The sequence below is a fragment of the Ovis aries genome, chromosome 1 (genome assembly GCF_016772045.2).
Source record: "Ovis aries strain OAR_USU_Benz2616 breed Rambouillet chromosome 1, ARS-UI_Ramb_v3.0, whole genome shotgun sequence".
Lineage (NCBI taxonomy): Eukaryota > Metazoa > Chordata > Mammalia > Artiodactyla > Bovidae > Ovis > Ovis aries.
Genome location: NC_056054.1, coordinates 122,905,540 through 123,049,718, shown reverse-complemented (window position 1 = coordinate 123,049,718; position 144,179 = coordinate 122,905,540). Strand labels below are relative to the sequence as shown.

The 144,179-nt window shown below is 45.4% G+C and overlaps 2 protein-coding genes and 2 long non-coding RNA genes across 4 annotated transcripts; 2 read left to right on the top strand and 2 right to left on the bottom strand.

Annotated features, from left to right (window-relative positions):
- Positions 1–20,996: 20,996 nt before the first annotated feature.
- Positions 20,997–25,248, bottom strand: LOC121816116 (uncharacterized). Its single transcript, XR_006055574.2, has 2 exons — positions 25,012–25,248; positions 20,997–24,425 (listed from the first exon to the last, which is right to left on the bottom strand). It is a non-coding gene; the product is annotated as an uncharacterized LOC121816116 (long non-coding RNA).
- Positions 25,249–35,000: 9,752 nt separating this feature from the next.
- Positions 35,001–70,515, top strand: IFNAR2 (interferon alpha and beta receptor subunit 2; the record flags this gene model as incomplete). Its single annotated transcript, NM_001009342.1, is given in 9 exon segments — positions 35,001–35,031; positions 45,495–45,586; positions 49,035–49,076; positions 50,667–50,790; positions 52,361–52,533; positions 54,736–54,890; positions 56,294–56,462; positions 64,133–64,263; positions 69,132–70,515. Coding segments are annotated over 8 exon segments (1,611 nt in total). The 3' UTR covers positions 69,894–70,515.
- LOC132658299 (uncharacterized) lies at positions 57,463–71,940 on the bottom strand. Its single transcript, XR_009597716.1, has 2 exons — positions 71,846–71,940; positions 57,463–63,431 (listed from the first exon to the last, which is right to left on the bottom strand). It is a non-coding gene; the product is annotated as an uncharacterized LOC132658299 (long non-coding RNA).
- Positions 71,941–72,031: 91 nt separating this feature from the next.
- On the top strand, positions 72,032–102,746 carry IL10RB (interleukin 10 receptor subunit beta). Its single transcript, XM_015092371.4, has 7 exons — positions 72,032–72,167; positions 74,750–74,873; positions 79,372–79,529; positions 81,064–81,230; positions 86,233–86,380; positions 93,966–94,123; positions 101,770–102,746. Exons 1-7 carry the CDS (start codon positions 72,119–72,121, stop codon positions 101,917–101,919), a joined length of 954 nt encoding a protein of 317 aa, XP_014947857.2. The 5' UTR covers positions 72,032–72,118; the 3' UTR covers positions 101,920–102,746.
- The last annotated feature ends 41,433 nt before the right edge of the window (positions 102,747–144,179 follow it).

Sequence of the window (144,179 nt, the reverse complement as noted above, 5' to 3'; positions counted from 1 at the left end):
ATGGCCAGACAGTGATTTCCTGCATAGTAAAGAGTACTTGCTTGAGGACTATTTCTAGGAGCACTACCTAGGTTAAAGATTTGCAGTTTCATAAAGGAAGTACTAGAAAAAGATTTTATGTGATTACAAACTGATCTTCAATGGACAGCCCGAACGGCCACATCTTCCGTAAGGGGTTGGTGCATAGTCTTTCCCTCCAACTCCATCCGAGAGCCTGTCCAGGCCACCCAGCCCCTCCCCCAGGGCCTCCCCACCCCTTCCTCCACAGCCGACACGATAGGAAAACCCCCCACCCCCAGTTGCTGAATATTTTAATAGCACCCCTACTCATTTTTTGGGCTGCAAAATCACTGCAGATAGTGACTGCAGCCATAAAATTAAAAGACACTTACTCCTTGGAAGAAAAGTTATGACCAACATAGACAGCATATTAAAAAGCAGAGACATTACTTTGTCAACAAAGGTCCGTCTAGTCAAGGCTATGGTTTTTCCAGTAGTCATGTATGGATGTGAGAGTTGGACTATAAAGAAAGCTGAGCACAGAAGAATTGATGCTTTTGAACTGTGGTGTTGGAGAAGACTCTTGAGAGTCCCTTGGATGGCAAGGAGATCCAATCAGTCCATCCTAAAGGAAATCAGTCCTGGGTGTTCATTGGAAGTACTGATGTTGAAGCTAAAACTCCAATATTTTGGCCACCTCATGCAAAGAGCTGACTCATTGGAAAAGACCCTGATGCTGGGAAAGATTGAGGGCAGGAGGAGAAGGGGACGACAGATGAGATGGCAGGATGGCATCATCGACTCAATGGACGTGAGTTTGGGTGGACTCCGGGAGTTGGTGATGGACAGGGAGGCCTGGCGTGCTGCAATTCATGGAGTCACAAAGAGTCAGACACAACTGAGTGACTGAACTGAACTGAACTGAACTTCGAGGTGAAGGAATCTGTAAAGAATTCGATGCTGCTGCTGCTGCTGCTGCTAAGTTGCTTCAGTCACATCCGACTCTGTGCGACCCCATAGACGGCAGCCCACCAGGCTCCACCATCCCTGGGATTCTCCAGGCAAGAACACTGGACTAGGTTGCCATTTCCTTCTCCAATGCATGAAAGTGAAGTCACTCAGTCTGACCGACCCTCAGCGACCCCATGGACTGAAACCTACCAGGCTCCTCCATCCATGGGACTTTCCAGGCAAGAGCACTGGAGTGAGTTGCCATTGCTTTCTCCAAAGAATTGGATGAGGATTCTATATTCTTGATTCTATAAAGGATGCTGAAAAGAAGCATCTAAATACTTGCTTCTTAATTCTATGGTGTCCAAACATGAAATGCATTGTTTTCAGGGCATTTGGTGTTTAACACAGCAGAGGGAGCCCTTCCCTAGCTTAAAGGATGCTACAGACACCAACAAGATGGCCACTTAGCCGGCCAGACTGCACAGACGGCGCGCCACAGACTGGGCGGTCTCAACAACAGATATCTATTTGCTCCGTCCGAAGGCCAGAAGTCTGAAGTTAAGGTGTTGGCAGGGTTGGTTTCCCCTGAGGTCTGTCTCCGTGGCTTGTAGATGACTGTCTACTCCGTGAGTCCTCACGGGGGCTTCCCTGTGCGTGTCCTAACTTCCTCCTATCACGGCACCAGTTGTATTGGATTAGGGCCCTGTCTACTGACTTCATTTTCTCTTAATCACCTCTTCAGAGGCCCTGTTTCTAAACACAGTCACATTCTGACGTCCTAGGGGTTCAGACTTTGACATATGAATTTGGAGCGGGGTGGAGTGGGGTGGGGGGAGGGATACAGTTCAGCCCATAACAGCTAGCCACCCCACTTTCAGTTTTGTTATTGCCGGGAGAAATATCAATAACCTCAGATATACAGATGATACCACCCTTATGGCAGAAAGTGAAGAGGAACTAAAAAGCCTCTTGATGAAAGTGAAAGAAGAGAGTGAAAAAGTTGGCTTAAAGCTCAACATTCAGAAAATGAAGTTCATGGCATCTGGTCCCATCACTTCATGGGAAATAGATGGGGAAACAGTGGAAACAGTGTCAGACTTTGTTTTTTGGGGCTTCAAAATCACTGCAGATGGTGATTGCAGCCATGAAATTAAAAGACGCTTACTCCTTGGAAGAAAAGTTATGACCAACCTAGATAGCATATTAAAAACCAGAGACATTACTTTGCCGACTAAGGTCCATCTAGTCAAGGCTATGGTTTTTCCTGTGGTCATGTATGGATGTGAGAGTTGGACTGTGAAGAAGGCTGAGCGCCAAAGAATTGATGCTTTTGAATTGTGGTGTTGGAGAAGACTCTTGAGAGTCCCTTGGACTGCAAGGAGAGCCAACCAGTCCATTTTGAAGGAGATCAGCCCTGGGATTTATTTGGAAGGAATGATGCTAAAGCTGAAGCTCCAGTACTTTGGCCACCTCATTCGAAGAGTTGACTCCTTGGAAAAGACTCTGATGCTGGGAGGGATTGGGGGCAGGAGGAAAAGGGGACGACCGAGGATGAGATGGCTGGATGGCATCACTGACTCGATGGACATGAGTCTGAGTGAACTCTGGGAGATGGTGATGGATAGGGAGGCCCGGCGTCCTGTGATTCATGGGGTTGCAAAGAGTCGGACATGACTGAGTGACTGAACTGAACTGAAAAATACTTTTAATATTTTTATACACTATTAAACTATATCTCTTTATACATTACATGTGTATTACATATGGATGCACGCTAAGTCACTTTAGTTGTGTCTGACTCTGTGTGACCCCATGGACTGTAGCCCACCAGCCTCCTCTGTCCATGGGGTTTCCCAGGCAAGAATACTGCAGTGGGATGCCATGCCCTTCTCCAGAGGATCTTCCCAACACAGAGATCAAACCCGCATCCCCTGCACCTCCTCCATTACAGGCAGATTCTTCACTGCTGAGCCACCAGGGAAGACCATATCTTATATCTATTACATATTACATATTCATTTTGTTTGTATGACGTATGCATGCGTGCATGCTAAGTCGCTTCAGTTGACTCGGTGTGACTATCAACCGTAGCCTGCCAGGCTCCTCTGTCCATGGGATTCTTAAGCCAAGAATACAAGCAGGTTGCCGTGCCCTCCTCCAGGGGGTCTCCCCGACCCAGGGATTGAGCCTGCATCTATTCAGCCTACTTCATTTGCAGGTGGGTTTTCACCATTAAGGCCACCTGGGAAGCCCACATAATATATATTAAAAATAAATATGTGCATTAAAATTTTCATTGCTCTCTAAAAATTAAATCACCTATGTTGTTTTTACTCTCATAATGATGAACCTGTGGTTCAAAGGTCTTCACCCCACCGCCATATTGGCAAGCATCAATGGTGCGCTCAAATTAATAGAAAGCCCAGACCCAGTCACTCTTAGGAAAGCCACGCAAGTTCCCGTATCTAAAGACGTGGAAGAAAGTTAGTGAGTTCAGGACACAAGCAGGGCAGCTGGCAGTCATCTGCAGAGGCCCAGTCAGGTTCCTGACTCACCAAATGGGGAGTTGCAGATGGTAAGGCCAGGGTGGTAAGCGCCACTCTGGACATCCTCAAGCCCAGTCTCAGGGACTCTCTCCTCCCTCCCGATTCCCCCTTCCCTACCCCTGCTCCCCTCAAGGCTGGGAGAGTTCTGCTGCTTGGCTAGCCTGGGGTGACACAAGAAGCTTCACTGAGCCTGGGGTGGCCTCATTAATCCTGCAGTTAGACAATAGCAACCTGCCTACAATGGAGCACCCTTGCTCCCCAGGCAAATGGAGTCCTGTCCAATAACACACCCTTAATTCAGAGCCTCTGAGAGGGAACAAAGGCAGGGACAGGTGTCCTGGGCGGTCAGGCTAACTGGTCCCTAGACCCACCTTGGGTCCCACCCTGCCACCTTAAACTGTGGTCTACACAGTCTAAAGAGTTATCTTAAGGATGACAAATACCTCCAAAATCATCTTACTAAGCAATCAGTTCATTGCAAACAAATGTCATTAGAAAGATTCTGTATACATGGCTTTATGCCTCCGTGTATCAGAGACTTTATGCAAAATACACCATTACCAGGGGCTTTCCTGGTGGCTCAGATAGTGAAGCATCTGCCTTCAATGAGGGAGACCTGGGTTCGATCCCTGGGTTGAGAAGATTCCCTGCAGAAGGAAATGGCAACCCACTCCAGTATTCTTGCCTGGAAAATCCCATGGATGAAGGAACGTGGTAGGCTACAGTCCATGGGGTCGCAAAGAGTCAGATATGACTGAGCAACTTCACTTTCACTTTCACTACTAATATCCCAAATACGACCTGAAAAGAACAATCCTCTGCTAAAAGTAGGCATGGTGCTCAGCTTTGCCTCTTTGTGACCCCATGGACTATATATAGCCCACCAGGCTCCTCTGTCCACATGATTTTTCAGACAAGAATACTAGAGTGGGTTGCCATTTCCTTCTCCAGGGGATCTGAGGATTCTTTGCTAAAAGTGTACTTAGTTTACCATAAGGTTACTTGTAATTTACCTCAGATGACCATTGTATCTACTACTGTGGGCAGGAATCCCTCAGAAGAAATGCAGTAGCCATCATGGTCAACAAAAGAGTCTGAAACGCAGTACTTGGATGCAGTCTCAAAAACGACATAATGATCTCTGTTCGTCTCCAAGGCAAACCATTCAATATCACAGTTATCCAAGTGTACGCCCCAACCAGTAACGCTAAAGAAACTGAAGTTGAACGGTTTTATAGGCCTACAAGATCTTTTAGAAGTAACACCCAAAAAAGATGTCCTTTTCATTATAGGGGACTGGAATGCAAAAGTAGGAAGTCAAGAAACACCTGGAATAACAGGCAAATTTGGCCTTGGAATGTGGAATGAAGCAGGGCAAAGACTAATAGAGTTTTCCAAGAAAATGCACTGGTCATAGCAAACACCCTCTTCCAACAACACAAGAGAAGACTCTACACATGGACATCACCAGATGGTCAACACCGAAATCAGATTGATTATATTCTTTGCAGCCAAAGATGGAGAAGCTCTATACAGTCAACAAAAACAAGACAGGGAGCTGACTGTGGCTCAGATCATGAACTCCTTATTGCCAAATTCAGACTTAAATTGAAGAAAGTAGGGAAAACCACTAGACCACTCAGGTATGACCTAAATAAAATCCCTTATGATTATACAATGGAAGTGAGAAATAGATTTAAGGGTCTAGATCAGATAGATAGAGTGCCTGATGAACTATGGAATGAGGTTTGTGACATTGTACAGGAGACAGGGATCAAGACCATCCCCATGGAAAAGAAATGCAAAAAAGCAAAATGGCTGTCTGGGGAGGCCTTACAAATAGCTGTGAAAAGAAGAGAAGTGAAAAGCAAAGGAGAAAAGGAAAGATATAAGCATCTGAATGCAGAGTTCTAAAGAATAGCAAGAAGAGATAAGAAAGCCTTCCTCAGTGATCAATGCAAAGAAATAGAGGCAAACAACAGAATGGGAAAGACTAGAGATCTCTTCAAGAAAATTAGAGATACCAAGGGAACATTTCATGCAAAGATGGGCTCGATAAAGGACAGAAATCGTCTGCACCTAACAGAAGCAGAAGATATTAAGAAGAGGTGGCAAGAATACACTGAAGAACTGTACAAAAAAGATCTTCACGACCCAGATGATCACGATGGTGTGATCACTAATCTAGAGCCAGACATCCTGGAATGTGAAGTCAAGTGGGCCTTAGAAAGCATCACTATGAACAAAGCTAGTGGAGGTGATGGAATTCCAGTTGAGCTGTTTCAAATCCTCAAAGATGATGCTGTGAAAGTGCTGCACTCAATATGTCGGCAAATTTGGAAAACTCAGCAGTGGTCATATGACTGGAAAAGGTCAGTTTTCATTCCAATTCCAAAGAAAGGCAATGCCAAAGAATGCTCAAACTACCGCACAATTGCACTCATCTCACATGCTAGTAAAGTAATGCTCAAAATTCTCCAAGCCAGGCTTCAGCAATACGTGAACCGTGAACTTCCTGATGTTCAAGCTGGTTTTACAAAAGGCAGAGGAACCAGAGATCAAATTGCCAACATCCGCTGGATCATGGAAAAAGCAAGAGAGTTCCAGAAAAACATCTATTGCTGCTTTATTGACTATGCCAAAGCCTTTGACTGTATGGATCACAATAAACTGTGGAAAATTCTGAGAGAGATGGGAATACAGACCACCTGACCTGCCTCTTGAGAAATCTGTATGCAGGTCAGGAAGCAACAGTTAGAACTGGACATGGAACAACAGACTGGTTCCAAATAGGAAAAGGAGTGCGTCAAGGCTGTATATTGTCACCCTGCTTATTTAACTTATATGCAGAGTACATCATGAGAAATGCTGGGTTGGAAGAAACACAAGCTGGAATCAAGATTGGTGGGAGAAATATCAATAACCTCAGATATGCAGATGACACCACCCTTATGGCAGAAAGTGAAGAGGAGCTAAAAGCCTCTTGATGAAAGCGAAAGAAGAGAGTGAAAAAGGTAGCTTAAAGCTCAACATTCAGAAAACTAAGATCATGGCATCCGGTCCCATCACTTCATGGGAAATAGATGGGAAACAGTAGAAACAGTCTCAGACTTTATTTTTTGGGGCTCCAAAATCACTGCAGATGGTGACTGCAGCCATGAAATTAAAAGATGCTTACCTCTTGGAAGAAAAGTTATGACCAACCTAGATAGTATATTCAAAAACAGAGACATTACTTTGCCGACTAAGGTCCATCTAGTCAAGGCTATGGTTTTTCCTGTGGTCATGTATGGATGTGAGAGTTGGACTGTGGAGAAGGCTGAGTGCCAAAGAATTGATGCTTTTGAACTGTGGTGTTGAAGAAGACTCTTGAGAGTTCCTTGGACTGCAAGGAGATCCAACCAGTCCATTCTGAAGGAGATCAACCCTGAGATTTCTTTGGAAGGAATGGTGCTAAAGCTGAAGCTCCAGTACTTTGGCCACCTCATGTGAAGAGTTGACTCATTGGAAGACTCTGATGCTCGGAGGGATTGGGGGCAGGAGGAGAAGGGGACAACAGAGGATGAGACGGCTGGATGGCATCACAGACTGGATGGATGTGAGTCTGAGTGAACTCCGGGAGTTGGTGATAGACAGGAAGGCCTGGCGTGCTGCGATTCATGGGGTTTCAAAGAGTCGGACACGACTGAGTGACTGAACTGAACTGAACTACTTGTACTTACTGGGCACATCAGGACATTGGAGGTAGAGCTTAAATTTTATAAAAGATGAAAAGCTAGGGAACTTCCCTGATGGTTGAGTGGTTAAGAATCCACCTTCCAAGGCAGGGGACAAGGGTTCTATTCCTGGTCAGGGAACTGGATCCCGTAGGGCAGCTAAGCCTGCCTGCCACAACAAAGATCCCATGTGCTTCAACTAAGACCCAACACAGCCCACAATATAAATAACTTAATTAATATAAAAGATGAAAAACTAGAGCTTGGGTCCAGAGGCAGGCCTGCTGCTGCTGCTGCTAAGTTGCTTCAGTCGTGTCCGACTCTGTGCGACCCCATAGACAGCAGCCCACTAGGCTCCTCTGTCCCTGGGATTCTCCAGGCAAGAGTACTGGAGTGGGTTGCCATTTCCTTCTCCAGTGCATAAAAGTGAAAAGTGAAAGTGAGGTCGCTCAATCGTGCCTGACTCTTAGTGACCCCATGGACTGCAGCCTACCAGGCTCCTCCATCCATGGGATTTTCCAGGCAAGAGTATTGGAGTGGGTTGCCATTTTCTTTCCAAACCCTCAGGGCTGTGGTACGAGGGGCAGTTCCAATGAAATGAGAGGGGAGCGCTGAATCAAGGCTGATTCACTCAACCGTTCATTCTAGACCTCAGAAGTCGGCTAGGACCCCTGTGCTTTTGCAGGTCCATGTGTGATGGGCTCAGACCTGTCACTGTCGTGACCTTTGAGGTCAGCCTACTGGGCCTGCATCCTTAGATTTCTCTGAGCTCTGTCAGAGCAATCTGCTCACACCAAAAAAGCCCTGTGAGCATTTCAGAAAGAATCATGGCAGAAGATGAAGGGCTCAATGGTTCCATCACAAAATCCACAGCAAACAGCCTCACAACTTGTGCTTTGAGATATTGATTCGCCAGTGCCCTGCAGGGGGCGGGGGTGGGGGTTCCTCTCTGATGTCCAAGTGAGCCCTGTCTCCCCACTTCTCACACACTGTGCACATCCCATTGGAGCCCCATCTTCCATCCTGGAGCTCCCCCACCTCCAGGCTACCTCGAAGCCCATCCAGCTCCACAGTGGCACTCGCAGAGAAAGCCAGCTCTCCCCAGCCCCCAGGCCACCTACCATTCCCCACCCCATCTGGGGGCTCAGCCAAGTGAAGTGAAGTGAAAGTTGCTCAGTCGTGTCTGACTCTTTGCAACCCCACGGACTATACAGCCCACAGAATTCTCCAGGCCAGAATACTGGAGTGGGTAAGCCGTTCCCTTCTCCAGGGGATCTTCCTAACCCAGGGATTGAACCCAGGTCTCCCGCACTCCAGCTGTGCCACCAGGGAAGCCACCAGGGGGCTCACCCAAATCTTCTCTTTAAAGATCAGCTTAGGTTATATATATACAGCTTTTACATTTTCTGTTCTCTTAACAACCCATTTAACCATCAAATGTCTTCTACATTGTGGCCACAAAGGGGACTCTGGAGCCAAACCCTAGAGTTAGAATCCTGGCTTGACTATTTACTGTGTGACTTTAAGCCAATTACTTAACCTCTCTGGGCCTTTGTTTTCTCATCTGTAAAATGAGGAGGGTGATAACAGTATCTGACTCTTCTTTTAAATTACATTTTTTAGTTAATTTTTGAAAAGTTTTAGACCATTATCTAAGATTACTTTCCACTTACAGTTAGTACACAGTCTATTTCCTGTGTGGTATAAAAAATAACACATCTTTGAACCTATCTTACACCCCCTCCCCAGCAGTTCCTGACTCTTTGGGTTGAAGTGAGGGGAGGACTTAGCACGTGACAGGCTTGCGCAGCAAGGCCCACATGGAGCAAGAGTGTCTGGAGAGTGCTGCGTGGCAGGCACACAGCAGAGCGGCAAGTCAGTACTCAATGTGGTGTTAGCTATGTTCCTGAAAGTGCGGCATTCCCTGGGCTTTATGACTCAAAAGAAATGCACAACCTAAAAATTGAGAATCATGTTTCCTTTGGGGTTCCCCAGCGGCTCAGCAGTAAAGAATCTGCCTGCAATGCAGGAAATGCTGGTTCAATCCCTGGGTCAGGAAGGTCCCCTGGAGGAGGGCACGGCAACCCACTCCAGCATTCTTGCCTGGAGAATTCCATGGACAGAGGAGCCTAGCAGGCTACAGTCTGAGAGATCACAAAGAGTCGGACATGACTGAAGCAACTTAGCACTCACACATAGGAAGTAAAGCTTGCTACTGCCCAACTGGAAACAGGCCCAGCATTTGAGGAGAACAAAGATTTCCCCTCTTTAAAAAAATAATAGAACATTCCAAATACAAAATAGGGACTAGCCTTTCCAAGTGGCTAGGGCCCTGAAAATTCAAGTTCACTAGCCTTATTGGTGCAAATAATCAATAATCAGTCTCTAATAAGGAACAGAAGAAAGTTTTATTTGAGCCAAACTGAGGGTGGTAGCCCTGGAGGCAGCTTCTTGGAAGCTCTGAGAAATTGATGTGTAGAATAAGGAACATTCCTTTGAGGTTTCAAAAGAGACAACTTTTTACAGAATTGTGTAAATCTGGACAGATGTTTCATTTCTGCAACTAATCGGTAAACTAGAATGGATGCTAAATTTTTCATGTCAGAAGCTCTCATTGTCAGTATAACTTTAGTTCAACAAAAGGATTGTACTGTATGAAGAGCTGATGAAAAAAATCCCCCTATAACATTTTTTAAAGAAAATCCCTGTTTGCATAAAGAAAAAGTCTTGTGTAAACTATAAATTTTTTATTTAATTTTTTTTTTAAAGAGACTGCTTACTACATATACAGTGAGCTGGCTGGGCCCTAGTGTCTGGGAAGGGAATCTTGTCTTCAAGGGAGTGTTAACATGGACACATAGGAAGGGAGTCATTTATCCTCTCACCAAACTGGATATTCTTGACCTTAATGGTTAGAGATGTGCTGTGTATGTTTGACAGGCCTTGAGTCAGGCCGTTCTAGTTCATACAAAGTTCAGGCCAAACCACATATTAATATAAGACAGAATGACTTCCCATAATCCAATATTTGAACATTTTCACCATCAGCCTCGAGGTAAAGTCGCTTCTGATCACTTCCTAATACATTCACATCACATACACTGCGCACGCGCACGCACACGCACACGCACGCGCCCTACACCATTCACTGCACATACACACACACATACTGCTACACACCATATACCACACACACACCCCATTCACCACACATACACACACATACTGCTACACACCATATACCACACACACACACCCCGTTCACCAGACATACATACACACGTAAAATACACACACCACATACACCATTCACTACATGCACACGCATACTCCCCTACACCATACACCACATACACACACACACACACACACACACACCATTCACCCCACATACATACACACATATACTCCCACACACCATCTACCACACACACACCATACCACACATAAAATACACCACACACACCATTCACCACACACACATACCCACATATTTCCACATGCCACTTACCACACACACACACCATTCACCACACATACATACGCACACATACTCCCACACACCATTTACCACACACACCACAAAAACTTACACCACACACACCATTCACCACATATACATACACCATAGCACACATAAAATACACACACCACACACACCATTCACTACATGCACATGCATACTCCCCTACAACATACACCACAGACACACACACACCATTTACCCCACATACATACACACATATACTCCCACACACCATCTACCACACACACACCATACCACACATAAAATACACCACACACACCATTCACCACACACACATACGCACACATACCCCCACACACCATTTACCACACACACCACAAACACTCACACGCCACACACCATTCACCACATACACATACACCATAGCACACGTAAAATACACACACCACACACACCATTCACCACATATACATACCCACATATTCCCACATGCCATATACCACACACACACCACTCACTGCATGCCCGCCATACACTGCACACTTCAAACAGGTCAGTACTTATCCTTACTATGTACAATGTACTCTGCTATTTTCCACTCCATTTCTTCTTTTTTTTTTTCTGATGTTATCTGAGACTCACTAAATTGATTTCACAACCCACGAAAAGTCCTGAACCAGACTTTGGAAAAACAAACTTGGAAGGAAGCAGAGGAAACCCACAGGTTGCTGTGAGGTGAACGTCGATCTGCTGGCTGGCTGGGCTCCCAGGGTACCTGGGACACGGCTGTGGCACACGGGCACCCCCTCCCCACCGTGGCTGCCCCAGCCAAGAATGGGCAGGGGCAGAGCCCCGCAGCTGACCAGGACAGTTGGTGGCGGGGGCGGGGGGTGTCCGTCATCATGTTTGCCTAGCTAATTTTTTTTTTTTTAATTTTAAAATCTTTAATTCTTACATGCGTTTCCAAACATGACCCCACCTCCCACCTCCCTCCCCACAACATCTCTCTGGGTCATCCCCATGCACCAGCCCCAAGCATGCTGCACCCTACGTCAGACATGGACTGGCGATTCAATTCTTACATGATAGTATACATGTTAGAATTCCCATTCTCCCAAATCATCCCACCCTCTCCCTCTCCCTCTGAGTCCAAAAGTCCGTTATACACATCTGTGTCTTTTTTCCTGTCTTGCATACAGGGTCGTCATTGCCATCTTCCTAAATTCCATATCCTAAGCTGTATACCCCCTATTTTTGTTTTTAATCACCATCTCACACGAAGCAGCCTGTGGGTTTCCTCTGGGGGTTCCCCTATGGCTCAGCAATTAAAGAATCCGCCTGCAGTGCAGGGGACATAGGAGACATAGGTTCAGTCCTTGGGTGGGAAAGATCCCCTGGAGGAGGAAAATGGCAACCCATTCCAGTATTCTTGCCTGGAGAATTCCATGGACAGAGGAGCCTGGCGGGCTAGAGTCCATGGGGTCGCAAGGGTCGGACATGACTGAGGGACTAAGCATGCACGCCTGTGGGTTGCCTTTGCCTTCCTCCAAATCAGTGTTTTACAGATTACAGCCTGGAGTCAATTAGCAGATCATGAAATCACTTTAGTGAGTCTCAGGCAGTAGAAAAGAAGAAATGGAATAGAATAGCACATTTCCCATGTAGTAAGCATAAGTTCTGACTGGTTTGAGGTGTTTCTACTATTAATATAACTTTTCTTCAAACCAGCTATGAAATAAGTGAAACTATAAATGCAGGACAGAGAGAATCATTCACATCCAGTGATTCAGACATAGAAACACAGAGGGGAGCAACTCTGGAAACTACAGCCTGAAAAGTAAAGAGAATATCCAACTCCCACAGCTGTAGCTAAACCTGCCAGATGATGACTCAGCGAGAGCACAGTAGTTTGATCTTGGAATGATTTTTTTTCCTAGAAAATATTCAGTCCAACAGATGATTCTGAAACAGGAGGGAAGCGGGCAGGACACAACCTTTAAAAGACTGACACAGCCCTAGGATATAATATAAAGTAATTAGAACCAAACGGGCCCAAGACGGCGGATGAGTCAACTTCCGCTAGGCCGTGAGCCTCAGTATATGCTCACTGTAACACATCAGCAAGCTAGATGACAGACCCACAGGCATCACAACAGTTCCAAGGTCGGCCATCAAAGACCAAAAAGTGGGCAGTGACCCAATTCCTGGAAATCTCCACCCCTTCCCCAAAAGAGCTGGAATAATCCTCCCACTCATTAGCCTATGAAGTTGCAAGTAGTGCAAGCGTAAGTCAGTCGTTCAGAAGTGTCTGACTTTTTGCAACCCCATGGAGGCCAGGCTCCTCTGTCCATGGATTCCCCAGGCAAGAATACTGGAGTGGGTTGCCATTCCCTTCTCCAGGGGATCTTTCCATCCCAGGGGTCAAAAGCAGGTCTCCTGCATTGCAGGTGGATTCTCTACCACTGAGGCACCAGGGAAGCCCTGAGGGGGAAGCACGGAGTCTGTGAAGTTAGCCAGCCCAGAAAAGCTAACCAAACCATATTTCAAGGCCGCGCTCACCTTCTGAGATGTCCCCAACTCTGTCTATGCGGTGTGCTTCTCTCTAAACAAATCCACTTCTTGCCTCTTTGTCTCTCACTGGATTCTTTCTATGGTAAGACATCAAGCACCTGAGCTTCATTAAGCCCTGAAACTAGGTGTGTGATCTCAGTTGGAAGACTGTGAGTTTTGGCTGAGTTCAGGTCTTCGCCATGTGGGTTTGAGTCCTAAACTGAGTTCTGGCTGGGTTTGAGTCCCCGCACATGAGTTGCAGTCCCAATCTGAGGTGAACAGTTTCAATGCCTCCTGTTTCCAACTGACCTAAGTAGAACTGGGCTCACAGTAATGGGATGATTCATGCTTCACAGAGCCACTTCAAAAGCCCAGAGGCCAAGGTCATTCTTTGCTCCTCTTAGATACCTGTGCGGGCAGCCAGCCACTGCTCAAAACACATAGGAATTCCACCCCTGGAATTTCCCTCAACGCTTGGAGAACTCCTGATACTCTGACTGGGTTGACATGGTTTCTGGGACTGATCCTGTCTCTACCTATTGCCCCAGGGCAAGTGGACTAGAATCCAGCTTTCTTCTGTAGATAATGCCTAACGAAGATGGTCAAGCCCTCTCCCCCCAACCTCCACTCTCATGATGGAAAAAGGAGCTCACAGGTCAAAATAGCAAAAGACGTTTGATAAACGTAACAATTTCCAAAACAAACACTGGATTACAGATTCCGTCAGAAACAGAGATGTTGTTAAAATCCAAGAAGTTAGGTTTGGAAGGCATCACCAACTCAAACGGACATCAGTTTGAGCAAACTCAGGGAGATAGTGAAGGACAAGGAGGAGCCTGGAATGCTGGTGTCCATGGGGTCACAAAGAGTTGGACATGACTGAGCAACTGAACAACAACAAATAAATTATTGAGAAATAAGGGATGAGGGGCAGTTAAAGATGGAGGTGTGAGATAATACTAAACTTCCCACATTGCACAGACACAGGAAATTTGCAGATGAAGATGAATCAATTCCCTTCAGGAAAAAATGTGAAAACTGGCTGAACAACTCCTCCACAACAAAGGGTAAACAAGGCACATCCAGAAGTTGGGAGAGGCAAGGATGTGGTCTCACCAAAATCCCCACCCCTGGTGCGGAGACCCACCATCAGGAGGGAGTCTCACAAATAACAGAGCTTCTCCCTGAGGAGTGAAGCCTCTCTGCCCGCATCAGGCACCCCGACCTTGGGACCGCTCTCTGGTGGCCTTAGACCAAAATAACTTGCAGCTGGGCCTGGGTTTCCAGCCAGATTCTGAGGCCTAGTCTTGGTGGTTAGAGCACTGAATTCTAGCCATTAGACCTGTGGTCAATGACCAGAGCCTTGGCCCCTCAGCTCTGCAGGAAAAAAAGTCCGCAAAGACATAAAGTAGGGAAGCGAGTAATTATTAGGAGGAAAAAGAGTACAGTACGTGTGGATAGACATACAGGCAGACTCGGAGAGAGAGTCGCTGAATTGCACCCTCGTGGCTGTTTGAGTTACTTTTATGGGGCATTTCTTCCAGATTTCCTTTGGCAAATCAGTTTTGATTTGCCCTGGTCACAGTCCATATTTGGGATCTCTCAAGATTATCCCATGTGTGCAGTTCGCTCTTAGCCAAAGTGGATATTACTGCAAAGGCCTGTGGGTAGCTTAGCATCACTTGACATCCCTCCCTTTTTGACCTCCAAGGAGCCCTTCTGCGCATGTGTGGTCAGGGAGGTCTTCTGGCTTCTCAAGAATGAGAAATATGTGGTCTGGGCAGGGCCCAGCCTCCTCTCGCAATTGTCCTGCTATTTTCATCTTACCTTTTCATACTGTTCATGGGGTTCTCAAAGTCAGAATACTGGAGTGGTTGGCCGTTCCCTTCTGCAGTGGACCATGTTTTGTCAGGGAAAACCACTAGATCTTCAGGTATGACCTAAATCAAATCCCTTACGATTATCCAAGGGAAGTGACAAATAGATTCAAGGGATTAGATCTGATAGACAGCGTGCCTGAAGAACTATGGACGGAGGTTGGTCCAAGAGGCTGTGACCAAAACCAAAGAAAAAGAAAAGCAAGAAGGCAAAGTGGTTCTCTGAGGAGGCTTTACAAATAACTGAGAAAACAAGAGAAGTGAAAGGCAAGGGAGAAAGGGAAAGATACACCCAAGTGAATGCAGAGTTCCAGAGAACAGCAAGGAGAGATAAGACAGCCTGCTTAAGTGAACAATGCAAAGAAATAGAGGAAAACAACAGAAAGACTAGAGATCTCTTCAAGAAAATTGGAGAGACCATGGGAACATTTCATGCAAGGATGGGCACAATAAAGAACAGAACAGTGATGACCTAACAGGAGCAGAAGAGATTAAGAGGAAGTGGCAGGAACTAGACCACCTGACCTGCCTCTTGACAAATCTGTATGCAGGTCAGGAAGCAACAGTTAGAACTGGACATGGAACAACAGACTGGTTCCAAATAGGAAAAGGAGTATGTCAAGGCTGTATACTGTCACCCTGCTTATTTAACTTATATGCAGAGTACATCATGAGAAATGCTGGGCTGGAAGAAACACAAGCTGGAATCAAGATTGGTGGGAGAAATATCAATAACCTCAGATATGCAGATGACACCACCCTTATGGCAGAAAGTGAAGAGGAGCTTAAAAGCCTCTTGATGAAAGTGAAAGAGGAGAGTGGAAAGGTTGGCTTAAAGCTCAACATTCAGAAAACGAAGATCATGGCATCTGGTCCCAGCACTTCATGGGAAATAGATGGGGAAACAGTGGAAACAGTGTCAGACTTTATTTTTTTGGACTCCAAAATCACTGCAGATGGTGACTGCAGCCATGAAATTAAAAGACGCTTACTCCTTGGAAGAAAAGTTATGACCAATCTAGATAGCATATTCAAAAGCAGAGACATTACTTTGCCAACTAAGATCCATCTAGTAAAGGCTATGGTTTTTCCTGTGGTCATGTATGGATGTGAGAGTTGGACTGTGAAGAAGGCTGAGCGCCAAAGAATTGATGCTTTTGAACTGTGGTGTTGGAGAAGACTCTTGAGAGTCCCTTGGACTGCAAGGAGAGCCAACCAGTCCACTCTGAAGGAGATCAGCCCTGGGTTTTCTTTGGAAGGAATGATGCTAAAGCTGAAACTCCAGTACTTTGGCCACCTCATGCGAAGAGTTGACTCATTGGAAAAGACTCTGATGCTGGGAGAGACTGGGGGCAGGAGGCGAAGGGGACGACCGAGGATGAGATGGCTGGATGGCATCACGGACTTGATGGATGTGAGTCTGAGTGAACTCCGGGAGATGGTGATGGACAGGGAGGCCTGGCATGCTGCGATTCATGGGGTCACAAAGAGTCGGACACAACTGAGTGACTGAATGGAATGGAACAGCATGAATACACAGAAGAATAATACAAAAAAAGGTCTTAATGACCTGGATAACCACAACGGTGTTACCACTTACCTGAGCCAGACATCCTGGAGCTTGAAGTCAAGTGGGCCTTAGAAAGCATTACAACTAATGAAGCTAGTGGAAATAATGGAATTCCAGCCGAGCTGTTTCAAATCCTAAAATACAAAGGTGTGAAAGTGCTGCACTCAATATGTCAGCAAATTTGGAAAAGCCACCAGTGGCCACAGGACTGAAAAAGATCAGTTTTCATTCCAACCCCAAAGAAAGATAATGCCAAAGAATGTTCAAACTACCACACAATTACATGCATTTCACATATTAGCAAGGTTTTGCTCAAAATCCTTCAAGTTAGGCTTCAACAGTATGTGAACCAAGAACCTCCAGATGTACAACTTGAATTTAGAAAAGACAGAGGAATCAGAGATCAAATTGCCAACATTAGTTGGATCATAGAGAAAGCAAAGCAATTCCAGAAAAACATCAACCTTTGCTTTATTGACTGCACTAAAGCCTTTAACTGTGTGGATCGCAACAAACTGTGGAAAATTCTTCAAGGGATGGGAGTACCAGACCACTTTGCTGCCTCCTGAGAAACCTGTATGTCAGTCAAAAAGCACCAGTTAGAATCGTACATGGAACAGCTGATTGGTTCTAAAATGGAAAAGGAGTACATCAAGACTGAACATTGTCACCCTGCTTATTTAACTTATATGCAAAAGAACAGTATGCCAAATGCAGGGCTGGATGACTTACCAGCTGGAATTAAGATTGATGGTGATTGATAAGATTTCTCATATCAATAATCTCAGATATACAGATGACACCACCCTTAAGGCAGAAAGCAAAAGAAATTAAAGAGCCTCTAAATGTGCACCTCTAAAGGTGCAAGAGGAGAGAGAAAAAGCTGGCTTAAAATTCAACATTCAAAAAATTGAGATCATGACAGCTGATCTCATCACTTCTTGGCAAATAGAAAGGGTAAAGTGAAAACAGTGACAGATTTTATTTTCTTGGACTCTAAAATCACTGTGGATTGTGACTGCAGTCATGAAATTAAAAGATGCCTACTCCTTGGAAGATAAGCTATGACAAACCTAGACAGTGTATTAAAAAGCAGAGACATCATCTTGCCCACAAAGGTCCATCTAGTCAAAGCTATGGTTTTTCCAGTAGTCATATATGGATATCAGAGTTGTATCATAAAGAAGATTAAGCACTGAAGAATTGATGCTTTTGAATTGTGGTGCTGGAGAAGACTCTCGGGAGTCCCTTAGACTGCAAGGAGAGCAAGCCAGTCAATCCTAAAGGAAATCAACCCTGAATATTCATCAGAAGGACTGGACTGATACTGAAGCTGAAGCTCCAATATTTTGTCCACCTAATGCGAGGAGCCAACTCATTGGAAAATGCCCTGATGCTGGGAATAATTGAGGGCAGGAGGAGAAGGCGGATTGAATCTGCCTACAATGCAGGAGACCGTGGTTAGATTCCTGGGTTGGGAAGACCTGCTGGAGAAGAGAAAAAGCTACCCATTTCAGTATTTTGGCCTGGAGAAATAATCCATGGGATCGCAGAGTCCGACAGGACTGGTGACTTTCACTTTCATTTTGGAATGCCCCAGGCGGCACTAGTGGTAAAGAATCTGTCTGCCAACGCAGGAGACTTGGGTTCAATCCCTGGGCCAGGAAGATCCCCTGGAGAAGGAAATGGCAGCCCACTCCAGTATTCTTGCCTGGAGAATCCCATGGACAGAGGAGCCTGGCGGTCTACAGTCCATGGGGTCACAAAGAGTTGGACACAGATGAAGACAGTTAGCACAGGAGAAGGAGGTGCCAGAGGTTGTGATGATTAGACAGCATCACCAACTAAACGGACATGAATTTGAGCAGGATCCTGGTGACAGTGAAGGACAGGGAAGCCTGGAAAGCTGCGGTTCATGAGGTCACAAAGAGTTGAACAGGACTTACTAACTAAGCAACAACAAACATACATTGTACAGTAATTATATCTCAATGAAACTGGATAAATACTAAAAACAAAATAAAATAACTGATTGATTTGAAGCAGGACAAATATGGACCCGTGGTAAGAGAATGTCATGAACTGGAGTTGGTAATGGACAGGGAGACCTGGCGTGCTGCAGTTCATGGGGTCACAAAGAGTAGGACACGACCGAGCAACTGAAGTGAACTGAACTGAATGATTATGATTGTTTATTCCCACTCAGTGTACCTTGGATCTAATTTAAAATGAAGCAGAAAAGAAAGAATACTTCTTAAATGAAAGAACATGTGGAATAAAACAGCAGGCCAGGGGAAACCCTTGGTTTCCAGATCGCACCAAAGAGGTAGTGACTGATTTCTTCAAGACAAACTCATCACCGTGGAAAACTTCCAAAATGTAAGAGGAAATTAGCATTGATTCTTAGAAAAGGTCCTCTGTCCATGGCATTCTTCAGACTAAGAATACTGGAGTGGGTTGCCATGCTCTCCTCCAGGAGATCTTCCCAACCCAGGGACTGAACCTGAGTCTACTGCATTGGCAGGCGGTTCTTTACCACCCACATAGGAACCCCTAGTCTGAACGTATCTGGAGAGATTGGCTGTCACTTCCATGCACTCAGACCTCAGGCTCCCTGGTTTTGTATTGCCTCCGCCTCCCCAGTGCCTCTGGGTCCTTTCCATCAACCTTCAAATACACTTATGGCTCTCCCATTTGGGGGACAGAAAGGCTAAGAGTGAAGCCAGACCTCTCTCCTCCCTACAGCCAACACGTGCAGCAGTAGCTCTGTCCCACGCCTTCCCAGCAAAACTTCTCGCAAACCGGTCCCCTGCATTCTCGGTCTCGGCCCTAAGCCCACGCTTTCACCCTCCTCTGGGCAACACATGTGCTCCACCAGGTCACAGGCGACTGCTCAGTGCCTGACTCTTCTGACATTTTGGTGCCCTTTAACTCTGGGCCACTTCCTCTGTGCATCCTCTTCCCCTGGCAGCTGGGACGGCACCCTGACTTTTTTGTCATCTCCCTGACTCTCCTCTCCTGTCTCATCCACAGGCTCAACTTTCTCTGCTGTCCCCTACATGTTAAATGTTGCTTGTGGCTCTGTCTTCATGTCACCAGGTCCGACTCCCTCATCTCTCCGGAGTAGCTCATTTGCTCTCGGAGCATCAGTTGCCCTTTGTACACCATTGCTACTGTTCTTGCTCAGTCAGTAAGTCATGTTTGACTCTTTAAGACTCCGTGGACTATAGCACACCAGGCTCCTCTGTCCTCCACTATCTCCTAGAACTTGCTCAAGCTCCTGTCCATTGAATCAATGATGCCATCCAACCATGTCATCCTCTGTCACCCTCTTCTCCTCGTGCCCTCAGTCTTTCCCAGCATCAGAGTCTTTTCTAATGAGTAGGCTCTTCACATCAAGTGGCCAAAGTATTGGAGCTTCAGCTTTAGCATCAGTCCTTCCAATGAACATTCAGGGTTGGTTTCCTTTTGGATGGACTGGTTTGATCTAGTTCTAGCAATCGTGGCGGCTGGTGTCCTGGAGATCTAGGGAAGAGATGATGTTGCCACTTGAGTGTGAAAGCATTCTGAAGGCAGAATTCCTTCTTCCCCAAGGAACTTTTAGTCTTTTCTCTTAAGGCTTTCAAATGACCGGATTGGACCCATTCTCATGATGGGTCTCTGCTTTACTCAAAGTCTACTGATTAAAATATTAATCACATCTTTAAAAGTACCTTCACACTGTATCTGACTTCCCTGGTGGCTCAGACGGTAAAGCATCTGTCTACAATGCGGGAGATACGGGTTCGATCCCTGGGTCGGAAAGATCCACTGGAGAAGGAAGTGGCAATCCACTCCAGGACTATTGCGTGGAAAATCCCATGGACAGAGGAGCCTGGTAGGCTACAGTCCATGGGGTCGCAAAGAGTCGGACACGGCTGAGCGACGTTTCTGTTCCTGTTCCTGTTCACACTGTATCTAAACTGAGATTTGATGTAAAGCTAGGTACCATGGCCTATATTAATAATCAAAAAACAATCTATAATAAGAGTAGAAAAGAGTTTTCTGAGTCAAATCAAAGACTAGCCTGGAAACCATCTTCCTAGATTAATCTGAGAAGCTGCTCCAGAGAAGCCTGGTTTTTCAGCACAGTTTTATATCTTGTCTGAGCAAAGGAGATTAAACATATTAGGGATATATTTCTTCAAGGTAAAACACACACACACAGATCAGCACACATACAGCAAGTCAGCCTGGCCTTGGCACCTGGGAAGGTTGTCTTAGCATCAAAGGAGCACCAGCATTGGTGTCCCAGGATGAGATGCAGTTAATCTTTATTCTTAACATGGACGTTCTTTATTTTTTTTCTTTCTTACACCTTTTTCTCTAATAATTAAAGCATATGTACAATGTATGTTTGATATGCCACAAACATTGTTTTAGTCAGCATAAAATTCAAGTTAACTCATGAATAAGTCAGAATGACTTCTGTATATCTCACTATGTGAACACTTATTTATCACCTACCATAGCCTGGGTACCTTAACCATCACACATACCATCTTAAAGAAAATGGTACCACCGAATGTAAATTGGTGGAGTGGCTATGGAGAACACTATTGGAAGTTCCTTATGAGTTATCATGGAGTTATCATGTGATGCTGCAACCCCATTCCTGGGCACATATCCAGATAGAACCATAATTTGAAAAGATATATGCACTCCAATGTCCACTGAAGCACTAGTGACAGTAACCAGAACATGGAAACAACCTAAATGTCCACTGACAGAGGGACGGATGAAGAGGGTGTGGTACACACATACAGTGGAATACTGCTGCTGCTGCTGCTGCTAAGTCAGTTCAGTCGTGTCCTGCCGGGGTCCAGCCCTGGTGGATCCAGGGAATTCGAAGGGGAGATGGAGTCAGCGAGGAAAACTTATTCATTTAGAAATATAAAGAGAGATTAGGAAAGAATAATGTAGTAGGAAAATTAGTGGAGAAAATAGGCTGACTAACTTGGTTTACGTGGAAAACCAATAACGTTCCAAGACAAGGAACTTGCACCATCTACATTAGGCCACCAGTGCCTGCTTGAATAGCGGAGGGTGCCCCACCTTGGCTCCCTCTCGCATGGGTCTTAGAAGCCAGGGCAAATAAGTAGATTCGGTGAGCCTCCACATTCCAAGGGATCAGCCTGAAAAGGAGAGGGAGGGAGAGGGAGAAAGAGAGAGAGTTGACACGAGGAGGCCAAGCTTGTGCAAAAATCCCATAACATTATTTTTAAAAGGTGTTTATATACCCTAAGCTTTACATAATGGAAGATACAGAGTCATGCAGGGGCAGCAGTCCTGACCCTTTCTGTGTATCTTTTTATATACAAAAGGTCTCAGGTGATTTACATTATCTTCTGGCCAAGAGGCCTGTTAACACTTTATGGCTCTCTTCCTTAGTGAATGTTAATCTCATTTCCCCTGAAGTGTTTTTCTTTAATCTGCATCCTTAAAGCACTAAAGTTACATCCCTATAGAACAAAGGTGCAGTGGGTTATAACAAAGAAGATACTTAACCCAAAGATCTATGTTGTTACTTGTTTTTTATATACCAACTATATCAACAAATAAAAGATATGAAAATTCGACAGCAAGTATTGGCTCAACAAATTGAAACCCTTAATCAGTCCTATTCTAATAATTTTGACTCCTCGGAAGCCCCTACATTCCTAGGATGTTTTGAGCTTTCTGTGCCTCTGGCTGTCGGGAGGCCGCAGATAATCACATGGCCAGCTGTAAGAGTCCTATAGGCAGGCTAGAAAGCCATCAGAGGGGTTTTTGGATTGAAACACTCTTGTTAGGTCCAGGAGACTTATTATCTAAAAGCTCTAAATTAACTATTTCCAGAAAAAGGTTGGGGGCGGGGGGGACAGCCCCCTGTTAATGTCAGAAAAGTAGGCAAAAAGCACAATGCAGTAAGGCAGGCAGACTCTGGTTTTGGGGGTAGATGCTCGAGAAAATTCAGCGAGGCTCCCTTAAGGCCCAACTCGCCTTTGCCTGTCGGACCCCTTAACCTCATGACCTTTGCCATGGGCAGGACTCCTCATGCTGGCTGCCGGCAGTGTCCAGCTCTGTGCGACCCCAGAGACAGCAGCCCACCAGGCTCCCCTGTCCCTGAGATTCCCCAGGCAAGAACACTGGAGTGAGTTGCCATTTCCTTCTCCAATGCATGAAAGGAAAAGTGAAAGTGAAGCTGCTCAGTCATGTGGACTCTTAGCGACCTCATGGACTGCAGCCTACCAGGCTCCTCCGTCCATGGGATTTTCCAGGCAAGAGTACTGGAGTGGGGTGCCATCGCCTTCTCCCACAATGGAATACTACTCAACCACAAAAAAGAACAAAACAATGCCATTTGCACCAACATGGATGGATCTAGCGATTGTCATACAGAGTGAAGTGAGTCAGAGAAAGATGAATGTCATGTGATACTGCATACATGTAGAATCTGAAAAATGGCACCAATGAACTAACTTACAAAACAGAAACAATATCACAGGTGCAGAAAACAAACCTATGGTTACCAGGGGTGGTGAGGGAGGGGAGGGATGGATTGGGAGTTGGAGACTGACATATACACACTACTCTGTATAGAATAGATAGCTAATGAGAATACACTGTAGAGCCCAAGGGCTTCCCTGGGGACTCAGATGGTAAAGAGTCTGCCTGCAATGCGGGAGACATGGGTTCCATCCCTGGGTTGGGAAGGTTCCCTGGAGGAGGGGAAGGCTACCCACTCCAGTATTCTTTTCTGGAGAATCCCCACGGACAGAGGAGTCTGACAGGCTACAGCCCATGGGGTCACAAAGAGTCAGATATGACTTAACACACGGAATTCTACTCAATATTCCATAATGACCTATATGGGAAAATATGTAAAAAAGAGGGAATATATGTATATGTTTAACTGATTCCCTTTGCTCTATACCTGAAACTAATACAACACTATAAATCAACTATACTCCAATAAAACATGTTTAAAAAGGAAAAGAAAATGGTACCACCATCCAAGAGATGTCTAATCTAGGATGCTGGGGGTTTGCCTTGTCTTCTAATGCAACCCTTACTCCACACAGTCAATCTAGCACCCAATTCTATTTATTCTTCTTCCTAAATATTTCTAATCCATCCCTACTGCCAAAATCCTGGCCCAGCAAGAACCTCTGCACTGTACTCTGCATCCAATCTCTCCTTCTTCAGATCTGTCCTAGAGACAGCAAGGAGAGGATTTGTTAGTCTGTAAACTGGATTGTGCTAATTCCCTGCTCTGGACTCACCACAAAAGCCACGGCTGTCATACAAGTTGAAACAGGTGTGATCTCTCACTGACTCAGACATCACGAGTGGTGTTACTGATGTGTGTTTCCAGAGTGGAGAAGAACTCATGGTAAAGTTCTGAACAAAACAAAGCATAAGCTTCACTCAATTTACACAGCAGTTGCATTTCTGGGAAATTCAATTATGTTAAGACTGTAAGTCTGCTCAGGCTGGTATGACAGTATGCTGTAGATGGAGTGGTTTAAGCAGCACGTCTTCGTTTCTCATGGCTCTGGAAGCTGGCAGCCTGCAATCCAGGCTCTGATGAGTACAGTTGCTGGGCAAAGTCTCTTCCTCTTCTTGCTGTTGTTTAGTCGCTAGGTCAGGCCCAGTTTTTTTGCAACCCCATGTCTGCCTGCAGGCTCCTTTGTCCATGGGATCCTGCAGGCAAGAATACTGAAGTGGGTTGCCATTTCCTTCTCCAGGGGATCTTCCCGACCAGGGATCAAACCCACGTCTCCTGCATTGGCAGGCAAATCCTTTACCACTGAGACACCCAGGAAGCCCCTTCCTCTTCTTAAGAGGGCACTAAGCCCATCAAGAGGGTTGCAGCCCATGGGATCTAGCTCCTTGACTAGGGATCCAACTTGAGCCCCCTGCTTTGGGAGCAGAGTCTTAGCCACTGGACCACCAGGAAAGAAGTCCCTGTCTTGGAGTTTCTTATAGCTTCCCTCTGTGAACACTGACGGCATTCTCCCCCGGACCTAGGATTGAGTCCAGGCACCTTGGTGTGCCAGCCTCATATGAGCGCCCTGTCTTTCTGGGCTTCTCCCCTAGAAAGGCAGGGTCTCCTGGATATCCGTCAGCTTTCTGTGCACAGAGTTCTCCCAACACATGGTCAGGAGCCATTGGGAGAGTCAGGGTACATTAGGTTTAGGCTTTAAAAAAAAATCAATCTACATTTCATTTATGTAGTAATTCACTAAATGATACATTTAGTAATGCATATGCAAAATTAATTCATTACCTCAATACAAAGTCTCAGGAGACTTTAGGAATCACGTGGTCTATCAGCATGTTCTAGACGAGCGAGTTGTCTCAAATTCCCCGCTTTCTTTTTTCTTTCCTTTCCAGCCTTGATGGCTCCCATTTCCCAAGCAAGCCTGGGGGATGGATGATCTCAACCCTACTCAACTGCAGTGGCCACAGGACCCTGGTATACTACCCTATGCAGGTGTGTAAGGGTGTGCGTGTGGGCAGAGCCAAGCCCAAGAGGGTAGTGCTGGCTTAAAAAGAGGGTGAAGGAGGAAGGAAATGATTCATTCTGAGAACCAGACGTGGGGAAAGAGGGTCATGTGCTTATCGTCTAGTCCCCTAGCTGAGGTTGGGTGACGGAGGCCTCCCACTCTGCACGGGTCACACAGGGCCCCAAGGTGTCAGGCTGCAGTGCTCTGAACGATTAGCAGAGGCAACCTGCAGCTGAGTTGAAAGAAGCAAGCCCATCGCTACCCTACTTCCCCCACGTGTCTGGGCGAAGGTGGGCAGCTGCATGAAGAGGCTAAATGTGGTCAAACTACCCGGGCTTGGGGTTTCTGGGCCTGAGGCTCAGGGGAGGAACTGACCCCCAGCACGCTCACACGTGCAGCTCTGAGGGCGAACTCACAGTGCATTGTGGGTGCAGCATCTAGACTCTCAGTCTGGAGTCACCGAGCAGAAGCTAGAACTCAGCATTCGACCTTACGAGTCAACTTGACCGAGGTTGAAACCAGAATCCCGTTCTCTGACTCCCTGATTTCCCATTCTTTCCACTGAACTCCTCCCCATGCCGAGGAGAGCAGAGAGATGTAAGGCTGTGGGGTTTTATGAAGGGAGGGATCAAACCCATGTCAGTATTCTTTTCAGCCCAGAGGAATTCCTTCACAGATCCCCTCCTGTCCGGAAGCCTTTGATACATTAAGAGTATTTCATGTTCAGAAATTCTGTTTACAAACCACCTTCATGACCCTGTTCACACATCTTGTTTTCAGCAAATGACTTTGCCACATACTTCGTACAGAAAGCAGAAGTTGCCAGACACTCTGTTATCTTTGCCACCAAGTCCATCCACTCTGCCTTCCTTTCTCCTGTTACAAAAGACAAAGGGTCCCTTCCACCTAAGACAGGCCTCCGCCACCCTCAGTGTTCCTCCTATCTCAACAATTTCACTCTTTATCTCTTCCCCACGATTGATTTACCACTCTCTATGGGACCATTTTCAATAGACTGTGAATACACATAGTATTCTCCCGTCTTAAAAATGAAGTGAACTCAAGTGAAAGTTGCTCAGTTACGTCCAACTCTTTATGACCCCATGGACTATACAGTCCATGAAATTCTCCAGGCCAGAATACTGGAGTGGGTAGCCTTTCCCTTCTCCAGGGGATCTTCCCAACCCAGGGATCAAACCCAGGTTTCCTGCATTGCAGGCAGATTCTTTACCAGCTGAGCCACAGGGGAAACCCCATCTTAAAAATACCCATCCCTTAAAACAACAATGAGATACCACTACACACCTACTAGAATGGCTAACATGAGAAACACTGACAGCAGCAAATGCTGGTGAAGATGTGAGGATGTGCAGAAGTGAAAACTCTCATTCATTGCTGATGGGAGTGCAAAATGGTATGGCCACCTTGGAAGACCGTTTGGTAGTTTCTTGAAAAACTAAACATAACTCTTAAAATATGATCCAGCAATTGCAGTCTTTGACATTTACCCATGAGTTGGAAATCTTCACACCAAAACCTAACATCCACCAAACATGGATGTGGATAGCAGCTGTATTCATAATTACCAAAATCTGGAAGCAATCAACATGTCTTTGAAGAGGTGAATGGATAAACAAATTGTGGTATAAACTGTGGAATATTACTCAGCACTAAGAAAGGTACTATCAAGTCACAATAAGATGTGGAGAAACCTTAAATGAATATTGCTAAGTAAAAGAAGCCAGTCTGAAAGTGCTATGTACTATGTGATCCCAATTGTAAGTGATACTAGAAAAAGCAAAACTTTGGAGACAGTAAAAAGACCAGCAGTTGCCGGGGACTATGGAGGAGAAAATGATGAACAAATGGAACACGGGTCACTTTTAGAAACTGCTCTGTGTGATACTGTAATGGTGAATACATAGCATACCTTTGTTACAACTCTATAGAATGTACAGCAGGAAAAAAATGTACAGCATGAACAGTGAGTCCTAATATAAACTAGGGACTTTAGTTGATAACAATGTATCAACCAGAGTATAATAGGCTCACCAATTACAACATAGTCGTGTCTGACTCTTTGCAACCCCATGGACTGTAGCCTACCAGGCTCCTCAGTCCATGGGTTTTTCCAGGCAAGGGTACTGGAGTGGGGTGCCATTTCCTTCTCCAGGGTATCTTCCCAGCCCAGGGATCAAACCAGGGCCTCCCACATTGCAGGCAGATGCTTTACCATCTGAGCCACCAGGGAAGCCCAATTATAACACATGTACCACATTGTTACAAGATGTTACTAGAGGAAACTGGAGGGAGGGGAAATAAGAGGTTCCATTCTGAAGAGTGTGTTCCTAAGTCCGATTTGTTCATAAGTCCAACAAAGTTAGTCTAGATACCCAACTAACACCATCGGCTTTAAGGTACTGTACTATGATAGGTTTGTGCTGCTTTTCACATAAATAATACATTAAAAAAACACACACACAAGAAAAAAAGAAAAAATTTTAATCTTACAGTATGGTACTCTGAAAAGTACAGTAGTACCTGCTACATCACCACTGCTTTCACACTTGCTTCTGGACATCCTGGCCTTGACATTAAGACTCTGCACTACTGTGCTCTAAACAGTTGCTGTTCTTGTTCAGTCATAAGTCAGATCTGACTGCAACGCCATGCACTACCACCTGCCAGGCTCCTCCGTCCATGGGGTTTTCCCTGCAAGAATAATGAGGTGGATTGCCATCACCTTCTCCAGGGGATCTTCCCAGACGAGGGATCCAAACTGTGTCTCCTGCACTGGCAGGAGGATTCTTTACCACTCAGCCACCAGGGACGCCTGCTCTGTACAGTACTGTGCAGTAAATCACACAGACACGCAATCGCTTGTAGAAGGTGCATGCACGTGGCGGTGCACACCAGACACATGAACTAGCATGTGACTGGAGGTGGCGGTGCACATTCACATCTTTGAAAGTCCGCAGCTTGAAGGAGACTTACTGTAGATCTAAAACTGCAGAGTTTGTACCACCACCACCCCGACTCCCCCACCCACTGGAACGTAAGCCCAGAGAACAGCAGGAACTCAGCCTGTGTCATATACATTAATTCCCCTACATATGGATGAATCCTGTTCATTTGTAAGTCCAGTTTGCTTGGGTAAGTGCAGCAAAGTTAGCGTCAGTTCAGTTCAGTTCAGTTCAGTCGCTCAGTCGTGCCCAACTCTTTGGGACCCCTAGGTACATAAAAAACAAAAAATACACACACAGAAAAACAAAGAAAATGTTTTTAGTCTTACAGTACATTACTTTGCCAACAAAGGTCCATCTAGTCAAAACTATGGTTTTTCCAGTGGTCCTGTATGGATGTGAGACTTGGACTAAAGTAGGCTGAGCACTGAAGAATTGATGCTTTTGAACTGTGGTGTTGGAGAAGACTCTTGAGAGTCCCTTGGACTGCAGGGAGATCCAACCAGTCCATCCTAAGGGAGATTAGTCCTGAATATTCATTGGAAGGACTGATGCTGAAGCAGAAACTCCAATCCTTTGGCCACCTCATGCGAAGAGCTGACTCATTGGAAAAGACCCAGATGTTGGGAAAGATTGAAGGCAGGAGAAGAAAGGGATGACAGAGGATGAGATGGTTGGATGGCATCACCGACTCGATGGACATGAGTTTGAGTAGGCTCCAGGAGTTGGTGATGGACAGGGAGGCCTGGCATGCTGCAGTCCATGGGGTTCCAGCAACTCCAAAGAGTTGGGCATGACTGAGCAACTGAACTGAACTGACAGTACCTTGAAAATTACTGAAGTACCGGCTACATCCCCACTGCTTTCACAATTGCTTCCAGACATCCTGGGCTTGACATAACCATAGTGTATTACTATACTCTGCACAGCACTGTACAGTAAAGCACACAAAAGCACAATCATGCAGCAACATACACCAGACATATGACTGGACATGTGAACACACGTTTGAGTCTTTGAAAATTCACAGCTTGAAGATTCATATGTAGGGGACTGACTGCTCTGTGCTGCCTCCAAAACTTACAACCAGGCTTGGCATCAGTGAATATTCCTGAATAAATGAACAAATGTATATTTTTAAACATATAGTAGGCTTTATGGGAATATAGAGCATATAGTAGGGATTCCCAGGTGTCTCAGATGTACAGAATCTGCCTGCCAGTGCAGGAGACACAGGAGACTCGGGTTCAATCCCTGGGTTAGGAAGATCCCCTTGGGGAGGAAACGACAAGCCACCCCAGCATTCTAACCTGGATAATCCCAGGGACAGAGAAGCCAGGCTCCATGGGGTCACAAAGAGTCAGACACGACTGAGCGATTGGGCATGCACATGTTAACAGAAATTACAAAAAAAAAAAAAAAAAAAAACACACAAACCCAGGGAAGGCTGTCTCTTTAAAGAAAAATGGGAGAAAACATTGGTCCTCAGATCATATAGGACAGAGACGCCCCACAGTCCCCTTTCCCTCCACACAGTTGCCCCATCTTTAACATCTTGCACTAGCTTGGTACATTTGTGAAAATGGATGAACCAATATTGACACATCAGTATTAACCACATATTATAATAGTCACATTAGAACTCTCTCTGTGTCTTATACAGCTCTATGGGTTTTGGTGAAGGTGTGATATCATGTACACATACTAGGCTAAGAACTCCAAATTCTCTATCATACCTTGGTCTGGTTCTCAAGCCTGCTTTGTCCCTTCAGATTGTGTTTTTCCTGCTTTTGGCATGCCTCACACTTTTTGTAGAAAGCTGGACAAGATGTGTCAGATAACAGGAGCTGAGATAAATAATCATTCACTGTGAAGCACCATGTTTATTTGGCTAAAAGTCGGTCTGCGTTTAATGTTTGCTGTACTTGTAGGTGTCTGATGCTTTCATTTCATCCCGTGTCCTCATGTTTTGTCTTCCCTGTTGTCTCTGGGTTTCCCTAGAAGCTCCTTCTTAAATAGAGTTGTAATCCACTGGAGTCCTATGGGTGTGGTGAAAGGTCTTGTGGAGGGGAAACATTCAGTAATCTCAGAGTTAAATTTCAGAGCCTGTCTCTCTTTTTAATGAGCCTGAACCTCTGGACTGTGACCTTCAGAGGAACTTCTTAGTCTCTGCCCTGCTAGGTTTTTTTCTCCCCTAGTGTCGGAAAGGTTTGAGGGGGCTGAGTTGTCTAGCTGTCTTTGAGCTGGGTCACACTGGTGGTGTTGTTGCTGTTGTATAGTCACTCAATTGTGTCCAACTCTTTTTCAACTCCCTGGACTGTAGTCCACCAAGTTCCTCTGTCCATGGGATTCTCCAGGCAAGCATACTGGAGTGTGTTCCCATGTCCTACTTCAGAGGAACCTTCCCAACCCAGGGATCAAACCCATGTTCCTCCCTCTGACCAAATAGGAAGGAAGCTTTCTGTTGTTGTTCGCCATGAGAGCCTGGTGGGACACCTGTGAAAAAGGCTCAAGTGGAAGGACTCCACTAAACCTGGGTCTCCAGGATCTTCTGACTCTCAAGCTATGGGTCAAGTATGGTTTGCTTTCCTGTCCCCTGAGGCTTCTGTTCCTTGTCCACTGATTCTCTGAGTCAGACTCTGACAACCTCTTATGATCATCTCTGTGCATTTCATATGGAGAGGCATTAGCAAATGTTACTTAATTTGATGGATGAAAATTTTCCTTTTTATTATCTATAAAAAGTATGAAACACCCTTGTTAGAAAGCGGAAAGTGAAAGTGAATGCTCAATTAGAATAACCAATATAGTAAGCATATTTTTTCCTTCTCTTTCAAAAGGATTTTAACATTTACATTTCAGACAGGATATAAATAATAGGTAAACAAAATAATGAGGGACTGCCTTGCCTCTCTGCTGCTGCTGCTGCTGAGTCGCGTCAGTCGTGTCCAACTCTGTGCGACCCCAGAGACAGCAGCCCACCAGGCTCCCCTGTCCCTGAGATTCTCCAGGCAAGAACACTGGAGTGGGTTGCCATTTTCTTCTCCAATGCATGAAAGTGAAAAGTGAAAGTGAAGTGGCTCAGTCGTGTCCAACTCCTAGCGACCCCACGGACTGCAGCCAACCAGGCTCCCCCACCCATGGGATTTTCCAGGCAAGAGCACTGGAGTGGGGTGCCATTGCCTTCTCCTCCTTGCCTCTCTACCTGCCCCCAAACACATTGATCAGCGGGTGTTCAGTCACTAAGTCTTGTCTGACTCTTTGCAACACCTTAGTCTGCAGCACACCAGTCTTCCCAGTCCTTCACTACCTCTCTGAGTTTGCTCAAACTCATGTCCATTGAGTCAGTGATGCCATTCAACCATCTTATCCTCTGTTGCCCCCTTCTCTTTCCGTCCTCAATCTTTCCCAGCATCAGGGTCTTTCGCAATGAGTCAGTTCTTTGTATCAAGTGGCCAAAGGATTGGAGCTTCACCTTCAGCATCAGTCCTTCCAATGAATATTCAGGGTTGATTTCCTTTAGGATTGACTGGTTTAACCTCCTTGCAGTCCAAGGGACTCTCAAGAGTCTTCTCTAGCAGCACAGTTCAATAGGCAACCAGAAGTCAAGGGGCAAGACCCACAGAGAATGGGGAGCCAATATTTACAATGTACACACAGGACTGCTTGAGCCTGGAACTATACCAAGCCTTTACAACTCAGTGGTATTTTTATCCCTGTTTTATTGCTTGGAAAATTATGATCTGAGCAGTTTTATAGAACTTTGTAGGGGGAGGAGTGCAGGAGAGAATTCATTCCCTCTTTTACTCGCTATTCACTCTTTTATTCATTCATTCAACACATTTTTATTGAATGGATTAAATTGAGTGCATTGTCCTAAGTGCCAGGCACTGTCCTAGCCCCTGAAGATGCAACCGCCAAAATCCTTCATCTCTTTTTTTGGGGCTCCCAAATCACTGCAGATGGTGACTACAGCCATGAAATTAAAAGACACTTGCTCCTTGGAAGAAAAGCTATAACCAACGTAGACAGCATATTAAAAAGCAGAGACATTACTTTGCCAACAAAGGTCCATCTAGTCAAAGCTATGGTTTTCAGTAGTCATGTATGGATGTGAGAGCTGGACTATAAAGAAAGCTGAGCAGTGAAGAATTGATGCTTTTAAACTGTGGTGTTGGAGAAGACTCTTGAGAGTCCCTTGGATTGCAAGGAAATCAAACCAGTCAATCCTAAAGGGAATATTCATTGGAAGGACTGATGCTGAAGCTGAAGCTCCAATACTTCGACCAACCTGATGCAAAGAACTGACTCATTGGAAAAGACCCTGATGCTGGGAAAGATTGAAGGCTGGAGGAGAACGGGACGACAGAGGATGAGGTGGTTGGATGGCATCACTGACTTGATGGTCATGAGTTTGAGCAAGGTCCAGGAGTTGGTGATGGACAGGGAAGCCTGGCCTGCTGTAGTCCATAGGGTCTCAAAGAGTTGGACACGACTAAGTGACTGAACTGAACTTTCCCTATAGAGCTCACATGGGTGGGGGCAGAAGGTGTGGTCTTAGTAAAGTGTGCCTGCATGCTAAATCGCTTCAGTCGTGTTGGACTCTTTGCGACCTGCTGGACCATAGCCTGATAGGCCCTTCTGTCTGCTGGATTCTCCAGGTGAGAATACTGGAGTGCGTTGCCATTTCCTCTTCCAGGAGATCTTTCAGACGCAGGGATCGAAGGTCTCCCATGGTTCCTGCATTGCTGGCGGATTCTTTATGGCTGAGCCATCCCAGAAGGTTCAGTTCAGTTCAGGAAGTTCACGTACTGTTGAAACCTGGCTTGGAGAATTTTAGCATTAACTTGCTAGCGTGTAAGATGAGGGCAATTGAGAGGTAGTTTGAACATTCTTTGGCATTGTCTTTCTTTGGTATTGGAATGAAAACTGACCTTTTCCAGTCCTGTGGCCACTGCTGACTTTTCCAAATTTGCTGGCATATTGAGTGCAGCACTTTCACAGCATCATCTTTCAGGATGTGAAATAGTTCAACTGGAATTCCATCACCTCCACTAGCTTTGTTCGTAGTGATGCTTCCTGAGGCCCACTTGACTTCACATTCCAGAATGTCTGGCTCTAGGTGAGTGATCACACCATTGTGGTTATCTTGGTCATGAAGATCTTTTTTGTATAGTTCTTCTGTGTATTCTTGCCACCTCTTCTTAATACCTTCTGATTCTGTTAGTTCCATTCCATTTCTGTCCTTTATTGTGCCCATCTTTGCATGAATGTTCCTTTGGTATCTCTAATTTTCTTGAAGAGATCCCTAGTCTTTCCCATTCTATTGTTTTCCTCTATTTCTTTGCATTGATCACCGAGGAAGGCTTTCTTCTCTCTCCTTGCTCTTCTTTGGAACTCTGCATTCAAATGGGTATATCTTTCCTTTTCTCCTTTGCCTTCAGCTACTCTTCTTTTCTCAGCTATTTGTAAGGCCTCCTCAGACAGCCGTTTTGCTTTTTTGCATTTCTTTTTCTTGGGGATGGTCTTGATCCCTGCCTCCTGTACAATGTCATGAACCTCCATCCATAGTTCTTCAGGCACTCTGTCTATCAGATCTAATCTTTGTCATTTCCACTGTAAGGGATTTGATTTAGGTCAAAGCTGAATGGTCCAGTGATTTTGTCATTTCCACTGTAAGGGATTTGATTTAGGTCAAAGCTGAATGGTCCAGTGATTTTCCTTAATTTCTTCAATGTAAGTCTGAATTTGACAATAAAGAGTTCATGATGTGAGCCAATGTCAGCTCCTGGTCTTGTTTTTGCTGACTATATAGAGCTTTTCCATCTTTGGTTGTGAAGAATATAATCAATCTGATTTTGGTATTGACCATCTGGTGATTTCCATGCATAGCGTCTTCTCTTGTGCTGTTGGAAGAGGGTGTTTGCTATGACCAGTGTGTTCTCTTGGAAAAGCTGTTAGCCTTTGCCCTGCTTCATTTTGAGCTGCAAGGCCAAAAATGCCTGTTACTCCAGGTATCTCTTGACTTCCTACTTTTGCATTCCAGTCCCCTGTGATGAAAAGGACATCTTTTTGGGGTGTTAGCTGTAGAAGCGGAGGAGGCAGTGGCACCCCACTCCAGTCCTCTTGCCTGGAAAATCCCTTGGATGGAGGAGCCTGGTGGGCTGCAGTTCATGGGGTCGCGAAGAGTCGGACAGGACTGAGCGACTTCACTTTCACTTTTCATGTTCATGCATTGGAGAAGAAAATTGCAACCCAATCCAGTGTTCTTGCCTGGAGAATCTCAGGACGGGGGAGCCTGGTGGGCTGCCGTCTCTGGGGTCGCACAGAGTCGGACACGACTGAAGCGACTTAGCAGCAGCAGCAGCTCTAGAAGATCTCGCAGGGCTTCATAGGATCGTTGAACTTCAGCATTTACTGGTCGGGGCATAGACTTGGATTACTGTGATGTTGAACAGTTTGCCTTGGAAAGGAACAGAGATCATTCTGGCCCCAGGGTGTACACGCGGTAAAGTATAAGCTCTGGCGGCCCCGCCCGCGCGCTATCCGAAAGCAGCCGGGCGCGCGCACCAGCGCTGGAGACTTGCTCCACCTCTCTGGGCGGAGACCCCGAGATCCATCCGGGGCGCCCCGGGTGCGGAGGCTGCGGGCCACCACTACTCCCCTTCTGCTAGCCTTTGCCCGGCGCCGGAGGTCCCTGCGGAAAGAGCCAACAGCAGCTCGCATCGGGGTCGCGAGCGCCGAGCCGGGGTGAGGAGGAGCGTCGGCGGAGTCCGGCTGGAGCGGGTGGGCTCGAGGCTGGCACCCCGAGGGCAGCGGCGAGGCCACACTGCCAAGGTAACGCGGGCCGGCAGGGGAGGGGGGGGGGGCGGGGATCACGGGGCGGGGGAGGGTGGGGAGGGCACCGGGCGACGCCGTCTCTGCGCCGCCGTTTCCCGGAATCCCTCTCCACGAGCCTGTCTCTGCCCTGGACTCCTCCTCCCGCTTGCGCCCCGGATCGCAGGGGTTTTCCGCGCGCGCCGCCGCACCCCTGCCCAGGGGCGTCCCCTCTCCAAGCTCCCCGCAGCCCTGGAGGGTCCCTGGGGGGCATCCACTGACTGTCCCCTGCGGCCGCACTGCCCTCGGCCCTGTCCGGGCGTCCTCCGTTCGTCGCCCCCCACGCACCTCCCAGGGACCCCTTGTTTGTACCTTCAGCCCTGCAGACCCCCGCCCCGCACCTGATCCCGCCAAGGGCCCTGGCCGCTTCGAGGTGAGAGTCAAATTCCTTAGGGTCCACAGCGCCCTGCAAAACTGGGTTACCGGCTCGGGTCTCCGGTTCGGGGTCTCCCGTCCGCCCTCCAGCAGAACACAAGGTTAGGCCTAGTTTGTCTCCGCGCCGGAGAGGGGTACGGAGGGACCACCGAAGCTGGATGGTCCTACGTCCTGACAGACCCATCGCTTGGAAGCTGGAGTGGGGCCAGGGCGATGGGACAGCGTCGCGGAGACAGGAGTGGACCCGCGTCCGGGTTCGGGAGGGAGTGAGGAACCGGGTGCGAGTCGACGCTTCACGTTTCGACTCTGACCGATGGAACCAGCTAAACCCTGTTACGAGTTGGATCCTTCAACCCACTTAACGTGGCGAACGATGGCTTTGAGGAACTCTAGCTATCCCGTCTCTCTTTGTGTCTCTTTCTGTTTTAATATTTGTTTGATCTCCTTGCTTTTGTTTGGCACACATAATAAAAGTCTTAGAATCTGAGTGGAACGAGGTGGGCGCGTTGCGGAGGCAGGTGCTGCCAGAGTCCTGGAGTCCCAGCACCCCCACCCGCTCCTGGTCTCGAGGAAACTGACCCCGAGACCAGCTGGGCTGCCACCTGCCCCACGTCTTGGCCAGGTTTCAAAGTACCCACCTCTTGCTGTCCTGACTTGGAGAGGACAGGGGTGAAAGCAAGACCGTAGCAAAATTTGCTGTAAAGAAAACATCTATCAGTGTGTCCTTAGATGATAAGATTTGACCCCTTTGTGGCAGAAAGTGAACTTCTCAGTTCTCTAGTTCATGAATTCCTTTTCAATGCTGGATCATCAAAAATCTGTGTGACTCTTTTATCCTTACCTGTGTTTCTTCTAATGTTTCTCATATATTTATTTCAAACTTAAAGACATTCTGCCTGAGATTTGTTTCCTGAAATTTGACACCTGGTAATTTCTCTTTAAAAAAAAAAAATAGACGAAGAATCATTACCTGGATGTACTGTCTTGAAAGTGAAACTTTTATTAAAATGTATTTTTCATCCTCCTCCACTTGCATACACAAAGCATGTTGGACTTCCTGTGACATTTAGAAATCTTCAAACTATTGTAGTCTGAAGCATGTGTATTCTTTGATGGTCAATCATATTTTACCAAAAGTAAGACACAATGATGGATATAAGGTGTACTTTAAAAACTTTTATGTCACTGGATAGGAAAAACCACTGTCAATTATGGTATGTCATGCCACCATACAGAGCACCCCGATTTCACAGATCTTCAGATATCAGAAGGAAATGTGTGTTTTATACTTTGTGAGATAGGTTCTCTTGGCAGAGCTTGATGATGCTTTTCCCTGAGGACTTTTCATTGCTTCAAAGAATGAAATTGGTGGTGTGCAGTTCAGGAAGAATAAATGAAAACAGTTTGCTGGGAGAGCAGTTGGCCAAAGTAAGGGTGGTAAGAAGTGGAGTGAGGAGAATATGAAAGAGGGAAAGAGAGACGGGGAGAGAGACATGGATGGATGTTGGGTAGGGAGTAGTTCAGAACCATTAAGAATCTTTTCAAGAACCAGCAGGAAAATGAATTCATTCAGTATCCCCACGAGCCAGGGTTTAACAAACTGGTACATGGGAGAGTTATTCTTAAACCCTGTTTTTCTGAAACACTGTTGTTTTAATTCTGAGGTTTTTAAAAATATATTTAAAATTTGAGTGTATCTGACCACCAGAAAAAAATGGTAGGGAATCCACAAAAATCCTAAAAGTGCTCCCTAATAAATAAGAAAGAATGAAACCATGAGTTTTAGCATGACTTAGCTGTCTCCTTTTCGGACGAAACAGTAGGTGCTTTCTGCTCAGGGGTGGGAGGGAAATATTCTAGGGGTGGGCGGTGCAGGACAGGAGAAGCCAGCACCAGAGTCAGGGGACCCCACAGAGGTCCCATGGTTGACCCACCCCTCCTCGACCCTGCCTGCAGGACAGTTAACTGGGTGTTCCAGGAGGAAGCAGAGCCCAGACTACACTTCCTTGATAGGCATGCCCACCTCCCAGCACCTATGCTTTGGGCTAGAGAACAAACTGGAATCAGGCATAGTTTTTGAAAGGAGGTCAGGATTTCACTCCACGGTATCACACTTGCAGGAGACGAATCGAAGTATGAACGAGGTGAGCAGAAATGGCGTGGAAAAAAGAAAGGAAAGAATATGATAGTTTGCAGGATTAGTCACTCAGTTGTGTCCAACTCTTTGTGACTCCATGCACTCTAGCCCAATAGGCTCCTCTGTCCATGGAATTTTCCAGGCAAGAATACTGGAGCGGGTAGCCATTCCCTTCTCCAGGGGATCTTCCTGACCCAGGGATCAAAGCTCAGTCTCATGCACTGCAGGCAGATTCTTTACCACCTGAGCCACCAGTGACAGCTTGCAGGAATCTTACTAAGAAGAAAATATTACTCTTGGGACAGAAGGCCATTCTTGACAATAGCTTTTTGTTGTTGTTGTTGTTTAGTTGTTTAGTTGTATCTGACTCTGCAACCCCATGGACTAAAGCCCGCCAGGCTCCTCTGTCCATGGGATTCTCCAGGCAAGAATACTGGAGTGGGTTGCCATGTCCTACTCCAAGGGAATCTTCCCAATGCAGGGATCAAACCCAGGTCTCCTACTTTGCAGACAAATTCTTTACCGTCTGAACCACCACAATAGCTTTAGATCTTTCAAAAATTCATTTAAAAATATGAATTCAATAAAAGAAACTCAAAGGTAAGAAAGATTTTAATTGGGATGAAAAGGAAGATTGCAGACTTAAGGGAATACACTGAAGATCATTGAAACATAATTACAGAAGAAATAAGAGGAAAGAATAGGATAGGTCCTGCTGAAAGTAAAAGCATTTTAACAGAGGAAAGGCTCTTAAGCCCAAAAACTCAGAGACAAAGGTGAAGTCATTTATTAAGAATCCAGTGTGGAAGACAGATAAAGCACAGTCAGGCATTAGGATACTTGAGTTTCCTGACATAGTGAAACCAACAAATGGGACTGAAAATGCAAACAAAAATGAGATAAATTTTATTGAAATGAAGGAAAAATGGTCTGTAGGCCAAAAGAGCATGACATTTTCCAGGAAATTTTCTTATAGGAATGCTTAGTATCTTCAGTAGTTTAAATTCAAAGGAAAAGAATTATTACTGTTTAGGAATTGAAAAAAGAGTAAGTAAAGGAGAGAAAAATCACATCAAGTTGCTCTCAGATGTCTCCAGGGCTGTGCTAGATGCCAGAGGACAATGGTTCCAAGGGAAAATTTCTAAGGAAAGAAATTTTTTCCCAAGACGGTGTGTGATCTAGCTAGAAGATGTCATTCAGGTTGAAAGTCAACAGAAAGGGGCTTCTTCAAAAGAACAAAGGAGATTCAGCACCCATGAGCCCTTATGGAAAAAAAAAAAAAAAACTGCTGGAGAATAAAATCCAGCAAATAATAAACAGAGAGAGAAGTCAAAGTAAAGAACTCAGGCATCAAGAACTCATGGTATAAAGGACTGTTGGCCACAAGAGAGAGTCCAAGTGCCATAATGAAGACCCAGCACAGCCAAAAAAAAAGAAAAGTACTGTTGATGGGTATTTATTTAAATGTGGAATTAATATAAAACATCTTTGGAAATTGTGGAATAAATGTGATTATTACATAACTCTAGGCACACACACACACACAAAGAAAAAGTAATCTGGTAGGGGCAGAAGAGGAAGATGGAAGGAAATATGAGAGTAGGCCCTATAGCTCTCATCTTTGAAGGCGTGGATCAGTAAACAGAGATGAACAGTTAGTGCTGTGAATATTGTATTCCAACTTCCAATGTCTTTGTAATTTTTTTAACTTTGGAGGGATATTTTAGGGAGTTATTCTTTCTTATGGAAGAAATTGAAATGTCAACAATTTTTCTGCCTTTGCTTCAGTTTTTTTCCAAGTAAAATTAATTTAGACAAAAATACCCTGTGTGTGTGTGTGTGTGTGTGTGTGTGTGTGTGTGTGTGTGTGCTGTGTGTATTTGCTGCGTGTGTACATAGAAAGATCTCTGGGATTATGTTGTTCATTAATGTTAATGATGGAACTACCTGGATGCTGAGATTTTGCTTTTATGCCTTATTTTCATCAATTTTTTAAAATGAGCGAGTTGAACTATTCTTACCAAAACAAGAAATAAACCAGAAACAAATATGCCAAGACATTAACAATGGTTGATGCCCAGTAGTAAAAATGAAGATGCTTGTTACTTTCTTCTTTGCGTTTTTTTGTATTTTTTAAATTTCCAGGGTGGGGAAATATATGTCATTTTATTTGTGGAGATTTTCTGAATCCATTCATTCACTGACCAGCAAAGATGTGCCAGGTGTCAGGCTGTGCCGGACAGAAGAAACGACACAGTTCTGCTCTCTACCCGGAGAATAGCAGGCAGCAAGTTCTGAGGGTTGTCTGTCTGTCTGTCTTTGTTAGGAGGAGTTGAAACTCAGAGAAGAGTCACTTTGCCACAGTAGCATCCGTTTGAGCTGGGCCTTGAAAGTTAGTAGTGTTTGTCTGGGTACCAGTGACAAGGATTGTTGGGGGAGAGGGGATGGTGGTGGAAATTCAGAGCAGGTGTGATTTGTGGCTCAGAGTTCAGAGCGAGACACTTGTGTCGGCCACTTGAACTGTGGTGCTGGAGAAGACTCTTGAGAGTCCCTTGGGCTGTAAGGAGATCCAACCAGTCCATCCTAAACATCAGTCCTGGGTGTTCATTGGAAGGACTGATGTTGAAGCTGAAACTCCAATACTTTGGCCACCTGATGCGAAGAACTGACTTGTCTGAAAACATCCTGATGCTGGGAAAGATTGAAGGCAGGAAGAGAAGGGGATGACAGAGGATGAGATGGTTGGATGGCATCACCGACTCAATGGACATAAATTTGAATAAACTCCGGGAGTTGGTGATGGACAGGGAGGCCTGGCATGCTGCAGTCCATGGGGTCACAAAGAGTTGGACACGACGGAGTGACTGAACTGAAACCAGATCTAAATGCAAATATAAAAGTATTTAAGCCCGATGGTGAATCACCAAATTATAATACAGAGTTGGCATTTCCTAGCACATCTTGGGAGAATTCCTGGAAGTAGGTGGAAGCAGTAAACTCAAGCCCAGATTCAGGAGGGGAGCAAAGAGGAAGAGAGGGTTCCCACGGGCACACAGGCAGGGCCAGTGCCACTGCCCACAGCTGCCGGGGACCCTTCCGGCCTGGCAACCCTGGGCACACATGCACTTGAACTGGAAGGCTGCCCACAACCCTCAACTGCTAGCCACCAGCCTGAGATGGACTCTGGAAAAGGCAAACCCTGAGTCTCCCCTTTCCAAGGATCTGCCATCCCAACCCACAGCATGCTGGCAGACAGTGAAGAGTCTTTAAACCTCTGCTCCTGGCCCTGCTATGTACCCCGATCAGACTGACCTTGACATTTAGCTCCCACCAGACCAGGTAGCCACCCACTAGGCTAGGCGGGCCAGGGATAGCTTCCACTCTGCCTGGCCCAGCCTCCCTGCACACACGCCAGGAGGGCATCAATGCACCATGATCGCTCTCCCACCCTGTGACCTAGCTGTTGCCTCCAGGAAAAGAACATCAAGCAGTCATTGGGTGTAGAGAGAGGGGCCAGGTCAGGCCCCCATCCTGCAGGGGTTGGGGGAGCAAGACCCAAGTATGAATTGATCTCCTATTTTGTCCCATCAGACTTCACTAACAAGACACAAGTTCAAAGATAAAATGATTAAAAATTTCAAGATGGCCACAGGAAAGCAATAAACCAAGAGTGGGACCCTTCTTGTGTGCAGGGCCCCTGGGGTGACTGAAGCTGGCCCTGGCTGCAGAGATAAGAGTAACCAGAGCTTTAGGAAGGCTGAGCTGCTTGGAGTCAGGGCGAGTTTTAAAGAGCTTCAAGAACAGTTCCAGGCAGGATGCCAAGATGGGAAATTAGATTTTCCAAGCAAGCAAGAATCTTCTATCAGCAATCTAATTGGCAGTGGAGTATGAGTCACCAGGAACAAAGAAAGGGAGGCAACGTCCTGCGGCCCAGAGCAGGAGAGAGGAATTCTAGTTGTGTGGTTGTGTGTGTGTACTTTCAGCCGCTGAGGAGAGGGAAGGTTCTGCAGAGGCAGAATAAGGGCAAAAATGTGCCACCATCAGAACAAAACAGAGAGGCCAGAGGCCACAGGGCAAGTGGTCAGGTAGAAGGGAGTCACCCCAAGGTGGCATTCCATGGTCTTGGTGCTCCCAGCATCTGGAGAACGCCCATGACCCGGCAAGCCTGCTGCTGAGGAGTGATGATGGCAGACCACATCACATGCCATAAAGACATCTCTGTGGCTGTTCTAATGACAGTACACTTCCCAGGTGGCTCAGTGGTAAAGAATCTGCCTGCCAGTACAGGAGATGTAGGGGTCGTGGGTTCCATCCCCAGGTGGGGAAGATCCCCTCGAGGAGGAAATGGCAACCCCGTCCAGTATTCTTGCCTGGAGAATCCCATGGACAGAGGAGCCTGGCGGGCTACAGTCCAGGAGGTTGTGAAGAGTCAGACACGACCGAGCATGCACATGTTATGGGAAAAGTTGAGGTGCCCGGATAGCTCATGGGTGGTAGGTGGCAATTTTGACTTGGAGTCTTTTGGCTTGACAGCGTCATAGTCAAGCGGACTTTTTAATGTGTTCTTAGCTTGAATTCATGTCTGCTACTTGGGGGTCATTTTTCACTTTGACTTGGGGCTTGGTGCTACCCCAGTGTTTGCGGGGACAGGAGAACACCCAGTAGTTTGGATGGAGACAGAGATCTGGGGGAGAGAAGGAATGAGACCGACTGAGGGCTCCGTAAAATGTTTCAAGACTTCCTTTCTCGCCTTAGAATGAAGAAGACTAACTCACTCAAAATGCAGATGCTGAGAAAGAAAATACCTTTAAGTCTAAAAGCTCAGAAGTTTCCGTTAAAAAAGAAAAAAGCCGTACAGGCAAATCAAAGGACAAGTGACAACGGCGGAGAAAAATTAAAAAGATGTGACTCATATCACAAAGGGCCAGTTTGCCTCATACTTAAAAAGCTCCTTCAAACCGATGTGAAGAAAGAAATCTTAAAAAGAGGGGATATATGTATATGTATAACTGATTCACTTTACTGTACAGCAGAAACTAACACAGCATCGTAAAGCAACTATATTCCAAAACAAAAATTTAAGAATCAATGTTAAAAAAAAAAACAACGACTCAAAGATAGACAGTTAACTCAAAAGGAAACACCTCTGCCATATGCTAGGTCTTACCTAGAATAAGAGAAGTATAGAATTCATATAAGTCTGAAGACAACTTGGCATTTATGAATTTGATTTTCAGAAATCCAAGAGCTTGATGGTTATCATTGTCATAATCATTATTTATCATTATCAAGCTCTTCCTTTGTGGGGAAGCAGAAATTCTCTCACACTGCAAGAGGTTGTGTAAACCACTAGAGCCACAAGGGCCAGAGTGTGGCCGTCTCTATCAAAACTACCAATGCAAGGATGTCCCTCGTGGTCCAGTGGTTAAGACTCCGTGCTTTCATTGCAGAGAGGCTTTCACTGCAGAGGGCCAGGGTTCTATCCCTGGTTGGGAACTAAGATCTCATAAGCCTCGCATTTAGTGAAGCCAAAAAAAAAAAAAAAGACATGCATGGTGACTTCTGTCTGCCCCTGCAAACCAAGCCTCCACCTTCGCCACCTTTTACTGTGCCCTGGGATCCCATCTTGTATGGGTACAGCCACCAGCTGCCTTGTCCTATGGCTTCGATTGGAGTCAGCCAATGGGGAGCCCCAAGAGAGGAGAAGGAAGACAGTGAGGAACATCTGTGCTCCTCACGCTGGACTCTCTCCTTCCTAATTCCAGGCTTGGGACGTTCCCTCTGTACCTCAAGCCCAGGATGATAACAGCCCTCGCTGCTGTTACTTTCAGATGCTACGCTCATCCTTATGGTTGGCCTGTAGCCTGCTCACACATTTGTATTAAATAGTCCCTTGATGAAAATCTTCCTTCGCTTAGCCAGAGTTGAATGTGCTCTTACCTGCCGGGACCCTGACTGAACCCCCTTTGGCTTAGCAGTACTATTTCTGGGAAGCTTTCTCACACTTAGGCTTGACATGCTCAGAATGAGGCATTTTCAAGAGAATCCATTGCAGAAACAGTTGGAAGTCACTCAGATGTTCTTTGTGGCGACTGGTCATATAAATCATGGTATGTCCACAGAGTAGACTATATGTAACTATTTAAAAACAACAACAACAACAAAGAAATTCTCTCTGGTGCTGATACAGAAAGAGCTCCCAAATTTATTTTTAAGTGGAAAAAAGCAGGAATTAGACAGGCAATGTGTATGTTTTGCGTGTACTAAGTTGCTTCAGTTGTGTCCCACTCTGACCTCGTGGTCTGTAGCCCACCAGGCTCTTTTGTCCATGGGGTTTTCCAGGTGAGAGTACTGGAGGGGGTTGCCATGGCCGCCTCGACCCTTGGCTCAAGATCTCTCTTGTGTCTCTTACATTGGCCAGCATGTTCTCTACCACTAGGATCACCTGCTATCTCTGATTTGGAAAAATAGGGTTGGGGAGAATAAGAATACATTTTTGTATTTGCTTATGCATGAAGGTGAACAGGAACTTGGGCAAACTCCAGGAGATGGTGAGGGCAGGGAGGCCTGGCGTGCTGCTGTCCATAGGGTCTCAAAGAGCTGGACATGACCAGGCGACTGAACAACAACATGTATGAGGATATTCTGAAGGACTAAGCAAAAAAAAAAGAAAATAGTTTTCCAAAGGGAGCAAGACACTTCAAAATTTGCTTTTTCCTATATTTAAATTTTTGGAACCAAATGGCTATTGGTCCTGCAAGCTGAGATAAGGCTCCTTGTGTAAATGGGGTGAATGATCAGAAGGGCAGAGAGGAAACCTGGAATCAGGGATTTCCTGCTGGAGACTTCCCTGGTGGCCCAGTGGTTAAGAATCCACCTTGCAATTCAGGGGACGCAGTTTCAGTCCCTGGTCAGGGAACTAAGATCCCACCCACAAGCCACAGGGCAACAAAGCCCACATACCTCAACTACTGAGCCCAAGGGACACAACTGAAGAGTCCGCTTGCTGCAACGAGATCCCACGCACCACAGCCAAGACCCAGGCCAGCTCAGTTCAGCCACTCATATGTGCTTTCGCATCAGGTGGCCAAAGGATTGGAGCTTCAGCTTCAGCATCACTCCTTCCAATGAACATTCAGGACTGATTTCCTTTAGGATGGACTGGCTGGATCTCCTTGCAGTCCAAGGGACTCTCAAGAGTCTTCTCCAGCACCACAGTTCAAAAGCATCAATTCTTCAGTGCTCAGCTTTCTTCATGATCCAACTCTTATATCCATACATGATTAATGGGAAAACCAAAGCTTTGACTAGACAGACCTTTGTCAGCAAAGTAATATCTCTGCTTTTTAATATGCTGTCTAGGTTGCTCATAGCTTTTCTTCCAAGAAGCAAGCGTCTTTTAATTTCATGGCTGCAGTTGGAGCCAAAAAATAAATAAATAAATAAATAAAGTCTGTCACTGATTCCATTGTTTCCCCATCTATTTCCCATGAAGTGATGGGACCAGATGCCATAATCTTAGTTTTCTGAATGTTGAGTTTTAAGCCAACTTTTTCACTCTCCTCTTTCACTTTTATCAAGAGGCTCTTTAGTTCTTCTTCACTTTCTACCATGAGGGTGGTGTCATCTGCATATCTGAGGTTATCGATATTTCTCCCGGCAAGCTTGATTCCAGCTTGTGCTTCTTCCAGCCCAGCGTTTCTCGTGATGTACTCTGCATAGATGTTAAATAAGCAGGGGGACAATATGCAGCCTTGACGTACTCCTTTCCCTATTTGGAATCAGTCTGTTGTTCCATGTCCAGTTCTAACTGTTGCTTCCTGACCTGCATACAGATTGTCTTTGTCTGTTGTCTTTGCAGTTTAATTAGATACTTCAGAATTCTGATCACCTAATATTGATTTCTTTTCAGATGTGAAAGTAAATAAAGGACACATAAAACAACAAAAATGCTTTTGAGTCAGAATGTGTCAGCGATTGGACCACTGAATTTGTATCCCATGGGTGAGTGTCACTTTTTCTCACAGCTCCATCTACCAGGACCCTGTTAGGAAGTAGCCAGTTGATTTCCCGGTCCTGAGGACACAGGACCTAGGTCAAGAGCCAAGTGGAACATAGATAGGAATTCTGTGTTGATGGTTTGATTTACAATGGGTTTCTGCTCTACTGGTGTTTTAGGAAAACAACTAAATAATCATAGACTTGAGGCTCAATAATGAAGGGAGCTAGCTTCACTATAATTTGAAGAGGAATTTCCCTTAATACTCTCATTCTAATCCAGGGTGGAGTTTATCACTCCATTCCTACATTTGGAAAGAGGCCAGACCCCTAGGACTGCCCTGGAAGCTCGGTGGTTAAGAGTCTACCTGCCAATACAGGAGGCCTGGGTTTGCTTCCTGGGTCGGGCAAACTGTAGGAGAATATCTATGTATCCTCAGTGTAAAGAATGGTTTCTTAAAGCTTATAAAGCACACATCATGACCAAAAAAGGTCTTCTATGAAAATTAAATGTTTTTCTATTCAACAAAGGGTAATAATGAGATAACAGATCGAGAATATATTTCAGTTCAGTTTAGTCAGTTCAGTCACTCAATCATGTCCGACTCTTTGCGACCCCATGAACTGCACCCTGCCTGTCCATCACCAACTCCCAGAGTTCACCCAAACCCATGTCCATCGAGTCGGTGATGCCATCCAACCATCTCATCCTCTGTCATCCCCTTCTCTTCCCATCTTCAATCTTTCCCAGCATCAGGGTCTTTTCCAATGAGTCAGTTTTTCACATCAGGTGGCCAAAATATTGGAGTTTCAGCTTTAGCATCAGTCCTTCCAATGAACACCCAGGACTGATCTCCTTTAGAATGGACTGGTTGGATCTCCTTGCAGTCCAAGGGACTCTCAAGAGTCTTCTCCAACACCACAGTTCAAAAGCATCAATTCTTCGGTGCTCAGCTTTCTTCACAGTCCAACTCTCACATCCATACATGACCACTGGAAAAACTATAGCCTTGACTAGACGGACCTTTTTTGGCAAAGCAATGTCTCTGTTTTTCAATATGCTGTCTAGGTTGGTCATAACTTTCCTTCCAAGGAGTAAGCGTCTTTTAATTTCATGACTGGAATCACTATCTGCAGTGATTTTGGAGCCCAGAAAAATAAAGTCTGACACTGTTTCCACTGTTTCCCCATCTTTTTGCCATGAAGTGATGGGACCAGATGCCATGATCTTCGTTTTCTGAATGTTGATCTTTAAGCCAACTTTTTCACTCTCCTCTTTCACCTTCACCAAGAGGCTCTTTAGTTCTTCTTCACTTTCTGCCATAAGGGTGGTGTCATCTGCATATCTGAGGTTATTGATATTTCTCCTGGCAATCTTGATTCCAGCCTGTGCTGAATGGGAAAGACTAGAGATGTCTTTAAGAAAATTAGAGATACCAAGGGAACATTTCGTGCAGAGATGGGCTTGTTAAAGGACAGAAATGGTAGGGACCTACCAGAAGCAGAAGATACTAAGAAGAGGTGGCAAGAATACACAGAACTGTACGAAAAAGATCTTCACGACCGAGATACTGATGATGGTGTGATCATTCACCTAGAGCCAGACATCCTAGAATGTGAAGTCAAATCGGCCTTAGGGAGCATCACTATGAACAAAGCTAGTGGAGGTGATGGAATTCCAGTTGAGCTATTTCATATCCTGAAGGATGATGCTGTGAAAGTGCTGCACTCAATATGACAGCAAATATGGAAAAGTCAGCAGTGACCACAGGACTGGAAAAGATCAGTTTTCATTCCAATCCCAAAGAAAGGCAGTGCCAAAGAATGTTCAAACTACTGCACAGTTGCACTCATCTCACACGCTAGTAAAGTAAAGCTCAAAATTCTCCAAGCCAGGCTTCAGCAATACATGAACTGTGAACTTCCTGATGTTCAAGCTGGTTTTAGAAAAGGCAGAGGAACCAGAGATCAAATTGCCAACATCTGCTGGATCATGGAAAAAGCAAGACAGTTCCAGAAAAACATCTATTTCTGCTTTATTGACTATGCCAAAGCCTTTGACTGTGTGGATCACAATAAACTGTGGAAAATTCTGAAAGAGATGGTAATACCAGACCACCTGACCTGCCTCTTGAGAAACCTATATGCAGGTCAGGAAGCAACAGTTAGAACTGGATATGGAACAACAGACTGGTTCCAAATAGGAAAAGGTGTACGTCAAGGCTGTATATTGTCCCCTTGCTTATTTAACTTATATGCAGAGTACATCATGAGAAATGCTGGGCTGGAAGAAGCACAGGCTGGAACCAAGATTGCCAGGAGAAATATCAATAACCTCAGGTATCTCAAACCCCTCCAAAAAATTCCACCTGGAATAGATCCCCTGGAGAAGGATACAGCAACCCACTCCAGTATTCTTGCCTGGAATATCCCATGAACAGAGGAGCCTGGCAGGCTACAGTTCATGGGGTCACAGAGTCGGACACGACCTAATGACGAAATAACAAAAATCTCCCATCTCCCTCCTCATCACAAAACCAAAATGTCACCCCTGAACTTTGGTTTCCACATTTCACTTATTATCATTTTTTTTCCATCGCCCTATTCCTTTGTGCCTTCTCCTTACCTTTGTTTTGGTTCTATTTCACTATCACTGTGTCATCTGTTGCATAGTTTATCAGTAAGGGATCCATGGTTGGGACACTTCTCCCCCAAGAAATGTCATGCATTAGGGAGTATGTGACAGTGAGCACAGTAGGGCCTCACCTACTAAAAACTGCCAACCCTGCCCTCCCACTTCTGAGTCATGGTGACGTCAGAAAACAAATGAGAATTCCCCCTTCCCTTCACCGAGACCTTTCTCCCTCCACCAACCTTGGTAAATATCTTTGCCTCAGAAGTTTTAAAATTAGCAACATGCTTATTCACATTCTGAGACTTGTTCCAGAGGGATGACTGCTTCTCAGGATGGTTCCCCAACCAGTCAACCCCCATTACTAGTATCAGTTCCCAAACAGCTTATTTTGGATCCACTCAGGCCTAAACGTCCTCGGAAGATGCACTGCTGATACCATCAACTCTCTAAGATCATTTTGTGTGCTCATTCAGTCGTATCCAACTCTGTGACCCCCACGGACTGTAACCCACCAGGCTCCTCTGTCCATGGAATTTTCTAGGCAAGAATACTACAGTGGGGTGCCACTTCCTACTCCAGGGGGTCTTTCCAACCCAGGGATCAAACCCGAGTCTCCTATGTCTCCTGCATTGGCAGGCGGATTCTTCACCACCTGGGAAGCCCAGAACCATTTACTTGACCTTTTATCTTTAGCACAAGAAACTCTTAGTGCAATATTAAAACATGTATGTGGAAGAATGCCAGACTCAGAGCAACAATCATAAATTGAGCCTGGAGAAAGTATTGTTTGCTTTTCTAACATGTTTCTCTTCTTTCCAGTGCATATCAGCCTCGTATTTGGTATTTCGTATGTTGTGCCTGGTAAGAGATTTTCTTGACTTAACAAAATTTTGTGTAAGGGTACGAGTAGGGGAGCAACCATTTAGAAGTCAAAAAATGGGATTTCTGACTCCAAATCTGTTGCCATTTTGTTTGAATCTTTTTCCTCAAATACTTTCTCTGTAGAAGGAGAATTTAGCCAATTCTGATTTCACATTTGTCTCACAAAACTATTACCGGAAATTAACACTAGAGTTACTTTTTAAACCCCTTGAAGGAATTGTTGTGGTTGTTGTTGTTACATTACTCAGTCGTTCGATTCTTTTGTGACCTCATGGACTGTAGCCCACCAGACTCTTCTGTGTGTGGGATTCTCCAGGCAAGAATACTGGAGTGGGTTGCCACTTCTCCCCCAGGGATCTTCCCGACCCAGGGATTGAACCAGGGTCTCCTACATTGGCAGGTGGGTTCTTTCCCATTGAGCCACCAGGGAAGCCCCTTAAAAATATACCCAGCTCTTCATATTCTCACTAATAGAAGATTGAGGAGACTGTGCCAAACAAAAAATCTTCCAGAAATCATTTCTCTTTAATTTACATTTTTCCACCTGTTATCTGGTACCTGGTACCAGATAAGAGAAAATACATTTTTTAAAACTAAATTTCTTGTCTACATATAAACCTTCCCACAAAACTTCACTATGGGTTAAATATGTATCCAGCCTTGTGATGAGCACTAGGGGATGAAGACTGAGCAACCAAGAAGCAAAGGACCTAACCACGGGAAACTAAGATGCTCTTTGAAATTTTAACCATATAAGGCCGCGTTGACAAATGTAACTGTAAGGTTTCCTTTGCCACTGCCACACCCCAGCTGAGTTGCATAGCTCAACTTCTCAATTTCACAGTCTGTGGAATGGGTGTGTGAATCACATCTACTCCAGCATAGGCATGGGGATGAAATGCCTGGAAAGATCCAATCTGGGCACACATTCTTCACCTCCCCTCTGTGATGGGGAACAAGCGCAGTGGGAAATTCATAGGAAGGAAAGCTTGCCATGGGCTGAGCTATGTAGGGGGGACCAGAGGAGGGGTTGGATTGACTTGAGAGCATGAGGTGGCCCAGGATAACATGGATCATTTGATCCAAATTGCTGCTGTGAGCCTGTGATAATTGGGTGAGCCCAAATTCAGGTTTCCCTTGTAGCTCAGTCAGTAAAGAATCTGCCTGCAATGCAGGAGTCCCGGGTTTGATCCCTGGATTGGGAAGATCCCTTGGAGAAGGAAAGGGCAACCCACCCCAGTATTCTTGCCTGGAGAATCCCATGGACAGAGGAGCCTGGTGGGCTACAGTCTAAGGGGTTGCAAGAGTTGGACATGAATTAACCACTTAAACCCCTACCACCAAATTCTGTTTACATGGTGCTGAGTTCCTGTATATTACTTGTATTAGCTCATTTCTAGTGTTCAACAAAACCATTTCCTTTGGGTTTCTAAGATCCTGGTGCTCTCAGAGCGGCTTCTCTGCTAGAAGTTCAGATCCCAAGGGACAGTTTGAACCGTGGCCAAGATAACAACACTGGGTTCCAGATTTCAATCTTCTTTTTTTTTTTTTAACCTCTGTTCCCTTTAGATCTTTCAGATGAATCTTGCACTTTAAAGATGAGATTCCGAAATTTCCAGTCAATCTTATCATGGGAGTTAAAAAACCGTTCAATTGTACCAACTCACTATACATTATGGTACACAATCATGAGGTGGGTTTGACACTCTGTTTTTCTCTTGCTAATTACATCGTGTTTCTGTTATGCGGGGAGTGGGGAAGAGGTGACCTTCCTTGTGATAGAGCTTTTCTCTCTCTCCTCACTCAGCCCCTGTCAGTCTCAGTGTTTTATTCCGAGCTTTAAAAAATCCAAAACCAAAGACTCCTCCATTTTAAATTACACTGAATGCCCGAACACCCCAGAGTTATTTTTGACACACTTGTACCTAGAACCAAAGCCAATTTCTACAGTCAACGCCTCAGAGTCAAAATAATTATCGTCATTATTCACAGTCACTTCCCTAGTTCAGTAAGTCTGGGCATCGAAAGTGCTGCATCGTTCTAAGGACAGAAGTCCAAAGACCTGCTGACTGTATTGATGGGTTATGTTTACTCCTGTCTACTCAGGGAGGCACAAGGGACATCAGAAACCCACCTGGTCCCGACGAGGACAGGCCCAGGTCCAAAGTCTGGCTCGGTCGCTAACCAGCTATGGCCCTGGGCGCAGAGCTCAGCCTCCTCGTGCTGCTCCTCCGGCTCAAGGGTGGCTGCAGGGAGTCATGCCTCATGGACAGTGTCCTCTTCGGCCCTTTTATTCCCACATCCAACAATCACCCTCCTAAGCCTTACTTTGGTCCAGTTGCCCCACGGCGTGTCCTTAGTTGGCTGTCTGTCTTATTGCTCTTGCTGCTGCTATCTGACCTGCTGAAGGACCCCTGGTGGGCATCTCTTTGTTGGTGTTCAGTCGCTAGGTCATGTCTGACTCTGCCACCCTATGGATTGCCACATGCCAGGCTTTCCTGTCCTTCACCATCTTCCAGAGTTTGCTTAAGTCCTTGAAGTCCGGGATGCTATCCAACCATCTTATCCTCTGCCGCCCTCTTCTCCTTTAGCCCTCAATCTTTGCCAGCATCAGGGTCTTTTCCAACGAGTTGGCTCCTCACATCAGGTGACCAAAGTACTGGAGCTTAGGCCTTAGTCCTTTCAATGAATATTCAGGGTTGATTTCCTTTAGGATTGGGTTTCTCTTTGTTACCTACTAACGTTTCTCCCTGCCTTAGGCAGTCACGTGTATTATCCACCTGCCTTTCTGAAGCTCAAGAGAGCAGATGTCTGTGTTGGTCCCATATAGGCTAACTTAGGACCAGACCATGCCATCCTCAGCCTGAGAAAGAAGGGGTCTCAGGGAGGGGCAGTCATGATTGTCCTGCAGAATTGGAGAGATCTAGGGCCTCTGCCATGAACACCCAACATTTGCTGATTCAGTCACCCAGCAAATATTTACTGAGCACCTACCACGTGCCACGTAACACTCGAAACCCAGATCCCTGTTTTCTTGGGGCAGACATTCCAAAAGTAGGCAGAGGTCTCAGTCAGCAACAGCACAGCTGTGCTCCCATACAAAATAAAATGTTTAAAAAGAAATTTCAAAATTAAAAGAAAGAAAACCCACAGGGGACCTTTGAGCAGAGCCACACAGGAATATCCAAGTGGGGCTTCGGGTTCATGCACCCTCATCACATACAAGCTAATGTTTTCTTTGACCATCTCTTTGCCTTTCAAAGTAAACCAGAAGATATGAAGGTCGTCAAGGACTGTATAAACATCACAAGATCGTTTTGTGACCTAACAGACGTGTGGGTAAACAGGACGGACATGTACATCTCCCAAGTGGTTGGATACAGAGAGAACGCAGTGGTGGTCAGTTGTATGGGCTCTTTCTTCCTGGAGTCAGACAGTGAGTTTGTCTTATTATCTTCATCATCATCGCTAAGTTCATCGTTATTGCTTTGCCAGAAAGCAAGAAGTTCTGTAAAGGTGTTTTAGACACAGGGCTGGGTTCACCTCCCAGCCCTGCTACCTCCTATCTCTGTCACCCTGGAGTGGTTACTTGGCTTCTCTGAGCCTCCATTTTCTTCTCCAAAAACGTGGAATGATAACCTGTTCTTTGACGATAAGGGCTCTCTGTGCCTGTATAAGGCAGTCACTCAGGCAGTAGCAGCTGGTACGTTTTTCTGAAGCTATTATTCATTAAAGTATAGTTGATTTAGAACGCTGTGTTCACTTCTGATATATAGTAGCTGCTACTTTTTGCTTTGTTTCACAGCCTGACAGGAAGTGTACAACAGGGTTCAGAAAGGCCTGTGTCTGAGCTGTCATAACTTTGGGGGTCTGTGTTTTCCTTAATACTGCAGCCCCTCCCCAGATCAGATCCCAGTAGCTCTGGCATGTGTGAGCACCCAGGTGTGTGTGCACACGGGGCCCAGAGAGAGAAGCCTGGATCCCAGGAGTGGGCGTGCCCGCTCTTCCTTTCCCTACCACGGGAGGCGGCTCCTTCTGGCATTTGTGTTAACAGCTCCAGAGCAGCTGGCAGTGGCTCTCCGCCAGACTCCATCATGTCTCTGGTATCCTGATCTTGCAAAGGGCTTTGCAGGCAGCTCAGTGGTAAAGTGTCTGCCTGCCAAGCAAGAGACATGGGTTTGATCCCTGGCTTGGGAAGATCTCCTAGGGAAAGAAATGGCAGCCCACTCTCGTATTCTTGCCTGGAGAATCCCATGGGCAGAGGAGCCTGGTGGGCTACAGTCCATGGGGTTCCAAAGAATCAGACGTGCCTGAGTGACTCGGCAGCAAAAGGAGCCAAGTTACAGGCTGTGTGGGTGTGCACACACGCACATCTGTGCTTCGCAAAGTGATGATAGCTGAACCCCATGGAGCAAACTTGGATACTTAGGGATTCTCGGAATTGTGCAATTGCGTGTTTCTCGGAATTGCGGGATTGTGTGTTTGTGTACGTGTCCTCGTAGAAAAGAAAGAAAAGCCCAGCTTATAGAACATGGTACTCAGACTACTCAGATCTTTAAAGAATGTATATTAACACAGTTACGAGATATCTTTTTTCAAGACTCAAATGGTAAATATAAAAAGTAAGTAAATACCCAGACTTAGAAGAAATGCAGAGAATATAGCTTGACACAGTCTTTCTGAAGGTATTTGGTATGTGTTGAAAACCTTAACCTGGGCCTGCTCTAATCCCGAATTCCTCCAAAAATTTGTCCTAAAGAAATGATTACAGCCAAATGCAAAGACTGAGCTCTGTAATACTCACTGATATGCAGATTCCATTCAGAAGAATTAGAGCCAATCTAACTGTTTAAAAGAGTGAATCAATCTTTTGAAGACTGAGAAAAAAATCTTTGCCCTTTTTGGGCCATGTATGGTCTCTGTCACATAGCCTTAATTTGTTCACAACCCTTTCAAAAATAAAAACCATGCTCAAAAAAAAAAATAATAATAAAATAAAAACCATTCTCAACTTTCAGGCTGTGCAAAATCTAACCCACAGGCCCTAGTTTGCCAGCTCATAGGTAAACATGCATTTAATATGTTTATGAAATAAGTGAAAACATACGCCATGTAAAGCAGTATAAGAATGATTTGATTTTAGTTCAGGTGCATATGTACACTGGTTCAGCTTTTATATGTGTTTATGTATTTATCCACATACTGCATATGCAAGAGAGGATTGACTGCATTCAAAGACAATTGCCTGTCTGTATTTTCTGATATTTCTGCAATGGTTATATATTATTATTTTATTATTATTAGATGAGAAGTCATTTTCACTCTTATGTTTTGAATACAACCTGAAAATTGTGAAATACTGACTTGCACCCCAAAATCTGTCCTCCATTTCTTGTGCTAATAGTAAACTAATCACTTCACTTTTATTGTTCTCAGTTTTTCACCAATTTAAAATATATATATATATATATATATATATATACACACACACACATATATATATATAACCCATGCCTCGAGGGCCACAGGTAGTCAAAAGAGAGCTGTAAAGAGGTATGGTTGTTATCAGGAAAGTGGTTATCATTACAGTTATGCTATTTACTGATTACCGTTGGGGTTTATTTCATTTTCTAAACAGAGCCTTTGGACCCACCAAAGTTTGAGATTGTTGATTTTACAAACAACATCAGTGTGAATGTGAAATTTCGATTAGACAGTCCCAGGATACCAAGTGAAGAATTACAGTTTTACTTAGCATTTATCGAAGAGCATGCAGGGAACAGTGTTAAGAGGGTAAGTGGTCAAAACAGTTCTGACTTGGCAATGAACACATTGCTAAAAGAAACACCTGTAATGATTTGGACAATTAAAACTGAAGGGTCTGGGCGTCATTGCTGTTTGACTTCAGGAAAGACGTCTCCAGGTTCTCTGTAAACGGGAGTAGGGAGATGCTGTGATAGCTGGAAGGGGAAGTGGGGCCTATGGAGGGACTTTTTAGATGGAAGAAATGACAGCAGGTCCTTATGCAGAGGGAATGTTCCATGGTGGGAAGGGGAGTTGGGGAGGGGAGTGATGTTCTGGAGGAGATGAGAATGGGCAGACTCTCATGAGCATGGGAAGGGGTTGACCTTGGCTCTGAGCAGGAACTATCCATCTGAGTCATAGTTGGGGAGGCGGAGTCCACGGCCACCAAGGGTGAAGGAGCTTCCAGTGAAACAGGAAGCAAGCATTGCAGACTGCAGGTCACATGGTGACCACAAACGTCATGCCAGCTGTGGGACCCAGAGCCCTGGCGCCCAGCTACGCTTTTGCGGTTTCCCTTCAAGGCCAGAGCACTCCCACCAGGGCACTTCTGCTCCATCCTCCATGCATGACCTTTTAGTTTATTGGAGGGTGGGGTGAGAAAAAAAATTCCTCTTCCTTCCAAATAGAAACTTGCAGAAAAATATTATAGAATGCTGTATTTGAGCTGGTGGAAAGCTTCATTTATCAAACCATTGGTAAGAATGTACTTTGAAAACTATAAAACATTTTACAAAAGTTATTTTTCATGAAAGAACCTCTTCAGATGATCTCTTTAATTCCAAAATGGAACAGAAGTAGCCAGGGAAGAAGAGGCAAGGTGTTTTCAGGGGAAAGACAGGGAAATTAGACCTCAGCTTCAGTTCTGCCACAGATAAGCTGTGTGGCCTTGAGGAGGTTACTAAACCACTCTGAGCTATAGCTTCCTCATCTGGAGAACGGGAATAATGCCTACTTTGCAGACTTTTTTGATAATCAGATTAATATATATGAAAGCAGTTTCTGAAGTGTAGACTCATATCATTAATGAAGTAGGATAATCTTATTTTCTGATTTTTGCAAGGTGATCTTGAGTAACATCGCCTTATAAAAATGACGTCCTGGAGACCTTTATTCCTCATTGGGTCTTTTTCTCCTCATTTGTCAAAGGAAGTTGCTAGACTAGATTTCATGGTTTAAAGATGTGTGTGTTTATACATGTGCATGTAATCTTGAATAAATCATTTGCCTGAGTAACTTATAAATAACTTTTTCTTGCCAAGCCTATGATATTTCTATCTGTGTTTTTAAGATTTGAAGACCAATTCCCAAAGACTCTCTTGGGGCTTGCCTCTAAACGAAATTCTCCCTTAATGGCTTACTGACTTTTTTTTCTTTTTTGCACATTTTTACAGCATCAACCCCAAATAACTGGAAACATCACTGAAAATTTCAATTATGTCATCGACAAGTTAATTCCAAACACAAACTACTGTATATCTGTTTATTTTGAGCCTAAAGATCCAAGAAAAATAAACAGATCTCCCTTAAAATGTATCCTCTTTCGACCCAGACGAGAATCAGGTATGACAGTTTTTGAAAATTCGTGGTTTGCTTTTCCTCTGAGGGAAAACCTATTTAAAGAAAAGAGTCTGAAAATCATGAAGCACTAAAGATATTTCATCCAACAAGGTACATCACAGAGATGCCTTCTGTCGGTCAGTCTCTACCATGAGGTAGAGCTGCTTTTATGTTGCCATCCCATGGGGACAATCAGGTAACTTCCACTTCAGGAGGCTAAAGTGGAAATGATTTATTTCTGGAGCAGGATCGGGTTCAGTTCTGTGTGTCCTTGGTTTGGCCGTTATTCAAGTCAAGTGTTGGAGGAGGCTTGGTTCCTGAAGCAACTGCCTGGAGAGGTGCCAAAGGGTAGGACGACAGTCGCAGTGAGGTCCATAGACATGGCCTGGCTCCCCAGAAGGTTGGCTGTAACTCATGGATGAAAATGAAACTTGCCAGTGTGGATGAGCTGGTCACGGATGAAGGCTGAAAGCCCTTCTGTGGCCAAGGCGTCAAAACAGCATACAACCTCCTCCCCAAACCTTCCTTCAAGTGGACGAATTTGCAGGGAGGACAGTCAGCCTTAGGAACATCCACTGCTCATTATTTTCTCAGGAAGCCAACTGTTTTTCCCAGAGTGAAAATCTCCCCCAAAGAAGCCTGTCAGGGTCCAGCCCCAGTGGATCCAGGGTAATTTGAAGGGGGAACAGCGTGGCAAGAGAGATATATAGATTTAGAGAGAGATAAGGAAAGAGTTTGCAGTTAAGAGAATGGAGGAGAGAAAGAGGCTGTATTCCTTGGTTTACACAGAAAGCCAATAAAGCCCCGAGACAAGGGACTTGGACCGTCTATGTAGGGCCACAGGCACCCGCTTGAATAGCAGAGGGTGCCCCACCTTGGGCTCCCTCTCGCGTGGGTCTTGGAAGCCCAGGCAAATAAGTAGACATGGCTAGCCTCTATGCCCCAGATGGGAATCAGCCAGAAAATAGAGTAAGAAAGAAAAGAAGACACGGGGGAACCAGTCTTTTCAGGAACTTGCCCATCCTTTATTGTCCAGAAAAGCTTTTTATACTTTTGGTTGTACACAGAGATCAATGGATAATACAAAATTATGCAGGGTCAGCAGCCCTGACTCTTATCGAGACCAGGCTTTCTCTCTGCATACCTAGCTGTATACCCAAGTCTTAGGTGATTTACATCATCTTCTGGCCAGGAGGCCTATTAGCATTTTATGGCCCTTTTCTGATAAGGGTCTGTCAACCAGAAAACTTTTTTGCCTTAAAAGTGCCTTTCCAAAGCCTGGTGCCACTCTCAGAAAGCACTAATTAAGGTTGCATTCTTATATAGCAAGGACACAACAATTTATAACAAGGAAAGAGGAGTACAGTGGTTTATAACAAAGAGAAAGTTCATTAACTCAAAAGTCTAGTGTTGCTAACATCAAAACGACTATATTCCTTCTTCTATATCCAATTACATTGATTAATATCCTTCAAGTGCCTAAAAGATAAAGAATATGGAGGCATAGCAGTAGTCATTGACTCAACAATGAAAACTCATCACCAATATAATTTTTAGCTTTTTAGAAAAGGCTCTATATCTTTAAGATGCTTTAAGCTTCGTGCCTCTTGCAGTTGGGGGCTGTAAACAATCACAAGTTGCAAAAGTCTCTTAACTGTCAGGCAAGTTAGAGAGCCGTCAGAGGAGTTTGAGCTGAGACACTCCTTTTATATGAAGGAGACTGTTAACTGGAACTCTAAGTTAACTCTTTCCAAAGAAAGGTGGTCAGGGATAGCCCCCTGTTATGTCAGAAGAGTGGAAAGCACAGTACAATAAAGCAAGCAGACTCTGGTTTTGGGGGTAGATGCTCAGGAAAATCCAGGGGTACCCCTGAGGCCTGATCTCAGCCTTTGCTTTTTGCCAGGCCCCCTTCCTCATGACCTTTGCCATGGGCAGGATTCCCCATGCTGGCTCCCAGCAGAAGCCTTTCTGAGTTTCCCAACCCTAGTGAGAGTTTCTTTAGTGCTCTGATTTACCAGAGTCAAAATAAGATGAGCTTTAGAAGGGAGTGACTATAAGTGCAATGACTTCTTTGCAGATGAAGTGAACTCCACTAATGAGCAGCTGACATGTCAAGGTGCCTGGTGTTTGCTAGAACTCCAGGCAATGTGAGTTTATTCACCAGTGTCACTCAGAATCAAATGATACACAGATCAATTTTAAAGGAAAAACTACTTCACAGCTTTAACTTAAATCATGTTTATAATGTCAGTTACATATGGGCAAAACTTTGCCCATATTTAACTCAACATTCAAAAAACTAGGATCGTGGCATCCAGTCCCATCACTTCATGGTAAATAGATGGGGAAACAGTGGAAACAGTGACAGACTTCACTTTCTTGGGCTCCAAAATCACTGTGGATGGTGACTGTAGCCATGAAATTAAAAGATGCTTGCTCCTTGAAAGAAAAGCTATGACCAACCTAGCAGCCAACAGAGATCCGTATAGTCAAAGCTGTGGTTTCTCCAGTAGTCAAGCATGGATATGACAGTTGGACCATTAAGAAGACTGAGTGCTGAAGAATTGATGCTTTCAAATTATGGTGCTGGAGAAGACTCATGAGAGTCCCTTGGACAGCAAGGCGGTCAAACCAGTCAATCCTAAAGGAAATCAACCCTGAATATTCATCAGAAGGACTGATGCTGAAACGGAACAACAATCCTTTGGCCACCTGATTTGAAGAGCCAACTCACTGGAAAAGACCTTGATGCTAGGAAAGATTGAGGGAAAGAGAAGGGGACAATAGAGGATGAGATGGTTGGATGGCATCACCAACTAATTGGACGTAAGTTTGAGCAGACTCTGGGAGACAGTGAAGGACAGGGAAGTCTGGTGTGCCATAGTTCATGAGGTCGCAAAGAGTTGGACATGACTTAGCAACTGAACACGGAGGAGGCAATGGCACCCCACTCCAGTACTCATGCCTGGAAAATCCCTTGGATGGAGGAGCCTGGTGGGCTGCAGTCCATGGGGTCGCTAAGAGTCAGACACGACTGAGCGACTTCACTTTCACTTTTCACTTTCATGCATTGGAGAGGAAATGGCAACCCACTGCAGTGTTCTTGCCTGGAGAATCCCAGGGACGGGGGAGCCTGGTGGGCTGCCATCTATGGGGTCGCACAGAGTTGGACACGACTGAAACGACTTAGCAACAGCAACTGAACAAACCTAAAACTGCATATAGTCTCTTCATGCCTATGGCTCTATATAAAAATGTAAACCCAAACGGAATGAACATAATTTGTGTCCTAACACCAATTCCTGGTAGGGCAAAACAATAGGCTTCCTAAGAAAATAATGACCAGTGGGTGTTCATATCCGTTGACATGTGGAAAGTTCCCCTGGCAACCAACCCTGTGATGTAGAGGGTTGAAACTATCAGTCCCACCCCTTGACTTTTGGGGAGGGGAGAAGGGCTAGAGGTTGAAGTGACCACCAGTGGCCAAGAATATAACTGGTCATGTCTATATAACGAGTCCTCCTTAAAAACCACAAATGATGGGGTTTGGAGAACTTCCAAGTTGGTGAACATACTGAGATGCTGGGAGGGTGGCATGCCCAGAGACGGCACAGAAGTCCAAGCTCCATCCCCCATACCTGGCCCTGTGTATCTCTTCCTTCTGCCTGTTCCTGAGTTATAATCTTTTATAACATACCAGGAATCTAGGGAGTAAACTGTTTTCATGAGTTCTGTGAGCCATTCTAGCAAATCATCAAAGCTGATAGATAGCCCTGTGGGTTCTGCACTAACTCCTATCAGAAACGAGTCAAATCTCTAGACATCTAGTTGATGTTGAGATTTGGTGTTAGAACACAAATTATGTTTATTCATTTTGGGTTTCACATAAACCAAGTGAGGTTCAGAGGGGCTTGTTCTGAATAATGAAAAAAAGCTCCTTTCACTTTCTTTGCTCTTATTATTTAGGAATTTCTAAGGGTTTCAGAATTGAGCAAAAAGACCAAATATGTACTTCTTATTATAAATCAGAGTATCACAGCAATAAAAACTCAGATTAGAAATAGGACATGACGACGGTGGTTGGCTGAAACCCAGTCTGCCCTTAGGTGAACCTAAGCCTGACCAAAGGCACTGGAAGGTGACGTCCTTGCTCTGATGATTCAGTGTCTCCCCTGACTCTTCCCTGTTTCACCTGCTAAGAATGGTCATATGGCAACATGCTGGCCCGTCACTTCATGCTTCCTTGGTGCAAACACATCACTTTGTATATTTCAGCCTCTGTTCTTTTGTCATTACATGAGACAGTTAAGGTACAGGTGTGCCTCGCTATCCAAATGTTTCATGCCACAATTCTTGTCCGAAACTTCAGGAACCAAGTAGGTTCAGATCATGTGACCCCTCTCACTGTGTAAACTGGCCATGTGAGCCACTCTCAAGCAGCTAAACCCAGGGACCAGGTAGGTTTGGATGGTGGGGGGTTCTTGAAGGATGACCTAGAACCAGCGTTAAGTTGCTGGGATATCAGTGGTGAAACACTGATATCTTAAAACAGTATTGATAAAGGGGGATTTATTCCAGAGAAATGGAGAAATGCCTCCCTTTCATCAAATCTTAAACTAATCGGCTGACTTTTCTTCAGTAAGTTCCCCAGGGAAAGGTGTCCTCATCCATTTGACAAACGTTTACTGGGGCCCACTATGGTCCAGATACTCTTCTAGATACTCGGGATACAGCAGTGAATAAAACAGATAAAAATTCCTTAGTTTATAGAGCTTACATTGGGAGACAAAAAAACAAGATTCAAAAAAATAAAACATGTATTGTGTTAAGGGATGGTTAAGTATAATACTATAATACTCTGGAGAAAAATTAAGCAGAAAGGGCAGGGGAGGGGTAATGTCTGGTAAAGGATGGTCAGTTTAGTCAGTCAGTTCAGTCCAACTCTTTGCGACCCCATGAATCGAACCACGCCAGGCCTCCCTGTCCATCACCAACTCCCAGAGTTCACCCAAACCCATGTCCATCAAGTCAGTGATGTCGTCTCCTTCTCCTCCTGTCCCCAATCCCTCCCAGCATCAGAGTCTTTTCCAAGTCAACTTTTCCTGAGTCAACTCTTCGCATCAGGTGGCCAAAATACTGGAGTTTCAGCTTTAGCATCAGTCCTTCCAATGAACACCCAGGACTGATCTCCTTTAGGATGGACTGGTTGGATCTCCTTGCAGTCCAAGGGACTCTCAAGAGTCTTCTTCAACACCACAGTTCAAAAGCATCAATTCTTCAGTGCTCAGCTTTCTTCACAGTCCAACTCTCACATCCATAGGTGATCACTGGAAAAACCATAGCCTTATTAAGTTAAATAAGCAGGGTGACAATATACAGCCTTGACGTACTCCTTTTACTATTTGGAACCAGTCCTAACTGGTTCTAACCAGTTAGGTTAGCCCATGTCCAGTTCTAACTGCTGCTTCCTGACCTGCATATAGGTTTCTCAAGAGGCAAGTCAGGTGGTCTGGTATTTCCATCTCTTTCAGAATTTTCCACAGTTTATTGTGATCCACACAGTCAAAGGCTTTGGCATAGTCAATAAAGCAGAAATAGATGTTTTTCTGGAACTCTCTTGCTTTTTCCATGATCCAGCAGATGTTGGCAATTTGATCTCTGGTTCCTCTGCCTTTTCTAAAACCAGCTTAAACATCTGGTAGGTCTCTTTAATTTGAATATATATATATATATATAATGTGACTGCATTGCGTCTTAGTTGCAGTGCATAGTTGCCTCCTGGCATGTGGAATCTTCCCAGACCAGGGACTGAATCTACATCCCCTGCATGGCAAGGCAGATTCTTTACCACTGGACCACCAGGGAAGTCCCTTTTAAATAGGGTCTCTTTTAAATAGGCTGGTGTCATGTTTACATTCCCTGGAAGCAGAGCCAAAATAGAAATTCTCGTTCAAGTGACTCAGAGGGGTGGGACACATGGGTCAAGATCCCTTGACATCATATTGCTCCTCCATGTAGGTTCACAGAATCCTCTTCAGGAATGTAAGCTCTCTGCATGTGAGGATTTTGTATTATAAAGGTGTGCCTTTATGACTAGGTCTGATTCTATAACTAGGATTCTATGACACATCCTCATTCATTCCTTTTTCTCATTTTTGTTGGAATATAGTTGATTTGTAATATTACACAGCAAAGTGAATTGATGATACACATGTATATATACACTCTTTTTCAGATTCTTTCCCCATATAGGTCACTCCAGAGTACTGAGAAGTGTTCCCTGTGCATTATAGTAGGTCCTCATTATCTATCTACTTTATATATAGTAATGTGTATATGTCAATCCCAGGGTATCCCTCTCCCACTTCCCCCTTGGCAACCATAAGTTTTTTACACTTTGAATCTATTCTGTTCTGTGAATGAGTTTTATATGCACTATTTTTTTAGATTCCACATATAAGCGATATCATATATTTGTCTTTTTCTATATGACTGACTTCATGCAGTATGACAATCTCTAGGTCCATCTGTGTTGCTACAAATGACACTATTTCATTCTTTTTTATGGCTGGGGAATATTCCATTGTGTATATGCACCACAGTCTTCTTTATCCATTCCTCGGCGGATGGACATTTAGGTTGCCACCGTGCCCCGGCGATTGTAAATAATAAACATTGATGCATATATCTCTGTATACATGACCAGGAGTGGGACTGTTGGATCATGTAGTAGCTCTATTTCTAGTTTTGTAAGGAACCTCCATACTGTTCTCCACAAGTTTGTACCAGTCTGCATTCTCACCTACAGTGTAGGAGGGTTCCCTTCTCTCCACACCCTCTGCAGCATTTATTATTTGTAAATTTTCTTGATGACGGCCCATTCATTCTTGATGGGAACGAAAGGGGTTCATGAGTCTTCCTCCATCTAAGGGCTCAGATCTTCACCGAGTTTCTTTCTGTCCATTCTTTAACCTTTTAAAAGACATTAGAAAGATATGAGCCGTCTTTAATTGTTTTTCTCTTGTATTGTTTTGCTTGAGGCTGTGGTTATAGGATTAATATTAACAAACGCTTTTCTGGATATTAAAGACAGCCTTAATTCTATAAGTATTGATTTCTTCTCAGCCTAGTTGGACTTACAGGAAAAAGCTGTTTACATTCAGAAAATTGAAATTTTTGAAAAGTCATTTTGACAAGAAGCTAGAGGAGAACTCATAACCGGACAAAACAAGATCTACCACACCCCAGTTTGGGTTCTGGCATGGCCAGAGTCCAGCTTCCAAGTGACCCAATTGTCATCTTCAGACAAACTCCCTTTTGCAACTCCTTCTGGAGACCTGGCTAGTATGACTCAGAAACAGGTTTTGTTTTTTTTTTTTCTGATAATTTACATTTAAATGGTCATGTATGGCTAAACCGCCACATTATTGGACAATGCAGTCATAGAGCATAATTATCAACTGGAAGAAATTTTACTTCTAGAAACTGAATTTTAACATTTTTTTAAAATGTATACTTGGATTACTTTCCATTCTTTGATATTTAACAGTAGTTTTTCCAGCTTTTGCCCCCATAATAAACCCTTCCACCACCGGATTAATATACATTGTTCCCAACTGTAACTGTTCACTGGATTTACTTTTAAATAAAGCCATTTAATTTTTCATCTACAGAGTCATCAGAACCTGCTACAATAGGAGGAATACTTATTCTGTTTTTATTAGCTGCTGTCTGCATAAGCACTGTAATGATACTGAAACGGATTGGTTATATATGCTTAAGAAATGATTTCCCCGAAGCTTTGGTATGTATTTTTTTTTATTTCTACCTTTATTTTTCATTTTGACTTAAGAATTTTTATATACTTAAATATCTTCATAGAAGAAACCCCATTTTCTCAAAACATCAAGGTGTTGTATCACTCTGGGTTCTTTACCATTCCTATAAACCTATAGATTGCATTTTCTGCTTTCTTTTCATACTTTGTCCACATACGATTTTCCATCGTCACAGTGTTCCATTGTTATTAATGTCTCCTTTTTCCTTAATCATTTCTCAGCTGTCAGGCATTTGGATTGATTTCCTTTTCATTATTTCTTTTTCCTTTCATCTCTTTGGCCACTAGGAGTAACACAATGAACATTTTAATACAGGTTGTCTTTTTAGTTTGGATTACTTATGTGGAATATATACACAAAGTGAATATATCTTATATGAAAATATAAAGAACTAATTTATAATGCTAGTGTCAACATCACGGTGTACACCTTTCTCCAAAGCTTTGCCAACATTGATTAATCTTTTTTTTCTACTTTTATTCGTTTATCATAGTATAATGGTCCCCCAGGGGTCTCTTATTTGTGTTATTCGTAAGTGGAACCAGCCACTTTGTCTTGTGTTTTCTCTGTGTTTCATGAGGCATATTCTTCCTGCTCAGAATCTTTGGCACTCAACCGAGTCTAGGTATTGATTTTACATATTTCTAAAACCTCCTCACATGTTTTGATTCAACCACTTTGTCCATCATTTTTCATTTTCCCTATCCTGTCACTTTCCTTCTACATTAGAAGATATTCAGATATTTCCTTCTACATTAGAAGATATTCTATCCAATTATACAGAGTGAAGTAAGCCAGAAAGAAAAACACCAATACAGTATACTAACACATATATATGGAATTTAGGAAGATGGCAATGACGACCCTGTATGCAAGACAGGAAAAAAGACACAGATGTGTATAACGGACTTTTGGACTCAGAGGGAGAGGGAGAGGGTGGGATGATTTGGGAGAATGGGAATTCTAACATGTATACTATCATGTAAGAATTGAATCGCCAGTCCATGTCTGACGTAGGGTGCAGCCTGCTTGGGGCTGGTGCATGGGGATGACCCAGAGAGATGTTGTGGGGAGGGAGGTGGGAGGGGGGGTCATGTTTGGGAACGCATGTAAGAATTAAAGATTTTAAAATTTAAAAAATTAAAAATAAAATAAAATAAATAAATAAAAATAAAAAATTACAAAAAAAAAAGAAGATATTCTGTTTTAACTCATTCACCTTCTAATTTTTTAAATAGCCACAAATAAATATCTCTCTACAGGTGGTAAAAGTATAGTCTTTTTTTTTTATTCTTTTGTTTCTTTAAATGTTTTTAATTGAATTATAGTTTATTTTGCAATGCTGTGTTCAAGCATTCAGAAACTGATTCAGTTTAATAATATATATATAAAAGAATTTGAAAAAGAATATATATAATTTCTTTTTCAGATTCTTTTCCATTATAGCTTATTACAAGATATTGAATATAGTTCCCTGTGCTATACAATAAGTCCTTATTGTTTCCCTACTTTTATATAGTAATGAAAAAGTGAAAGTGTTAGTCGCTCAGTCATGTCTGACTCTTTGCGACCCCACGGACTGTAGCCCATCAGGATTCTCTAAGTTCATTTGTATCATTTTTTTTCAGATTCCACAAATAAGTGATAGTGTATGATATCTGTCTTTTCTCTGACTTAATATGTCTTTCTCCACTTAATATGATAGTCTCTAGGTCCATCCAAGTCTTTGCAAATGGCATTATTTCATTCTTTGTTATGACTGCTATTCTCTTCTTTTCCTTGTTCTTGTGTGTTGAGGTTGAGTTGGGGGATGGACTGTTTGGGAGGAGGGGTGCTTGTGGAGTTTTTAATTAGAATTAGTATTTGAACCTAGGTGGCATTTGGCTGTGGCTTATGAGAAGTAAATGGCTCTGTGTTGGATTTTATCCATACTGTGATCCCTGTCATGTTTTGTTTTTTTTTTTAATCTATCAGTATAACTTAACCTTTTGTAGCTTTAACAGTATATCTTTTTGAGTTTTTTATGTTAGTGTTCAGTTGCAGGCTTACGCTCAGCCTCCACTCCAACTCTTCCATTGGCCATGTATAGCTTTCGCTTTGAGCTCTTAGATAAATCCCGCTCCAACTGATGTTTCTCATGCAGCCTTGAGATACAAAACCCCCTAGCACTATACCCATCATGTCCTGGATGACTTTCTGCCTGAATTACCTAAACTCATTACTAACCCTTCTCCCAGGTCTCCTGGGTTTTTCCTGTCCTTAAAATGAGCCCAAATTATATGCCAGTTATATTTATACCAGTTATTATGTTATCTCCAAGTAACGAAAGCAAGCATTGTTACCTTGTGTCTGTCTGCTATTTCTCCAGTAAAAAGTGTTGCTCTGTGTTTAAGTACAAACTCTAGGAATAGTAAAACAGAACACCCTAGGTCTAGTATGCTTGTGTATGTATGTCTAAACAAGAACAGAAGTTAAAAATTTTTAACTGTCTTTTCTTTTTTCCTCCTCTCCCCCCCACCGCCTTCCACCTTCTCTTCTTTTCCTCCTCCTACGCCTTCTCTTTTGCATTTAACAAATATGTGTTGTATATTTACTGTATATCCACATGTGCTGGGTGCTGGGGATCTAGATGTGAATAAAACAAACAAAAAAGATGCCCTTATGGAGGTTAAAGTCTGAAAAATGGGGGGTAGAGACAATGATTATTATTAAATGATATGACTGGCTAAGTAAGAAATTCAGAATCTAGAGATGAAGTATTAGGACTAATAAGTTGAGCCACATTAGCCACTTATTTAGACTAATAAGTTTGTTACACACAAAGTAATCAACATAAAAACGCTGCTTTTTATACCCTAGCAACAGTCACTTAAAAATAAATATGTTTTTCTATAAGTTGCTTTTCAACATCCAAGAAATTGAGTGCACAAGTCATAACAAAAAACTGAATTTTCACAAACTCAACATACCCACATAAGTCACATCCAGATCAAGAAAGAAAACATGACCAACCCCCTCCAGAAGTCTCTCTTCCACCTCTCAGTCACTGCCCATGCCCAGGATAACCACTCTCTACACTCTTAACAGTGTAGATTAGTTTTACCTGGTTTTGAAATTAGAATCATATAGTTCAATGGAATCATGCAATTTAAGTGAAATCATACAGTTTTTAAAACATCATTACAATAGTAATAAAAAATATTTTTTTAAGTACTTAAGAAATCTAACAGAAGATGTCACACGCCCATTGTGGAGAAAATTATCAAACCTTGTTGAAAGGCATTAACAAAGATCTAGTCAAATGGGGAGCCCAGAGACAGACTCACATATGTGGAAACAAGGTTAGGCTTAGGGTTTTGTAGGAATTGCTGTGGGGAAAGGATTGAGGTCAGTAAATGCTACCCATGTGGGGAAAATGAAATCAAGTTCCTACCTCACACCATACACAAACATCAATTTCAGGCATAGTAAAGACTGTAATATGAACAGCAAAACTATTAAAAGTTTTAGAAGGGCACATAGGAATCATACTTAAAGGTAAGGTAGATTCAGCAGAAACCATGGAGAAAGAAAATTGATATACCTTCTTAAATTAAGATGGAAATTCTCTTTCCATTAAATGTCATCATAACAAGAGTAAAACGTTAAACCACAGACTAGGGGAAAGTCCATGCAGCATAAACAATCAACAAATAATTAGCATCTAGGTTATATAAGTGCTCAGTCACTCAGTCGTGTCCAACTCTTTGTGGCCCCACGGACTATAGCCTGCCAGGCTCCTTTGTCCATGGAATTTTCCTGGCAAGAATACTGGAGCAGGTTACCATTTCCTCCTCCAGGGCATCTTCCCAACCCAGGGATCGAACCCGCATCTCTTCTGTCTCCGGCACTGGCAGGCAGGTTCTTTACTACTAGGGCCCCCTGGGAAGCCCAAGGTTATACAAACAGCCCCTATAGATAAATAAGAAAAATGACGAAACAACCCAATAGAACAGTTCATCCTAAGGCTGCATCTGAATAGAGTCCGCGAAAAATAGGCTTGTCACATTGGGCAGCCTGAGCAAGACAACAGAAAGGAGAAGGATGCTAATGATGATTCACGGTCTGCAAAGGGAAGCTCGCGACCACCCTCCTCACCATGACCCCACTGTAGCCGGTCTCCTTAGGTCACCTCACCTGTTGTATCTGGGAGGTGCTGGGTTAGAGCAACCTCCAGTCTCTCTGTTCCTTCTCAGCTCTGACCCTTTAGGGGTCACCTGCATCTCTAAGGTCCTCCAGTCCAGGGAGCTCTGACCCCAGTTGGATCAGCTCCCTAGAATCTCTCCTTACTCACAGTTCCCTGACACCCATAAGAATGTCAGCAATCCGGAGGTGAAATCTATCCAGTTGAAATCTACCCATCTATCAAAACTATCGATCGATAGATTCCCCTAACAAGCAAGAAGCAGCAAGGGGACAGCAGTGGGAAGGAGTGGGCCAGTCTCTACTGCAGGCAGCCTCCTAGTTTGAAACCCAGCCTCCACCACTGAGTGTTCCCTGAAACTTGGGCAAGTTTCTTAATCTCTCTGCATTGTAATGTGGAGCAAGACTAGTAAGCCTACTTCATAGAGAAGTCGTGAGGATGAAATGAATTATAACGTGTAGTTTACTAAAAGCAGCACTCCACAAACAGTGTGTAACTGTCTGCTGTTTTTGTACTTACTGTCATCGTCTTCACGACCACCTTTCCCATCTCTGTGCAGTTAGTTAACTCTATTAAGTTTTATGATGTCAAAAAGAGAGAGAACAAACACTCAGGACTGATCATTCTCTCTCTCTTTTTTTTTTTTTTAAGAATTTTTATAAACTGTCAGTCTGGGTGTTTCCTGAGCTGCCTCCATTGGAAAAAATGGCTACCGTGGAAGTCATTCACATCACCAGGAAGAAGAAAGAGTGGAATTATAATTATGACGATGAAAGTGACATTGAAAACGAAGTAGCTCCCCGCGTAAATTCAGGCGGTTACACCAAGCACGGACTAACGGGCAGGCTGTGTCCAACTTCCACCACTGCAGCCAGCTTGGAGGACTGCAGCTTGGAGGACTGCAGCTTGGAGGACTGCAGCGACCCCAGTGCTGAGGAGCCGTACCTGCCTGAGCCCAAGAGGGACGCCGAGACCCCCGCGGCACCAGGGCCCGGCCCCTGGCAGTCGGAAGGCACAGGTGGGGGCTACCAGACGAGAGGGACTCTGTGGCAGGACCCCACTTCCGAGGAGGACAGTGACTCCACGGAGGGGTCTGAGGGCAGAATTGTCTTCAATGTGAATCTGAACTCTGTGTGTGTGAGAGCCCTTGAGGACGACAAGGACTCGGAAGTCACTCTAATGTCCCCATCTCCTCCAGAAGAGACAGCCGTGCTGGAGGAGGACCTCAGCGAGACAGAATCAAGCCTTTTGGTGGCCAGTGAAGAAGGGACACAGCTGCCCTTCACCGACCCCTCTATGGAGTGCCTGAGGCCCCAAGATGCTCTTTCTGATAAAAGTGACACTTCCGAGTCAGATGTTGACATGGGGGATGGGTATATAGTAAGACAGGTGAATCTGAAAAATTTTAATTAACTTGGACACACACTGCCTCCGGGCCTCACCCCCCACCCCCAGCACCTGCACTTGCTCCTTTGGGGGTCTCCGAGTATTCTCCCTGGGGAGGAGTAGGAGACTGGTGACATCATCTATGCAAATTCTCACTCTAGGGGGAGGGGAGGTGGGAAACAGAGTATTCTGCTATTATTCAGTGCATTGTTAACCTGTTCAAGGCAATTTGTCTTGATGGGAAAATGCCCTGCCTGTTCCCTTTCCTCTCACGGATGTCTAATGATTCTGCATCATGTTTCCCAGAGTAAAGAACAAAGTTCCCTGTGGTTTTCAGGCGATGTTCCGGGGCCGTGTAAGATTTCTGGGAAATTATTAAATCGGGTCAGTGTGGAGTAGGGAGAGAAAAGGAAGACATTCAGCAGGGTTCATAGCAGGAGCAGTCAGCAGTGGGTTTTTTTTTCCCCCACAGGCTTGAGGGAAGACCAGAAAAGCCACAGAAAAACAGAAGGGAGGGCGGGCAGTTAGAAAGCAAGGACATGCACGAGGAAACAGAAGCACATGCTCTGGGTTGGGATTGGAAAAAAGGAAGCCCCAACCAAGTCTGGGGCACACCTAGATAATATTGTGTCGCCTACACTCTTGAGAATTCAACTCTCAGCCCCTGGTCCAGCCCTCCTCAGTCTGAGTGAGGAAGACATACACAAACACACACACATAATTTTGGTGCCACATTTGCATAAGGGAGAGGGACAGGATCTGTGTCATATTTTAAGATATAATTTTGTACAGTGGTTGGTAAAAAATAAAACATACTTTTTAATATAAACTTGGAAATGTCTCCACACTTGTTTCTTCTTAGACAGGAGATATATGCAGCAGATGGGTAGTTCTGCTGGCATCTCTGGGTTACACAAAACTCCCTCTAACTACTTCGTGGCCTCTGGGAGCCAAAGGGACCTTCTGCCTCCCTGAGCTTGTGTTCCTGTGGAATGTTCTAGCCACAGAAGTCAGCCAGTGTCTTACATCACCTAGTACTTACCCTGCTCTGAGTTTTCCAACATCACCCTGCTGTTAAATAATGCTGTTAAATAAATAAATAAATAATAAATAAATAAATAAATAATGCTGTTAAATAAAGGAGGAAATTAAGCCTTTGTCAGCAGTCTTGTGAGAGAAACGATTCCGCTCAGTAAATAACTTGGTTCTCTGTTGCCGCTTATCCCTGGGGGGAGAGGGGACTTATGGTAAAGAAGATCCTCTCAAGCTAGATTTGCTAATGCAGTGCTTTGAAATCAGTTTATTTGCGGGGGAGAGGCGATCATAGAGACCACAACTGTTCACTAGAGAAAATTTGTATAGTAATGCTAACGCTGAAACTCCAGTACTTTGGCCACCTCATGCGAAGAGTTGACTCATTGGAAAAGACTCTGATGTTGGGAGGAATTGGGGGCAGGAGGAGAAGGGGACGACAGAGGATGAGATGGCTGGATGGCATCACGGACTCGATGAACGTGAGTCTGAGTGAACTCCGGGAGATGGTGATGGACAGGGAGGCCCGGCGTGCTGCGTTTCATGGGGTCGCAAAGAGTCGGACACGACTGAGCGACTGAACTGAACTGACCTGAAGAAAAACCATCACCACCCTTAATCCCACCATCCAGATATCAACTCTGGGTTGGCTCCGGATTAGTCTATCAGTCGTGTCCGACTCTTTTGAGACCCTACGGACTGCAGCCCCCCAGGCTCCTCTGTCCACGGAATTCTCTTTCCATGGGTGGGTGGCCATGCCCTTCGCCAAGGGGATCTTCCTGACCCAGGAAGCAAACCCGGGTCTCCTGCGTTGCAGGCAGATTCTTTCCTATCTGGAGTGTATTCATTCAACTTGAGGGCTCCTTTCAAAGCATGCGTCTAATGTAATCGGGGACACTGCATGTACAGTTTCGCACCCTGTTTTACTAACGGTGTTTTCCACTCACCCGCAGGCGAAAAGTCCCCTTTCACCTCTGTTTCTGCCACAGTCAAGCGGGTGACAGCAGCCCCTGGAGCAGGGTGCGAGGGGCGGGGCCCAGACGGGGGCGGGCCCTGCACCGCCCCGCCCCGCCCCCGGTTCCCGGAAGCAGCCTCGGAGCTGGCAGGCGGGCGCGCGTACGTGCGACCCCGGCGTAAGAGGTTGGGGGGTGTGCCCCGGTGCCCGGCGGCTGTCTGCGGGGCTCCCCTCTTGAGCGCCCTCCTGGGCTCCCGGCGCGACTATGGCGCGCAGCCTCCGGAGCTGGCTGGGCGGCTGCCTCCTGATGTCAGGTGAGGGGTCTGCGGGGAGGGGACGCTGGGTAGCTTCCGGGGCGTCGGCTCGACCGCCGGGGCTGCCCGCGCTGGGACCCTGATGCCTGTGTCGCTGCGTCCCGACTGGAGGAAGCGCGCTCGGGAAGCGGGAGGCGTGGCAACGACGCCGGGCAGCGTTGACCCCCCAAAGACGACCCCCCCCGCCCTCCCCCTAGCGCACCCCAGAGGCGCAAAGTGACTTAAGTTCCTGGGCGGGCCATTAGGCCCAGCACGCCAAGGTCTGAATTCTGCCCCTCAACCCCTACAGCTCTAGGGCTTCTGAGTTCTAAATCCAGTGAAACCTTTCCTGTCCTGCTCCAAACTGCCTGTGTGTGTGTGTGTGTGTGTGTGTGTGTGTGTGTGTGTGTGTGTGTGTGTGTGTGTGTGTGTGTGTGTGTGTGTGTGCTTCTGAGTTCTAAATCCAGTGAAACCTTTCCTGTCCTGCTCCAAACTGCCTGTGTGTGTGTGTGTGTGTGTGTGTGCTTCTGAGTTCTAAATCCAGTGAAACCTTTCCTGTCCTGCTCCAAACTGCCTCTGTGTGTGTGTGTGTGTGTGTGTGTGTGTGTTAGTCACTCAGTCGTGTCCGACTCTTTGCGACCCCATGAACCCCTGGGGCCCGCCAGGCTTCTCTAGAGGTTCATGGGATTCTCCAGGTAAGAATACTGGAGTGGGTTGCCATTCCCTCCTCCAGGGGATCTTCCCGACCCAGGGATTGAACCCTGGTCTCCTGCATCGCAGGCAGGTTCTTTACCACTTGGGCTACAGGGCAGTCCTCTAAACTGTCTCCCCAGGTTCAAATAACAGTATGGATCCCTCCTTCCTTTCTGATGGATCTCTCATTCTGCGGTTTCCCTCCCACCTATATCAGGCTGTTTGTCCCTGGGATTCTCCACCTCTATCAGCCAAGTTTATACCCAGCTCTGTTCTCTCTTTCTCCTACACTACCCCTCTGGGGGCTGCCAACAGAACTCTGGCATTAAATACCAGCTCTGGGCTTCCCTGGTGGCTCAGATGGTAAAGAATCTGCCTGTAATGCAGGAGATCCAGGTTCAATCCCTGGGTGGGGAAGATCCCCTGGAGAATGAAATTGCAACCCACTCCAGTATTCTTACCTGGAGAATTCCAGGGACAAAGGAGCCTGGCCAGCTGCAGTCCACGGGGTCCCAAGGAGTCTAACACTGTGGAGGGACTAACACGTAACACTGGGCTTCCCTGGTAGCTTGGTGGTAAAGAATCTATCTTACCAATGCAGGAGATGTAGGTTCGATCCCTGGTCAGGGAAGATCCCCTGGAGTAGTAAATGGCAACCCACTCCAGTAATCTTTCCTGGGAAATCCCATGGTTAGAAGGAGCCTCGTGGGCTACAGTCCATGGGGTTGCAGAAGAGTTGGACACAGCTTAGCCACTGGACAACATGGACTCATGACTTTCAAATTTCTGTCTGTTGGTGCTAGTTGGGTGATGGTCCGGTGTCAGTTATTACACTCTTCTCTGTATTTCTGTGTATGTTTGGCATTTTCTGTTAAAAAGTTTAACAACTATTTCTATCTCTAGCTCAAATCTACGCTCTGTGCCTACAGCTGGCTTATTCATCCAGCTGTCTCTGACATTCCTACTTATGTATCCTTCGGTATCTCAAACCTAATGCAAATCCTAAAATTGTTGTTTTTGTTCAGTTGTGTCTGACTCTTTGCGACCCCATGGACTGCAGCAGGCCAGGCTTCTCTTTGCTGTCTCCTGGAGTTTGCTCAAACTCATGTCCATTGAGTCAGTGATGCCATCCAACCATCTCATCCTCTGTCGTCCCCTTCTCCTCCTGTCTTCAATCTTTCCCAGCATCATGGTCTTTTCCAATGAGTCAGTTCTTCGCATCAGGTGGCCAAAGTATTGGAACTTCAGCTTCAGCAACAGTCCTTCCAGTGAATATTTAGTGTTGTTTGATTTCCACCCCCAGCCCCAGTCAGAGCATAAGGTGCTTAAGCAGGGAGTGGATATTAACATCTGCTTCACACCGAGCGTATCAGGAAGTCTAAAGTTTATACATCTGGAAATAGATTTAAAATCTACCCCCTCACACCTTTCTGTTGTTGTTTCAGTCACTCAGTCATGGCCTACTCTCTGGCGACCCCATGGACTGTAGCCCACCAGGCTCCTTCTGTCCATGGGATTTCCCAGGCAAGAATGCAGGAGTGGATTGCCATTTCTTTCTCCAGGGGATCTTCTCGACCCAGGGATCAAACCCACATTTCCTACGTTGGCAGGCAGATTCCTTACCGCTGAGCCACTTGGAAAGCCCTCACACCTTTCTACCACCACCCAAATGCCAGGTCACCCTCATCCATCCCCACGTCTCTATTGCTGTCCTTCTCCCCTTAGCAATTTCTTCTCTTCAAATACAGTCCAGACTCCTTAGCACCGCTAATGTGTGTCTCCCTCTCCCACAAGCCCATGTGAAGACTTTGAGCCACAGAGTACATGACCTGAGTATTGGACATGGTTATTTTCTTGGACAACTATTTTGAGAAAGAGAGTTGCCAACTTTTTTCCCTTTATGTTTACAGCATTAGGAATGATTCCACCTCCTGAAAATGTCAGAATGAATTCAGTTAATTTCAAGAATATTCTACGATGGGAGTCACCTGCTTTTCCCAAGGGGAATCTGACGTTCACAGCTCAGTACCAAAGGCAAGTCTGGGCCGCTGTTGGCAGGAGGGCACCAAAGGATGGTGGCCTTGGCAGGGCTGGTCACTGGGCTGGACCAAGGAGAGAGCCTGACTGCTGTCACCCAAGAGACCGTAACAGCCCAGGGAGAGCCTTTCCCCTGGCCTTTTTCATTCTGTCCCAGAATTCTTGTGAAAGCTCTGTTCCCTGAAAACAGACAGTAAAATCCTTTCTCCTGTTTCTTGTGATGGTTCGTGGTGTGACAGACATTTTAGCCTATAGATCATGGGTGTCATCAGCCACCAAGGCAGCTTGCTGCAATGTGAACTTATCAGGCTTGTCACTGTTGATGTTTTTTTAAGAGAAACATGCCAATGATGAGACCACCTTCCAGTTATTAGAGTAGTATTGCTGAAAATGAGAGTGTTAGTTGCTTAGCTGTGAACAACTCTATGCCACTCCATGGACTGTAGCCCACCAGGCTCCTCTGTCCATGGAATTCTCCAGGCAAGAATACTGGAGTGAGTAACCATTCCCTTCTCCAGTGGATCTTCCTGACCCAGGGATTGAACCCAGGTCGCCTACATTGTAGGCAGATTCTTTATCATCTGAGCCACCAAGGAGGCTCAGAGTAATATTGCTCGAAGTCAACAGTTTGTAAGTGGGAGCTATCCAAGAAAACCGAGGTATGCGAAGCAGGCAGGAAGCCCCTTGCTAGCTTACCACCCACCCGCCTAGGTTATAAACTGCATACCTCAGTGCTGGGGGGTACAGATCATTTGCATAGTGGGTGCTCAGCTACTCTGAGTTGTGTTCCGAAACTGAATTGTAAGAGAGCTGCTGACTGTTGAAAGCTGTCTCCTCTGAAGACAGCAGAGGCTTAAGAAGGAAGGGTGAGTGTGACCTCAGTGATGCACCAAGCTCCCAGGACCTGCCCTTCCTGTCAGTTTCTCCTTGTGTTGGGCCTGCCACCATATGTCACAAGCTGGGCTACAGGTGACGCATCTCTGTGTCGGGTGCAAAACAGCAACAGGAGGGCAAAGGGCAGTGAGCCGCACACCTGCTTCCCGTGTGGCTCAGAAACGGACAAAGGCAGATACTTGCCCTCCGTGAGCCGGGAGGGGGTGCAGACACACCCTCTGTGAGCCGGGAGAGATGCGAGTCTCGGGGGCTTTGATCCTACACTCCTCGTTTTACCACCATATCCAGAGCTTGCTGAGTCAGAGAAGAAGGAGAAAGATAAATAAGATCACCTTTGTTTACACTTTTTTTTTAACTTTTTAGTTCAAAATAATTCGCAAGTAACAAATCATTTCAAAATATCAAGTGTAATGCAGAAAACTTCCAAATAGCCTATATCCACATTCACCAGTTTTTAAGGTCTGCCACAGTGTCTCTAGCAGAGATATTACTTTGCCAACAAAGGTCCGTCTAGTCAAGGCTATGGTTTTTCCAGTGGTCATTTATGAATGTGAGAGTTGGACTGTGAAGAAGGCTGAGCACCTAAGAACTGATGCTTTTGAACTGTGGTGTTGGAGAAGACTCTTGAGAGTCCCTTGGACTGCAAGGAGATCCAACCAGTCCATTCTGAAGGAGATCAGCCCTGGGATTTCTTTGGAAGGAATGATGCTAAAGCTGAAGCTCTAGTACTTTGGCCACCTCATGCAAAGAGTTGACTCATTGGAAAAGACTCTGATGCTGGGAGGGATTGGGGGCAAGAGGAGAAGGGGACGACCGAGCATGAGATGGCTGGGTGGCATCACTGACTCGATGGACTTGAGTCTGAGTGAACTCCGGGAGATGGTGATGGACAGGGAGGCCTGGCGTGCTGCGATTCATGGGGTTGCAAGGAGTCGGACACGACTGAGCGACTGAACTGAACTGCCTGAGCTGATAGTGTCTCTGTGCTCCGTAATGCCTTCCGCCCCTCGATATGTCACAGTGTGCTTCATGAGAGCAAGGGTGACCGTTTGCATCGCTGCAGCACAGCACCGAGGTTTGGCAGGCTCACCTGTGATGCTGTCCTGGCATTTCAGTCCATGTTCCAGTCCTGTCAGTCTCCCCAAGGACCTAAGACGGGTCAGCCGGAGACTTCATTTTTTTCTCCTGCTGTGCATTTTCTAGCTTTGATTGGTTAGTTTTATCTCTGTGTTTTCTCCACTCTGTCTTGATAGCTCTGGGGGTTTTGTTGTGGAAAATTAACTTTCCTCTCTGTCTCTCTCTCTCCCTGTAGTGTATTTCTTATTGTTCTGTTCTTTGTTTCTTTGCCATCGGAGTAGAAGTGTTTGGTTTTAGATGTTTGTCTTTTAGATGAGAGCTGCCAATAGCTAAGAGTGAAACCTGGATTCCAGTCTCCTGAGCATAGAGGTGCAGACCAAGCCGGGCCTCTGCTGGGGAAAACAAAACATACGCTGGGTGTGGAAGAAATTTGACCCTGAAAAATGTGTTTACCCTTCTATGGCTCTAGAAAACATTTGATTAAAATTCAGCCTGAGTGGTCACACAGCACAAACTCTCATTGTCTGTGTGCATTGCATAGGGGTGGCCAAGGGTGGGGCTTTAGAGACTGCACTGGTGATTTTAATATGGAAACATCTAAAACAACCAGGTGTAAATACAGGGAACAGATCATATTAACTACTTAATGGAAAGAAAAATATGTGTAGATACTATTAAAAAATAACCTAATGAAAGGGAAGTCGCTGCAAAATAACTGTTGAAAGACTGTGTTCCGCTCAATTGATGCATTAGTTTAAATGTATGGAAGAAATGGCCACATGTGGGAAAAGCCCCTTCAATGAATGACCCCTGGATTTTCCCAATGATGGGATGTTAAGCAGCCATAAAAAGTTCATTGATTGAAAAAGTGTTTGTGGCCTATGTAGTGAAAAGACAGTAAAAAAAGCAGACAGTAAGCCCAACTATCTCTGCCTCCTAAGAGTCGGGTGGAGTGTGCAGGTGGCACTCTGAAGTCAAGCAGACCTGAGTTCCATGAGCGAGTTTCTAGACTTCCCACCCCTGTGCCTTGTCTGTAGAATAAGGGTGATGTCATTTCTGCCCTCCTGTGAAAATTCAGTGAGGTAATACTGTTGAAATAGCACACTGTTGGACACCTGCATGCTTGACAAATGTTGGTGGTTATTATTTTTATCATCTTCACTGTCACCTCTGAGAGCAGCTAGATTGTTTTGGCACCAAGACAGGAAGGTGCCAATCAGACAAAATTCTTACTTTTTGTAAGACAAGATCCTGGATTTCCTTACATCAGGTGGCACTGATTATAGTTCCTGAGGCTATTATGAGGTTAAGTTACATCCCTTTCCTTCCACGCCATGTTTCTGCCACCCTCCCTCTGGGTGTTGGCCTGGAGATCTGAGGTCAGTGAGGTTGTTTTTTAAATAATTTTTCCAGCATGATTGAGCCATAGTCACATATAGGGCATTATTTGAAATCATTGTTATATACCTATTTTGGCTAATATGTGTATATCAACATTTCACAAACTATGCCCCACAACTTTCAGAGATACATAATCAAAAAGGGACGCTTTCTCGGTCAAATATGTTGAATACTCAACCCCTTTTTGGAGAAGGCAGTGGCAACCCACTCCAGTACTCTTGCCTGGAAAATCCCATGGACAGAGGAGCCTGGTAGGATACAATCCATGGGGTCGCTGAGAGTCAGACACGACTGAGTGACTTCACTTTCACTTTTCACCTTCATGCGTTGGAGAAGGAAATGGCAACCCACTCCAGTGTTCCTGCCTGGAGAATCCCAGGGACAGGGCAGCCTGGTGGGCTGCTGTCTATGGGATCACACAGAGTCGGACACGACTGAAGCGACTTAGCAGCAGCAGCAACCCCTTTTTGGAAAGACACGTGCTCTGAGGAATTCTGTTGAGAAGAGACATCTATTCATGTTTCACCTTGTTTTTGCCCCAGATTGTTTGACCATGGGATGGATTATTTTTGAAAGTCTTGATGATACGTCAAGGATCATTACAGTCCCATGGAGCAGAGTTTAGAAAATGCACATATGCCATGACAACCTCAGAGAGACTGAGACTGAGGCTCCCAGCCACCGGGAGTGATTGGCCAGACCTCCAGGAGCTCCCTGGTGGCTCAGCTGGAAAAGAATCCGCCGGCCATGCAGGAGATCTGGGTTCGATCCCTGGGTTGGGAAGATCCCCTGGAGAAAGGAACGGCTACCCACTCCAGTATTCTGGCCTGGAGAATAACATGGACTGTATAGTCCTCGAGGTTGCAGAGTCGGCCACAAGTGAGTGACTTTCACTTTCACCAGAAGCTCAAAAATTCCAAGGTCCTCAGTCGGACACAACTGAGCGACTGAACTAAACTGACTAGCTGTGCTTATGGGCAGTCATGGAATCCAAGCAGTGTCCAAGCAGGTCAGAAGCAAGGTCAAGGGCCTTCGTTCCTGCTTCTGAAGCTTGAACAAGACTCCCTCTGTTTTAATTTCCCAAACAGAATTCTTATGATTTTTTTTTTTTCTGATTTTGTAGTTACAAGAAATTCCAGGATAGATGCACAAGTATTTTGTCGACGGAATGCGATTTCTCAAGTCTTTCCAAGTATGGTGACCACACCTTGAGAGTCAGGGCTGAATTTGCTGATGAGAGTTCAGACTGGATAAACATCACCTTCTGTCCTGTGGATGACAGTAAGCCCCCTTCGTTTTCATCTCATTGTAATGTCATCACCCTGCCTTGATTATTTCCCCCTTGGTTGGCCCATGGGCAGAAATTCTTTGAGTGCCCACCAAGTGGATGGCCTTGGATGAGGAGCAAAGGGGCTATAACTAGGAGGGCTGTGACCTTAAGGGAGTTTGTGGGAGAGACAGGCCAGAATCAGCATAAGGCAAAAAACATAGTACAGATTTCTGCTCCTGCACTGAGCAGACTTACCAGTTCCTGACTGGTTCCAAATCCTATCCTAGGGCCCATTTATGGAAGTTCTCTTTAGAAACTGATGCCAAATATAAGTAGATATGCGGTTTGTTCCAAGGTCACAGGGGTGATGAGCAAGCAGCACAGGAATCCACACCCAGGCTTCCTCTGTGGCAGGGCTCTCAGCAATGACAACCCCGCATCCGATATTTGCCTCTTGAAGTTTATATGATGGGAGAGTGCTTCAAAATGTCACAGGAACCTATTTATACTTGCTTCGGTAAAACATGATGAATGTTCTTATCTGGTCTTCAGCTTCTAGCAGAGTAGAAATAGGGTAGAATGCTAACCCAGGCCTATTCGCAGCCCCCCAAATGTAACAGTCGCCAGACAAGAATACCAGGTATAACTCAAACAGCATGATTGCCAGGGGCCATTTATGATTCATTCCACAGTTCTTATTGAGCACCTTCCGTGTGCCAGCACCTACTATGTGCTGAGGCCACAGCGCCTACTGTGTGCTAAAGCTACAGTGGTGAACAAGACAAAAACCCCTGCCCCGGTGAAATGTACATTCCAGTTGGGAAGACAGACGATAAATAGACAGATACATATTTTATGACAGACAGTGACCGTGGCTCTAAAGAAAATAAAGTAAGATGCCAGGACAGGCAGTGGTGGGAGCTGCTCTTTACATAGCATGGTGAGACAGTTCTCTCCGAGGTGGCAGCAATTGGCCAGAGACCCAAATGAGTTGAAGGAACCCATCATGTGAATGTCTAGTAAAAGAGCTTTGGGGAGAGGGGAGTAGTTTCCGACTTCGTTGGAAAATGTATTTGTTGGAAAGTGGTTTAATTATATAGGTTAAACACTAAAAATAGAAATACCATCTCTTGCTTCCAACCCAGCAATGGAAATAACGAAAACTCAACCCAACCAAAAAAATAAATAAATAAAAGGGAGGAGGGGAGAGGAATGAGCCATTAAAAACAAAAAAAAGCAGTCTTTATAGAAAACACAAAGTAATGTAGTTGGAGTAATTGCAAATATATCAGAAATCACAATAAATATAAAAGGACCAAACCTGATTAATAAAGGCAAAGGTAAAAAGATTTTTTTTTGTTTGTTTTAAGAAACAAAATCTAACTGTTCTTAGCCACATCAGTCAACATCACCACAGTGGTGTATCAAGGACAGAGTATTTCAGTAGCCCAGTTGGTCTGCCCAGTTACGAAAAGTAAATGTTGATATGTTGATGTTTTTAACATGTGAATTTTGATTGTCATTTTGCTTTGTTCTCATCCTCAGCCACTATCGGACCTCCCAGAATGCAAGTAGAAGCACTTGCTAATTCTTTACATATGCGTTTCTTTGCCCCAAGAATCGAGAATGAACCTGAACCGTGGACCATGAGGAACATTTATAACTCATGGACTTATCATGTGCAATACTGGAAAAATGGCTCTGATGAAAAGGTAAGTGCAGTGAATCACGCACATTGCAGCTGGCAGCTCCCTGTCCTTTGTTCAGCTGGAGCATGGCTGGAGGTCATGATGATGGAGAAAAGCTTTGCCAGGTGGCAGCACCTTATGGTCCAGAGGCTCTCAGGCCTGGTCCTTTGAGCTCCAGAAGCTACCCATTCTGGGGGTGACTGGTATGTCTGGTCACACTTCCCGGGGTTCAAGGGCAGACTTCCTGGGTGGTCTGGTGCAGGAGAACAAGCCTTTCTCTCCCCAGAGGGAAATTGCTGGAGAAGGCCAAGCTGACTCAGCAGCTGGCTGGGGGAACTTGGGGTCACCAGAATCGGGTGACCAGTGAATGACTACTGTTTCATGGCATGAGGGCCCACATACACCACAGAATAGTCAAGTCCATGGTCAGGGCAGCCCCAGCCCTGGATGAATGGTGGGCGTCACATTTTATAGGACTGACCCCACCTCTCCCCATTGCTTTCTTCCTCTTTCAGGAACAATGCCTTTCAAAACATGAGCTGGGAGTGGAAAGACCCTGCTGGCATGTTGCCCCTGCCACTGTGTGACTCTGGTCACATTCTTGACCTCAGCTTCTCAGGTCTGCAAAGTGGGCATATAACCCATTTCATTAATAAAGTGGGGATAATAACCTACTTTGGGGCTTCCCTGGTGGCTCAGCAATAAAGAATCTGCCTGCAATGCAGGAGACTTGGGTTCCATCCCTGGGTCAGGAAGCCCCCCTGGAGGAGGCCATGGCAATCCGTTCTTAGTACCCTTGCCTGGATAATCCTGTTGACAGAGAAGTCTGGCAGGCTGCAGTCCATAGAGTCGCACAGAGTTGGACATGACTGATGCATCTAAGCAGCAGCAATCACTTACTTCACAGGATTGTTGAGAAATTTAATGGCATAATGAAAAAAAGTAAAAAGAAAGGTAAACGTGTCCCGTTGCATGAACAATGTATTACGGGTCAATATGTGAGATTCCCTTCCCCTTGTGTAGACAGGTTAAAATGCTATTTTCATTCATCTTTGATCACCTTTAATTCTTTTAGTGCTTCTGAGCCAAATGTCATTTCTGGTCCTAAACTGACTTACATATATGTTATGTAAGTTACGTTACATATATGTTATCTCCTCTACATTAAATCACTAATGCTCATATATTTGGCAAGAACAGGTCACCCATGTGTCTTATCTGAAGTGAAGTGAAGTCATGTCCAGCACTTAGCAACCCCATGACTATACAGTCCATGGAATTCTCCGGGCCAGAATAATGGAGTGGGTAGCCTTTCCCTTCTCCAGGGACTCTTCCCAACCCAGGGATCAAACCCAGGTCTCCTGCATTGCAGGTGGATTCTTTACCAGCTGAGCCACAAGGGAATCCCAAGAATACTGGTGTGGGTAGCCTATCCTTTATCCAGTGGATCTTCCCAACCCTTGCCAGGAATCGAACCAGGGTCTCCTGAATTCCAGGCAGATTTTCTACCAGCTGAACTACCCGGGAATCCTGTATTGTCTGAGGAATAATGTAATTAAATTTATATCTACTTACAATGTAGTCCCCCAAAATCTCAAGTTAATTTCCCCCAAAAAAGGCTCCGTTGTGATCAATTCATAACATATACAAATATCAGATCACACTGTTATACACCTGAAACCATTAAGATATTGTGTATAAACTACACTTCAGTTTTTTTAAATGCTTTGTTAAGTGATACAGGATATCTGCCTTCTTCACAGGAGAGATGATTTTGCTTATGGTCAAGACCCTGGGATTACATGTGCCTAGGAAGCAATACAGAACAATAAGTTTTATGATCACTTGTCGAACGTAGGGATCCCTGCTAAACTCTGAGATACAAAGATAACTCCTGAAGCTAGCAGCCTATTGTGATTTTTTTTTAAATTTTAATTGGAGACTAATTACTTTACAATAGTGTAGTGGTTTTTGCCATACACTGACATGAATCAGCCATGGGTGTACATGTGTTCCTCATCCTAAGAATCAGATTCCACAGTTACCCAGGGCCTGAGTGCCTCCTGCCCCAGGCATGAAGTGCAAAACCCAGTCTATCTTTAGCTTCTTATCTAGAATATGCCCTCAGGACTGGCATCTGGTTACACATTTGTCCCTTCCTTCTGCCTGGGGTAGGGAAGACTTTGGTGTGAACATACAGAGTATTGGAAAGGCTGCGTGCTCCCCAAAGTGTGTCTCTCACTAGTGCCTGCAGGGCCACCTCTGCCAGTTTATCATGCTATCAACTCAGTGTTTGTGTCGCTTTACCCCATCCCCACCCTCACCCTTCTGCAAATTCACGTGTTGAAATCCAATCCCCAGTGTGATGGTATTAGGAGGTAGATCTTAGCACCCTTTTAAAGGAGGCCCCAGAGAGCTCCCTCACCCCTTCTACCCCTTGGGGAGGACTCAGCAAGAAAACCCAGTTATGAACCAGGAAGCAGGCCCTCCTGAGAGGTCAGATCTGCTGGTGCTTTCATCTTGGACTTCCCAGTATCCAGAGCTGTGTGAAAGTATTATGTCTCAATAAGCCACCCAGTCTTTGGCATTCTGTTTACAGCAGCCTGAAAGAAATAGGATTAAATGGTTCCCTTTTAGAATGCAGGTGTCTCTGAGAGAGTGCCACCAGTTCAGGTCCCTGAGCTAAAAACATTAAAAGCTTCTAGAAGTTCTTTCTTCTTGGTGGGAGACAGCAGGGAGATAAAACCAGAAGTTGGGGCTTCCCTGGTGGTCCAGCGGTTAAGAATCGGCCTTGCAATGCAAGAGACATGGGTTCCATCCCTGGTCCAGGAAGATCCCACGTGCCGTGGAGCAACTAAACCATTTGCCACAACTACTGAAGCCCATGTGTCCTAGAGCCTGTGCTCCACAAGAGAAGCCACCACAATGAGAAGCCCGTTCACCTCAACCAAGAGTAACCTCAGCTTGCCAAAACTAGAGAGAGCCCGAGCACAGCAACAAAGACTATCACAGCAAAAAAGTAAATAAACCTTTAAAAAAAGAAAAAGAAAGAAGCTGTCCAGAAGTTAAAAAAGAAAAAGGACTTCACATTTCTTCCCTATCTGCTTCTGACGTGTCAGCCTCTGAGTTTAGCCTTGAAAAAAAAATGCATTGTAAGGTTTTCAAGATATTGGGTTTCTGGAAATGAAAGCCAGGGATTTTTGGTTTTATTTCTGTTTTTAATCATTAGAAGTTATACTATACTCTTCATTTTTCAATTGGTAAAATCCAGTTCTTGCCTTCAGTGAGCTCCGCTTCTCATACAACAAAAGAATAGAGACAACCTGTCAGCAAGCCCAGCACCCAAAGAAAAGTAAGCAATTACTAAAGTAAAAACAGAGTCTCTGCTCAGTTTCTGTTGAAACTCGTATTCACATGGCAAATTTTTCATAAGGCCCTTTTATAAGGAATTTGTAACCATGCTGGAAATACAAGCTGTATGTACTCTTTTAATTCCCTTTATTTTGCTGGAAACTATTGTTACCAAGTCCATGTTCACTCCGCTCACCACACAACAAGCCAGCAAATCAGAGACAAGATATTGAGCCAAGGAAACATGAGTTTATTTGAAAAACCAGAAAACCGAGAAGATGGCAGACTAATGTGTCAAAAATAACCTTCTTATCAGGCTCTGGATGCCAGGTTCTTTTATAGAATAGAGAGGGAGAGGAAGTGAGGAAGTAAAAAGGCTATTAATCTTGCAAGTATCTCCTGGAATGGCCAACCTTGGGGGTGTGGCGGTGGGGGGGATGTGTTCATTTCTTCCTTCCTATAGGCAGCTATTCACAGGTAGACAGGATCCTGAACAAAGACACTTTGGTTTAATAGTAAAGGAGAGGGGCAGGGTACCCCCAGGCAGGCCATTATGTATAAATAGTATGCTCGTAGTGAACAAAAACAAATAGTATCCTCATAGTGAACAACAAAATAGTATCCTCATAGGAAGCAAAGGTTAAAGTAAAAGAAACAGATCCAATGTGGAGTCAGATTTTGTTCTTCCCTGCAACACTATTTTGGTTTCTCAAATTCAGAAACATGTCATCAATTACGATATCTTATATTCAAATTAAACTAAGATAAGTCTGGGATGGCCTCACCAGAGGCAGGCTATGGTGTATATCCTTGAGGTGAGATGAGCCGCCCGAGGAGGACAGCCCAGGTGCGTGAATGGAGAAGTGATTCAGAGGAGAACCCCAGGCAGCTAGGGCCAGAAATCACATTGGGTCTTACTGTAGTTGGCTGGTGTGTTCATTTGCCAGGGCTACAGTAACAAAGTACCATAAACTGGATGGATGAAGCGACAGAAATGTGTCGTCTTGAGGTTCTAAAGGCTGGAAGGCCAAGATCAAGGTGTCAGCAGGATTGGTTCCTCCTAAGGACCAAGAGGAAGATCTGTTCCAGGCCTCCCACCCAGCTTCTGGTGGGTGCTAGCCAATTTTGGATCCTTTAGTATATAGAGGCATCAGCCCAATCCCCACCTTCATCTTAATGTGGCATTCTATGTGCCCGCCTGTGTCTAAATATCCTTTTCATTTAAGGACACCAGTCATACTGGATTGGGGCCCATGCCAATAACCTCATTTACGTGATTACATCTAAAAAGACCTTCTGTCTAACCAAGTCACTTTTGAAAGTACTAGGGTTAGTATTTTAATGTAAGAATTTGGACAAAATTCAACCCATACAACTGGTTTATCTTAAAAAAAAAAACCGGGATGGTTTGCAAATCATTTAAACTAGTGAATTCAGGGAATAAAGCAGTTTGCCAGGACCACGGTCGTCCTTGCCCTTACCCCTCCTCCCCACTTAGAATGATCTCAGGGTCACCTGAGGTGATGTGGGAGGAGCATCTGCTTCCTTTATCCTCCTATTTTGAGCCTGAAGTAAAGATTATAACCAATAAGTGGCAGGTGGCGGGGTGGGGTGGGGCGATGGGAAATGTCCCTTCACTGCTGAGGCATGTTCTGTTTTTTGTCTCTGTTACTAGTTTTCAATTTCTGGTCAGTATGACTTCGAGTTCCTCCGAAATCTTGAGTCACAGACAACTTATTGTGTTCAAGTTCAAGGGTTTCTTCCTGATCGGAACAAAGCTGGAGAATGGAGTGAGCCTGTCTGTGAGCAAACAACCATTGACGGTGAGTCTTTGAGATGCACCATCTGCTGTTCTGTGTCCTCTGATCACCCTCTTTTTTTTTTTTTTTTGGACATGGGTGGTGGTGGTGGGGCCCCATGCTGCAAGGCTTGTGAGATCTGCATTCCCCAAACAGGGACTAAACCCGTGTCTCCTACAGTAGAAGCAGAGTCCTAACCCTGGACCGCCAGGGAATTCCCTCCTCTGAGCATCTTAAGTGGCTTTAGAGACTCCCACTGAGTGTGCCAGCTGAAAGACTCCTTGGAGATTATCACCCAGCTCAAACTCCAGTTCATCCCTGACTGACTGAACCTCATGCTGGGAAGGAGACCGCCACCTTCTGAGGCAGCTTGTTCACTCCTAAACCCAAGGGACTGATGGACAGTCCTTCCGTCCAGAGGGCTAAGGTTTCCCCACACACACGCACCTCCAGTGTGCTTGTTCTGACCTCTCGGGCTCCCTCAGCAAGTCTCAGGCCTCCCAAGACCACCCAGCAAAGGTCGAGCCCTGATGCCCTCTGCTAGACGCCTTTCCTTCCCAGGCTGCACACTCCAGTTCCTTCACACATCGTAGGAATAGTTTGGCAACCCCATCACTGTCCTCAGCAAGATAGTTTTAGGGTTCCTCATGAATTGTGGCACCAGAACCTCAACACAGTCCCCTACATATGAGGCACACGTACCCCAGTGTCTAGTAGAGTGCCTCCACGCTTGATGTTTCTTAAAACATGGGGAGGGAGGAAGAGAAGGAGGAACAGAGGGAAGAGGCAGGTACCAGTTGGCCTAGACATTGAGCAAGTATATACAGGTGTGTTATCATTCGAGATGATAAAATCTTACAGTCCGCACACAAATGAGGGGCCTTTTGTTATTTAAAGACGTTGTCCAGAGGATCTACCAGCTCAGATGCATACAAGCAGGTCTGATCCTGGCTCTTTTCATTTATGGAGTCCCTTTGGAAAGCAAAGCAGTGATTTGGGGATTGCAGAAGTACAAAGGAGAGCAATTGTAATAAAAGAATTCCCTCTGGAGTTTGAGGGAGACTGGAAGCCTGTATTTGTACGGCTGGGTCGCTCTCCTGTGCACCTGAAACTGTCACAACATTGTTAATTGGCTGTACTCCAATATAAAATAAAAGGTCTGAAAACAAAAAGCAACACGAATGATGCCCAGCAACTGAGTATCCATATGCAAAAAATCTATTTCCTCCAGAGAGAGGGGAAAACTTTCCATCTGTGTCACTGCAGTCCTGAGGCCGCTGTGTTGCTGCCATCATGGTGCTTCATCACGTCAGCTTATCAAGTTCTTCCCGAATGTTGGTTTTTGTCATTGGATGTATTTCTTGCCCAATTTTGCATTGTCTTATCAAAGAAAAACTGATTTGCTAGGAAGAGCTTCAGGATCTTTAACAGTTCGTTTTTTAAACCGTTGGTGTGTCCAGGATATGCCTACTTAATGGTCACTAATCCATAGGAACACACTGGACTATTTTGTAAGCTGTTGTGTTTGACTGTCTGCAAAGTCACAGTGAAAGACTTTTTGGCAAATATCAGCTGAAATCAACACCCAGTGCCAAGTGCATTATTGTCCCAACTGTGTCCCATGAGTGTTTATGGGATATTTCTCAAAACAAGAGCCCTGTAGTCAGATGGGCCTGGACATGAAGGTTCACCCCATCTCCCTCTCAGAAAAAAACACGCTATATATGATCATTTTTAGCATATTTGAGCTTTCAATACCCTTTCTGAGAAGGAGCATTTCCAAGAACACAGCTTGAGAAAAATAAGCCCACAATAGAATGGGAAAGACTAGATGTATATTCAAGAAAATTGGAGATATCAAGGGAATATTTCATGCAAGGATGGGCACAGTAAAGGACAGAAACAGCAAGGACCTCACAGAAGCAGAAGAGATGAAGAAAAGGTAACAGGAATACGTAGAAGAACTATGCAAAAAAGATCTTCATGACTGGGATAACCACGATGGTGTGATCGCTCACCTAGAGCCAGACATCCTGGAGTGTGAAGTCAAGTGGGCCTTAGGAAGCTTTACTACTAACAAAGCTAGTGGAGGTGATGGAATTCCAGCTGAGCTGTTTCAAATCCTAAAAGATGATGCTGTGAAAGTGCTGCACTCAATATGCCAGCAAATTTGGAAAACTCAGCAGTGGCCACAGGACTGGAAAAGGTGAGTTTTCATTCCAGTCCCAAAGAAGGACACCACCAAAGAATGTTCCAGCTACTGTACAGTTGTGTTCATTTCACACCCCAGTAAGGTTATGCTCAAAATCCTTCAAGCTAGACTTCAGCAGTATAAGAACCAAGAATTTCCGGATGTACAAACTGGGTTTAGATAAAGCAGAGGAACCAGAGATCAAATTGCCAGCATACAGTGGATCATAGATAAAGCAAGGGAATTTCAGAAAAACATCTACTTCTGCTTCACTGACTATGCAAAGTCTTTGACTGTGTGGATCACAACAAACTGTGGAAAATTCTTCAGGAGATGGGAATACTGGACCACCTTACCTGTCTCCTGAGAAACGTGTATGCTGATCAAGAAGCAGCAGTTAGAACCAGACATGGAACAACTAACTGGTTCAAAACTGGGGAAGAAGTATGTCAAGGCTGTATATTGTCACCCTGCTTCTTTAATTTATATGCAGAGTATATCATGTGAAATGCTAGGCTGGATGAATCACAAGCAGGAATCAAGATTGCTGGGAGAAGTATCAACAGCCTCAGATATGCAGATGATATCACTCTAATGAAAGAAAGTGAAGAGAAACCACAGAGCCTCTTAATGAGGGTAAAAGAGGAAAATGGAAAAAGTTGGCTTGAAACTCAGCATTCAAAAAACTAAGATCATGGCATCCAGTCCCATCACTTCATGGCAAGTGGATGGGGAAAAAGTGGAAACAGTGACAGATTTTATTTTCTTGGGCTCCAGAATCACTGCAGATGGTGACTGCAGCCATGAAATTAAAAGACACCTCCCTGGTGGCTTAGATGGTAAAGAATCCGCCTGCAGTGCAAGAGACCTGGGTTGGAAAGAACCCCTGGAGGAGGGCATGGCAACCCACTCCAGTATTTTTGCCTGGAGAATCCCAATGGACAGAGGAGCCTAGCCAGCTCCTACAGTCCATGGGGTCGCAAAGAGTCGAACATGACTGAGCAACTAAGCACAACACAGCACAGCTCCTTGGAAGAAAAGCTATGACAAACCTAGACAGCATATTAAAAAGCAGAAACATTAGCTTGCCGACAAAGGTCTGGGTAGTCAAAGCTATGGTTTTTCCAGTAGTCATGTATGGATGTGAGAACTGGACCATAAAGAAGGCTGAATGCCAAAGAATTGATGCTTCTAAATTATGGTGCCTGTAAAGACTCTTGAGAGTGCCTTGGACTGCAAGGAGATCCAACCAGTCCATCCGAAAGGAAATTAACCCTGAATATTCATTAGAAGGACTGATGCTGAAGCCAAAACTCCAGTGCTTTGGCCACCTGATGCCAAGAGCTGACTCACTGGAAAAGACCCTGATGGTGGGAAAGATTAAGGGCAGGAGAAGAAGGCGCTGCAGAGGATGCAATGATTAGATAACATCCCCAAGTCAGTGAACATGAATTTGAGCAAATTCTGGGAGATAGTGAAAGACAGGGAAACCTAGCATGCTAAAGTCCATAGAATCTCAAAGAGTCAAACACAACTTTGCCGTAATTTCAGCCTTCCCTAGTGGTTCAGTGATAAAGAATCAGCCTGCCAGTGCAAGAGACATATGTTCGATCCCTGGGTTGGGAAGATCCTGGGAGAAGGAAATGGCAACCTGCTCCAGTTATTCTTGCCTGAGACATCCCATGAACAGAGGAGCCTGGTGGGCCATAGTCCAGAGGGTCACAAAAGAGTCGGACATGACTTAGTGACTAAACAACAAACAACACGTGGCTACTTAACGATCCATTTTAGAATTTTTGTATCTTTTTCTGGACACTGAATCAGGCTTACCAGCCTGGAGTTTCCTGAATCTTGTTGAGGTTTCTTTCCCTTGTTTTGTAGATGAACAAAGTTACTTGCCCAAATCCAGAAATCTCTCATCTCACCCGGTCACGTGATCTTTCCAGTGTCATCCAAAAGTATTCTGCAATAATATTAAGCACGGTTTCTCAGGATTACAGAGCCACATAGAAGATGGAGTCTTGCTGTCTCTCTGCAGGGGATTCTCTGCCTCTCTCTTTTTTCTGTAGCCCCCAGCTAGTGCCGAGGCACTGCTGTCCAAGGCTAAGCCCACCTGCCTGTGTTCCACCTTGTGGCTGAGCCTCTCAGCAAGTGCCTCTAAATAACAAAAGCCTGCCTTAATAAAAACCAAAAAGAACTTTTTTTTTGGCTGCCCCTCAAGGCTTGTGGGATCTTCATTCCCCAACCAGGGATTGAACCCAGGCTCTTGGCAGTGAAAGCGCAGAGTCCTACCCACTGCACCACCAGAGAACTCCCAAAAGCCTACCTTTTTATTCCGCTCGTGAATCATTTGTGCTTGAATGAGAATTCTGTGCCCTGGCAGCACCCATCCTGTTTAAATCACTAGCATGCTGACTTTGGGATCTTCGCTCTTTCCTCTAAACACCTGCCAACTGCTTTCTCCAGGCCTGAGTACGTGCCTGGTTGTTCCGTGTCCCATCATTCCCTGCTGTGAATTCCAGCACAATGAGTGACTTGGGGCAGATCCTGAACTGCCCACTGCCTCCATCACCTCATCTACAGGATGAGAGTAATCAAAGGTGTCACCCAGGACAGTGCCAGGCACAGAGTCAGCCTGCAGTACAGGTTAGGTGTCATTACTGTTATTAATAAGGACATTATTCAAATCATACTTTTAGGGACTTCCCCTGATGCTCCAGTGGTTAAAAATCCACCTTCCATTTCAGGCAATGCTGGTTTGATCCCTGGTCGGGGAACGAGGATCCCATGTGCTATAGGACAGCTTAGCCCTTGCGCTACAACTGCTGAGCCCATGTGCTCTAGAGCCCTGAAAGTAAGACCTGACAGCCAAATAAATAAATTTTTTTAAATAAAATCACACCTTTAAATATTACTTCAGGCTTATGTCACGAACCATGGCATGAGGCACACACTTGGACCAGAAAGGAAAGTATTTCAAATATCTTCTAACTCTAAATGATTGCTCATTAACAAAATCCAGACATTTTATAAAAGAATAGAATAGCCCACTGAAAACCTGCTTCTGTCAAACATCAGTTTAGGGCTTTGTTTGTTTGTTTGTTTAAATGTAGTTCTCCTGTTTAAAACCTCACAAGTTTTCAGTGAAAGTGTGGAAAGGTTCTTTTCCGTTTTCCCAGAAGGAAGGTGAAGGTTCAGAGAGATGAAGTCAGCTCAACAAATAACAGGAAGTAACATCTCCGCCCATGCCTACAGATTCATCCCATACTGAAGCAAAGGGAAGACTTGCCCGAGGGTGAGACAGGAAAAGGGAGTTCACATGAGGCATGGCTAGCTAGACTGAAGCAAGTTAAGGGCTTCACACAGATAGTGTTGATTACTAGTTCAGTTCAGTTCAGTACCAGATTCTTCTACAGGTCACAGCCTGTGTAAAGCAGTATCCCCTCTCCTTCCCCATTCCCCCTTCTCAGTAAGTCACAGTAGCATCTTTTGAATTTTATCACCATCAACCGGGTATGCCCATGGAATAACGTCCTGTGTAAGATGCTGAAATGTCTGGGTTGGAGGCCCAAGGAGGCCCAGGAGCTGCCCCCAGGGGAGTCATCACAGTGTCACCAACCGTGCCAGGGTGGGGCCCAGGAGTCAATGTTTAATTAATATTTCATGGGTAATTCTGATGCATGGCAAATTAAAGAGCTACAGAAATATTAAGTGGAAAGATAGAGAGATGAGTAGACGGTCCTGGAACTTCCTCCAGAGCTGGGACGTCAGATCACAAGCTGACCTACCATCATCAGCTCTCGTAAAGCCTGGGGGCCACCCCTACCAGTTCCCTTGCCCCATGACCCTGTATCCACCCAGAAAACCCATCTGAGCTGAACCTGCTAAAGGCACCACCACTCGATTCTAGTAACTGAAACGAGAATTCATAGGGTGCAGGGATAAGGAGTGAGTTCCCTGAACTCGGCCAGGGCACAAGCTGGACAGGCTGCAAGGTCACTGCCAGTGTTAATCACAGTGCAAGAGAGGGCAGCAGGCCCGTCCAGCCTCTTCCCCATGATGGGTGCCCTCACCATTCACTAGATGTTTAGGGAGTATCTATGGCCACACAGTGTGCCAAGTGCTGGGAGAGGCCAGCAGGGGGCCTGCCGTCCAGGTGGCTCCAAGACTGTGTGCCCATCAGGGTTCTTTGATCTGCCCTGGGGAAGTAAGAGTTGACACTTTGCCACAATCCCCATAGAAGGCCCTGCTGTTCCAGAGCAAGGTTCATTCTCCTGGCCTCTCCCAGCACCAGATACTTTCAGTCTGCATCAGGAGGGTGGTGCTGGCTGACAGGGCTGGTCACAGGGAGGCCAGGAGGGCAGCTGGCAAAGGGGCCTGGTGCTAAGTGAGGGGAGCTGGGCCACCAAGGGTGACCCCCTGGAGACGGTCCAAGATAAAGCTGGACACCATTAAGGTGGTAAAAACAGATTTGGTTCGTTCATGACTGGAGGAGGGGAAAGAGCTGATGGGGCATTTTAAAGACAGAATTGGGAATCGGGACGAAAAGAGATTGGGGTCACGGAAGTGACAAATGACCAAAACTGGGTGGGCGCGTGGGGTGGTGGTAACGCACTTAGGCCGTTTTCTGCGTCTGCTGCTAACTGGATTTTGTCACCTACGACGTTCTTCCCACTGGGACTCTGAGACAGAGACTCTTCCCCTGTCATGATGCTCCATCCTGATGATGACATGTCAAAGGATTGGCTTCCAGATCCTTGAGAAAGACACTCCTGGATTGTAGGAGCTAATTTAGGTCTCACTGGGAGAGAGGAAGGCTTTACAGTCCTGAGCTTTTTAGGAAAGTGCACTAAGAAAGGAACGTCAACAGTTGGTAAAACAAAGGAGAATTCTTTTGGTAGCCTCGGGTTTTTCCAGACAGGAGCTCACAGAGGTGCTGGGGAAGGGAGGGGGGCACCCAGAGATCAGCTTTAGGCTGCTGGGCACCGCACTAGCATTAGGGGAGGTCTCTGCGTGCAGGCGGTCAGGTGGAGTCCCCTGTGCAGTTCTCAGTACAAAACGCTGTAGCACGTGTGTGTCAACTGGGGCTCTGGGGCCCGGGGAGCCCCATTATCTGCTGATGGAACAGCAGAACAGGGAGCTGATGGCTCCCCTGTGGGTAGATAATGGGGATCAGAATTCGTGCAGCTGCTGCTTTTTGGGGCGTATCAGCAATCATGCCCCAGAAACCCAACTTGGAGACTGGTAGGAAAGGGTGAGACTTGAAAACCTCCAGATCCTCAAATAGCTGCTCTGTTTCCTTCTGAGACACACCTGTGCACCCCCCCACCCCGGCCCCACCCCAGCGGTAAGGGGTTACCATTAGATCATGATGGTGAAAGCATGACGCGAATATGACCCAGCCCTTCATCCCTGCAGAAACCACCCCGTCCTGGATGGTGGCCAGCGTCCTGGCAGCCTCCATGTGCGCCGCTCTCCTGCTACTGCTTGGCTGCTTCTTCCTGCTGCGGTGTGTTTACAGGAAGGCCAGGCACGCCTTCCCCCCGAGGAATTCTCTTCCACAGCACCTTAAAGAGGTAGGTAGTGGCACGGAGCCAGATGCGCGTGCATAAGAAGACACTGACCTTCACAGTCAGAGCCGCCTAACTCAGCCCAGCATGGTTTCTTGCAGGATGACACACGCCTTGCACGCAGGTCCCATTCCTGGTGCCCTTTCAGAGAAGTCTGAGCTTGTGGAACAGCTCTATAGGGAGGGGGCGGAGGGCAGAGGTTTTGTTCCTAAAAGCCCTCCCTCCAGCCTGGATGTTTGTTCTTTCTCTGACCTTCCATGCCCAGAGCCCCAAGTCGTCAGAGAGCCAAGGTGCTGGTCCCGGAGCAGAAAGGGGCTAAGCCGAGCTCAGAGCGGAAAAGATGGGAAAGAGAGGACTCTGGGCTGAGTGCCAGCGAACAGCCAGGGACAGTGGAGGGGCAGGAGCAGTGTCAGAGCAGGGAGTGTCTGAGAGCAACTGAAATTACAGGATGTGTCCCAGGCTTTAGGAAAGCAGTTCTTTTTTTTCCTCCAGGAAAGTGGAGAAAAAGAAAAAGTGAACATGAAAGTCGCTCAGTCATGTTCAACTCTTTGTGACCCCATGGACTGTACAGTCATAGAATTCTCCAGGCCAGAACACTGGAGTGGGTAGCCTTTCCCTTCTCCAGGGGATCTTCCCAACCCAGGGATGGAACCTAGGTCTCGCACATTGCAGACAGATTCTTTACCAGCTGAGCCACCAGGGAAGCCCAAGAATACTGGAATGGGTAGCCTATCCCTTCTCCAGTGGATCTGCCCAGCCCAGGAATCGAACCGGGGTCTCCTGCATTGCAGGCGGATTTTTTACCAACTGAACTACAGGAAAGCTACTTTCAAAATGTTTGGGTGGAAGAAAGAATGTACCTGGATAGAGCCTGTAGGACAGAAGCAGCTTTAAGAAATGAAATCTTGCTTATAGTCTCATTAGAAATGAAGTGAAAGGAAATGTGAAGCGAAGCCTGTGTCTCCCCTGGGCTGGGTGTGGGCTCCCCCAGGAAGGAGGTGCAGTTTGGATGGAGCAGTTCCTTCAGCTCAGGGAGCCTCCCAGGGTAGGGGATGGGGGGAGCCCCACTCCCAGCAGCCGAGGGAGCAAGCCCCTGCTTCCTAAGGATTGGGGTGAGGGTGGAGCATCGCAGCATCCACTCCAGCCTGCACGTAAACCATTAGGACCCAGGGGTGCAGCCTCTCTAAGAGCCGAGTCGATCTCCTCCCCCAGGGAAGGCTACAAGAAGAAGGTCACGGGAACAAGGGCCAGCCCCACCACTGCAGCTGGTCCCAGAGGCACAAGTGACCCCCGTGATCTCACTGCTCTGCTGTTTCTTCTCGCCTGACCAGCCGCTGCTGACCTGACGGGGGCGACTCAGATGCTCTGCTCTGCGAGGGCTGAGCCCCTGGTCACAGGACGCCAGAGACCCCGGCTCCTGTGCTTCTCCACGTGCCATGAGAATTGGGCAGGAGTCACCCCTCCCCCAAGGCCCCACCATGTAGCAGCAGCCTTTTCTCCTCCTGATGACCCAAGTAGTGACTCCTGACTGCCTTCCTGGCCGGCTAATTTTTTGGCACAAGCATCCTGATGTGAGAAGGTGGCAGCTATAACTTACAGTTTGATGGAATCCCTAACGTATCCCCTCGTGGGAACGTCCCCCTCTGGGATAATAAGTGTTTTAGGCTTTGTAACCAAGATTGAGGTAGTATGAGGTTGTTGGTCTTTAGCCACTAAGTCGTGTCCAACTCTCTTGCAACCCCATGGACTGTAGCTTGCCAGGCTTTTCTGTCCATGGGATTTTCCAGGCAAAATACTGGAGAAGGTTGCTATTGCCTTCTCCAGGGGATCTTCCCAACCCAGGGATCTAACCTGTATCTCCTGTATTGGCAGGCAGATTCTTTACCCCTGAGCCACCACGGAAGCCCCAAGATATTACATACTTATATAACCTTTGCTTTTAGCTTCTCTTCTTTTCTCAGCTGTTTGTAAGGCCTCCTCAGACAACCATTTTGCCTTTTTGCATTTCTTTTTCTTGGGGATGGTCTTGATCCCTGCCTCCTGTACAATGTCATGAACCTCTGTCCATAGTTCTTCAGGCGCTCTGTCAGATCTAATCCCTTGAATCTAGTTGTCACTTCCACTATACAATCGTAAGGGGTTTGATTCAGGTCCTACCTGAATGGTCTAGTGGTTTTCCCTACTTTCTTCAATTTAAGTCTTAATTTGGCAATAAGGAGAAAAGAAGAGAAGCTAAAGGCAAAGGTGTAAATGAAAGATATACCCATTGGAATGCAGAGGTCCAAAGAATAGCAAGGCAAGGTAAGAAAGCCTTCCTCACTAATCAATACAAAGAAATAGAGGAAAACAATAGAATGGGAAAGAATAGAATGGGAGATCTCTTCAGGAAAATTAGAGATTTTCTAATTTCAAAATGCAAGGGAACATTTCATGCAAAGATAGGCACAGTAAAGGAAATAAATGATATGGACCTAACAAAAGCAGAAGATATTAAGAAGAGATGGCAAGAATACACAGAACTATACAAAAAAGATCTTGATGACCCAGGTAACCATAATAGTGTGATCACTCACTAGAGCCAGACACCCTGGAATGCGAAGTCAAGTGGGCCTTAGGAAGCATCACTATGAACAAAGCTAGTGGAGATGATGGAATTCCAGTTGAGCTACTTCACATCCTAAAAGATGATGCTGTTAAAGTGCTCAATATGCCAGCAAATTTGGAAAACTCAGCAGTGGCCACAGGACTGGAAAAGGTCAGTTTTCATTCCACTCCCAAAGAAGAGCAATGCCAAAGAATACTGCGCAGTTGCACTCATCTCACACGCTAGCTAAGTAATGCTCAGAATTCTCCAAGCCAGGCTTCAACAGTAGGTGAACTGTGAACTTCTAGATGTTCAAGCTAGATTTAGGAAAGGCAGAGAAACCAAAGATCAGATTGCCAACATCCACTGGATCATCGAAAAAGCAAGAGAGTTCCAGAAAACCATCTACTTCTGCTTTATTGACTATGCCAAAGCCTTTGACTGTGTGGATCACAACAAACTGTGGAAAATTCTGAAAGAGATGGGAATACCAGACCACCTGACCTGCCTCTTGAGAAACCTGTATGCAGGTCAGGAAGCAACAGTCAGAACTGGACATGGAACAACAGACTGGTTCCAAATAGGAAAAGGAGTCCGTCAAGGCTGTATATTGTCACCCTGCTTATTTAACATAATATGCAGACTACATCATGTGAAATGCTGGGCTGGAAGAAGCACAAGCTGGAATTAAGATTGCCGGGAGAAATATCAATAACCTCAGATATGCAGATGACACCACCTTTATGGCAGAAAGTGAAGAAGAACTAAAAAGCCTCTTGGTGAAGGTGAAAGAGGAGAGTGAAAAAGCTGGCTTAAAGCTCAACATTCAGAAAACGAAGATTATGGCATCTGGTCCCATCACTTCATGGCAAATAGATGTGGAAACAGTGACAGACTTTATATTTTTGGGCTCCAAAATTACTGTAGATGGTGACTGCAGCCATGAAATTAAAAGACACTTGCTCCTTGGAAGAAAAGTTATGACCAACCTAGAAACCATATTAAAAAGCAGAGACATTACTTTGCCAACAAAGGTCCATCTAGTGAAGGCTATGGTTTTTCCAGTGGTCATGTATGGATGTCAGATTTGGACCATAAAGAAAGCGGAATGCCAAAGAACTGATGCTTTTGAACTGTGGTGTTGGAGAAGACTCTTGAGAGTCCCTTGGACTGCAAGGAGATCCAACCAGTCCATTCTAAAGGAGATCAGTCCTAGGTGTTCTTTGGAAGGACTGATGCTGAAGCTGAAATCCCAATACTTTGGTTACATGATTTGAAGAACCGACTCTATGGAAAAGACCCTGATGCTGGGAAAGACTGAAGGCAGGAGGAGAATGGGACAACAGAGGATGACCTGGTTAGATGGCATCACCGACTCAATGGACATGGATTTGGGTAAACTCCGGGAGGTGGTGATGGACAGGGAGGCCTGGTGTGCTGCAGTCCATGGGGTCGCAAAGAGTCGGACACGACTGAGCAACTGAACTGAACTGAACTGATCCACTAAGCATGCATGCAGTGTTTTCAGAAGTGAAAAGGAGCAGGGGACTTCCTTGGTAGTCCAGTAGTTAGGACTCCATACTTCTACTGCAGGGGAAACAGATCCCATCCTTGGTCGGGGAACTAAGATGCTGCGTGACATGAGGCACGGCCAAGAAAACCAAAGCAAAACACAAAACAACAACACATAGCTTGCAGGAACAAGCTGTAAGCGCAAGGAGCTCAGCTCAGGCTCTGCGGTGACGTAGGTGGATAGGATGGGGAGGGGAGGGAGGCCCAAGAGGGAAGATACATATATGTATGTATGTATACATATAGCTGCTTCACTTCACTGTACAGCAGAAACTGACACCACATTGTAAGGCAATTAGGCTCCAATTAGTAAATAACAAACAGAAAGGAACAGCTGAAATTAATATAAGTAATACATTTTATGCAACCCAATATATCCAAAATGTCATTTCAACATGGAATCAATCATTTGTTTCAGTTGTTGAAACATCTACATTCTTTTTTTCATACAAAGTCCTCAAAATCTGGTGTGTGTTTTACCTCTCAGCTCACATAGAGTCAGACCGGCCACATTCCATGTGGCTGGTGGCTGCCGTACTGAATGGCACAGGGCTGAAGGCTGAACAAAGGGACACTCAGGGCGCTGGGGAGCACCAGAAGGGGCCCCCAACTCAGCCTGAGGATGCACAGGAGAGTGATTTATTCCAAGACACGTGTATCCCAAGCCAGCTTCCTCGAGGCAAGGATGCCCAGGGCAGCATCAGGATCGTCCCTAAGTCTCTGTCCGGGTTTACAAGAGGAACTGTCAGAGGAGGACCTGTGATCACTAAGCACAGGAGGTGCAGATTTATTGTCAAATTTTTAAAATTGTGGTAAAACACGCTTACTCCTTGGAAGAAAAGTTATGACCAACCTAGATAGTATATTCAAAAGCAGAGACATTACTTGGCCAACTAAGGTCCGTCTAGTCAAGGCTATGGTTTTTCCTGTGGTCATGTATGGATGTGAGAGTTGGACTCTGAAGAAAGCTGAGCGCTGAAGAATTGATGCTATTTCACTGTGGTGTTGGAGAAGACTCTTGAGAGTCCCTTGGACTGCAAGGAGATCAGTCCTGGGATTTCTTTGGAAGGAATAATGTTAAAGCTGAAACTCCAGTACTTTGGCCACCTCATGGGAAGAGTTGACTCATTGGAAAAGACTCTGATGCTGGGAGGGATTGGGGGCAAGAGGAGAAGGGGACAACCGAGGATGAGATGGCTGGATGGCATCACGGACTCGATGGATGTGAGTCTGAGTGAACTCTGGGAGTTGGTGATGGACAGGGAGGCCTGGCTTGCTGTGATTCATGGGGTCGCAAAGAGTCGGACACGACTGAGCGACTGAACTGAACTGAACTGAAAACACACATAACGTAAAATTTGCCACCATATGCAGTTTTCAGCGTACAGTTCAGTGGTATTGAGTACATGGACATTGTTGTACAACCCTTCTCACCCTCCATCCTCAGAACCTCTTTCATCTTGCAAAACAAACCGGATCCATTAAGTAGAACTCCCCATCTCCCTTCTCCCCCAGCCGCGGGCCACCACCGTTACTTTCTGTCTGTGAATTTGCCTAGTCTAAGTGCCTTATGTAAGTGGAGTCATGCCCTGTTTGTCCTGCTGTGTCTGGCGTGTTTCACCTAGCATAAGGTTCCTCGACAATGTGGTGTGAATCGGAACTTCATTACATTTTGAGGCTGAAAAATACTGCTTTATATGGATAAACTACATTCTATCGGGTTGGCCAAAAGATTTGTTTGGATTTTTTTGGAAGATATAACAAAAACCCAAACAAATGTTTGGCCAACACAATATCTATCCAGTCATACGTGGATGGGGTTTCCCAGGTGGTAAAGAATCCACATGCCAATGCAAGAGACCCAGGAGACGTGGGTTTGATATCTGGGAAGAAACTGATCCACGCGAAGATCCCCTGGAGGAGGGCATGGCAACCCACTCCAGTGTTCTTGCCTGGAGAATCCCCTTGGCCAGAGGAGCCTGCGGGCTGTAGTCCGTGGGGTCACACAGAGCTGGGCACGACCGAAGCGACTGAGCGCACGCACACGTATGTGGGTGGGCACGCAGTCCGCTCCTGTCTTTCAGTTCAGTTCAATTCAGTCACTCAGTCTTGTCCGACTCTTTGCGACCCCATGAATCGCAGCACGCCAGGCCTCCCTGTCCATCACCATCTCCCGGAGTTCACTCAGACTCACTTCCATCGAGTCCATGATGCCATCCAGCCATCTCATCCTCTGTCATTCCCTTCTCCTCCTGCCCCCAATCCCTCCCAGCATCAGAGTCTTTTCCAATCAGTCAACTCTTCCCACGAGGTGGCCAAAGTACTGGAGCTTCAGCTTTAGCATCATTCCTTCCAAAGAAATCCCAGGGCTGATCTCCTTCAGAATGGACTGGTTGGATCTCTTTGCAGTCCAAGAGACTCTCAAGAGTCTTCTCCAACACCGCGGTTCAAAAGCATCAATTCTTCAGCGCTCAGCCTTCTTCAGAGTGCAACTCTCACATCCATACATGACCACAGGAAAAACCATAGCCTTGACTAGATGGACCTTAGTCGACAAAGTAATGTCTCTGCTTTTGAATATACTATCTACGCTGGTCATAACTTTTCTTCCAAGGAGTAAGCGTCTTTTAATTTCATGGCTGCAGTCACCATCTGCAGTGATTTTGGAGTCCAAAAAAAATAAAGTCTGACACTGTTTCTACTGTTTCCCATCTATTTCCCATGAAGTGATGGGACCAGATGCCATGATCTTCGTTTTCTGAATGTTGAGCTTTAAGCCAGCTTTTTCACTCTCCTCTTTCACTTTCATCAAGAGGCTTTTTAGCTCCTCTTCACTTTCTGCCATAAGGGTGGTGTCATCTGCATATCTTGAGGTTATTGATATTTCTCCCAGCAGTCTTGATTCCCGCTTGTGTTTCTTCCAGTCCAGCATTTCTCATGATGTACTCTGCATATACGTTAAATAAGCAGGGTGACAATATACAGCCTTGACGTACTCCTTTCCCTATTTGGAACCAGTCTGTTGTTCCATGTCCAGTTCTAACTGTTGCTTCCTGACCTGCATACAGGTTTCTCAAGAGGCAGGTCAGGTGGTCTGGTATTCCCATCTCTTTCAGAATTTTCCACAGTTTATTGTGATCCACAGAGTCAAAGGCTTTGGCATAGTCAATAAAGCAGAAATAGATGTTTTTCTGGAACTCTCTTGCTTTTTCGATGATCCAGCGGATGTTGGCAGTTTGATCGGTGCCCTGAAGACGGGGACATACTGATGCGTCTCCCTGAGACACCGCTTTCAGTTCTTTTGGGTGTAGACCCAGAAGTGGAATTGCTGGTTCATACGGTAATTCTGCTTTTAATTTTGTGAGGAAGTGTCATACTCTTGTTACATTTTTTTTGAAACAGCATTTTCCAGCCAGGAGTTCTGTAGAAAATTGTGAGCCCAGAAAAAGAAATGGGAAAATTTGTTAATTAACTCTTTTTTTTCCCCTCCCTGCAGTTTATGAGCCACCCTCATCACAGCACTCTTCTCTTATTCTCCTTCCCGCTCTCTGATGAGAATGAAGTCTTTGACAAACTGAGCGTCATCACAGAAGTGTCTGAAAGCTGCAAGCCCAACCCTGGGGCTGGCTGCGGTCTCAGGACCTGACATGGGCAGGGGTCCTTCCAGCTGATGTCCAAGGAGGGAGCACACTCAGCCGGGCACAGTGACCCCCTCCTTGTCCTATCTTCCCGCAAGGGCAGTCAGAGAAGCCAGCCAGGGCGGGCCAAGAGCGCCTGAGTAAACCCCAGATGGAGAGCTTACACAGACGCCGGGACAGCGTCCACACCACCAAGGAGCTGGACTCCAAATGCTCATGTGGCAAAACCTTGGGAACTTGCCACTTTTTAAAGGCCTTAATGATTTGAAAAAAAATGTTGGCCACTGTGGTTTCCCTGATGGTCCGTCCCAGTGGTTAAAAGACTCTACGCTTCCAATGCAGGGGGCACAGGTTTCATCCTCGGTTGAAAAAGTAAGATCCCACATATCACATGATATGGCCAGAAAAAAAAAGGTTGAGGCTGGCCACCAGAGGTATGATTCTCAGTCTTGTGTATTTACTAATATAAAAAAGGTTTTAGGGAATTTCCCAGCAGGCCCAGTGGTTAGGACTCCATGCTTTCACAGCCGAGGACCAAGGTTCAGTCCCTGGTCAGGGAACTCAGACCTCACAAGCCATGTGGCAAAAGAACAAAACCACCAAAAAAAAAAAGTTTTAAATGGTTAGAAACAAAAATATATACAATGAGGAAGAAAGACCAAGGCACTGGGGAGTCTGAGAGTGCCGACATTCTGACGGGAGAAATGGCATCGACTCAGAAGTTGCTCTCACCAAGAGTGCAGACTCTGGATTCTCAGGGACACTGGGTTTATTTTCCTATGCGAACACGTTTCGTATAATACTGGTGCTCAATTAAAGCCTTACTCTCTGTTTAGTCCATGTTCGTTAAATGACACTCCATCTGTGTGGCTGTTATGAACCAGGTCTCATATGCTGTCTTTACTGTTCACTCATTCAGTGGATATTCCTCAGTCCCTGCTTGGCGGTCAGCCAGGGACTGTACCAGGCACAGGGGCCCCATAGCAACTGGGAAGCTTCAGAAAATAGAAGACCCTCAGCTTTGAATTCCAGGCTTGCCAGGTGCCTCCGTGGTAAAGAACCCGCCCATCAATGCCAGAGATGCAGGAGACGCAGGTTCGATCCCTGGGTCGGGAAGATCCCCTGGAGGAGGAAATGGCAACCCACTCCAGTATTCTTGCCTGGAGAATCCCATGGAGAGGGGAGCCTGGTGAGCTACAGTTCATGGGGTCACAAAGAGTCAGACAGAACTGAGCAGCTGAGCATGCATGCATCGGCTTTGAATTCCACCTCAGACGCTTAGCAGTTTCCTCATCTATACATGAAGATGAAAAGACCTAAGGATTAGTGACACTCAGTGAAAATGCCCACCCTGGTGCCAGCACATAGCATTCACTCAATAAATGGTAGCTCATCTTACCAGCTGCATCATCTCATGGGTATGACTGACTTCACAAACCTAGGTCAGCAACAGATGTCGCTTCCTCTGGGCCAGGTTGCTCAATAAAGTAGATTCATCAAAGTTCCCCAAAATAGAAAAACAACACTTTTTGAAGTGATTTGACATTTTTTTTTTTTTAATGGAAACAACATGGGGGGCGGGGAGTCAAAAGTTTGTTGACCTGTTCAGTGTTTTTAAATTACGTTCAGTGATGTGAGGGAGCAATCACCACGATCTGGGTTCTCAGCCCCTGACTCGGGTTTGGAGCTACTCTTACGACAGGGGAGAAGTCAGTTCCCTTTCCCAGTTCAGCTCATCGTTGCTGAAGGAGGCGTGGCAGGAAGGCCATCAAGTTCTATGCACATGAATGTGTCTGACTTGGGAGAGAAGGAAAGGAATATTCCTTTATTGCCCATTATTCATCCAGTCTTTCACATGTCTAAAGCCCTTCACATGTCTGAGGAGTCTCCATCTTGGAAAGTGTGAACCCTTCTCCCTTTTTAAGGGCTCAAAATGCCACCTGCTCCTTTGCAGTCCCCTAGCTGCTGGGCTTTGAGTTGGGGAGATGTGGAGGGCGTGCAGGACAGCAGTAGAGGCCAGGGTTCCAGCGGAAGCATCCAGTAGCCTGGGAGATGGCACCAGCAGTAAGTAGTGAAAGGGTTAGTCGATCAGTCGTATCCATCTCTTTGCGACACTAAGGACTGTAGGCCACCAGATTGCTCTGTCCGTGGGATTCTGCAGGCAAGAATACTGGAGCAGGTTGCCATTCCCTTTCCCAGGGGATCTTCCTGACCCAGGGATTGAATCCAGGTCTCTGACACTGCAGGCAGATTCTCTGCTGGGTTTGGTTTGGACATTGTTCCTGCCTTCACCTCCCAAGGCTGTCCCTTTCTGAGATTCTGTGAGCTCCCCCAAATCAGGCTGAGACACTCGTTTTAGCCAGTCAGTTGCTAATGGTTGCAGCTAAAACCCTGAACAGGCTTCCCAAAGCGAAGCAGAGTGGATATGGATTTTCCAGTCCTAAAAGCCCACCCAGGTGGGCATAGGGGTATGACAGGAGTGAGCCATCTCTGTGCGATTCCCCAGCAGAGGGACTGACAGCGGCACTCATCCTCTAGGGCTGGGAGGTCCTGAGGGGTTTCACGGGGACCAGCTGAACCCTGAGACTGACTAGCTGGAGACCGCAAGGGTAACAGCCTCCTACCGAGAGTGGGGGAATTCACAGCCCATGCATGCGTGCTCAGCTGCTCAGTTCTGTCTGACTCTTTGTGACTCCATGGACCATAGCCTGCCAGGCTCCCCCTCCATGGGATTCTCCAGGCAAGAATACTGGAGTGGGTGGCCATTTCTTCCTCCAAGGGATCTATCTTCCCGACCCAGGGATCAAAGCTGCATCTCCTGCGTCTCCTCCTACCACAGTGCAGCTAAGATGAAGGCAAAGAAGGGCACAGGCCCTCTTGGGCCAGGAGCTGACCCCTGAGCTACTGCCTGCCCTGCCCTGAATACAGTGTTGTGGGGGTGGAATCAGAGACATCTCAGGGACCAGGGTCTCTAGCCACACTGGGGGATGCACTGTCTGTTTGCACACCTCCCACACACACACCCCTGTCTCCCACCACTGATGATGGATGTCTGCCCAAGTCGCCCTCATATTTGCCACCCTCCTCATGTCTCTTGGCCGCCTCTTTCATGAGGAAATATTGCTCATGTCTCTGCACAATGAATAGGAGGGGGACATGTCTACCATTTGGCCCCCAAGATGTCAGCAATCTTAGGGAACCTCATCTAGGCTTCCCTGTCCCATAGTATGGCAACTTCCCTGACCCTCAGATGAAGTCAAGTAAAATGCTGGACATTACATTTGTAAAAACATTTCAAATGACCCCTAGTGAGGAAGGAAGGAATATGCCACCTTTCACCCTGGAGGGCAGTCAACAAACCCTGCAGGATTTCAGCCCCTTGCAAGGACTCAGGGGACAGAAGACAAGACTCGGGGCTCACCCAAGGTGGGGTGGAAAGGACACCTTCCTATAAGTCTGAAATCCCAAAGAGCATCTCCTCCCCTGTGTAAGGGTGAACTAGGAATAAATGAATCCCATCCCACCCCCATATCAGTTTCCTGCCATAAGAAAGTGTCACAAATTGGTGATTTAAAGCCACAGAAACTTACTCTCTCACAGCTCTGGACTTCAGGAGTCCAAAATCGGTGTCACTAGGCTGAATTCAAGGTGCCAGAAAAGTCGCCAAAGGTTCTAGGGGACAGTCTGCTCCGCCTTTTCCAAATGCCGTTAGTCTTTGTCTCGCATCAGGGTCACTGCTGTCTCTGCCTGTATTCAAATCACTGTTTCTTCCTCTGTTTGGTTCTCTCCCTCTGCCTGTCTCTTTATTATAGAGACACCTGTGGTTGCATTTTAAGGCCCACCCAGGCATCACCAACTCAATGAACATGAGTTTGGGTAAACTCCGGGAGTTGGTGATGGACAGGGAGGCCTGGCATGCTGCAGTTCATGGAGTCACAGAGAGTCGGACACAACTGAGCAACTGAACTGAACTGAACAGATAATCATCCAGGATAACTTACCCAACTCAAGATCTTTAATTTAATCACATCTGCAAAGACCCTTTTTCCAAACAGGTCACATTCGCAGATGCCAGAGACTAGGACCTGGTACCTTTGAGTGTCATTATTCAGCCTACTACACTCCCTACAAGTGAACCTTTTTGGTTTCAGTTTTGTTTCTGATTGGAGAGGCAAAGTAGCATCTTTCCTGAGAAGTTATAATCTCAAAACTGTAGATTTGCAGCCGCCGATACCTCTTCCTGGCTGGTCAAAATAAAACTTGAGGTTAACTGCTAGAAATCACAAAACCCCAAAGGAAAACGTCACAAGGAAAAGCCAGGAGAAACAGCAGGCAGCTGGGCCTGACCCACCAAGACTTCAGATGCAGACATAAACGGTCCAAGGAAAGAGAGCACGCAGAGTGCAGTCAAATAAATATAAGAAGCATTGATAGCGTCAGGAGGCACAAGAGGCAGAGCGATTCACAGGAACCCAAATCTTAATGGCTTGGAGAACAAAGACTTCTTTCTCACTCATTTTGTGTGTGGCTGGCAATCAACTGAGGGTCTGTTCTTTTCTCAGTGATGTCTTTATTCTAGAATCTAGGCTGAAGGACCTGCCAAATGGGGAGAGAACTACCAGACCACAATCGTCCTCAGAGCTTCTGCTGAACATGGAGCATGTCACTGCCCTCCACTTCCTATGGCCCAAAGCTTGGCCAAGTCCAATGTTAGTAGAATGGGGACGTGTGTGCCTTCCCTGGGAAGAGCTGCAAGTCATGTAGGAACAGTCAGGACTGTATGATTCCCTCACAAGGAAGAGAGAGAATAATTGGGAGCAATAAGTAAAATCTGCTGCAGACTAAGTTTCAAACGGATTTGGTGACGGGGTGAGGGCATGGTAGGGGAGGTGCTAAATAGATCTCTGGAAATGAAAATTATGATACAGTTGTTTGAACAATGCAGATTCAAATTGTGCAGTTCCACTTATACACAGAATTTTTTTTCATTAAACACATACCATAATGTTACGCAATCAGTGGTTGTGGAACTGCAGCTATGAGAGCAAACTGTAAAGTTATATGTGAATTTTTGACAGTGCAGGAGGCCAGTGCCCCTAATCACCACATTGTTCAAGGGTCAACCATAACTGACACTTAAAAGTCAGAGAATGGGCTTAACAGCAAATTAGGAAAACTGAAATGAACGTAAGTAGATTGGGCAGAAAGGAGAGCGTAAGAGTCAGGATTCAGACAGAGCCAATGAGAAATGAGACATTTCCATTGTTAGGGAACTGACTCATGGAATTGCGGAGGCTGGCAAGTCAGAGACCCAGGGAAGGGTTGATGTTTCAGCTGAGTCCAAAGGCAGTATGGAGGCGTAATTATTCCTTCTTCTGGGGACCTCAGTCTTTTTTTCTCTCAAGGCCTTCAACTGATTGGAAGAGACCCACTCACATGATAAAGGTGTAACCTGCTTTACTCAAAGCCTTCTCATTTAAATGCCAGTCTCATGTTAAAAATAACATCTTCACAGCAACATTCACTGGTATATGAGCAGATATTTGAGTACTATGGTCTTGTCAAGCTGACAAATAAAATTAACCACTGCCAGGAGTGTAGATCTGAAGTGATTATCAAGAATGTATTAACATAACAGAAGGATGGGAAATATGAGAGGGGCTTGCCAGGTGGCACTAGTGGTAAAAAACCTGCCCGCCAATGCAGGAGACATAGGAGACACGGATTCGATCCCTGGGTGGGAAGATACCCTGGAGAAGGGCATGGCAACCCATGCCAGTATTCTTGCCTGGAAAATCCCATGGACAGAGGAGCCTGATAGGCTACAGACCATAGGGTTGCAAAGAGTCGGACACGACTGAAGCGACTTAGCACACACACATACGAGAATAGAATGAGAGGATCTATTACATGTCTAATCACAGTCTTTATTTTTTTGGATTCCAAAATCACTGCAGATGGTGACTGCAGCCATGAAATAAAAAGACGCTTACTCCTTGGAAGGAAAGTTATGACCAACCTAGATAGCATATTAAAAAACAGAGACATTACTTTGCCAATAAAGGTCCGTCTAGTCAAGGCTATGGTTTTTCCAGTAGTCATGTATGGATGTGAGAGTTGGACTATAAAGAAAGCTGAGCACAGAAGAACTGATGCTTTTGAACTGTAGTGATAGAGAAGACTCTTGAGAGTCTCTTGGACTGCAAGGAGGTCCAACCAGTCCATCCTAAAGGAAATCAGTCCTGGGTGTTCATTGGAAGGACTGATGCTGAAGCTGAAACTCCAATACTTTGGCCACCTGATGTGAAGAACTGACTCACTGGAAAAGACCGTGATGCTGGGAAAGATTCAAAGTGGGGAGGAGAAGGGGATGACAGAGAATGAGATGATTGGATGGCATCACCGACTTAATGGACACGAGTTTGGGTGGACTCTGGCAGTTGGTGATGGACAGGGAAGCCTGGCGTGCTGCAGTTCATGGGGTCACAAAGAGTTGGACGTGACTGAGTGACTGAACTGACTGAACTGAATCACAGTCTCAGGAGAAGAGGTGAGAAAGGATGAGGCAAAAGGAGTATTTGAATATTTGAAAAGATAACAAATCCCTAGCTGGACAAAGAAGAAGAAATCACATCAGGGCAAAACTTGCTGTTGTTCAGTTACTAAGCCATGTCTGACTCTTTGCAACCCATGGACTGCATGCTCCTCTGCTCTCTACTATCTCTACAGAGTTTGCTCAAATTCATGTTCATTGAGTTGGTAATGCTATCTAACCACCTCATCCTCTGCTGCCCTCTTCTCCTTTTGCCTTCAGTCTTTTCTGTCATCAAGGTCTTTTCCAATGGTTGACTCTTTGCATCACATGACCAAAGTATTGGAGCTTCACCTTCAGTATCATTCCTTCCAGTGAATATTCAGAGTTGATTTTCTTGAAGATTGACTGGTTTGATCTACTTGCAGTTCAAGGAACTCTCAAAAATCTTCTCCAGTACTACAATTCAAAAGCATCAGTTCTTTAGCATTCACCTTTCTTTATGGTCCAAGTCTCATATCCGTACATGACTACTGGAAAAACCATAGCTTTCACTATCCGGACCTTTGTCAGCAAAGTGATGCTTTTTAATATGCTGTCTCAGTGGCTCAGATGGTTAAGAATCTGCCTGCAATGCTGAAGACCTGGGTTAGATCTCTGGGTCAGGAAGATCCCCTGGAGAAGGGAACAGCAACCCACTCTAGTATTCTTGCCTGGAGAATCCCATGGACAGAGAAGCATGGTGGGCTACAGTCCATAGGGTCCCAAAGAGTCAGACACAACTGAGTGACTAACACACACGCTTTGGCTTCCCTGGTGGCTCAGCTGGTACAGAGTCCACCTGCAATGCAGGAGACTGGGTTCGATCCCTGGGTTGGGAAGGTCCCCTGAAGAAGGGAACAGCTACCCCTTCCATTATTCTGGCCTGGAGAATTCCATGGACTATGTAGTCCATGGGATCACAAAGAGTCAGACATCACTGAGCGACTTTCACAGACTTGTCATGTCTTTCCTTCCAAGGAGCAAGTGTCTCTATTTCATGGCTGCGGTCATCATCTTGTCATGGCAAATGGACTTGCTTAACTCAATGAGGCTATGAGCTACATGGCACAGGCCCACCGAAGATGGATGGGTCACAGTGAAGAGTTCTGACAAAACATGGTCCACTGGAGGAGGAAATGGCAGCCCACTCCAGTATTCCTGCCACAAGAACCCTGTGAACAGTATGAAAAGGCAAAAAGATATGACAAGGGAAGATAAGTCCCTTATGTTGGAAGGTTTCCAACATGATACTGAGAGGGTAACAGGCAGGAAGGCCAGGGGTCTCCAAATGGAGGAAATAGCCTGCAAGTGTCAGACATTTTTTTCTCTCTTAAGCGGCAGGAGAAAACAAAGTAGCGATATTTTTCCTTCTCTATACAAATTTAAAAGGTTTCTCTTAAAATTCTGTGTTGCCATTATACCTGGTTTCACCTGAAGTTAACAAATGCCTTTTTCTTATGGAAATGTTTATCTTAGGCTATGCTAATGTACTATGCATTTACCCCAAACTCTGATGTTATACACCGATATTGTTCCTCTAATCTATGTAAATAACACTATTTGTATGGTGCTCTGCCCTTCTTCAAGATTCAAGTTAATCCTTTTATGGCCTAAGATGAACCATTTGGAGCCAAGATTATCCCAAAATACATCCTATGGGTGACGGGCCTGGTGCCATTCTAAGTTTTGAGACATTCCTTTCGTTCATTAACAGACTGCTAATAACTATATAACATCCAGCTAAAAACTAACAGAAAAATACTCTTTCTGCCCCCTTCTGATGCCTATGTCAAAAGCTTTCTCTATCTCCTTTATACTTTAATAAAACTTTGTTACACAAAAGCTCTGAGCGATCAAGCGTCGTCTCTGGCCTCGGATTAAATTATTCTCCGGAGGCCAAAAATCCCAGCGTCATAATTCAACAACAACCTTTCAATACTAGGGAAGAGCGAAGGTCAATTACTAATAGCCAGAAAGAATGAAGCAACTGGGCCAAAGCAGAAATGACACTCAGTTGTGGGTGTGTTTGGTGGTGAAAGTAAAGTCCGATGCTGTAAAGAACAATGTGGCATGGGAACCTGAAACGTTAGGTTCATGAATCAAGGTAAATTGGAGACTGTCAAGCAGGAGATGGCAAGATTGATCATCGACATCTTAGGAATCAGTGAACTAAAATGAATGAGAATTGGCAAATTTAATTCAAGGTGAAACTGCAGGGCCTCAAAAACAGAGAAGGCATGTTATCTTCAAAGAAAAGATAATTAAATTATGGATGATGATCTCAGCAGTAAAGAAGTCAAAAAGTGATAGTATACCTTTCAAGTACACTAACATTTTAGTCAACTTTGAATTATAAGACTGCAAAAATATCTTTCCAGAAAAGGGATAAAATACAGACTCAGACAAACAGTCAATGCTATTTGACATTAAAAGATCAAATAAAGATCTAACGGATATACTTCAGACAGAAGGAAACCATTCCCAGATGGAAATTATGATATATAAGAAGAAACACAGGAAAGAAACTGTTAAATACAGGAGCAAATCTAAACAACTATTTTCTGTATAAAATAATAGCAATATATCCTGGGTTTAAAATAAAATACAGGGAGGAAAACAGCTGAAGAGGAAATGTTTTAAGATCCTGTTTTGTTTCAGAGGAGAAAAAGATGAATCTGAGATACGGGTAAGTTAAGTATCATAAAATTTCTAGAGTCACCTCAATTCTAGAGAAGTGGTTATTAATTGGGGAGGTGTTTTACCACTAAGTTTTACTTTTGTTTTAGGTTCAAAGGATTTGTTAACAAAAGAAACCGCTTGTAACACACAAACAATTTCAATTTTCTATAGAAGATTATTTGACTTAATTTCAACATACAGTCATTAAAAGAAGAGAAATGGAAGCAACAGAAAAGAGTAATAGCACATACATCACCAAACTGGGCTGACCTACATCCAGACTTAAAGACAGTGCTGGGAAGTCCCTGGTTAACAGCAGTCTGGAATCCCAGCCAGGAAAAGGTCCCAGGCAGTGCATCCACTCTGTGGATGAGACATCAAATTGCAGTTCCAGGGGCTCCCACTCATAATCCCAGGTCACAAACTGATGGCGACTTCAATTTTTCAGGAAAAGAAATTAAAAAAGAATCAGACAAACAAAAGTTGATGACATTTGACATCAAAAGACCTTTTTAGAGAAAGATCTCTGGGATATATTGTAGGCAGAAAGAAACCATTCCCAGATGAAAGTTATGATATGTAAGAAGAAATAAAGGAAAGGAAAAAAAGAAAAAAATACAGGAAAGAAACTGGTAGATATATGAGTAAACCTAAACAACTATTTTCCATATAATATATCTTGGGTTTAAACTAAAACACAGGGAGGAGAACAGCTGAAGATAGAACATTTCAAGGTCCAATTAATATTGACTTTAACGTTTTTACAATGCTGTTTGTTTTATCTTGTGAGTCATAGGATTTCTTTAAACCCCAGGCACGACTGGCTGAGTCCTACTTCCTTTCTCATCTAAAGTGCTGCCTGACCAGCTGTGCTTGCGGGCAGGCATGGGATCCGGACAGTGTCTAGGAAGGTCAGAAGCAAGGTTAGAGGTCTGCTCTTCTGCTTCCGCTTCTGACTGCACTTCCTTACAGGCACTTCCGGCCCCACCCTGCAAGACTTCCTCCATTTTAATTTCCCTCATAGGAGGGGACAGATTTGTCTCCAACAGGACATTTGACAATGTCTGGGAACACTTCTGGTTGTCTCAACTGACATCAAGGGAGTAGCAGCCAGGCTTTGTGATAAATACTTTACATTGATTATCTTACTTATTCTTTGGGCCCAAACCCTCCACAGGACCCTCTGAAGCCCTATAAGGAAAGCCCAAGGCAGGCTGCAGGCCCTGCACTGAGAGTTCAACCCTCATGTGTGATGAGGGCTGTGGCTTAGGCCCTGCCAGGGCTCAGGGTGGATTCTGTGGCCTTGCCAAGTCTCTGGAGCCCAGTTCTCTTGAGAAGGATGTGGGCAATCTAACTGCTAAGGCTGCAAGCTTTACAGCTAGGGAGCGAAGAAGGAGGGGAGAACCTCACTGGTGAGAAAATGTCCAAGAATTCTGAGATCAGAAAGGGATTCAGCAGGTCATCTTGTGGGCCCTCATGAAGACACCATAGCAGAAACATATGTCAGGTTTGTTCGAAAGACCCCCTGAGGGAAGCCAGCTTGAGCCAACTTCCCATCACCCCGTCCGCAGGCTTCCCCTTGCCAGCTTCTTCTGGAAGAAGCAGAGTTCACTGTGCTTCCTTACTGGCCCTTCCAGTCCTGCCCTCCAAGACCAGAGCAGCCTCTCAGTCACCCTGTCCCTCCTCTCCGTTGTGGTTCTCAGCCATGGCTGCCATTGAGCTACATGGAAAGCTTTAGAAGTGTCAATGCCAGGCCTTGCTCTGACCACTAAATTAGAACACTCTGGGAGTCAGGTGTCCTGGGTCTTAAAGCTTTCCCAGGTTTTTTCCAGGGAGTGTGCGACGAAGGTGTAGATCGCTGCTCTGCCAGAGGTGTGAGAGATGGTAAGTACCTGTTACCCTGCGCTCCTGTCTGTTTTCCTGCTCTCTTATCTTTAATACCCAGCTAAAGGGTCCACCAGTGTTTCCCAGGTGGCTCAGCAGTAAAGAATCTACCTACCAGTGCAGGAGATGCAAGTTAGATCCTTGGATCGGAAAGATCCCCTGGAGATGGAAACAGCAACCCACTCTGGTATTCTTGCCTGGGAAATCCCATGGGCAGAGGACCCTGGCAAGCTACAGTTCATGGGGTCACTAAGAAGTCAGACACAACTCAGTGAATAAACAACAATGAAAGGTCCACCCATCACCTTCTGCTTTTACAAGAAGATCAGAAATTATTCAGAGTTATGAACATCTCAGGGAAATATGTTCATGGCTGAAAATTTTTCCTCCCAGCACTGCTCCAGGCTTCTGAGCTTCTCACCACTGGTCATCTGGGAAGTGATTCTCCCTGCTGCTACCCCTTTCTCTATGCTGGCACCTGACACAGACCTAGTACTAAGAAGGGTCTGTTGAAATAATAGATAATAAAAACGTAAACTGAAACCTTCTTGAGTACCTGGCCACTACACTGCAGATCCAATAGAAACTCATTAACACATGCAGATTAAATAGAGCTAATTCTGTTTAAATAAGTTAACAAAACACCAAAACATAAGCAAGAGAAAAATAAAATCAGTGAAAATCTCCCAGGTAAAGAAAAAGGTTATATTCTCTTCTGTCTACTTTCAAATTGAGTTGAAGTTGTTTTTCACCCTCAACTGCACATCAGAAGTCACAGAATTTTACAGTATCTCAGTTTCCATTTTTAATATTTTTACTTCTTGTTGCCAATTTTTGCTTCTTATGCCCAAATAAGATTAGCCCTTATTTTAGTTAGCAGCAGAAGAGTGGGTTAGAAATCAGACCCTCAGTGGCAAACTTTGTTTTAATGTCAAAAGCCATCTTTGAGCACAAGGACAAATAATGGAATGTTTTCACCAAGTGGGCTTTTAAAATTTAGCTCTTTAGAAGAAAAAAATGGAGAAATGTAATAAGGATGGACCAAATACCCTGGAAGAAACTTAAGGGTTTAAAAAATAAATAAATAACAAGTTTTTTTAAAATTCTGTTTCAAAGGAGAGAGAAGATAGCATAGTAAGAAGACCCTGAACTCACCTACTCCCATGGACACACCCAAATTACAACTATTTACAGAGCAACTATTGATGACAACAACCTATGAACCAGAAATCCCACCATTGGGTGTATACCCTGAGAAAACCATAATTCAAAAAGACACATGCACCTCACTGTTCACTGCAGCACTATTTGCAACAGCTAGGACACGGAAGCAACCTAAATGTCCATCGAGAGATGAACAGATAAAGAAGACGCGGTACATACGTAGAATGGAAAAAGGAAGGCTATCAGGTCATTTGTAGAGACGTGGATGAACCTAGGGCCTGTCATACAGAGTGAACTAAGTCAGAAAGAGAACAACAAATTTGATTATTAACATATATATGTAGAATGTAGAAAAATGGCACAGATGAACCTATTTGCAGGGCAGGAATAGAGATGCAGACGTAGAGAATGGGTGGGTGGACACGGGGTGGGAGTTGATGAATTGGGAGATTAGGACTGATGTATGTACACTGCCCTGTGCAACGCAGAGAGCTACTGGGAACCTGCTGCGCAGCTCAGGGAGCTCAGCTCAGCGCTCTCTGGTGACCTAGATGAGTGGGATGGCAGGAAGGTGGGAGGAAGGTCCAAGAGGGAAGGGGTATGTGTATACATACAGCTGATCCATTTCACTGTCCAGCAGAAACTAACACTATATTGTAAAGCGGCTATATCCCAATTTTAAAAAAAGTTGCTTGGAGACAAATGAAAAGGGAGACACAATGATCAAAAATCTATGGGACCCTGCAAGAGCCATTCTAAGAGGGAAGTTTACAGCACTAACTCCTACCTCAAGAAACAAGAAAAACCTCAAATAAGTAGCCTAAAGTTACACTTAAAGGAACTAGAAAAAGAATAAAGAAATCTTCGTAGGAGAAAAGAAATCATAAAGATCCTAGCAGATACATTTAAAAAATTTTTCTTTGAGAAGAGAAAATTGATCAACCCTTAGGCAGACTCATCAAGAAAAATAGAGAGGGCAAAAATCAGTAAACCCAAGCATGAAAGAAGAGAAGTTATAACCAACACCACAGAAATGCAAGGCATCATAAGAGATTGGTACAGATAATTTTACGCCAATAAAATGGACAACCTAGAAGGAATACATAAATTTCTATAAATGTACAATGTCCCAAGACTGAATCAGTAAGAAATGGAAAATATGAGCCAACTGATTACCAGTAATGAAACTGAGTCACTAATCAATAAACTTCCAAGAAACAAAAGTCCAGGACCAGGTGGTTTCACAGGTAAATTCTATCAAACATTTAAAGAAGTGTTAATGCCTAGCCGTCTCAAAATAGTCCATAAAATTAAAAAGGAAGGAACACTTCCAAACTCATTCTCCGAGGCCAGCATCATCTGGATACCAAAACAGGACAAAGACACCACACACACAGAAATTACTGGTCAATATCCCGATGACGGAGAAGGCAATGACAACCCACTCCAGTACTCTTGCCTGGAAAATCCCATGGGCAGAGGAGCCTGGTAGGCTGCAGTCCATGGGGTCGTGCAGAGTCAGACATGACTGAGCGACTTCACTTTCACTTTTCACTTTATGCATTGGAGAAAGAAATGGCAACCCACTCCAGTGTTCTTGCCTGGAGAATCCCAGGGACGGGGGAGCCTGGTGGGCTGCCATCTATGGGGTTGCACAGAGTTGGACATGACTGAAGTGACTTAGCAACAGCAGCATCCCTGATGAACATAAATGCAAAAATCCTCAACAAAATATTAGCAAGCTGAATTCAGCAATATATTAAAAGGATTCTACACCAAGACCAAGTGGGGTTTATGCCAAGGATGCAGGGATTGTTCAATATCTGCAAATCGATATGATATACTACATTAACAAGTTGAAGAATAATAATCATATCATTTCAATAGATGCAGAAAAAGCTTTTTACAAAATTCAACATCCATTCATGATAAAAAATTGTCAACAAAGTGAGTGTAGAGGGAAGATTGTTGTTGCGTAGCCACTAAGTTGCGTCCAACTCTTTTGCAACCCCATGGACAATAGCCCGCCAGGCTCTTCTGTCCATGGAAATTCCCAGGCAAGAATACTGGAGTGGGTTGCCATTTCCTTCTCCAGGGCATCTTCCTGACCCAGGGATCGAATCTGCATCTCCTGCATTGGCAGGCAGATTCTTACTGCTGAGCCAGCAAGGCGGCTGTAGAGGGAATATACCTCAATGTTATAAAGGTCATACATGATAAACCCACAGCTACCATCATATTTAATGGTGAAAGGCTGAAATCATTTCTTCTACAATCAGGAACAAGAAAAGTATGCCAACTCTCACCACTTTCATTCAACATGAAATTCCTAGCCTCAGCAATCAGATAAGGGAAAAAATAGAAGGAATCCAGTTGCAGAGGAAGGAGTAAAACTGTGGCTGTTTGCAGACAACATATCATACATGGAAAATCCTCAGGCTGGCACCAAAAAAAAATACTCGACCTCATCAGTGAATTCAGTACAATGATGCAAAATCAATACACAGAAATCTATTATATTTCTATACACTAACAACAAACTATCAGAAAGAGAAATTCAGAAAACAAACCCAACATTGTAACAAATTCAATAAAGATTTTACAAATGGTCCACATCAAAAAATAAAAATCTTTTAAAAGAGAGAAATATTTCTCTGTAAAGGTCTTTAGTGGACTGATGGGCCCTGAAGATTAGAGGACTTTAAATCAGCAGAAGTCTCAGCAAGCATCTAGTAGCCCCTTTGTTATCCTAAGTGCTAGGGAAGACAAGGATCTGGTACCACCACTCTAATAACCAACACTGTGAAAAACCAATGCTGTGAAAAGTCTGGCAGTTCATCAAAGAAATACACATAAAATTGTCATATGACCTAACACTTCCAGTCCTGGTTATACAACCAAGGGAACTGAAACTACATATCTACACAAAGACCTGCTCTACACAAATATGCATAGCAGCATTAATCACACTAGTCAAAAAGTGGAAGCAGCCCACTAGTCCATGAGATGATGAATGGATACACGAAATGTGGTAAAGCCACACAGTGGAATAGTATGCAGCAATGAAGTGAAGGATCCCTGCAAGCCACTTGACCCAGATGCCACATAAACCTTGAAAACATGCTAAGTGAAAGAAGCCAGTCACAAAGGGTCACAAAGGTTTGATATCTTTCCACTTCTATGAATTGTCCAGAATAGGCAAATCCATTGACACAGAAAGAGCTGGGATTGCCGGGGAGGGAAGAGGAGAAGAATGGGGAGTGGCTACTCATGGATAGGGGACCTCTTTTGGGGTGATAAAAATGTTCTGCAATAAGATAGTGATGATAGCCATCAAGTATTTGTGAATATACAAAAACTTTTGAATCCTACATTTTAGACGAGTGAATTATATGGTACCTGAATGGCCCTGAGGAGGGCCACTTACATGACTTAAAGGTTGCCTGCAAGCTTCCTGTGTTCTTTGTACTGATACCACTAGCATCACTTCTTTGCACAGCTTCCTGGAGGCCCCTGGCATTGTCATCAGTCACAAAAGCTTCCACTCGTTATAGAAAATAGAAACCATCTGTGTGTTGTTCACTTGTTTTATTTGGCAAATGCAATCTGTTGTTGTTCCTTAAGGTCGTATTTCTTAGCCACGAGTTCTACATAGTATTTCCAGAAGGCTAGAACAAGAAGGGGAAAATATTAATTTAAAAAGTTGAAGTATAACTGACCTACCATGCTATGTTAGTTCCAGGCGTACAACATGGGGATTCAATATTTCAATAGACTGCAAAGTGATCACCACGATAGATCTAGTTGCCATGGCCATGCAGAGTTATTGCAGTATTATTGACTGTATTTCCCATAATGTGCATTTCACCCCCAAGACTCACTTATTTTGTAACTGGAAATTTCTCTCTCTCAATTACCCCTGTGTATTTTATTCATCCCCACAACCCCTCCCTTCTAGAAACCACCTCTTTGATCTCTGCATCTGTGAGTGTGTTCCTGTTCCTGTTTTTATTCTGTTTGTTCTTTTGTTAAGTTTTTTAGATCCTACGTCGTACAATATTTGTCTGTCTTTGTAAAACTCATTTCACTTAGCCTAATATCCTCTAGTTCCATCCATGTTGTCAGAAATGGTAAGATTTCATTCCTTTCATGGCTAAGTGATATTCCATTGCATATTTACCACACCATTTTATCCACTCATCTATTGATGGTTTCCATATCTTGACTACAAATAATGCTGTGTATATTTTTTTAAATTAGTGTTTTTCTTTCCTTTGGAAAAATATCCAGAAGTGAAATTCCTGTATTATATGGTAGTTCTATTTGGAATTTTTAAAAAAATCTCCGGACTCTTTTCCATAGTGCCTATACCAACTTACATTCCGTCAACAGTACACAGTTCAGTTCAGTTGCTCAGTCGTGTCCGACTCCTTGCGACCCCATGAATCGCAGCACACCAGCCTTCCCTGTCCATCACCAACTCCCAGAGTTCACTCAGACTCACATCCATCAAGTCGGTGATGCCATCCAGCCATCTCATCTTCTGTCGTCCCCTTCTCCTCCTGCCCCCAATCCCTCCCAACATCAGAGTCTTTTCCAATGAGTCAACTCTTCGCATGAGGTGGCCAAAGTACTGGAGCTTCAGCTTTAGCATCATTCCTTCCAAAGAAATCCCAGGGTTGATCTCCTTCAGAATGGACTGGTTGGATCTCCTTGCAGTCCAAGGGACTCTCAAGAGTCTTCTCCAACACCACAGTGAAAAAGCATCAATTCTTCGGCACTCAGCTTACTTCACAGTCCAACTTTCACATCCATACACGACCACTGGAAAAACCATAGCCTTGACTAGACGGACCTTAGTCAGCAAAGTAATGTCTCTGCTTTTCAATATGCTATCTAGGTTGGTCATAACTTTCCTTCCAAGGAGTAAGTGAATTTTAATTTCATGGCTGCAATCACCATCTGCAGTGTAGGACACTGTTTCCCCATCTATTTCCCATGAAGTGATGGGACCAGATGCCATGATCTTTGTTTTCTGAATGTTGAGCTTTAAGCCAACTTTTTCACTCTCTTCTTTCACTTTCATCAAGAGGGTTTTTAGCTCCTCTTCACTTTCTGCCATAAGGGTGGTGTCATCTGCATATCTTGACTCTTTTGTTGACCATGATGGCTACTCCATTTCTGTAGCCTTGACGTACTCCTTTTCCTATTTGGAACCAGTCTGTTGTTCCATGTCCAGTACTAACTGTTGCTTCCTGACCTGCATACAGGTTTCTCAAGAGGCAGGTTAGGTGGTCTGGTATTACAATCTCTTTCAGAATTTCCCACAGTTTATTGTGATCCACACAGTCAAAGGCTTTGGCATAGTCAATAAAGCAGAAATAGATGTTTTTCTGGAACTCTCTTGCTTTTTTGATGATCCAGCAGATGTTGGCCTTTTCTAAAACCAGCTTGAACATCTTGAATTTAACGGTTCACGTATTGCTGAAGCCTGGCTTAGAGAATTTTGAGCATTATTTTACTAGCATGTGAGATGAGTGCAATTGTGCGGTAGTTTGAGCATTCTTTGGTATTGCCTTTCTTTGGGATTGGAATGAAAACTGACCTTTTCCAGTCCTGTGGCCACTGCTGACTTTTCCAAATTTGCTGGCATATTGAGTGCAGCACTTTCACAGCATCATCTTTCAGGATTTGAAACAGCTCAACTGGAATTCCATTACCTCCACTAGCTTTGTTCGTAGTAATGGTTTCTAAGGCCCACTTGACTTCACATTCCAGGATGTCTGGCTCTAGGTGAGTGATCACACCACTGTGATTATCTGGGCCGTGAAGATCTTTTTTGTACAGTTCTTCTGTGTATTCTTGCCACCTCTTCTTAATATTTTCTGCTTCTGTGAGGTCCATACCATTTCTGTCCTTTATTGAGCCCATCTTTGCATGAAATATTCCCTTGGTATCTCTAATTTTCTTGAAGAGATCTCTAGTATTTCCCATTCTGTTGTTTTCCTCTATTTCTTTGCACTGATTGCTGAAGAAGGCTTTCTTATGTCTTCTTGCTGTTGTTTGGAACTCTGCATTCAGATGCTTATATCTTTCCTTTTCTCCTTTGCTTTTCACTTCTCTTCTTTTCACAGCTATTTGTAAGGCCTCCCTAGACAGCCATTTTTCTTTTTTGCATTTCTTTTCCATGGGGATGGTCTTGATCCCTGTCTCCTGTACAGTGTCATGAACCTCAGTCCATAGTTCATCAGGCACTCTATCTATCAGATTGAGTCCCTTAAATCTATTTCTCACTTCCACTGTATAATCATAAATGATTTTATTTAGGTCATACCTGAATGGTCTAGTGGTTTTCCCTACTTTCTTCAATTTAAGTCTGAATTTGGCAATAAGGAGTTCATGATCTGAGCCACAGTCAGCTCCCTGTCTTGTTTTTGTTGACTGTATAGAGCTTCTCCATCTTTGGCTGCAAAGAATATAATCAATCTGATTTCAGTGTTGACCATCTGGTGATGTCCATGTGTAGAGTCTTCTCTTGTGTTGTTGGAAGAGGGTGTTTGCTATGACCAGTGTGTTCTTTTGGCAAAACAAATGAAGCCTTTGCCTTGCTTCATTCTGTATTCCAAGGCCAAATATGCCTGTTACTCCAGGTGTTTCTTGACTTCCTACTTTTGCATTCCAGTCCCCTATAATGAGAAGGACATCTTTTTTTGGTGTTAGCTCTAAAAGTTCTTGTAGATCTTCATAGAACCATTCAACTTCAGCTTCTTTAGTGTTACGGGTTGGGGCATAGACTTGGATTACTGTGATATTCAACGGTTTGCCTTGGAAACGAACAGAAATCACTCTGTCATTTTTGAGATTGCATCCAAGTACTGCAATTCAGACTCTTTTGTTGACCATGATGGCTACTCCATTTCTTCTGAGGGATTTCTGCCCGCAGTAGTAGATATAATGGTCATCTGAGTTAAATTCACCCATTCCAGTCCATTTTAGTTCGCTGATTCCTAGAATGTTGACATTCACTCTTGTGATCTCCTGTTTGACCGCTTCCAATTTGCCTTGATTCATGGACTTGACATTCCAGGTTCCTATGCAATATTGCTCTTTACAGCATTGGACCTTGCTTCTATCACCAGTCACATCCACAACTGGGTATTGTTTTTGCTTTGGCTCCATCCCTTCATTCTTTCTGGAGTTATTTTTCCACTGATCTCCAGGAGCATATTGCGCACCTACCGACCTGGGGAGTTCCTCTTTCAGTATCCTATCATTTTGCCTTTTCATACTGTTCATGGGGTTCTCAAGGCAAGAATACTGAAGTGGTTTGCCATTCCCTTCTCCAGTGGACCACATTCTGTCAGACCTCTCCACCATGACCCGCCCATCTTGGGTGGCCCCACAGGGCATGGCTTAGTTTCATTGAGTTAGACAAGGCTGTGGTCCTAGTGTGATTATATTGACCAGTTTTCTGTGATTATGGTTTCAGTGTGTCTGCCCTCTGACGCCCTCTTGCAACACCTACCGTCTTCCTTGGGTTTCTCTTACCTTGGATTTGGAGTATCTCTTCATGGCTGCTCCAGCAAAGCGCAGCTGCTGCTCCTTACCTTGGACAAGGGGTATCTCCTCACTGCCACCCCTCCCGACCTTGAACGTGGAATAGCTCCTTTAGACCCTCCTGCACCCGCGCAGCCGCTGCTCCTTGGATGTGGGGTTGCTCCTCCCGGCCGCCACCCCTGGCCTCCGGCGTGGGGCAGCTCCTCTCGGCCACTCCTGAGCCGTCTCAGCCTGGCACTCATCGCTGCCACCCCTGACCTCGGACGTGGGGTAGCTCCTCTTGGCCACGCTTCTGCGAGGTCCGTTGCAGCCGGTTCGCCACATCCTCAACAGTGGGGTTTTTTTTCCTTGTCTTTTTGATAATAGTGTGTGACAGGTGTGAGGTGGTATCTTATTGTGGGTTGTTTTTTTTTTTAACTCTACTGGTATTCATCACTCCACAAGGCTTTTGTCTAGTTGTGGCAAGTGGGGGCTACTCTCTAGTTGCAATGCAAGGGATGTTCATTGCTCTGACATATTTCAGTTTTTTTGGCCACAAAGCATGTGCGATCCTAGCTCCCTGACCAGAGATCAAACCCACAGCCCATGCACTGAAAGGTGAAAAGCTTAACCCCTGGACCACCAGGGGAGTCCCAAGAAATATTTCTTAGTAAAGCTTGACATGCTTTTACTCCCTTTCTGCAAGTTAACTTGGCTTTACCTCTTCTTTACGTGGTCTCTGCCCATTTATAATTTCTGCTGCCAGCCTTTGGCTGGACCAGAGCTGTCAGTATTTCCTTTCATGGGCTCCATGTCTTCACCTGCCTCATTCATATTCAAGGGGGAAAATCATGGGATGAGGGGAGATCAGCAAGAGGATCCATGTCCAGAATGGGTTAGGGAATGGAACGGGGGAAGGGAGGAGGGAACTCCCAAGAACGGAATCCAGTGGACTCTAGAGATGCGCACTGTTGATTCTCCTTGAAAAAGGCAGAAGAATAAACATTCAGAGAGAGGGGTGCCTGTTTAGCTGACTCTATGTATCAGAACCGGATAAATTGCATTATTGATCTTTCAACCAAATAGCTCCATCCCCAACAAGTCTCCCTAGACTCAAAATTACCCTTTGGGCCATGGTTAATGAACTCTCTACAATCTGGGTCAGACTGGAGAGTTTCATGATCTGAGGACCCTGATCTGCTCGTGGGTGCCTGGAGCCTCCTTCATCCTCACTCCAGCACCCCCATCGTATTTCTCACTGGTCCATAGTCAAGTCTGCCAAGTCTTCTAGCCTCAGAAGCCAGAGTTCCTTCCAGTGGGCCCCTTAACTACACCTGTCTCTGGCTTTGATTTGCCCAGCAGCATATCGTCACCCCATCTGTCCTTTCCCATCTGAGCTGCTTTGATGGTGAGGCCAAAAGCAAAAATAGCAGGTGAACAGTTTTGTTTCCTCTTGGTTCGTTTACAAAACACCTTCTACCCATGGGAGAGGGCCTGCCCTTCCTTCCTCTTTCTGCTGCAAATGTGGCTTCTCAGAGCTCATCTCTAGAAGATTCTCGGCTCATTCTGGTGCTGCAGTCTCTCTGGCACTCTCGCTAGAAGGTCTGGCTGCTCTAAAATGCTTATCTAGGGCTGTGTGTCTGCCTTCAGTCTTTAGACTGGATCCTGTAAGTCTGAGCTCAAAAAACATGAGTGAGTAAACATTTAGTTACACTTCCCTTCATCTTCATGGGTTGCCCCCTCCCCTACTGTGCCTTGGGGAGAGTCTTCATTTGTCCTAAAACATTTGGAAATGCCCTTCCTACAGTCCACAATTTCAGCACCTCTCACTTTTACATAGCTGGGCTGTCATCTCCACTTTTTTTAATATAAATTTATTTATTTTAATTGGAGGATAATTACTTTACAATATTGTATTGGTTTTGCCAAACATCAACACGAATCTGCCACGAGTATACATGTGTTCCCCATCCTGAACCCCTCTCCCATCTCCCTCCCCATCCCATCCCTCTGGGTCCTCCCAATGCACCAGCCCCGAGCATCCTGTATCATACATCGAACCTGGACTGGCGATTCGTTTCACATATGATAATATACATGTTTCAGTACCATTCTCCCAAATCATCCCACCCTCACCCTCTCTCACAGAGTCCAAAAGACTGTTCTATACATCTGTGTCTCTTTTGCTATCTCGCATACAGGGTTATCGTTACCATCTTTCTAAATTCCATATATATGTGTTAGTATACTGTATTGGTGTTTTTCTTTCTGGCTTACTTCACTCTGTATAATCGGCTCCAGTTTCATCCATCTCATTAGAACTAATTCAAATGCATTCTTTTTAATGGCTGAGTAATACTCCATTGTCTATATGTACCACAGCTTTCTTATCTTATCCATTCATCTGCTGATAGATATCTAGGTTGCTTCCATGTCCTGGCTATTATAAACAGTGTTGCAATGAACACTGGGGTACATGTGTCTCTTTCACTTCTGGTTTCCTCAGTGTGTATGCCCAGCAGTGGGATTGCTGGGTCATAAGGCAGTTCTATTTCCAGTTTTTTAAGGAATCTCCACAGTGTTCTTCATAGTGGCTGTACTAGTTTGCATTCCCACCAACAGTGTAAGAGGGTTCCCTTTTCTCCACACCCTCTTCAGCGTTTATTGCTTGTAGACTTTTGGATAGCAGCCATTCTGACCTGCGTGAGATGGTACCTCATTGTGGTTTTGATTTGCATTTCTCTGATAATGAGTGACGTTGAGCATCTTTTCATGTGTTTGCTAGCCATCTGTATGTCTTCTTTGGAGAAATGTCTGTTTAGTTCTTTGGCCCATTTTTTGATTGAGTCATTTATTTTTCTGGAATTGAGCTGCAGGTGTTGCTTATATATTTTTGAGATTAATTCTTTGTCAGTTTCTTCATTTGCTATCATTTTCTCCCATTCTGAAGGCTGTCTTTTCACCTTGCTTATAGTTTCCTTTGCTGTGCAGAAGCTTTTAATTTTAATTAAGTCCCATTTGTTTATTTTTGCTTTTATTTCCAATACTCTGGGAGGTGGGTCATAGAGGATCCTGCTGTGATTTATATCAGAGAGTGTTTGCCTATGTTTTCTTCTAGGAGTTTTATAGTTTCTGGTCTTATGTTCAGATCTTTAATCCATTTTGAGTTTATTTTTCTGTATGGTGTTAGAAAGTGTTCTAGTTTCATTCTTTTACAAGTGGTTGACCAGTTTTCCCAGCACCACTTGTCAAAGAGATTGTCTTTTCTCCATTGTATATTCTTGCCTCCTTTGTCAAAGATAAGGTGTCCATAGGTGCGTGGATTTATCTCTGGGCTTTCTATTTTGTTTCATTGATCTATATTTCTGTCTTTGTGCCAGTACCATACTATCTTGATCCATCTTCTCCACTTTGTCCACAGAGCCATCATTCAATCATTCCGTGGTGAAATTATTCAAGCAGCGGGACAGGAAGTCCTGAAAAACAGTCCCCTAAAAAGACACCCAGGACCTAACTCCTGGAATCTGTGGATGTGACTCTATTTGGAAAAGAAAGGATCTTTGCAGATGGGATTAAGTTCAAGGTCTTGATATACACACTGTCTCGGATTATCCAGGTGGGCCTTAAATGCCCGTACAAGTGTCCTTGTATGAGAGGTGGGATGGGGGGTGGGGAGGATTCTGCGGATAGGAGGGCAAGAGGTGATGTAACCGCAGAGGCAGATTGGAGTGATGTGGCCACAAGTTGAGACATGTCCAGAACCGTCAGAGGCGGAAAGAACTGGTTCTCTTTGAGAGTCTGTGGAGGCACGCAGCCTTGATGACAGCTGGATTTCAGGCTTCTGGTCTCCAGAACTGTGGGAGGATCATTTTTGTTCCTTTCAAACCACCCAGTTTATGGTCATCTGTCAAGGCAGCCACAGGAAACCAACAGAGTAGTGAATGGCTCCATTGTTTTAACCTGCCCAGTTTAACCTCTTTTTAATGTTTAAAACAGGAAGGAGGGTGGGCGAGCGAGCAGCTGACTGTACAGGAACACCATTCCACCCTCTTCTTAGCCAAGAGGAGTGACTGCAAAGTGTCTCGTACCCTGAACCCTAGTTCAGACAGCGCTCAAGCCAATCTACTTCCTGTGGGGTAAAAAATGGGTAAAAGAAACGTAAAAGTCTGTCTCCTGCAACAAAGACTCAATGTGATTTTTCTCCCTGAGTCATGTTCACGTTCTGTCTCCTGGTCGCCTCACGACTCACGTCTGAGCCAAGTGAGTGAGTGAGTGAGTGAAGTCGCTCCGTCGTGTCTGCCTCTTTGCGACCACATAGACCAGGCTCCTCCATCCATGGGATTTTCCAGCCAAGAGTACCAGAGCGGATTGCCATTTCCTTCTCCAGGGGATCTTCCCTATCCAGGGATCGAACCCAGGTCCCCCACATTGCAGGCAGACGCTTTACCCTCTGAGCCACCACGGAACACTGCCTTAGTTTCCACACCCATCAGAACTCTTCATTCAACAGCCTGGAACAGGCTGACACTTGATGAGCTAGATGATTGCCCTGGGTTTATGACTAGAAACATGCCCAGAAGGTTAAAGCTATGAGGGTAAAGTCTCTGAGCAGGAGAAATCAGGGCCAGGACAGGCTCTGGACTGCACTGAGCTATTCTATCAAAACAGGAAACCTAGGACAGCTGAGACATCTTTCTCTCTGAGGACGACACTGTGTACTTGCCCGGATGAAGCAGGAGTTAATAGCCAGTCTTGTGTGCAGCTATATAAATAAGCACTTCCGCATGTTAATTTCATTTTCACAACAGCCCTATGAAGTGGATACTGTTGTTTGCCTCATTTTTCAAAGGTTGGGACTCAAGCACAGAGAGGTTAAGTAACTTACCTGAGATCACACCGGAAAGAAGTGACACAACAGGGAACTGAGGCTAGGTGGTCTGGCTCTGGAGTCTGTGTTCCTACCCACCTCTGCAGGCAGACTCTGGGATGGCCACCGCTGATCCCCACCTCCTGGCACTCACACCTCAGAGTAATCCCCGCCTTTGCGTAATCCACTCTTCTTGAGCGTGCATGGTACCTGTGACTCAACAGACGCTAACAAAGGGATGCCCCTTCTGTATTTAAGTTACAGATGATAGTGGTTCCTGTCTTGCTGGCTGACTCTCTCGAGTGACTTCTCAGCTTGCACCCTTTTTAAAAAATTTTTATTTCCATGGCTTTCTCTAGTTGTAGCGCAGGGGCGGAAGCGGGGTCTGCCGTCTGTTGCCGGGCACAGCTTCCCTTGTTGTGGAGCACAGGTTCTATGTTGCGGAGTATGAGCTCAAGTAGTGCAGCTCCCTGGCTCTAGAGCGTAGGCTCAGGAGTTGTGGCACACAGGCTTAGCTGCCCCGCAGCGTGTGGAATCATCCTGGATGAGGGATCAAACCTGTGTCCCCTGCTTTGGCAGGAGGGTTCTTATCCACTGAACCACCAGGGAAGTGCTCAGCTTGCCTCCTTTGGGGAAGCAAGCTGCCAGGGTGGATAGGCCCATGTGGCAAAGACCTGAGGCCACCTCCACTCGCCAGTAGGGAATTGAGCTCCTCGGTTTAACCACGGTAGCAAGTAGATGGGCCCTGGGACTGGACAGCAGGTGTTGGTCAAACAGAGTAAAACTGGAGCTTTGTTCTCACCTAAACACTGCAAGGATAAAGTTAGTGGCAAGAGCTGAGTTCTGCCAAAGCAAAGAGATAAGATGCCCATTCCTGGGGTCAAGGAAAACCTCCCTGTCTGCACACGCACAGGAAGGCTCCTAGGGGGTCAAAAAGGAGGGGATGCCGTCCCATAATAGGTGATGTCAAGCCTCCCACAAGCCTCTGCACTGGAATCCATCTTGGCGAAAAGATGCTCATGAACATGGGGGAGGACCTTAGGACAAGTCAGACGTGAGAAAAGAAACAAGATAACTAGTCAAAGGTAAACAAAGACTGGAAGAACTGACCCTATATGAGTGGTTTAATCTCCTCTCTACTGTGTTCTCGCCTGGAAAACCCCATGGACAGAGGAGACTGGCGGGCTGCAGTCCATGGGGTCGCTAAGAGTCGGACATGACTGGGCGACTTCACTTTCACTTTTCATTTTCATGCATTGGAGAAGGAAATGGCAACCCACTCCAGTGTTCTTGCCTGGAGAATCCCAGGGACAGGGAAGCCTGGTGGGCTGACGTCTATGGGGTCGCACAGAGTCGGACACAACTGAAGTCACTTAGCAGCAGCAGCATACAGTCTTTGCCTCCTTAAAACATTCTTGCTTTCAAACAGGGGCAAGAGCTAGGGCCATTTTGCTTCTAGCCTCTAGTCCCTGGTGGTCTGGCAGCTAGGATTCCCGGTTTTTCATCCTAGCCACCCAGGTTCAGTTCCTGGACAGGCAACTAGAATCTCTCTTCAGGACCCCTTACTGTGTCTCTCTGAGATAATGAAAGTGAAAGTGTTAGTTGCTCAGTCGTGTCCAACTCTTTGACACCCCATGTAGCCCATCAGCCTCCTCTGTCCATGGAATTCTTCAGGCAAGAATACTGGAGTGGGCTGCCATGCCCTTCTCCAGGGATCTTCCCTACCCAGGAATCAAATCCAGGTCTCCTGCATTCCAGGCAGATTCTTTACCATCTGAGCCACCAGGGAAGCCCCTCCGAGATAAAAATGGCCTTAAAGAAACTGAGTTCCACCAACAACCCTGTGATCTTAAAAGTGGATGTTTCCTGTACTACACAGGGAATATGGGCTTCCCTTGTAGCTCAGTCGGTAGATAATCTGCCTGCAATGCAGGAGACCTGTGTTCGAATCTTCAGGTGAGAAGATCCCCTGGAGGAGGAAATGGCAGCCCCCTCCAATATTCTTGCCTGGAGAAGCCCATGGACAGAGGAGCCTGGTAGCTTCCCAGCCCACAGGATTGCAAGGGTTGGATACAACTTAGTCACTAAACCACCACCACCACACAAGGAATATAGCCAATATTTTATAACAACTGTAAGTGCCATCTAACCTTTAAAAATTGTGAGTCATTGTATTGTACACTTGTTTATAATTATGTATTTTATATATCGATATAAAATTTTAAAATTACATAAATATATTTTATGTAATTATATAATAATTTATATAATATTGTATATCAGCTGTACTTCAATAAAAGCTTCTGCACAACAGAGGAAACTATAAGCAAGGTGAAAAGACAGCCTTCAGGATGAGAGAAAATAATAGCAAATGATGCAACTGACAAAGAATTAACCTCAAAAATATACAAGCAACTCCTGCAGCTCAATTCCAGAAAAATAAACGACCCAATCAAAAAATGGGCCAAAGAACTAAACAGACATTTCTCCAAGGAAGATATATGGATGGCTAACAAAAACACATGAAAAGATGCTCAACATCACTCATTATCAGCGAAATGCAAATCAAACATAATAAGGTACCATTTCATGCCAGTCAGAATGGCTGCTATCCAAAAGTCTACAAGAAATAAACGCTGGAGAGGGTGTGGAGAAAAGGGAACCCTCTTACACTGTTGGCGGGAATGCAAATTAGTACAGCCACTATGGAGAACAGTGTGGAGATTCCTTAAAAAACTGGAAATAGAATTGCCATGTTGTTGCTATTTGCTAAGTCACTTCAGTCGTGTCCAACTCTGTGTGACCCCGTAGATGGCAGCCCACCAGGCTCCCCCGTTCCTGGGATTCTCCAGGCAAGACCATTGGAGTGGGTTGTCATTTCCTTCTCCAATGCATGAAATTCTCCAAGCCAGGCTTCAGCAATACGTGAACGATGAACTTCCTGATGTTCAAGCTGGTTTTAGAAAAGGCAGAGGAACCAGAGATCAAACTGCCAACATCCGCTGGATCATGGAAAAAGCAAGAGAGTTCCAGAAAAAACATCTATTTCTGCTTTATTAACTATGCCAACGCCTTTGATTGTGTAGATCACAATAAAATGTGGAAAATTCTGAGAGAGTTGGGAATACCAGACCACCTGACCTGCCTCCTGAGAAATCTGTATGCAGGCCAGGAAGCAACAGTTAGAACTGGACATGGAACAACAGACTGGTTCCAAATAAGACAAGGAGTATGTCAAGGCCGCATATTGTCACTCTGCTTATTTGACTTACATGCAGGGTACATCATGAGAAACGCTGGACTGGAAGAAACATAAGCTGGAATCAAGGTTGCCGGGAGAAATATCAGTAACCTCAGATATGCAGATGATACCACCCTTATGGCAGAAAGTGAAGAGGAGCTAAAAAGCCTCTTGATGAAAGTGAAAGAGGAGAGTGAAAAAGTTGGCTTAAAGCTCAACATTCAGAAAACGAAGATCATGGCATCCGGTCGCATCACTTCATGGCAAATAGATGGGGAAACAGTGGAAACAGTGTCAGACTTTGTTTTTTGGGCTCCAAAATCACTGCAGATGGTGACTGCAGCCATGAAATTAAAAGACGTTTACTCCTTGGAAGAAAAATTATGACCAACCTAGATAGCATATTGAAAAGCAGAGACATTACTTTGCCGACTAAGGTCCGTCTAGTTAAGGCTATGGTTTTCCAGTGGTCATGTATGGATGCGAGAGTTGGACTGTGAAGAAGGCTGAGTGCCGAAGAATTGATGCTTTTGAACTGTGGTGTTGGAGAAGACTCTTGAGAGTCCCTTGGACTGCAAGGAGATCCAAGCAGTCCATTCTGAAGGAGATCAGCCCTGGGATTTCTTTGGAAGGAATGATGCTGAAGCTGAAACTCCAGTACTTTGGCCAACTCATGTGAAGAGTTGACTCATTGGAAAAGACTCTGATGCTGGGAGGGATTGGGGGCAGGAGAGAAGGGGTTGACAGAGGATGAGATGGCTGGATGGCATCACTGACTCGATGGACGTGAGTCTGAGTGAACTCCGGGAGTTGGTGATGGACAGGGAGACCTGGTGTGCTGCGATTCATGGGGTCGCAAAGAGTCAGACACGACTGAGCGACTGAACTGAACTGAATGCATGAAAGTGAAAATGGAAAGTGAAGCCACTAAGTCGTGTCCGACTCCTAGCGACCCCATGGACTGCAGCCTACCAAGATCTTCCATCCATGGGATTTTCCAGGCAGGAGTACTGGAGTGGGTTGCCATATGACCCAGAAAGCCCACTGCTGGGTATATACACCGAGGAAACCAGAACTGAAAGAGACACATGTACCCCAGTGTTCATCGCAACACTGTTTACAATAGCCAGGACATGAACGCATCCTAGATGTCCATCAGCAGATGAATGGATAAGAAAGCTGTGGTACATACACACAATGGGGTATCATTCAGCCATTAAAAAGGATGCATTTGAATCAGTTCTAATGAGGTGGATGAAACTGGAGCCTACTATGCAGAGTGAAGTAAGCCAGAAAGAAAAACACCAATACAGTATACTAACGCATATATATGGAATTTAGAAAGATGGTAATGATAACCCTGTATGTGAGACAGCAAAAGAGACACAGATGTATAGAACAGTCTTTTGGACTCTGTGGGAGAGGGCAGGGTGGGATGATTTGGGAGAATGGCATTGAAACATGTATAATATCATATGTGAAATGGATCGCCAGTCCAGGTTCGATGCATGAGACAGGGTGCTCGGGGCTGTGCACTGGGATGACCCCGAGGGATGGGATGGAGAGGAAGGTGGGAGAGGGTTCAGGATGGGGAGCACATGTATACCAGTGGCTGATTCATGTTACTGTATGGCAAAACCACTTAGCCTCCAATTAAAATAAATAACTTTATATTTTAAAAAAAAGAAAAGAAAAAGTGTGTTCTTCTCTAGTGGGCCCTCATCCTGGCTGACACATTGAGAGACCCTGAACTGAGGGTCCAGCCAAGCTCTTCCTGGATTCCTGACTCATAGAACTGAGAAAGTAAGGTTTTGCTTTCTGCTTGTTTGTTTGTTTATGGCCTTACCGTGCAGCATGCAAGATCTTAGTTCCAGAGCCAGGCATGGAACCCATGCCCCCTGCATTGGAAGGGCAGAATTTTAACCACTGGACCTTCAGGGAAGTCTCATAATGTTATTTTAAGCTGTTATACTGGGGTTACTCGTTATGCAGCCATAGATAACTGACAAGGCCCCCTGGTGTTGAGTTCCACCTCAGCCACAAGCCCGCTGACCATGAGCCATGCCAGGCCTCGAGTTCCTCCTCATCTCAGGGAGTGATGGTTTGTCTCATTCATCCACTCGACAGCTCTTTACTGAGCCTATACGCATATAAAAATACATATGCACTATACACACACACATATATGTGTGTATATGCACATAAATATGCACGTGTGTGTATGTCTTATCCTATCAGTCCTGTCTCTTTGGAGAAATGCAGCAGCAATGGCAGACACGTAAATGAGTCATATGGCAGGTTGCAAGAAGTGCTCTGGGGGGAAAATAAAACTGAGGTTTGTGGATGAGGAATGCTGGGAGGTAGGAGAGAGATCACAGACAGCCTCAGTGAACATAAGACATCTGAACAAGAGAGCTGAAGGCAGTGAAGAAGCAGGAGCGGAAGGCAAGGGTGGGATGATTTGTGAGGACAGCACTGAAATGTGTATATCATCGTATGTGAAATAGATGCCCAGTCCAGGCTCGATGTATGAGACAGGGAGCTCAAAGCCGGTGCACATCGAGCAAAAGCCGGGGACATCCCAGGGGGATGGGATGGGGAGGGAGGTGGAGGGGGGGGGGTCCAGGATGGGGGACACATGTACACCCGTGGCTGATTCATGTCAATGTAGGGCAGAAACCACCACAATATTGTAAAGTAATTAGCCTCCAATTAAAATTAATTAATTTTTTTAAAAAAGAGCTGTAGCTATCTGGGGAAGAGCACTCCCAACAGAGAAAGCAGCGAGTGTTCCCTTTTCCTGAGCCAGGACGGGCAAGGGAGCAGTGTGACTGCAGTGGAGAGAGAGAGTGAGAGGGGACACAGAAAGTCCTCCAGGTCCCACAGCCGACAGGTGATGGACTGAGACTGGGCAAACCTGAGTCCAGAGACTGTCTTCATCGTCACTGTTCCCTCCTTCTCCTTCTGTTGCAATATCCTGCAGATAAGAGGTGTGTGACGATTATATTGCAGGGATAGGGGAAGATTCCAGTCTTTCTTCATACATATACACAGACACTTTCTCCTCTGCCTTCCATTTAAGCCTCTGTTAAATGATTTGCCCAGGTCCAATGTACAACTTATTTGTAGTGTCTGCCAGCCAGTTCAGAGCCAGTGGGGGGACTTCGAATTTTCTTCCTTGTGTGTTAAACAAGAGTCAATTGTTTGGTGCTAAGTTGCTTCACAGGTACCTTGATGATTTTGCTCGATTTGAAAGACACAAACCTTGCAGTCAAAAGTGATGTCCAGGGCCTTCCCTGGCTGCCCAGGGTCTAAGCCTCCAGGCTCCCAGTGTGGGGAACTGGACCCCACATGCCGCAGCTAAAACTCCCACATGCTGCAACTAAGACCCAAAGAAATAACTATTTTTTAAGCATTTATTTAACTATGTTTATTTGGGCTGTGCGAGGGCATTCACTAACTGTGGTGAGCAGGGGCTACTCTTCACTGCGGTGAACAGGCTTCTCATCACGGGGGATTTTCTAGAGCACAGGCTTTACTGCTTGTGGCACTCGGGCTCGCCTGCCCCACAGCATGTGGAATCTTTCCAAGCTAAGAATCAAACCTGTGTCCCTTGCACTGCAAGGCAGACTTCTAACCACTGGATCACCAAGGAAGCTTCTAAATATTTTTTTAAAGAGATTTCTAGTATGGTGAGTTTGTGCAAGAATAACAATGTAAAACTCCACTCAGGAATTTCATATTCAACAGAAACCCCTCGTCATGAAACCCAGCCCACTGGACACATTTATTTATCTCTATCCTTCCCCTAGGAGGGCAAACAGACCTCCACCCTGCATCATTTTCTAACCAACCACCTTGAGGACTTAAGGTGTCGAGTCTGCCTCCAAGTACAGAAAACTTCAACCCAAGTGACATTAACTGAATAAAAAAGCAGAAACCCACATGTACAATAGTGGAAGAAGAGCAAAGAGAGCCAAGAGATAGTGACACGTATTTGGAACCTGACAACTCAATAAAAGAATGGCACTTAGCAGAGTGGAAAAACCTGGAAATTCTGTATCTAAGGGAAGGGCTGCCTGGAGAAGCCCCCAGAAAGGCTCTGGAGAGAAATGTGCCAAGCACCCCAGGATGCAGGACCGGGGGGTGAAGGTGGAAATGGGGGAGTTGGAGGTGTGCTGAGCAGCTTTTGGTCCCTCCAATTCCCCTCCAAGCTTGCGCACAGTCAGCTGTGTGTGTGTGTGTGTGTGTGTGTGTGCTCAGAGGCTTCAGTTGCATCCGACTCTTTGTGACCCCATGGACTGCAGCCCACCAGGCTCCTCTGTCCATGGGATTCTCCAGGCAAGAATACTGGAGGGGGTTGCCATGCCCTCCTCCAGGGGATCTTCCCAACCCAGGGATCGAACTCGAGTTTCCTGCATCTTCTGCTTTGCAGGTGCATTCTTTACCAGTGAGCCACCAGGGAAGCTTGCACACACTCAGCTGCATTTCTTCAAATCCCACACTGGTTTATTCTCTTCAAAAAAAAAAAAGAGAAGTTGAAAGCATCCCATTCTGGGCAAGTGGGAGTGAGATACTATATTTAGAGAACTCCTTCATCCAATCCCCCTCCCCATCACAGCTTTTCTCTCCCTGAAGCACTTAACTTGGCTCAATGTATAGCAATAGAACACATCCTGTGCAAAGAGCTGTGCTTGAACCTGGGTATCCCTTCTCTGTCAGTCTCTGTTCCCAGGCTCAGGATCTCATGAAATTCCTTCTCCTTGGGCTGAAATACAGAGACCAGAACAAACCAACAACTACAGGCCAAGGAGCAGGGCACAACTGCAAACAACTACAAGGAGAGGAGTGGGGGGAAGGCAAGGGGAGGAACAAGGTGGGAAAGAGGGGAAAGGAGATGGAAGGAAGAGGAGCAATTGTGTTTGATTCACCTGTTTTCCCAGGTTGAAATTTCTGAAACTGTGGGGGTTAGAACAGGGGAAATATCATTAAAAATCAATGAACTAATAATTGAGCTCCTTGGTATTTACACAAAGGAGTTGAAAACTTATGTCCGCAACAAAACCCGGTGCAACTAATGTTAATAGCCACTTTATTCATGACTGCCCAAACTTAGAAGCAACTGAAATGTCCTTCAGAAGGTGAACAGGACAAACAAAACCAGACAATGGAATATTATTCAGCATGGAATAAATGAGCCATCAAGCCATGGAAAAAAGGGGGAGGAAACTTAACCACATATTACTTGGTGAAAGAAGCCAATTTGAAAGGCTACAAGCTGCATGAGTGAAGTCGCTCAGTCGTGTCTGACTCTTTGCAACCCCATGGATGCTGGCTACAAGACTCCTCCGTCCATGGAATTTTCCAGGCAAGAGTGCTGGAGTGGATTGCCATTTCCTTCTCCAGGGGATCTTCCCGACACAGGGATCAAACCCAGGTCTCCCGCATTGCAGGCAGACGCTTTACCGTCTGAGCCACTAGGAAAACAAGCTGCATAACTCCAACTGTATGACATTCTGGAAAAGACAAAAAACTAAGGAGACAATAGACAGTTTGGTGGTTGCCAGAGGTTGGGGTAGGGGAGGGAGTGAGGACAGCAGAGCACACAGGATGTTCAGGGCAGTGAAGCTGTTCTACCTGATACGATGATGGCGGATGCCTATCACTACACATTTGCCAAAACCCGTACGTGTCCAACACCAAGAGTGAACTCTCGTGTAAACTATGAACTTCGGCTGATAATGTTGCATCATTGTAGGCTCATCGATTGTTTCAAATGGATCCCTCTGGTAGTGAGGGACACTGGGCAAGTGTGGGGTCAGAGTGTAGACAGGAACTTGGTCCTTTCCACACGGCTTTGCTGTGGGTCTAATACTGCTCTAAACATAAAATTCATACAGCAGAAATTAACACACCATTGTAAATCAACTATACTTCAATTTTTTAAAGGTTATTAATTTTTCAAAACTAATTAATGAACATTGGGAAATAACTTTAAGGGGAGAAGGTAAATGCAGAGATGGTTAGATAGCATCACCGATTCAATGGACATGAATTTGAGCAAACTCTGGGAGATATTGGAGGACAGAGGAACCGGGTGTGCTACCGTCCTTGGGGTCACAAAGAGTCAGACACAACTCAGTGACTGAACAACAACTTTTTAAATCATCTCATATTCTCGCCAGTAGTGTAGAGCTTAATCAGAACTCTAATTATCAGTGCAACTGGTGGGCAAGGACTAACCTGTTCATCACTGTATTTCATCATTTAAAGGCTCTCAATAAATGTTTGCTTTCTCCCATTTAACTGAGGAAGTTGAGGGTTTGGAGATGTTTTTGAGTCAAAAAGCCAGTCATTGGATTGTCATTTAGACTTGGAATAAGGGTGTGTTACCCGCAGGTGAGTCTGCAAACTGCCAAGGGGGTGCAGGGAGGTTGGCAGTACCTAAGGATGGGTTAATGCATGCTGGCATCACCCACGGACACGTAGAGGCCTTGATATCTCCTAGAGCCACAACACCTGTCCTTTGTAAGATTCTGGCATTACCAGAGACCACTGGTGAATGCAGCCGTAATCAGAAGCCATCTTATTTTGGATTTCCGGAAGTCAGGACTTGGCAGTCAAGAGGAGAAATTCCTTAAGAAGGAGACAGCTGTTTCCTATGTACGGCTGTCCCTAGGCCTCTGTGGCAGGGCAAATTACTAACACAGAGAAGCCAAACGCAACTGAACACACAGTTTGCAAATTCTCTGCCGCCTGCGGCGCCTTCAAGTGCCTCTTAGAAGCTGTCCTGGGAAAGGGTTCTGCCTGGCCAGGAGTGGTTTGGTGTACAACCTCGGTGCTCACTGAGTGGACTTTGGTTTTCTTGGAAAACTAAAAGGCAAGCCTCTGACTGCTAACCATGTTATCCGTATAACTGGAGATAATTTCAGTGGTATTTCCCTCTTAAAAAAAAAAAAAAGAGAAATCGTGCCACTTGAGTGCAGCTGTCACTGATTGAGTCAAACAGGATAAAACAGTTATGTCCACCAGCAGCTCTGTGATAAACTGTTGAAGAGCCACAGCAAGAAACAAGAAAAGCTGACCACAGGTATGTCCCAGACGGAAAGGAAAAGGCCAGCAAGGAGGCTCCCCAGGGGGCTGTCATGGTCTCTCGGGGACCGTAGTCAGACTCTCTGCTGTGGTGCAGCCCACACACCAGCCCAGGACCACCATCCTCCCGTACCTTCCTACCAAGAGCAGCCCAGACCCACCTTTTGCACTGAGCCATGAAAATCAGACTTCCTTTCGGAAAAGCAGGTGACTCCCACTATAAAATACTCTTTAAAAAATAATAAATAATCTTATTGATTTCTGGCTTGGTGGGCCTTTGTTGCTGGGTGGGCTGCTCTCGAGTTGCAGAGCGCGGGGCTACGCTCTCCTTGCAGCGCGCGCGCCTCTCATTGTGGTGGCTGCTCTTGCTGCAGAGCAGGGGCTCATGGGCTTCAGTAACTGCGTTCCCGGGCTCTAGAGCGCAGGCTCCATAGCTGCGGCGCTCCGGCTCTGTTGTTCCGAGGCATGTGGGATCTTCCTGGACAGGGATGGAGCCCGTGTTTCCTGCATTAGCAGGCGGATTCCTCACCACTGAGCCACCAGGGAAGCCCTCCTTCCAAAGAATATTCTTGAAATGAACCGAAGTTCACTCTGATATCAGGAGGAGGCAACCCCACCCACCACACTCAGGTCTTTTCCAGGACTCCACATCCTTAAATATGAGAGGGTGCAGCCGCGAGCACCAGGGGCTGAGGTCGGAGAAGAAGGGAGGATGGAGATGGGAATCCAGGAAAGAAGCCTGTGCCCAGCACAGAGGAGCTGGGGTTCCACTTCAGTCAACCGTGGACTCTGCGGGCTGCCCTCAGGGACTGCCCAGTTGGGGGCTTGGGGTGGGAAAGGCGGCAGGAGGCCTTCGCTGCAGCCAGGTTAGAGATAATGGCGGGGTCTGCCGGAGGTGGGGGCAAGACAGCAGCGGAGGGATTCTCGGAGGCAGGCAACCAACTGAAAGGCAGAAATCTAGGCTGCAGCCCAGGCTTCTAGCTCTGGACAACTGGAAAGAAGGGGTGCCGTTTTCCTCGATGGAAAAGGTGAGCCGGAGAAGGAGCAGCTATAGAGTGAGCGGAGAAACCGAGACATCCATTCTGAGCATGCCGAGCGCGAGGTGTCTGTGAGATAATCCGGTTAAGATGACAAGTCGGTAGCTGGTTCTAAGAGCCTGAAGTTCGGAAATAGTTTTGGGCTAAAGACATTAACAGTGGCATCAAAGACAGTTTGTTGTTGTTGTTATTGTTTCTGTTTTGTTTTTTCTATTTTGTTGTCTGTTTTCTCTCTTTTTTTTTAATTTCCCTGCACCAGGTCTTACTTGCAGCACATGAACTCTTAGCTGCAGCAAGTGGGATCTCGTTCCCTGACCAGGGACTGGCCCCCTGCACTGGGAGCATGGAGTCCTAGACACTGGACCCCCAGGGCAGTCCCAAGGATGCAGTGTTTTTTGAACAAATAAGACGGTACAAGAACACTTGAGAAGAAGAACCAGAAGAATGGAATGCCCAAGAGAAGAAAGGGAGTTTCATGAAAGAGCCTGAGCAGAAATAGTCAAACAAGTAAGAAAAAAGAAAAAAAAAAAACACCAGAGTGTGATGTTCTTGGAATTGAGGAAAAAGGATTTTTCTAGAAGGAGCTGGTCAGCTGTGTTGAAAGCTGGTAAGGTAGGTAAGATAAGGAGGAGGTGTAACAGATGTAGTGGCCCAGAGGACATGTAGTGGACACAGTGGGGTACCTCCCAGTCCCTCCGTCAGGACAGAAGAGCTGAAGGAAGGGCTTTGTGCAAGCTCCCACCTCCCTCGGGGGAAGCCCACATCCAGTGTGGCTTCAAGCAGGAGTGCAAACCCAGTCCTTGCCTCGACTCCAGACAACTCTGAAGTATCACCCCACGGCAGAGCTCCCTGAGGGTCTGGCTGAGATGTGACTGAATCTGAGTTCAGCGGCTCCTTCTGCCCAGCTGTCCATTCCTCACCCCTTACAAAAGTTGTTTCCACGATCATTTCCAGATGCCTTTCCCTTCTGGGCCCGACTAATAGGCAATAACAAGGCTTTACATGGCAGGACCCGGGGGACGTTCCCTCCCTGCCTGAGAACTGGTGACAGCCAGGCCTGAAGTCTCTAACCAGAGTTGCAGTCCGGGACTCGGGTCCCTGGCTGGCCATGCTCTGACACTCTGTGCTTGCAGCCCTGGCACCTTCATTCCTAGGTCTCTTGATCTGTGGTCTTCTTCAGGGGCCTCTGCTAAGGCCTCCTTATAACCTTGAGGCACTGTTGGCCACTGTGCCTTGCACCCAGTCACCCTCCCCTCTCTCCAGGCCCAGGTCCACAAAACTGCAGAAGCCTTTGATTCAGGCTCCCTCAACAGCAAGACAACCCCCACTGATCCATCTGACCTGGACCAGGGCATGTTCCACCAGAGGATATAGAAGGGGTGCCTCTGTGTATGCTGTCGCTGTGAGAGATGGAAACCTCACTGGTACTCTTGTCTGGGGCTGTTGTTTCATCAGCTACCCCAGTCCCTGGCAGCTGGGATCTCCCTCTCCAGCTCAGCTGAGCCCTGGATACAAACACTGATGATACCCATGGGAGCTGGGAGGATGCCCTTGGAAAGGACAGGAGAGGGTGGCAGGACCCAGAGCCCTGGTCGTGGCCTTGGGCAGGACAGAGAGAAGAGAGCACGGGTTGTCACAGGCAGGCTAGCCGACTGGGGAGTGGGGAGGGAAATTCAGAAAGTCTGGCATCTCCTCTGTTCCTAATAAATGTCATCAGCTAAAGGAGAGAACAGAGGAATTTGGGGGAGAAATAAGGAGACATGAAATGTTTCCCCAGGACAGTAATACAGTGAACTCACTCAATGAGGGAGCAGGCTAACTGAGCAGTGTTGGGAGTATACTTGAAAACCAGCAGTAGACTGTCTGCAAAGTGTCTGGCTCTGAGATGGGCAAACAGCAGGTGCTTCACTTCATTAGCTGGAAAAAGAGCTGGAAGAAGAGTCCTCCCGGGGGTGATGCTCACCGGTTGCTATGTTTCTTGTTTCCACAACAGTCCTGGGAGAAAATCATCCAGCAAGTAGCAGAAAGTGTGTCTGAAAGTGACTTAGAGGCACCCAGTTGAGCAGCCCATGTCCACAGGTGGGGAAATTCAAATATCAAATTGATTTTCACAGTACAAGCAGTAAAACTCCTGCCACATCTACTCACACATTACAGTTTGTATCAGAAAGTTCTCAAGTGTGAAATCTTGGGGTCTTTCTCTTCTTGACCCCGGGGCAGCTAATGAGACTCATCACTAAGGTTGTTCTCTTGAAAGCCTGAAATTGCCCCAGGCAGGCTACCCTAAAAGGCCCTGTCATTTTGACCATACTCGCTGCCCTGGAGGCTTCAGTTGCCCCTGAGGTCCTAAGCAGACCCAGAGGTAGAAAGGCCCCTTCTTGTCACTTTTAATGATTACTGAGAAATAAAAATCATTGTCTATCCCCTACATGTGGAGTCTAAAAAGAAGGGATACAAATGAACTTACAAAACAGAGACTCACAGACTTAGGAAAAACAATTTATGGTTACCAGGGGGAAGGATGGTGGAAAGGGCTTCTTAGGGAGTTTGGGATGGACATGGACAGGCTGCTATGTTTAAAATGGATAAGAAACAAAGACATACTGTATAGGCACAGGGAACTCTGCTCAATGTTATGCGGCGGCTTAGATGGGAGGGGAGTTTGGGGGAAAATGGATACATGTATGTCTGTCTGAGTCCCTTCACTGTTCACCTAAAACTATCACAACATTGTTAATCAGCCATCAAGTGTTCAAGTGTTAGATGTTCAGTTGTGTCTGACTCTTTGCAACCCAGGCTCCTCTGTTCTTGGAATTCTCCAGGCAAGAATACTGAAGTAGGTAGCCATTCCCTCCTCCAGGGGATCTTCCCAACCCAGGGATCACAGCATTGTTAATCAGGTTAACAATGTTAACCTGTTAATGTTAATCATAACAAATTTTTTTTTAATTTTGTAATTTTAAAATTTAAAAAAATATATCATTGTCTAGGTCCATTGAATTTACCATAAGTAGTCAATCCAAACCAGGTACTTCTTGGAAAAAGCAGTTACAAAATGACTTCTATTGGATGCATCATAAAGACTTATGTAATTGGACATAGTCCATTATCAGCCTCTACTTTCAAGATAAGACCTTCAAACAGGATCATTTCTCAAGGAATTACAAGACTGAGGACATTAAAAAAATCAAACTGAAACTATTTAGAGCCAATAACCTGGGCAGGGTCTCATGTAATAAACAAAATCCATGCAAAAAAGATAAAGAGGATCTTCTGCCTGGACACATCCCTTGGATGGCAGATCCAAGTCTCCTGTCCCTGGTTCTGAGCTATCAACTGATAATGCTGTATTGATTATCGTGGGCTTCCTATGTGGCATAGGGGTAAAGAACCTGCCTGCTAATGCAGGAGACATAAGAGACACAGGTTCAATCCCTGGGTCAGGAAGAGCCCCTGGAGGAGGGCACGGCAACCTACTCCAGTATTCTTGCCTGGAGAATCCCATGAGATTCTTGCCTGAGAATCCCACAGAGGAGCCTGGTGGGCTAGGGTCCATATGGCTGCAAAGAGTCAGACATGACCAAATCGACTTACACATGAATGCATGGATCAGCCTAACCAGTCAGCAAAGGTCACTCTGATTTGCAAGTTAGGCAACTGAAATTGTAACCTGATTCTCAATCAGGGGTCTAAAAGGAAAGAGACGGCACACTCCAGCAGAGTAGTTGAAGAGGGTCACAAGAGGGACTATCCTTAGGGGGGTGGACAGGGTGAGCGAAACCACCAGGAAGAATGCTGAAGCATGAGGGTGGTGGAGAGCTTACTAGCTCGAGGCCTGGAGGGGAATGGGAGGAACCATTATTCCAGAGAGAGTAAAGGGGTCGGCAGCAGGGTCTGTAGCCAACCCACGGAGACCCTCCAGGAAGGGGTCCCACCTCAGTGTCCCCCACCCTCCAATCTCCAGCTGATGCCTCCCCCTCGCAGGAGTCATAAAGTAAAGGACGCCATTGCTGCATTTTATACAAAGTGTATCCCAGGGCAGACCAGCGGGGAGAGTGGATCTGGAGGGGCAAATGGAGGGCTCCAGTACCCCAGAAAAGCAATAGGAAAAAGAGGGAGCTCAGCTTGGTCCTCTGTGGTGACCCAGATGGATGGGATGAGGGAGACTCAAGAGGGAGGGGGACACAGGTATATATGTGGCCGATTCACTTTGTTGCACAGCAGGTACTAGCACAACATTGTAAAGCAACTATACTTCAATTTTAAAAAAGAAAATAAGAATAAGAACAGAGATAATAAAGGAGAAAATTTAGATATATGACAGTGGCATTTTTGCAACAAAGTTTTGTGGGCTGTATATTGAAAATTTTGTAATCATTGCATTTATGTATGTCAGATTTTTAAGATATTTAAGGCATTTTATACTATCTCATGGGGACTTCCCTGGTGGCTCAGTAGTAAAGCCTGCCAACACAGGAGACCCGGGTTCCAACCCTGGGTTGGGAAGATCCCCTGGAGAAGGAGACGGCAACCCACTTCAGTATTCTTGCCTGGGAAATCCCACGAACAGAAGAGCCTAGTGGGCTACAGTCCAACAGGTTGCAGAGTTGGACATAACTCAGCAATTAAAGCAGCAGCAGCATACTATCTCATAATTTGGCATATCAAGTTTTCATTTGGAATAGTTTAACTGATTAAAATAGCTGTTGAAATGTTTGGGGAACTCTTGTTTGTGAAATTCATGTTTTTGGTATAATAATCATCTAGAGAGAATGTGAATAGTTAGATAATTGTTACCTTTAAAAAAAACAAATAATTTAATGTGCATTCCTGTCGGTATACAAGAATCCCTTGGACATTAAAATTTTTAAATGGGGTAAGTGCAATGTCATTATAAGCCAAGAAGGAGGTAAGTGTCAGGTGACCTTGAAAATCTCCTTTCCCAAGTTCATTGCTGATTCTGTCCTGGGTTGGCCTTCAGAGCCCAGTTCCAGAGCCCAGTTTCTTAACCTGAGGTCTTATACAAGTTGTTCTAAGTAGAAGCACTGGGGCTTTCAAGAGCCTCACAGGGAATAAAAAGACAAATGATCCAATTTAAACATGGGCAAAAATTCTGAACAGACATTCCGCCAAAGAAGAAACACAGATGGCCAGGATGCACGTGAAAAGTTGCTCAACATCATTAACCATCACAGCAATACCATCCAAACGACAGTGAGATACCCTTCATATCCAATAGGATGGCCATAATTAAAAGACAGATAATAACAAGTGTTGGCAAGGATGTGGAAAAGTCAGAATTCCTGTTCCCTGCTGTTAGGACTATAAAATGGTACAGCCACTTCAGAGAAGAGTCCAGCTGTTCCCTAAACAGAATTGCCATTTGACCCAGCAATTCCACCCTTAGAGATATACCCAAGAGAAAGGAAGACGTGTGCCAATATAAAACTTTTACTCTTGCTATCCAAAAGAAAAAGAAGGCAACTAGCAGTTGACCCTCAGGGTATGCTAGTGTTATCTACGACCTCACTTGCTCCTCACCACCAGCCTCAGATGGGTGCATTTCACAGATGAGTAAACTGAGGTTTGGTCCTTCCATTTCTGTGTATTGTCCAGTGTTCCTTAGAATCTTGGACTCTCGGTGCTGGAAGGAGTGTTAGACATGACCTAGTCAAATCTCCCTCGCTTTATATATGAAGAACCAAAGACCTACAGAGTCAAGGACGTGGCCAAAATGTTGGAGTCATCCTTTTCTCCTCTAGTTGTCTCTCACTCTTAAATACAATCCGCTGCCAAGACTTGTATGGCTTACCTTCAAAATAGTCCAATGCGTAGCTTTTTAGGGGGAGGGAAGGGTGCTGTGCAGGGTCTTCGTGGCCTCTCATGGGCTTCCTCTAGTTGAAGCAAGCGCGGGGTACTCTTCGTTGTGGTACTCAGCCTTCTCCTTAAGGCGGCTTCTCTTGTTGGGCTCCTTATGGTGGCTTCTCTTGTTGGGGGGCACAGGCTCTAGGGGGCACAGTAGTTACAGCACATGGGCTCAGTAACTGTGACTCCAGAGCATGGGCTCAGTAGCTGTGATGTATGGGCTTAGTTGCCTGGAGGCATGCGGGATCTTCCCGGGCCAGGGATTGAACCCATGTCCCCTGCATTGGCAGGCAGAATCTTAACCACTGGTCCACTAGGGAGGTCTTTTT

Bases quoted from the DNA above. Each gene is read 5' to 3' on its own strand.
- IL10RB (XM_015092371.4), top strand. From the start codon at position 72,119: ATGGCGCGCAGCCTCCGGAGCTGGCTGGGCGGCTGCCTCCTGATGTCA. The intron at 72,168-74,749 runs GTGAGGGGTCTG...TTATGTTTACAG, and splicing joins CGGCTGCCTCCTGATGTCAG to CATTAGGAATGATTCCACCT. The intron at 74,874-79,371 runs GCAAGTCTGGGC...CTGATTTTGTAG, and splicing joins TTCACAGCTCAGTACCAAAG to TTACAAGAAATTCCAGGATA.